The sequence below is a fragment of the Bubalus bubalis genome, chromosome 14, assembly GCF_019923935.1.
Source record: "Bubalus bubalis isolate 160015118507 breed Murrah chromosome 14, NDDB_SH_1, whole genome shotgun sequence".
Lineage (NCBI taxonomy): Eukaryota > Metazoa > Chordata > Mammalia > Artiodactyla > Bovidae > Bubalus > Bubalus bubalis.
Window position 1 is genome coordinate 41827244 of NC_059170.1, and position 140020 is coordinate 41967263.

The 140020-nt window shown below is 50.0% G+C and overlaps 6 protein-coding genes across 14 annotated transcripts in view; 2 read left to right on the top strand and 4 right to left on the bottom strand.

Annotated features, from left to right (window-relative positions):
- LOC102405097 (probable cystatin-16) overlaps window positions 1-2636 on the bottom strand; it is a 4096-nt gene extending 1460 nt beyond the window's left edge. Inside the window, exons 1-2 of one of the 2 annotated variants that reach the window (XM_006062797.4) lie at window positions 2060-2621; window positions 852-962 (exon numbers count right to left, since the gene is read on the bottom strand). In XM_006062797.4, the coding sequence (XP_006062859.2) occupies window positions 852-962; window positions 2060-2476 (528 nt within the window). In that variant the 5' untranslated portion in view covers window positions 2477-2621. Of the gene's footprint in view, window positions 1-851; window positions 963-2059 lie in introns of both variants that reach the window. The other variant, XM_044927965.2, reaches the window with a different exon arrangement.
- Window positions 2637-8982: 6346 nt separating this feature from the next.
- Window positions 8983-11730, top strand: CST11 (cystatin 11). The gene is made up of 3 exons (XM_006062798.4): window positions 8983-9209; window positions 9859-9963; window positions 11552-11730. The coding sequence occupies exons 1-3, from the start codon at window positions 8985-8987 to the stop codon at window positions 11633-11635; spliced, it is 414 nt and encodes a 137-aa protein (XP_006062860.1). The 5' UTR covers window positions 8983-8984; the 3' UTR covers window positions 11636-11730.
- A 4993-nt stretch (window positions 11731-16723) lies between these two features.
- On the bottom strand, window positions 16724-20883 carry CSTL1 (cystatin like 1). The gene is made up of 4 exons (XM_025264720.2): window positions 20776-20883; window positions 19920-20241; window positions 17516-17629; window positions 16724-16842 (listed from the first exon to the last, which is right to left on the bottom strand). The coding sequence occupies exons 2-4, from the start codon at window positions 20127-20129 to the stop codon at window positions 16759-16761; spliced, it is 408 nt and encodes a 135-aa protein (XP_025120505.1). The 5' UTR covers window positions 20130-20241; window positions 20776-20883; the 3' UTR covers window positions 16724-16758.
- An 8980-nt stretch (window positions 20884-29863) lies between these two features.
- On the top strand, window positions 29864-66766 carry NAPB (NSF attachment protein beta). 4 transcript variants are annotated; one of them, XM_006062802.3, is made up of 12 exons: window positions 29937-30090; window positions 32230-32305; window positions 47149-47228; window positions 51088-51204; window positions 52922-52968; window positions 53060-53137; window positions 57954-58009; window positions 58290-58374; window positions 61868-61972; window positions 62646-62714; window positions 63028-63078; window positions 63807-66766. In XM_006062802.3, exons 3-12 carry the CDS (start codon window positions 47180-47182, stop codon window positions 63915-63917), a joined length of 768 nt encoding a protein of 255 aa, XP_006062864.1. In that variant the 5' UTR covers window positions 29937-30090; window positions 32230-32305; window positions 47149-47179; the 3' UTR covers window positions 63918-66766. The 4 variants fall into 4 exon arrangements, with proteins under 4 accessions (XP_025119921.1, XP_006062861.1, XP_006062864.1 ...); XM_044927971.1 differs by lacking the exon at window positions 29937-30090 and adding an exon at window positions 30490-30920; XM_006062799.3 differs by lacking the exon at window positions 32230-32305 and having other exon boundaries at window positions 29867-30090.
- Window positions 66767-68074: 1308 nt separating this feature from the next.
- GZF1 (GDNF inducible zinc finger protein 1) lies at window positions 68075-76358 on the bottom strand. Of its 5 annotated transcripts, none has more exons than XM_044927967.2 (6): window positions 76250-76358; window positions 73702-75101; window positions 72559-72653; window positions 70926-71123; window positions 70342-70499; window positions 68075-70079 (listed from the first exon to the last, which is right to left on the bottom strand). In XM_044927967.2, the coding sequence occupies exons 2-6, from the start codon at window positions 75078-75080 to the stop codon at window positions 69744-69746; spliced, it is 2166 nt and encodes a 721-aa protein (XP_044783902.2). In that variant the 5' UTR covers window positions 75081-75101; window positions 76250-76358; the 3' UTR covers window positions 68075-69743. The 5 variants fall into 5 exon arrangements, with proteins under 5 accessions (XP_044783902.2, XP_025119915.2, XP_044783905.2 ...); XM_025264130.3 differs by having other exon boundaries at window positions 70956-71123; window positions 76158-76308; XM_044927970.2 differs by lacking the exon at window positions 76250-76358 and adding an exon at window positions 75686-75802.
- Window positions 76359-83002: 6644 nt separating this feature from the next.
- On the bottom strand, window positions 83003-85903 carry NXT1 (nuclear transport factor 2 like export factor 1). Its single transcript, XM_006062806.3, has 2 exons — window positions 85622-85903; window positions 83003-83663 (listed from the first exon to the last, which is right to left on the bottom strand). The coding sequence occupies exon 2, from the start codon at window positions 83607-83609 to the stop codon at window positions 83187-83189; it is 423 nt and encodes a 140-aa protein (XP_006062868.1). The 5' UTR covers window positions 83610-83663; window positions 85622-85903; the 3' UTR covers window positions 83003-83186.
- Window positions 85904-140020: the final 54117 nt, after the last annotated feature.

Consider the following 140020-nt stretch of genomic DNA (forward strand, 5'->3'; position numbering starts at 1 on the left):
CAGCAAATTAATCAAGCCTGAAGAGGGGGAGATGGGAACCCCTGATGTGTGGTCAAATTGGACAGAAATTGTGAGCAACTGGCATCTGAATGAGGGACAGGTGTCTCAGGGGCTTCAGCCTTTAACCTGTGAGACTTGATGCCACCTCCAGGTAGGTGGCTGGTGTCCCGGAAGGATTTCTTGGTCACCAGAAGGATCAGTAGCAAGGTGCTCTGTGTGGGGAATAAGGAGTTCCAAAAGGCAGTGAAAGTGTTAGCTGCTCAGTCATGTCTGACTCTGCTACCCCATGGACTGTAGCCCACCAGGCTCTCCTGTCCATGGTATTCTCCGGGCGAGAATCCTGGAGTGGGTAGCTATTCCCTTCTCTAGGGGATCTTTCTGTCCTAGGGGTCAAACCCAGGTCTCTGGCATTGCAGGCACATTCTTTACCATCTGAGCCGCCGGGGAAGCCTGAAGGGAAGAACTGTTGCTAATCAAAGGAGAGGCAGCACCGAAACCACCCAAGGCAGAGGCTCATGGAGGTTAGGAGATGACCGCCTGGGACGCTGCACACACCCTAACCTTGACAGCAAGCCCTCCCTTTGAAAACTGCAAAAGAAAGAATGCAGGACTGTCACTTCCTTCATCCTTATCACACACTCCTGCTTGACTATATAACCTTTCCCTTACTCACTAGGGAGAAGGGGCACAGTTTTTGAGGTACTAGCCTAACCTTCTGCCTGGCAAGGTAATAAAGCCACTCTTTCTTTCTCCATAATTCTGCTTGGCACTGGGGCAGAGAAAGCCAAGATTTTGGCAACACGCCCTCCTTGAAGTGATTTTTCCATCTCAGGTTACTTTCATTCTCAAACCTTTCTCTCTCCTGGGCTTTCTTGCAGGGGGCAGTTGTCAATGTCTTCATCGTGTTTCTTACAAATTGTGCGGCCCAGGTCCAGTTCCATTAAATATATCATTGTCCAGCTCTGCCGAGGAGAAATTAGAAAACAGAAGGGTAGAGAATCCAGTCTAAAATTGGGCGAAAGACTAGACTATGCATATGAATAGGACACGCACCTATGTGCAATTTATCTACAAGAACATACCAACCAAAAGATGCCCCTGAGTGCGGCTCCAGCAGCCCTGGACACTTCCCTGTCTTGCTCCTCCTGACGACTGGGACCTGGGAGGCGTATCACCAGTCCACGGCAGTGGCGGGGGGTGGGGGGTGTCGTGGGACAGAGGACCTGGGGCTGACAGTACACGCACAGCACACCTGACGTCCCCTAGCTCTTGGTTGTATCAGCCAGACACACAGAGGGCATTGCACGGCGCCTTCTAGGGAGGGGGCCGGAAATGCGCATCCACTGAGCCTTTGTCAGAGCCCTGCTGTCCCTTAGGGGGAAACATCCAGACCAGGACAGAGGCCTGGGGGCTGGGCCCTCCATCTCTCCTGGGGCACCCAGGGGCTCAGCACCCAAGGGCAAACCTTCATCCAGGTGGGTGTTTTTGACCTGGGTGCTGCTCTGTGTGTCCATCAGCTTCTCTAAGAAGTCATCATGAGATAGAATCTTGTCCCCTACAGAGAGGTGGTGAGGACTTGAAAGAACTCAGACACAAAGAGGGATGTAGCCAGCAATCTCACCAGGGAGGAACACACTTCCAGGGCACTGACCTGGAATTGTCTAGAAAGCTGATTCCTTAAGGGTTCAGAAATGCCTGTAGCTGAAGCCACCAGCCACAAACATACACACAAACACACACACATGCCCAGCACCTTGCACTGCAGCTAGACCCCAGGCGAGGACAGGATTAGGAGAGATCAGGGCCAGCAGTGGCCGCAGTGATGCTCAAGGGGCCCTTGGCTTCCCCGAGTCCAGGGCTTGGACTCAACCCAGGGAAGGGCTGGCCAGTCAGAAAATGAGGGTATGTGAAGGAAGCCAGGGTCATCTGTGCAAGAGGGGGGCCGCCTCCAGTCCCTTCAGGAGTGTGTGCGGCGGGGGACCCTCCCATCAGAGCCCTGCTCACCCAGGCCAGCTTGGGGTGAGCCATTCCACAGCCCGGGCCCATGACGGTCACTCACCTTTTGCTGGGCTCGCCTCACCTCCAGCAGCTTGTAGGCCTGCTCCTCGGTATTGCCACTGTTGAACCAAGCCACGGCGAACTCCACAGACACCACAAAATAATCGAGGTCCTTTCTAATGTCTACGAATTCCATTTGAATGGCCCAGACATGAATGCCCAGGACAGCAAGCCCCAGAAGCAGAGTTGCCTTCAGAAACATGCTGCTCGACCTCAGCCCGAAAGACAGCTGACGGGGGTGTGGGAGTGGTCTCCGGGCAGGGGTGCCCTCCACAGCCCGTACCCCCTGCAGCCCTGCGCTGCTGGCCTCCTGCTTTGAGGGGGCCTCTGCCCAGCCCTTCTGCAGCATCCCTGGCCAGTCTCTCCTGTGGACACCAAACAGAGGCCAAGTGGGGGGTCGCATTCCCTCCTCAGTCATGTAAACCTCGAAGGTAGGGACTTGCACCCAGCAGGCTCTGTCCCCCTCATTTCCAGGGCTTCATCCTGTGAGTGTCCCACCCTTGCTGGGCCCTGAGTCTCCCGTTTGCCCTCAGGGCCGTATAAGCAGGGATTTCCGGAGTCACGTGAAGTCCTGGGAGCACCAGGAAGCTCATTCCTGGGCAGTGGCCAAGGCTGCCTGTGACCTTGGCTGGAAGCAACAGTCCCCAGGCAAGCCCAGGGGAGTATGGGGTATGCAGCCAGCCGCGGGGGTGTCTAGGTGAAGCTGTCCTCCCCACTGCCCTGATAGGAGCTTCTAACCGTAGTTGATCTCCCAGCTGTCTTCTCTCTTATTGACTATCAGCTCACATCCACTACATTCAGAGAGTATCTTCCCTATTATGTCTTTTCTTGAAACTTACTGAGGTTTGTTTTACAACCAATATTCCGCAGGTTCTTGAAAAGACTGTATGCCCTGCATTTTTCAGGCGCAGCGTTAGGTATTGATGCATCTCACCGCCAGCAGGCTCTAGCAGATACTGATGTATCTCAGGTCACCTGTGTGACCCAACTTTTCTCATATGGACTCTCTTTACTTTATTTTTTGTTTGGTTTAGGTTTGTGTTTGGATCTGTTTTTCTGCCTGTTCCTGAGAGAGGTGTTAAAAATCTCTCACTGTGATGATAATTGTGGATGTATCTAGTCTCCTTTCCTCATAACTGTGTACATTTAAGACACTGTCATTAACCGCTTGTACAAACAGAGCTGTGGGGCCATTTTATTCTCATCAGTGATCCCTTTACATCCCAGTGATGCTCTAACTGTGGAGTCAGCCTTGTCTGATATCAGAGTAGCCACTCCAGCAATGCTTTCACTAGCGTTTCCATGATGTATCTTTATCCATCTTTTTACTTGCAGATAGTGCCTTAATAATTAAGTATGTGTCTTGGTAAACAGCATGTAGGTTTTAAAACCAGTCTAACATTCTTTTATTTAGAGGATTTATCCCATTTGTGATGACTCCTGTTACTTATGTTGAGTATCACTTGGCTGTATGATCATGACTTCCCAGATGGTGCTACTGGTAAAGAATCTGCCTCCCAGTGCAGGAGACACAAGAGATATGGGTTCGATCCTTGAGTGGGGAAGATCCCCTAGAGTAGGATATGGCAACCCATGCCAGTCTTCTTGCCTGGAAAATTCCATGGACAGAGGAGCCTGGCAGGTTACAGTCCATGGAGTCTCAAAGAGTCGGACACGACTGAGTGACTAAGCACAGCACAACACAGAGGTTATCACATTAAGTTTTTATTGCAGTTTACTGTGAACAGAAAACATACTCTGAACCATGTCAATCTTTTGAAATTTGTGAGATTTCTTTTCTCTTTGGCTGGCTGAAATGTTTTTATTTTGTCTTCATTTTTGAGCAATGTTTTTGCTGACTGTAGAATTCTAGGTTGCTTCCTTTTTGATCTCTTTGCACATTCAAAGTAGGGCTTCTGAGAACGACGTATTTCCAGTTGACTTTCACTCTTAGGATGCAGCTCTTCATGGTCTCCACTGAAATCCTGGGATATTCATCACAGTCCTCTTTGGCAGATACCGCACTCTAGGTTTTGTTCCCTGAGTTGAGACAGGGAAGATGCCTTTTCTTCAGGGGCATTTCTCCCCAGCATCTGGCAAAAATACCACTGTGGGTGTCATAGGGAACCTTGTGGAGACTGGAGAAGACAGAGATGCTGGCGAAGGCCATACGAAAGTCCAAGGAGCAGACCAAGGTCAGCAGGCCTCCTCCTCACCCCACACCTCTGACCTTGACCCTGGGATAATAGATCCATAACTAAACATGCAACTACAGGACATGACTACTCCTTAGCCCTTAGCAGGTCTGACTGTTGCTATTTCAGAAGTTGAGAGGGACCAGAATGGCTGGCCTGGCACCTGCTGGGAGAACAGAGTTGCCATTTCTCAGGGCAGTGGGGTGGGGTGGGGGGCCTACCGTGATGTTGGGGGTCAGAGGCACAGGCAGGAGAGATGCCCAGACTGCCCTCTGCTCCCAGAAGGACACGTGCCAGGCGGCCAGGCTGCTGTGCACGTCAGGCAAACACAAATTTAAGGAAGCTCTACAAAATAGTGACCCTGCAGAAAGGTCACGGTCATGAGGTCAGTGAGAGTCTGAGGAGTGGCCCTGAAGGAGGGAGATGAAGATGCACCTTTCTCCAGGAGCTCCTGGCAGGACAGGTACTTCCACGTCCTGGTGCCCAGTTACTGGCGAAGCGGGGTGTGTGCCTGTCCCCGACCGCTGATGGGTCTGAGCACCAACAGGGGACGCCTCTGCATTCTATCCCGAACTCCTTGGTTGCACCATGGTTAGAGAGGAAGACCCACCTGTGTGTGGGTGTTGCTCAGTCACACGCTGAGGGTGATGGGCATCACGTTGGCAAACTCCTCTCCAATGCTTCAGGGGAAACACTTCTTTGCATTGTAATTAGAGCATTCCCCTAAATTGGAGATTCTTTGAGATGAAAACTACTTTTGAAAACACAGTAGGATTGGGGCACAGCAGTTGCCTCGGCACGTGAAGACAGGTCAGAAGAGGGGAGGTGAGCCCAGCACAGTGGGCCTGGCGCAGCACCAGGGGACCCCAAGTGTACCAGGGGAGGGTGGGATGTGCCCTGGGAGTCCTGGGCCAGCGCTCCCGATCCGGCAATAGAAACAAGCCTTGGTGGTTGTGACACGGAATCGCACGTTGTCGCGGCTGGAGATGCCTTAAATGTAGCCTAGCACCACCACCTGGAGAGAGGGGCAGAGCTCCATGTGGGCATTTCTGGCCAAAGTGCCCAGGCCATCAGAGGGGGCCCCACAGTGCTGGTGGTGTCCAGGGCATGCAGCGCTGTGGGGAAGGGTGGGCAGTCCAGGGATGCTGGTGAGCAGGTGATACTGGCCAACGGGGCTCCATTCCACTGGGGTGCCTGGAAGATAGTGCGGAGCTTGTGCCTTGGGGTGAGGGGTCCCCTGAGCAGGGCATCAAGTCCCCAGCTCCCATCTATCCTGTGTGGAAATTGCTCCCTCTCCCCACTGCTTTAGCCTGTCCCACCGGTGGGCACACATGCCTGTGGCCAGGGAAGTGCAGGCCAGCTTAGGGTCCCATGGTGGGAGGCCTGGGGAGCAGGTCGAGCCCCTCTGCTGCTCTGTCCCCCGGGGGTTGGGCCTTGTCCCTCACCTGGCAGTGCCTTGGGGCAGGATGGCTGCACTGGCCCGGTCTCATGCCCTGGCTCCAGCCCCTGCGAGCGGAGAGTGGGGAGGATGGGGGCTTTCTGGGAGGGTTCTGGGGAGGCTGTCAGCACACACCTCCCACTCCCCCATCGCTGCCAGGAGCCTCCCACTCCCCCATCGCTGCCAGGAGCCGGGCAGAGTTGCCCATCCCTGTGTATGTAGCTGGGTCTGAACTGACAGCTCTGGGAGAAGCCCTCCAGGGGCAAAACGGGGAGCTTGAAAGCCAGGGGTCTGGGGAGTGGGAGGGTTGGGGGCAGAAATCCTGTCTCTTCCCTCCTCGGTCCTCTTCCGGTCCAGCTCCCAGATGGTCTATGGCAGCAGAATAGACAGCAGAGAAGGGAAGGCTGACCTTCAGCCACATAAATATTGAGGGAGTGGAGCGTCTCTCTCCTATCAGAGCCACTGTGGGTCTAAGGTGGTGAGACAGACCTCCACTACTTTTTCCTGTCTCTGTCCTCCTGCTCTGTGGCCCCAGCATTGGGTGTAGATGTGGGTTTGCAAAGTCGAGCAAGAAAGAGAAGATCCAGGGAACCAGAAAGGACTGGATGGATCATGGGAGCTCAAGAAAGTGGACCTGAATGGCACGAGTGTGGTTCTAACCCTAATGGCACAAGGAAGATGTGAACGGAAGGAAGGGACAGACCACCACCCAGCCAGCCTGGCTCCTGCAAAACACACATGCACAGACCACAGCCCTGCAGGACGGACACAGAGCTGACCAGACCCTGAAACCACAACCCACAGAACGCTGGTCAGAATTTGTGCCCTGAATGCAGCTGGGTGAATCTCCCACTGAAACAAAAATACCAACATTCCCCAGAAAGCGCAATAAGATACAGACTCTCCTACTACAATTTTCAGAACATCCAGGATATGACCCAAGATTACTCAGTATACAGAGAACCAAGAAAATTACAGCTCTCCTAGGGGATGGGAGGAACCAATCAACAGATGCCAGTGCTGAGATAACTCAGGTATTGGAGATATCTGACAGACTTTAAAGAAGGTATTATCCAAAACTTCCAGGGACTTCCTTGGCAGTCCAATGGTTAAGACTCCATGCTTCCAATGCAGGGGGACCAGGTTCGATCCCTGGTTGGGAAACTAAGATCCCGCATGCTGTGTGGCCAAAAGAAAAAATGAAAGTTCCAAGTGGAAGTAAACACTCTTCAAAGATTGGAAAGGTAGGAACTATTAGTAAGAAATAGAAGATAGCCTTAAAAACCAAATGGGAATTTTACTGATATCCTGGAAAATTAAAAAAAAAAAAAACAAAATAAAAATCTCATTAGTGAACTCAAGAGCAGACTGAAGATGTCAGCAAAAAGGGCTTATTAACTTGAGGACAGATCAATAGAAATTATCCATTACAAACACTCAAGAGGAATAAAATGTTTAAATGCATGAATAGAGCTTCAGCAGTCTATGGGAAAATCTAAAGAAGTCTTTCATGTCATTGGACTCTCAGAGGGAAATGAGAAAGTGTTACAGAAAAAGAAGAAGAAGGGGGAGACGAAGGAAGAAACATAAGAGATAATGGCTGAGACTTTCCCAAATTTGTCAAAGACACATTTATTGAACATTTATGTGAACACACACTTATTGAACCCCAAAACAAGTAAATTCTAAGAAATCCACATCAAGGTACTGCTGAAAAACTAAAGACAAAGGAAAAAAAAAAAAAACCAAGAGCCTTTAGACAAAAGACATGATTTACAGAAGAACAAAGATTTGAACAACTGCAAATTTCTCACCAGGAACAGAGAAGCTAGAAGGAAGTGGAATAAGACTTTGAATTCTGAGAGATAAGAACTGCCAAACCAGAATCCCATAGTCAGGGGAAATATATTTTAGGAATAATCATGATATGAAGATGTTATCAGCTGAGGACAGGTTTAAGATATCTCATTGCCAGCAGACATGCTCTGGAAGAAGGGCTAAGAGAATTCTTCAATGGGGAGAAATTTTCTGAGTTCTTCATGGGCTGAGTAACCTGGATTGCATTTTGGGCATATGAAAATTGTGTTATGAGACTCTGTCTTACTTATCTCTATGGGGAATGTTGGTATTTTTGTTTGGGAGGATGGAGGAAAGGGTTCCACATGAGTGATGCAGGAACTTCTGGAAGGACAGCAGCCCAGCCCACACCTCCAATGTCCAGAGCTGTGAGATAATAAATGTGTGTTGTCTTAAGCCATTGTTGGTGGTAGCTTGTCACTGCAGCCTCCAGAAGTTAACCAGCTGCCCAGAGAGGAGAGGGCACTGCCATGGAGACTGGGGGAGAGCCTGAAGGGACCTGCTGGGGCTGGAGCCCTGCAGCGGGGGCTTCTTGGTCTCTCCCCTTATGCTCTTCCTCCAGACCAGGAAAGTCCAGGACGTGTGATGAGATAGGAGGCAGGGCAGACTGAGGGCCACGGGAGAAAGAAGACATCTCTCCCTCCCACAGCAGGCCTCTGGGTTGGAGAACCACATCTCCAAACACCTTCTAAGCTTTGGGCATCTGAAGACCCTGCCCAGATAGTGGTACTGGATGGAGGCTATGTGTGTACTGTATGAGTGCCACAGAGGGTCGCAGGGACAGGAAACACCACTGGTCCATCCACAGGGACAGCAGGACGTGAACATAGAGCCGTGTCGAGGCCACACCCGCAAGTTTCCTTACGAGGCACACCCTCCATTTTCTGGGGAACCTTAGCTTTTCCGGGGAGTCCCAGACATCTCTCACAGTTAAGAAATAGCAGGAGGAAGATGCCAAGGTTTGGGCTCATGGGCAAACTTGCATCCTGGCCAGCCCGGGAAGTGGAGAGGGGACCAACTGGGAGAAAGTCTGAGAATGATCACATAGAGAGAACATGGTGTTCGGGACTCCACCTCGCTCCACTGCCCTGGGACCCAACGCCCCCGTGTCCCTGTCACTTCCTGCCCCTCCAGGCCTCCCACGGCCTGGCTGGGCTGAACTCAGTGGACGGAAACCCCAGGCTGGCTCCCATTCAGAGACACTAGGCTAGCAGGAGGGTCTAGCCTGCCCAGAGAGCAGCCCCCAGAGAGAGGGGGGGTTTGGTGGGTGTGTGTATTTGAGACGAGCAGGCCTGGGAGGAGGACGCGAGTCTGCCCAGCTCTCCCAGAGGGCTCTCACCTGTGAGATCAAGAGGAGGAGAACAGCTGTGGGTGTGGGTGGCGCCTGGCTGCTTTGAATCCACTGGGCAGAGCGGCCCCAGGCAGGGCGAGCCAGGATGGTCAGACCCTGGCAGGACCCCCGGCTGCTGCTGGCTGTTGTGGGGGCTCTGGTGGCCCTCAGCTATCAATCAAAGCGGAAGACCTTTATTCTTGTCTACGAGGTGCCTGTGTCAGACCCCATGGTGGTGACCACCATGGACTTTTTGACCACAGACTTCAACAAGAAGAACGAGGACCTGTACAACTTCAGGATCGTGCGTGTCCTGAAGGCTGTGAAGAGGGTCAGTGCCCCCCACCCTCCCCTCGTGCCCCTCTCTGGGGATCTGTGGGTTCAGGGCAGCCATGCAAGTGAACTCAGTCTCGTTTAGTCCAAAGTGGGTGTTTCAAGTGAAAGTGAAAGTGAAGTTGCTCAGTCGTGTCCGACTCTCAGCGACCCCATGGACTGCAGCCTACCAGGATCCTCCATCCATGGGATTTTCCAGGCAATCTCCTGGAGTGGATGAAGTGGAGTCGCTTAAATGATACCCAAGACCAGGGCTGCACATCCTGGTTCAAGGGCCTGAGCTGCGGGAAGGGGACTCTTGGGCACCAGGAGACCATGTGCACCTCAGGGGCTGTCTCCATGAGGGCAGCAGCACCCAGTACCCACAGCTGAGATGGGCTGGCCCTGAGAGTCTAGCCTGCTGCTCTCTGCCCTGTACATCAGCAACACATGGATCACCAAGGGTGACTTTGCCTATGGAGTGGCTTCTGGGGAATTCTGCTCAAATGGCAGAGGGGCCAGGGGAGGCAACCAGGAAGGGGAGAGGGGAACCCGTGGGTCTGTCCAAGGAGGGCCTTCAACCTGGGGTGCTCCATGAGGAGCTCCCACCCCTGGAAGTGACAGAGATGGGAGAGGGGTCCTTTATCCATCGTCCTTGCCTCCCACAGCTGACTGACCACCTGGAGTATCAGGTCAACCTGGAGATGCGGCGGACTACCTGCCTCAAGTCGGAGCTGACCAACTGCTCCTTCCAGGAAGGGAAGCTCTACAAGGTACTGGGCACATCAACAAGAAAGGGCTCACTTCCTGGGGCTCTGCTCCTCAGATTTTGGAAGAACAATGGGGAGGCAGGGGGCCCAGATGGAGGAGCAGAAGTGGCTGAACTGCAGGGTTGGGGCAGAGCCCTCTGACCCCAGGCAAATAGCTGGTTATAATAATATTTTAGCAGCTGGGGGACTTTGCTGGTGCACCCACTGAATATCTGAATGTCAGCCTGTTGTGAACACACAATCACAGGGCTGTATGCCCTGCTCCTTTCACCAGCAGTGTTGAGGCAAACAGGAGGAAGTGATAGGAAAATGAGTCAGGAATAGTTCAACCAGGGGTGGAGTGGGTCAGGGAGGGGAGAAGCCTGCAGGCATGTGACCTTGTGAGGAGCCGCCTCCCCAAAAATGGCTTCATCCCCACTCCACACAGTTCTCATACTGGGAAGGTCAGCTGGGCCATCATCACTCAGGAGGTGGACCATCTCTCTCTCTCTCACACACACACACACACACACAAGTCAGAAGGGCCCATGTGCTCAGGGGCCTTGAAGACCTCAAGTCCTACAGGCCCTGCAAACCACAGCTCTTTACCCAAAAGGACTACATGAGGGTGATCATGTAGTGATCTTGCCTAGGACAGTCCTGTTTGGTGTCCAACTTCCTAGTGTCATTGTTAATACCATCCCCATTTGCTTACAATGTGTTCTGGTTTGGTTCCTAGATTTTTGGTCACCCAATTCTAGTGGCCTGCGTGTTCTGGACATAAACGTATCCATCCACAGGCTCCCCCTTCCATGGAAAAGTCTTCAAAATCTAGCAAGTTAGATGTGTTGGTGGAGAAGATCATGAAGTCTATGAAAAGAGTAATTGATGATTACAGTAAACTTAGTCTTGTCACTGTGGGAGATTGAATTGTGGAGTCAGTATTCTGAATTCTATCTTAGGAGAAATGTCAATGTTTAAGCCTCCCACCCCACCATGTCCTCGCCCTGGGATTTCCAAGAAAGAGCAGGAAAGCAAAATCACAGTATGAAATGATAATAATGTACAAAATCTGTTGATTAAGCTTTCACTGTTGGAAAAGAAATGGGATCTTAGGAGAGAACCAGGAAGGGGAAGGCGAAGGTGTGATGACAGGTGGATGGGCAGATGAAGGAAGGAAGGAGGGAAGGAGAGGGGATGGGTCGCATGGGAGGAAGGTGAAGGGAAGCGTGAAGGGGTGAGGTAGGAGAGCAGGTGGAGGGAGAGGGAGGGAACCAAGTGAGGGTAAGGTGTGACATGAACAGTGCATGAGTAGAAAAGAAGAGGAAGAAAAAGTCAGTCGTTCCCACAGTGATGTGAGTGGGGAGACACTTTATCTCTAGTCTCCAATTCCAACCACGAGCGGAAGGCGGTTCTGTGGGGGTGGTTCCAGCAGGGACACTATCAAATCCTTAAAATCAAAATAAAGACAGACCCACAAGTTGCCTGGAGGTGGATTGGGGGTGGGGGCTGTCATTTCCCCATCCACATGTCTAACGCCTTCTTCTTTCCCCTTTAAAATGTTTACCTTGTGTTTTGATCTTTTCTACATTTTGTTTTGTGTTTATTTTAGAAAATCGATTGCTACTTCTCAGTATTTGTTATTCCCTGGTTTGAAAAGTATAAAGTTCTGGCCCAAAACTGCACAAATGTCTAGGTGTCTCGGAGTGCAGCCCACAGATACTGTGCATCAAGGTACCCTGCACCCAACAGGAACTCTCAGTGAAGAAAATAAATGTTGGTCAACCTGTGCTCTTCATGCTCTGAATGTTTATGATTCCACTCCCAGATTCTTTAACTTATAATAAAATGATGTGAAGTTCTTCTGGGCTAGGGCAGTTTGGGGGTCTAAGGGAGATGACATGAATAATTCTTGTCCTTGTAGGCTATACACCTTCAGGATAGCAGAACTTCAACCTCATCTTTATATCAAGTAGGACTGTTTAGATTTTAAAATAAGTTGAGAAAAGGGGGAAGGAAAACAAAGGAAGATGCTCTAATTACTTAACTGAACAGCTAAAAGATACTGGCAAGAATGCCTGTGATGACATCTCTGAGATGCCCAGTCTTGTCTAAAGTGTGAAAGAGGAAACAAGGACAAACAATGCAAGTAATTGAAAAGAGGAGGGCACATGCCTTATTTTTGCAGGCATGAGCACTTTCTGATACCAGACTTCAGAATTAGACTCATACCCCAGCAACAGCAGGATTGGACCAGAGCAGGTCTCTTTTTGGAAGGATTTCTCTCCCACAATTGGCAAACCAACCACAATGATGTTTGGTTTCTTGTTTTCCTTCCTGTGGGAGGAGGAGGATGTGGGCCATCATGCCCCATTTATTCTTCCCAACAAACTCATCAGATGAATTCCTCGGGGAAGGCAGTGTTTGAGGGCAGAGAGAAACCAGGAATGCTGCATTAAAGGGGGTGCCCTTTCACGGATGTCACATTAGCAGTGAGAAATAAGCACCCCCACCCACCAGCTTGATTCAGGATGTCAAGTAATGTCACCAGGCTCAGCTCCCCACTCGACTTCCCCCGTGTGGTCTCACGATGGCACCTGTGGTTCACTGAGTCACATCCGCCCTGCTTCACACAAGGTAGGGAAAGGATGAGCCTCCCCAAGAGTTCGAGCAAAAGCCTTGGGGTTTAATGCCTCCAGGGGATTCTAGGGACTCTGTGGGAGACTCACAGGCCCACACAGCAGCCATCGGCTGGCAGAGAGAGAGGTGGCTGGGGCGTTTATCTCCTGTTGCAGGCTGCCGGGCATTAATTCCCTGGAACCTCTAGCTCATGGTGGCTCAAGGGCAGAGAAAGCAGCCAGAGGTGATGGGAACAGGTGTTGGCATTTAGAGCCGGTGTGCACAGAAGGATGAGAAGTGAGAGACATGGCAGACACTGAGGGGACAGGGCATGGGTGATCTGTGAGCTGGCGGCAGCCACCGCGTCCCCAACAGCTAGCGAAGAACAATTTTTTTTTTCAACTTCTACTCTCCCAACGAAAATTCTGGAGTCCTCAGGACTCCATTTCAGGTGGGGCCCAGGTGAGAGTCCCCTCTACCAACCGTCTGAGAAGATGCTAACCTGCAGTCTCCTTATCCTTAAGGAGAATGACAAGAATGACAGTACCTACTTCTCGAATCGTTGTAAAGATTAATGATGATAAATGCATCTAAGTCGCTCAACACAATGCCTAACACAAAGCCAATATTCAAACAAACATTAGCCGCTTGTAAGAACACCGGCAGTAGCAGCATAATCTAACATCAATCGGCTGTCAAGTCTCTTCTGGCATTTTGACTGCTTTGTCTGGAGCTGGGGGCTGGGGTGGGGGTGGGTTGGAGAATAAAGGAAAGGCAGGACATGTGTGCTCATTGACCTTGGAATTCCCAGCCCAGTGGGTTTTTGAAATTTATTTTGAAATCACTGTGGATTCAGAGGAAGTTACAAAGAATACAGAATGGTCCCTTTACCCTTCATTTAGTTCCCCCCCCCCCCATGGTTACATCTTTTGTAATTATAGAAAAATATCACAGGCAGGAAATTGACACCATACAGTGTGTGTGTCCTTTCATCACACATGTAGCTTTGTGTGGCCACCTCCACAAAGACCTTCTGCCCGAACTCCACTGCAGTCGCACCCTTTCTTCACCCACTCATACTTCCAGAAATCACTAACTTCTTCTCCATCTCTATTACTGTGCCAATTAACACATATTGTGTAAATGGAATCATACAGGCCTCTTTGGGGACCGGTAACATTGCCCTGGAGAAGGCAATGGCATCCCCCTCTAGTACTCTTGCCTGGAAAACCCCATGGATGGAGGAGCCTGGAAGGCTGCAGTCCATGGGGTCGCTAGGAGTCGGACACGACTGAGTGACTTCACTTTCACTTTTCACGTACATGCATTGGAGAATGAAATGGCAACCCACTCCAGTGTTCTTGCCTGGACAATCCCAGGGACAGGGGAGCCTGGTGGGCTGCCGTCTATGGGGCCGCACAGAGTTGGACACGACTGAAGCGACTTAGCAGCAGCAGCAGCAGCAGCAACATTGCCCTTGGGATCCATCCAAGTCATTTCATGCATCAGCAGTAAGCGCCTTTTAACTCCTGAGTGGCATTCCATGGTGCACTCAGTACCAAAGTTAACTACTTACTTGTTGCAGGTGTGTTAGTTGTTCAAGTTTGGGGCTATTCCAAAAGAAGCTTTTATGGACAATCATGGAAGGCAGTGGTCCCCAACCTTTTTGGCTTCAGGGACCAGTTTCGTGGAAAACAATTTTTCCATGGGCTGAGGAGGGGTGGGGGATGTTTCAGGATGATTCAAGGGCATTACAGTTATTGTACACTTTATTATTATTTTATTACATCAGCTCCACCTCAGATCATCAGGCATTAGATCCTGGAGGTTAGGGACCGTTGATGTAAGATTTACGTGTAGAACTAAATTTTCATTTCTCTAAGTTAAATGCCCAGGAGCGCAATTGCTGAGGGATGTGGTAAAGCATATTTTAAGATTTAAAAAAAAAGAAACTGCCAAGCTTTTCCAGAGTGGATGTATTATAATGTTCCTCTCTGTCTCTGGTGATGGGCTTCTCTGGTGGCCCAGTGGTAAAGATTTCCCCCGCCAATGCAGAAGACACAGGAGACGTGGATTCGATCCTTGGGTTGAGAAGATCCCCTGGAGGAGGAAATGGCAAGCCACTCCAGTATTCCTGCCTAGGACATCCCATGGGCAGAGGAGCCTGGTGGGTTACAGACCATAGGGGTGCAAAAGAGTCAGACACAACTTAGAGACTAAACAGCAGTATCATTTCTGGTGACAATCTTTGCTCTGAGGTCAACTTCATCTGATACTAATGTAGGCTCTCCTGCTTTCAATGAATGCCTGCATAATAAAATTTTTTTCACCCTTTTATTTTCAACCTACCTATATCATTATGTTTAAGGAAAGCTTCTTGTAGACAGCCTACAGTTGGGTCATTTTCTAAATCCACTCTATCAATCTCTGTCTTTTGATCGCCTCATTGAGACAATTTACACGTGACTTGTATGTACCATGCATATAATTATTAATATGTCAGTGATTATGTCTATTTTGCTATTTGTTCTCTGTTCTCTCTGCTTTTTGTTTTATTTTTCCTGTGAGTTTCTTGAACATTTTTTAAAAGAATTCCACTTGTATGTATCTATACTGTTTTTTTTTTTTTTCATGTATTTTTATACTGTTTTTGCTATGTGTCTCTACATACACTTTTTAGTGGTCACTCTAGATATTACATTACATATATATAATTTGGTCTACTTGCATCAATATTCTACCAGTTTAAGAGACGTGTAGACAGTTTATCTCCATTTACATTCCATTTCTAGAAGTCAGCCACTAGGCTGAACTCGGCTGAGATGTTAGGATCTGGACACAGAGGTTTCCTGGAGGCTCTTGGCCTGTGGCAGGGTGATAAGATGCCATTTCATAGGACTCTCACTCTGATAATGAGCAAGCAAGGGTAGAAGGCAGTGCCAGGTCCCCAGGCAGCCCTCTAGGACATCAGATTTGCAAAACTGGACATCCCTCTTTTTTTGCACAACAATTTCCCCACCTTTAACCCTTTACCTCCATTCTCTCTTCTGACTCAAGATCTTCCGGCAAATGTGAGGTTCTTGCTCATGTGTTTACTCTTCCCCTTTGAAAATACTCTCTCCAGTTGCCATTATGACTGCTGGTGAGACTGGTCCCCAGGAAGGAGGCCAGCTGGTCGGGGGGCAGCGCTCAGCCCACAGCTGATCCACTGGTGGTTAAGGGCACATCTTTTCTGCTCGAATGTGAGTTGTATGAGGGAAGACACCATGAGTCTCACTCCCCCAGCCGTGAGCCCGAGAGAGGCTCAAGAACCCTCTGTCAAGAAAAGCTCCCACAGCCAGCCCAAGATAGGGTCCTTGGAAAGGCCTGCTGGCATAGCTGGCCTTGGCTGGAGCCTGGGAACTTGGATGCTAAACCACTCCGATGCTGATACAAAACCTTCCCTCAGCGATGAGGGCCTCACTTTGTCTACAATGTTTATACAAACAATGGGGTTTATGCTGAGCACCTGTTTTCTTTCCACAAATCTGTGATTTCGGTACATGCTGGGCAGAGGCTGCCCATGTGAACAGCACCAAGTCCCCAGGGAGATTCCCTGGCACACATTCCATCGAATTCCTAGAGGAATGAGGGGTGTCCCATGTGGTGGCCCTGAGAAGGGATGCTGGAATCCTGTGCCTGATGTCTGTGATGTCTACCCCAGAGCCTCGTCCCTGTGCTGATTTTGTCCTGTATCCACCACTGTAATAATCACATCCCTGAGCACCCTGAGAGTCCTCCCAGTGAATTCCTGAGCCTGGAGGTGGGCATTGGGACCCCTGACATACTCACAGAGACCGGTGTCAGTCATAGAGTTATCCATGCATGGGGCAGAAACTGGGCCCTCCAAGCTCAGGCCAGAGTCACAAGGTACCTGAACTAAGAAAAGCCCAGATGTGACTGAGGGTGGGAACTAAGTTATGAGGTTCCCCCAAAGAATTAACCGCCTTTTGCTCAAATGGTATCAGCCACCTAAAGACCATCGACTCCGTGCATGAGTGTAAGTGCACGTGGGAGAGTTTTGGGTGGCTGTGAGTGTGCATGTGTATGTGAGTGTGGACGAGATTTCAATGAGGGATATGAGGGCCTGGAGGATTCTACAGCATAAAGCACACAGCACAGTGGCCCCAGGTTCCATCAGGGATCTTTGCACACGTGCATCTATACATCCAGGCACGAGTTATTCCAGAGCTGGTAATGGTTCATCCAGGGTAGAGTGTACACCAAAAAGTCGCAAATGAAACTCTGGGAGAAGAAAGAAAACAGTCAGCTTTCGGAGAATTGGTTCTTGAAGACGACAAGAAGTTTCTGCGCTGCCCCCCGCCCCTGCTTGGGGAGTCAGGACTCTGCCCTGAGGCTGAGGCCCGACCACATGAGCGAGGTGGGTTTTGCTCGCTGGCACATGCTGGGGGCAAAGGGGATGTCCGAGTCAGCACAGGAATGTCATCCTGGGCTCCCCGACCCGGTCCTCCTGCACTTTCTTCCCGGGCACAGAGAGAGACCCTCAGGCCTGCCAACTTGCAGGAAGGACCAGGAGGAGGGCACAGGTCGGGAGACAAGGAGGTGAATGGACAATCCAGAGGGACCCAGGGATGCGGACCAAGACAGAACAAGGTCCCCAAGGAAAGTAAAGCCGCTTCCACCTGAGGTCCAGGGAGTGGACCAGGTGGGCAAGGGGTAAAGCAGCCCAGAGACCTGGGGCCAGGGCGGTGCCAGCCCAGGGTGCAGAGATGCCCAGTTACGGTGCTTCCTTTTTCCCCTCCCCACCCCGGGTGCCACCCGTGGCATCAGGCAGCCCCGTGGCCGAGTCCTGGCTCTGCCCCAGCCACAGGGCCCCTGACACCTATCCACGTTTCCTTGTGCAACGTTTGCTGCCCCCTTGACTGGAGCCCCTTGTCAGCTGCTTGTCAGCACACACCTTCTTCAGCTTCTTCTTGGTCTGAATGGGGCACGAGTGGTTTTTCGTGCTGTTCCTCTTGCACTTGGTCCTGCTAATCTTCACAGTAATCAGGTACTCCACGCCCGTCGTCAGCTACCAAGAAGCAAAGGCTGTTAGCTTTGACTCCCAGCATGGCTGACGCTCTCCTGGAGGAGCTGGGACAGGAGAAGAGCTTCAGGAGCCTCTGTCCCTGGTCCGTTCCCGGGGCTCAGCCTCCTCCCTACCTGCCGGAGGATGCCCAGTGCCCCCTGATCACCACCTGGGATGTGTGATGCCCAGTCCTTGCTCTGTACCTGCTCTATTGCTGCAGCCACAGGTGGCTTCTTACCTCTCTCCCTCTCATCCTTGGGACCAGGGAGGCAACCTGGCTGCAGTCCCATCATGCACCCAAGTCTGCACCGTGGCCCTCAGAACACGTGGACAGAGCCGTATAGGCTAGTCTAGTTCCTGGGCTCTGCCTCTATCCTCATCTTCCCTCCCTGATGCCTTGTCTCAAAGTTAGTGGTCAAAGCAGTGAGAAGGCTGGGCACTCTGTGGGGTGGCTCCTGGGAGGACAGGCCCCAGAAAACCTCAGGGCAGAGCAGCAGGGGAAGGGAACTGGGATAGGACCACCACCCTGATCCTGGCGTCCCCTGGAAGGATGTCAGGATGTGGGCCTGGTCCGACATCAGGATTTAGGGCTCCTGGCTCTTCATCTAAGGATCGCTCCAACCAGCTAGCAAGACTGGTGCCAAGAGTTTTCTCACTGACCCTCAGCACACCGTGCACATGTGAAGAAACTAGAACGCTAGCTGTAAAGTTAACTAACCTTTTAGCGTGCTCGTGCCCCCATGCTCAGTCGCTCAGTCATGTCCAACTCTTTGCGACCCCATGGACTATAACCCCCCAGGCTCCTCTGGCCACAGGATTCTCCAGGCAAAAATACTGGAGTGGGTTGCCATTTCCTTCTCCAGGGGATCTTCTCGACCCAAGGATCAAAGCCAGGTCCCTGCATTGGAGGCAGATTCTTTTTTTGTGCATGCAAGCAGATTCTTCACCATCTGGCCCACTAGGGAAGCTTCAGCGTGCTCAATGTTTTCTCATTCATTGTTAGACTTATTTGTTTAATCATAATAGGAATGATCGTGATGATACAAATGTTTTCACAGGTGCTACTTCACTCTTATTCAGCCCACTTCGAAGGTCAGGAAGCTGAGGCCTGGAGAGTCTGGATGGCGCTTGACCAACACACCACAATTAGGAGGAGCTGGGTGTCAAAACCAGAAGTGGCACCGGGAGCCCAGCAAAGATGGTCATGGTGTCCCCTCCCTGCCCGTTGAGAGGTACGGATGGAAATAGTCAATGGGCAGCATACAGGCCTGCCCAGGGGCCTGGCCCCAGGTCACCCGGCCCCTCAGGGGCACTCTCTCTGTCCACTAATCTGGCTGAATGATATCAGAAGTTCGCTTGTAAACAATTACTTCAGTTAGCTGTTAGTGATAGAGGACCAACAGTCCATGGGGTCGCAAAGAGCTGGACACGACTGAGCGACTGTCACTTTCACTTCACTTTCACCAGCTCTGTTACTGGCCTCCTGGAGTTCCAGCTTTATCCCAGGGACCAACAGGGGGAAGAAAAGGCCAACTTGGGCAGAATGTGGTGAGTGGCCGCCACCTCGTGGCCACGTCACCTCAGTGTCCTCGGGCCTGTGTGCTGGCGTCACGCAGCAGGAGTGACTCAGGTGGACCGGCTGCTGTCCACGCCCGGTGAGGCCCTTCGGGTCACACCAGCACTGCCCGAGGGCCCGCCCCACCCTGGTCTCCATTCCTGCCGCCCCTCTCTCTAACCAGAGCCTTGATCTCCAAGTCAGTCATTTCCCCAAATCCAGCAAATTGAACCAAGGTGTATTACCATCGCCGCCCTAACTCATAGAGTTTATTGTCTAACCTTGAGGGCAGGTTGGACCAACAAAAGTGTTTTTTAAACAGTTTTGCTTTCCTCTATTATCCTTCAACTGATGTATTTCAGAGAAACTTTATACGTTAAATAAAATGAGAGAGGATGGTAATTCCAGGTTCTGAAAGGACCCAGCTAGAGGCCCTCTGTATCATTCTGGGTTTCTCAAGGACACAGCTATGATCTCCAGATCCAGATTTTCAAGCCCTGGGCATGAACGCTTATATTTTGCCAAAAGAGAGGAATAATAAAGGCAATGAAACTATCCTCGGTTGCTGTTCCTCTGGCAAATTTCTGAATGAAAGCAATTCTTCCCCCGGAAGAGCAGCTGAGAAGCTCAGGGGATACTCAGGGGGCTCGGGGTCTGAGGGGCCCTGCGGGGCCAGCTCCCAGGAAGCCGCCCCCACCCCAGCCCTGTCTGGGAGCCACACCTGTGCCGCTGTCTCACCTGCACCTGGCTGCGGAGCAGCTTGTCTACGCCGAACAGGTAGGAGTCATTGCTTTTGTTGTTGTAGTTGTCCAATAAGAAGGTGAGTGTGGCGTTCACGTTCCTTGGGCTCTCGGAATCCTGGAAGCCAGGCCACTGTTGATGTCGACCCAGCACCAGCGCCAGGGCCGCCAGCAGCAGCAGAGGGTTCCCCCAACGTCCAGCTCCCATTTCTGTGGTCTCCTCTTCACGGGGCTTTCCAGGTAGGAAAGTGCCAGCCTCGTCTGCTCACTTGCTCTCCCTGCCGCCCTCGCCAATGCAGGTTTCCATGGGAGATGCCTGCCTGCGTGAAACCGAGAACCGAGACCTTGACCCCTTCTTTCCGGGGCTTGCCCGTGATTTGACCAGAGGACCCGTGATGGACCTGCAGAGGGTCATTCACTTTTCTCAGTAACTGAGGCAAGTATGATTTCTAAATGTCTCTCTCCCCCTTCATACCCTATCAGGAGGAAAGCCCCCAGGACAGACCCCGCAGGCAAGAAGAGGTGGTGTATCAGACAGAGAAGGGGTTTCCATGGTGGCTCAGACGGCAAAGAATGCGCCTGCAATGCAGGAGATCTGGGTTGGATCCCTGGCTTGGGAAGAGCCCCTGGAGAAAGGAATACTCACTCTTGTATTCTTGCCTAGAGAATTCCATGGACAGAGGAGCCTGGCAGGCTATAGTCCATGGGGTCACAAAGACTCAGGCGTGACCAGCTCCTTTCACTTTCTTTTATCAGACGGAAAAGAGGCTGTCTGTGGGACTGGGGGAAGGTTACAGAGAAGGTGATGCTTGAACTGGGATCCAAGGGATGAAGGCCTGATACATTGCATTTACCTACAGTGGGTTCCAGCTGTCAAGGCCAGCGATCCACTATTTCCCGTGCTTCCCTTTTGGCACTGGCTCTCTGCCATCCACTGACCACAGAGTTCTGCTGCTGGATCCAACTGTGCCTGCAGGCCCCAGCGCTCACCCTTACCATCTTGGTGTGACCCCAGCAGAGCTTTGTGAGGTAACCCTGGCCTTTCTGTGAGGGAGCAATGAGCTGTGAGCTTTGTTTAGAAATTAAATCCTGCAGTCCCCCAGAGGTTAGGTGTTACCTGTACAGGAGGGGAAATTTCCTCTCTACTCTTTGGGTTTCTGTCTGGGCCTAAGAATTAAACTGACAGAAGCCAGATTAACAGGAGAAAGGCTACCAACTTTCTGGGCTTTCACGAGTACCTGGGAGCCTCTGCAAGAAAGTGAAGACCCAGAGAAGTGACTGGAGCAGGGAGCTTTCATAACTTGTACACACAGTAAAACTGTGAAGTAGCCAAGACGAAGGGGTTGAGTTCAGGGTACCCCATGGTGAAGGGGTAAAAGATTAGTTTACGTAGCCTCCTTGGCTCTGTATTCCTGTCTCCAGTTACCAGGACAACCTCTGTCCTCATGTGCAGGGAGGGGATGGTTTCACTTTGTACATTTATCTCCTGCTTCAGGAAGGAAGGACTAGTGGGGAGGTCAGAGTGACCTTCCTGCTTCTGCCATTTTTTTCAGACTCCTCCGGCTTAAGACCGCCTTTGGGCCAAGGTGCCATATTTGGGGATAGCTTGTCCTGAACCCCATCACCTGCACCAATAAGCCCGTAAGAGCTCCCTGTGCTTAAAACACTCATCGAAGTGGGATCCTGAATGGCATTCTGCTCCAGACAACGCTAGTGGGACAATTATGAAATGTGGGTAAAGTCTGTAGACTAATAGCGTAAAACTGTTGACACTAATAACCAATAACCCATAGCGACTTCACTTTCACTTTTCACTTTGATGCATTGGAGAAGGAAATGGCAACCCACTCCAGTGTCCTTGCCTGGAGAATCCCAGGGACAGGGGAGCCTGGTGGGCTGCCGTCTGGGGTCGCACAGTCGGACACGAATGAAGTGACTTAGCAGCAGCAGCAACAGGGATAGAAAAGGGCTTTATTTGAGACAAACTGAGAAGTATAGCCAGAGACACAATAACTCTGACGACTCTGAGGAACTTCTGGGAAGAAGCATGGCTGTCAGCTGTTTTATGTCATTTTAGAACAAAGAACATCCAACCAGTCAGGGATACATGCCTGCAGGGTTTCAGAAAAACTGGATCAGCGAGTATACAGAGAGTCAGTTCACCGGTGACCCTAGGAGAGGAGTCTTATCATCAAGGAGTCTGAGCATCGGCATCCTAGGAAGGGAGGCATTTATTTCTTATCTTCAGATGTTATAAACTTCTGGACAGTCTGCCCTTTTCTTTAGTGATTAAAGCAGATATACAGTGTATGTCTGATGGGTCACAAACAGGCTGTTTTAATTAGCATAAAATTCAACACAACTCATATATAAGCCTAGGGATTCCCTGGTGGCTCAGACAGTAAAGCGTCTGCCTACAATGTGGGAGGCCTGGGTTTGATCCCCTGGGTTGGGAAGATCCCGTGGAGAAGGAAATGGCAACCATTCCAGTACTCTTGCCTAGAAAATTCCATGGATGGAGGGGCCCGGTGGGCTACAGTCCATGGGGTCGCAAAGAATCAAATACGACTGAGCGACTTCACTTCACTTCACTTCATATATAAGCCCGAATGACTAACTCCTACTTCAATATGTGAACATTTCTTCTGTGAATACAAATGTTAACTCTTTGGTTTCTACCGTCGTCCTAGATTTAACACAGGATGTTAGCATGCAGGGATGGGAGAACTTGATGCTATTGTTGTAACCTTTCAGTAAGTCTGAACTGACTTCAAAATAAAGATTAAAATGTTCAAAAATAAATACATAGGTTCTTAGTCATTGAGAAGCAGCTTGATACAGTGAGGGAGACCCATGTTTGTAACTGGTTCTGTTGGGGTCTTTGCTGGGTTCTAGGGGAGCTGGTTCATCTCCTCAGCTTCAGATTCTTCATCTATAAGATGAAAACGGGGAAAAAGACTCATCTCAGATTAGGGTGGAGACAAGGAAGGGAGGAACCTGTTCTCAAGCCAGGCAGGAACACCCTCCTCCATGACTCTGCCATGACTCTGAACACACACGCCCATGGCCCATTGGACCCCAAGTGTCCTGGAATCTAGGCTACCCTCCAGTGTGAAAATCTTACTATACCTGGTAGGGTGTCCTCCCAGACCCCATGGCCTCGTGATTTGTCCAGCTCAGGGAGGCGGCAGCTTTAGAATACTTGAGCCCGGATGGCAGGTGTGCAATCATGAAACAGATACAGAAGGATTCTGAGTGATGTGCGAGAGTGCTTGGGCCTGGACCAGCTCGGCCCGCCCCGGACGTCTAGATGTACAGCCACCCTGGATATACCACCAGTCTGTGGACCTGGGGAGGGGAAGGTGATATCCACAGGCTGTGTTAGGAAACCCACAAACATACCAAATAGATCTGCTTAAGAAATGTGGGCTGATTATATGCATGGAATAAGGGGAGAACAGGGGCCCTGGTCAAATGCCAGGAAAGGGAAAAGGAGAATGAACATATCCAAGGAAAATGAGGAAGTGGGATGAAGTAGGAGGCCTTATCAAGTCTATGCCTAAGGGAAAAACAAGAGCCTTGGTCACATCTGTGAAATGAGGAAGTAGCAGCGCTCTAGTTCTTTCCAAGAGTAAGGATGAGCTAGGGCATGATCGTGGACCAACGGGAACACAGCATCCCGGTCCTGTCCACAGAAAGTGAGGAACAGGGACTGGACGACATCCCTGGGGCAAGACGAGTCAGGCAGCAGTGTTCCATCCACAAATCAGAGGGCTGAGATGGGTTGTTTCCACAGTTGAGGGAGAAGTTGAGGGCTTAGTCATGTCCATGAGATAAGTGGAAAGCAGGGGTGGCCCTGTCCATGGTAGAAGGGGAAACCAGGGCTTGGTCAAGACCATGGAATAGGGGGAAAGGTGGAACGCGCTGTGGGGAAAAGCAACAATTTAATGTCCATAAAATAAGGGGAAACGGGGGCTCATCGTGTCCATGAAACATGGTACAACTAGCAGAAGAAAAACAGAGACTCATAAAACCCACAGAAAGGGAAAGCTTGAGGCCCAGTTGCTGTGTGTGGTCATGGGACAGTTGGGTGAAAACAGATACGGCCGTGGCAGGGGAGTAAGGGGGAATCTGAAGCCTGGACAAGTCCACAAGTTCAGAGGAAGGGACCTGATCACATCCAGTGACACAGCCTGAATAGACCATGCTGGGCAAAACCACTGCTCATCGTGCTATGGTCTGACTAGACATCTGAAGTGGGGCTGCCTTTGGTCCCTGAAGTGGAGTGGGTCCTGGGGCAGGGGGAGTCACATGGCTGGTGAGAGCCGAAGCCCTAGGGTGCCCGGCAGGTTCCAGGACAGGCTGTTCGGGAGCAGGCACGCACGTAGAGGGCACTCCTTCCTGGCCAGGCTGGGCACAGACATCCCATGGGGTGGCGGTTGGTCTGGTCTCATGGTGGGGCCTGGGCCACTGTGAGGGGGACACTGCCCAGCAGGAGCCGAGCGTCGAGGTGGGGAGGCCTCGCCACCATTGCTTGGCTGAGCTTCACCTTCTTAGTATGTAAAGTCAGTGTCATAGTAAAACAGCTTGTGGATGTTGAATCATAAAAGGTACAGAAGTGCGGGCACAGTGCCTGGGGCTGTGTGCACAAGAGGGAGCTGAGGCAGGTGGAACGGCCCTGGGCTGCCCGCCATTTCTTCCCTCCATCCCTCTGGAACGACTGGCCTGGGGCTAGGACATGGGTCACGGTGTTCCACTCTCCTAGCGACCTGCATTGCTCCCGAGCCTCCCCTCCTCACTTTGGGTGAACAAATGAGCCCCTCCAAACAACAGGCTGGCCCCCTCTGGGTTCTGCTTTCCACGATCTTCTTGTTTGGTTTGTGTTTGTGTTTGACAAGCTCCTCCTCGTCCTCTGAACAGTCCTGCTCTGGCCTGGCTGCTGACCTGGATAGAACCCAGGCAGGAAGCCAATCGATTTGCAGTTCGTCCTCCTGCCAGATGCCCTTCAAAGCAAGCCCAGCAAGGAGCAGCCCGGGCTGGATGAATGCCTGCCCAGAACGCTCCCAATGGAGGCTATAGAAGGCACTGCCGGCCGCCAGCGGCTGCCCTGGTCCCTGGGCTGAGGCAGAAGGATGTGGCTGACCCTGGCCAGAGGCTTGCTGGTCCCCCATGTGCAGGCCAGCAGCAGACTGACAGCGGTGACAAGGCACCGCCCTGAAAGGCCCAGGGGATATTTGCTCTTTCCAGACTAAGACACCTAAGAAACCACGGGGCTCAGGAGGTCAGAGGTCACAGGGCCAGGTCTCCATGGGACTTCTGGGGTGGTGGGCCTGGGGTGGTGGATTTTTCACATGCCATTGTCCTCATGCAACTGTTCTACAGATGGTGTCCATAATCCTGTGATGTTGGTTTATCAGCTCCTAAGCAGGCTATAGCGAAGGATAAGGAAGCCTGGCGTGCTGCAGTTCACGGGGTCACAAAGAGTAGGACATGACTTAATGACTGAACACCACCAACAAAGCAGGCTATGTCACTTAAACAGTGGTCAAGACCCATCCTGAAAACAAAGGGCACCCAGGCCCTGAAGGCCACTGGCTGCCATCGCCTGGTTTTCTGTGAACATACCTCCATTCTCCCCAGGCAAACAGCAGCAGAAGCTGAAGAGGATCCAGACTTTGCTGCTGTAACCTTCCAGTCTTCAAGTCCTTTGCCCGTGTTTTCTGTTTCGTTGTCGGTCTTCCACCGATCTGTAGAATTTCTTTATTCTTAATAATAATGATTTGTGGGTAGGTGTGCTGCAAATATCCTTTTCTGGGTTGTGGTTTCCTCTTTCTGTTTGAGCTATGCTAAGTTGGTAAAAATGCATCTTTACTGTTAATGATGTGTGTGTGTGTGTTAGTCGCTCAGTCTTATCTGACTCTTTGTGACCCCACGGAATGTAGCCAGCCACGCTTCTCTGTCCATGGGATTCTCCAGTAAAGAATACTGGAATGGATTGCTATTCCCTTCTCCAGAGGGTCTTCCCGACCCAGGGATCGAACCCTGGGCTCCTGCATTGCAGCCAGATTCTTTCCTGTTTGAGTGATAGAGAAGTCCTTAATGGAGTGAATGTATCAATTTTTTCTCTTCCAGTTTGCAGTTCTGATGTCTATTTAGGAAATTAAGGTCATAAAACTATTTTCCTGTATTTTCACTTAAAACTTCTTAAAGTTTTAAAGTTTAGCATTTCATATTTATGTCCATGCTGCTGCTGCTACTGCTAAGTCCCTTCAGTCGTGTCCGACTCTGTGCGACCCCATAGACGGCAGCCCACCAGGCTCCCCCGTCCCTGGGATTCCCCAGGCAAGAACACTGGAGTGGGTTGCCATTTCCTTCTCCAATGCATGAAAGTGAAAAGTGAAAGTGAAGTCACTCAGTCCTGTCCGACTCTTAGCGACCCCATGGACTGTGCCCACCAGGCTCCTCCATCCATGGGATTTTCCAGGCAAGAGTGCTGGAGTGGGGTGCCATTGCCTTCTCCATTTATGTCCATAACTATCAAGATTTTCTTTTTTTTTTGCATGGTATGTTTACTAATGTTTGCTTAGAATTTTTGTATCCATGTTCATAAGTGAGACTGGCTCTAAATTGTACTTTCTCACACTGACCTTTTCTGTTCTGGGTTTCAAGGTTTCAGACAACAAGCTGGGGAGCATGTCTATCTGGGTCCCTGCAGGACACACTAGCAAAAGGAAGGCTTACTTATGGGGGTACCTGCAATGCTGTGGGCAAAGGAACCCAGGGCACAGGACTATCATTTCCTGCAGGATGAAGGGAGCCAACTCCAGTACTTTGGCCACCTCATGCGAAGAGTTGACTCATTGGAAAAGACTCTGATGCTGGGAGGGATTGGGGGCAGGAGGAGAAGGGGACGACAGAGGATGAGATGGCTGGATGGCATCATTGACTTGATGGACATGAGCCTGACTGAACTCAGGAGTTGGTGATGGACAGGGAGGCCTGGCGTGCTGCGATTCATGGGGTCGCAAAGAGTCGGACACGACTGAGCGACTGATCTGATCTGATCTGATCTGAAGGGAGCCTCAGATGGTCACCCGACCAGGAGACCAAGGAAAACTGCCATGATGTTTTTACCTTCTGCCCTCCACCTCTGGCTGGGCATCTTTTGGCCAAACACAACAGGAAGTCAGAGGCCATGGATGTAGTCCATACAGGTCAGAACCACAGAGCAAATAGCACCACGAGGCGGCTGGTGAGTGGGGCTGGGGGTAAGGTGGTCTGACATGGAGAGATTTCCCTGCTTTCATTCTCGGGAAGAGTTGCTAGATTTTTTTTATTTTTTTGGTCCATTTCTTTTGGGGAATGGGAAGAGAGATTCTCTGATTTGACTTCATTGTCTACCAGACACCCTCCCAAAGTGGTCGATTCTCACCATTAGAGGTAGTTCTGCAAAGTCAGTAGAGATCCCGAATTAACAAAGACTGAACCATCATCCTGCCCCACCTTTCAACCCCCAGGGAAATGCAGGTTTGCTTCCCGTGTTGGTCACCCATCAGCATGTAACCTTCTTGCACACAACATATTTCGTTTGATTTGACATCTCATTGACTTGTTAACATGGACTCACAGCCCACAGCCCCACAACTCATGCCTGAATGAAGCTCATCCAACACACGTGTTTTCTCTGGAGGGCACAGTCCAGGCTTCTCCCCTGAAGACACTAGATAGCACTTCAGCATGGTGCTTGGGGGACAGTTTAAATAGTGAAATCACCAACAGAAAGTACAAAGTGGGGAAAACATGGCACTAAATAGACGATGAGCAGGACATTGATTTGTAACAAGAGAGTAGCATGGTCTTGTCCTCGTGAGCATCGGGCATGCCAAGGTCTCCTGCTCTGCCCATGCCCACAAATGACTGCAAAAGTACCCTGGTATTGATTTGGTTACAAATAGATGTTAGGGAGTAGGCACAGCGGCAAGTATGGAATCCGTGGGCAACAAGCATCACACGTTTCCTGATCCTGTCACCTGTGCAGAGCGTGGAGGGGAAGAGACCCCACATCCTAGAGCAGCCAGGTCCATGTGATTGCTTCTGGGAAAGCCTATCTTGCATCTTGGGATGGACTTGAGTATTTTGGTAACAGCCAAATGTGACAAAACTCAAATATGCCACAATGGTGAACTGTTATGTTACATTCGGGGCATGAATTGGATGCTCTAGAATAGTCATGTTCTTTCTTTTTTTTATAGGCATACAGTTATTCTACAATGTTGTGTCAGTTTCTGCTGTACAACAAAGTGAATGAGCTAGCTGTATATATATATCCCCTCCCTCTTGGGCCTCCCTCCCACCCTCTGCATCCCATCCATCTAGGCTGTCTTAGAGCCCCAAGCTGAGCTCCTTGTGTTATACAGCAGCTTCCTGCTACCTGTTTTACACACAGCAGTGCACATGCATCAATCCCAATCTCACAGTTCATCCCACACCTCTCCAATCCACGTCTACCAGTCCATTTCCTATGTATTTCTTAAACATACACTTCCTAGACTCCAGCTTCAGGAGATGCCGACACAGAGAGCTAGGGGGTTAGGGATAGGTATTTCTTGAACATCCTTTGGGAACTGCTTTAATCAACACGCTGATGCTGCCCTTGGAGCTTCTGGCTTGGTCCCGCCACCAAATCCACAGAGGCTGCTCTGCTTCTCAGATGCTCATGCCCACTTTTTGCAGTTTTTCTCTTTACTCCACATTGAGTACTGCCTCTAATTTCCTGCCTCCTCCTTTCCCAATTCTGCTCCAAATTAGTTTTTTGAAGTCAGAATAATGGATGTAGTGAAAATAAATAAACTTCACCTGAGAATCTAAGGCTTCCTTCTGCCTCTGAGGTGCCTGCACTGTAGGAACTCCGTGACATATGCTTTGGTGACCTTTCTTTCTAGGAGTTTGACCCCGTTTGTCTTGCTCTGTCAAGACAGGCTTCATTTTCTTAGATGTATTTTGTGTGCCAGTGCCCACAGTGTATGTATTAATAGTTTGAAGCTGTCACAAGTTCTCCTTTGGTAGTGACTTTCATAATTGCATCACTACCTTTGCTTTAGTATTCCCAAATATAAATGGTCTAGACTTTGCATTACAGAATAACTCCCTCTGGGACAGGCCGGGAAATCACTGGCACAGGAGAGCGTCTGTCTATGAATACTTCTCCTAGGAGAATAGACGTCGTCCTGGCAGGCAGAACTGTGTCCTAAGAAATCCACTCCACACTATGGCCAGCATTATGTCAAGAATAAGAGAGCTCAATGGCTCGCGTCCATTGAAAAGAATTCAGTCAATAGAGGACTATGCACAGATCCTATATATGGAAGTCTTCGGTAACCAAGGAAGAAAACAGACATTCACATGGAGACCGAAAACCAATTTTGAATTTGTCTTGGGGCAAATGCTTCCTTCTTAACTGCCTGGCTCTTCAGATAAACTGGGTCCTCTCTGGAGCTGACCGGTGGGCGCGTGACCCTCGCAGGGTTAGGGCCCGTTTCCCGTGGCCGCCCTGCATCGCTCGCGGAGTTCGCGTGCAGTCGAGGTTTCCTGCGGGCACCCGGGCACCCGCCGTGTCCTCACCCGCTCCGTTATCCCGCGCCCCCTACCAACCCCTGGCCACGGTCGGTCGTGCTGGGCAGGGACTCCTGATGCAACGGGATGCTGCCGTTTCAGGCCGTCTTCCCTGGAAGCCGCGGGCCCTTTTCCATCTCCCGCATCTTTAAAGGCCATACGCTCTCAGGCACCCGTCTCCAGGATCCAGCTGCCCGCCGGATCTGCGCCCTTCAGGAAACGAGAGCTGACGTCTCGCAGGCTCCCGCGGACCGAGCGCGGACTACAACTCCCGACAGGCTGCGCGCCGCGCCTCTGCGCCCGGGCGCTGCGAGAGGACGGCCGTGGCACTGCCTGGACTACAGCTCCCGAGAGGCCGCGCGCCGCGCCTCTGCGCCAGGCCGCTGAGAGAGGACGGGGAGGTGCGGGCGGCGCGTCCGGCCTGTTGAGGAGGTTGTGGCGGGGAGTGAGGCCGGCAACATGGACAACGCAGGGAAGGAGAGAGAGGCGGTGCAGCTGATGGCCGAGGCCGAGAAGCGAGTCAAGGCCTCCCACTCCTTCCTCCGAGGGCTGTTTGGGTGAGCGCCGGACTGCGCGTGCCCCGGGGAGGGTTTCCGTCCCTGCCCGGCGGCCCCCAGAGCGCTCCGGGGGCCCTCTAATCCCTACACACCCTCCAGAAATTCCCCTAGGTCTCCCCGGAGCCCCCTGGGGTCCCCAGGACGCCGCAGGGCTCCCCACGCCCTCCAGGGATCCCCTAGGATACCAAAAGCCCCCCACCTTGCCTCCAGGGACTCCCTAGAATCCCCGGAGCACCCCCCACGCCCTCCAGGGATCCTCTAGGATCCCCGAAGCCCCCACACCCTTCCAGGGATGGCCCTAGGACCCTCGGAGGGCCCTCGGAGCCCCCCATCTTGCCTTCAGTGACCCCCTAGAATCCCCAGAGCCCCCCACCTTGCTTCCAGGGACCCCCTAGAATCCCCGGAGCCCCCCACCTTGCTTCCAGGGACCCCCTAGAATCTCCGGAGCCCCCCCACCTTGCTTCCAGGGACCGCCTAGAATCCCCGGAACCTTGCCTCCAGGGACCCCCTAGAATCTCCGGAGCCCCACGCGCCCATTAGAACCTTTCAGGACGACCCCAGGGCCCCCCACATGCCCTTCCGAGATCTTCTATGACCCTCGGAGGGGGCCCACCTACACCCACCGCGGGTGGCGGGTGGCGGGTCCCGGGTCCCACTGGCCGAGCACCAGTGTGCGTGACGCCGCGGCGGCCACACCGGTTTGCTGTTTCGCCTGGACTCGGCCCGCCCCTCTCGGGAGTCCCGCGTGGGGGAGAGGCGGGCGCCAGGCCCGCAGTCCGCCGCCCTGTGCCCGCGCGCCTTGCGCCAAGCACACCGGTAATAGCCGTGGGGTGAGTGAGGACGTGCTCTCAACCCGGTGCCATTGCTTCGCCAGAGATTGATGTGATAGCCAGGGTCTCCGGTTGGCTTAGGGATAACGCAGCTCCTCGAAGTCTGCGTCTCTTGGAAATCCCCTTCATTTCCTGTATTTCTTCTGCCCCCTCCTAGGGAAGGTCTTAAATTCGGACTTCCCAAAAAGCAGAGCCTGCACTGACATTTCTTGGAAGAATTCTGGCTGGTTGAGTAGGTGAATGATTCAGCTGTTTAGGATGAGGGAGGCAGAAAATTCCTGGTGGTTTTCCGTATTTTCTTGTGAAAGCGAAAGGCCCTTGGCCAACACCCAGAGCATTTGCAAATTCAGCTTGGAATCTCCTTGTTTTGCCACCTTCGTTGTTTGAGTTGTGATATTTTACCAGTGTTGATAATCTCCAGGAAACGCTTAAATGCAGGTTTCATGTAGTACGCATAATATACGGTGCAAAGATGCAGGAAGGTAACGGTTCCTGCCTTCAAGAACCTCTCTAGGCATTTATCCCTGCTGCTGCTGCTAAGTCGTTTCAGTCGTGTCCGACTCTGAGCGACCCCACAGACGGCAGCCCACCAGGCTCCCCATCCCTGGGATTCTCCAGGCAAGAACACTGGAGTGGGTTGCCATTTCCTTCTCCAATGCATGAAAGTGAAAAGTGAAAGTGAAGTCACTCAGTCCTGCCCGACTCTTAGTGACCCCATGGACTGCAGCCTACCAGGCTCCTCTATCCATGGGATTGTCCAGGCAGGAATATTGGAGTGGGTTGCCATTGCCTTCTCCAAGGCATTTATCCCTGGTGGTTTCTAAATTTATCATGTGATGTATGGTTTAGAGTATAGCCATGAATTGCAAATTTGTACTCCTTTAAAAGTTATGACAGTACTATAAGGAACCCTGTCTTATACCTAACCTTAACACCAAGCAGTAACTCCTTTCTCTGGTTCACAAAACAATTACACTTTATTCCAGTAAAATTTAATGTCATAGCACCTGGAGCTGGGAGGTGATCTTAATGGCACAGCATTTCTAGCCCGGATTCGCATCCCTGGAGGAGAATCTGTAATCGGCAGAGAAAAAAGCACCTGACAGCACTGGATGATTCTCAGAGGGATGCTTCTGCTGGCTCCTTTTGATGAAGAGGTGTTGCGTTGTGCTTCTTGTGAAATTTGACCACATCTTGAACCAGTAATCCTAAAAGGATTTTAGAAATGCATTTTGTCTTTAGAGAAACGTCTTTTTTTTTTTTTTCCTTCTTGACTGTTGATCACCTGTTTCGTTGTGGAACATTGTAGGAAGACTTCATCCTCAGCATTCGGCCTCAGTTTGCACGGAAGTCATTGCGTCTAAGGACTGATGCGGATCCAGCAGGTCGGTGCACTGTCCTTGCTCTGGGACCAGGGGCAAGTTTCTTAGCCCCTCCGTGCCTCAGTTTCCTGTGCTGTAAGATGAGTGTAAGAGGAGTGAGTGAAGGTTCCATGAATATATGCTTGTAAAATGTATAGTCTTAAAGATGAAGATTATTAATTAGCATCTTCATCAGAATTATTAGGCCCGGTTATTTATCAAGGAAACAGAGAACCAAGCAGATGAAGCTGACTTTGCCAGGATTTCAGAGTCAGAGACTTTTTGGACTGCATCCTTGGGCTTTTAATGAAGTAAAATATCAATATTTGAAAGAGCTTTGCACCACGTAAGTGTTATTTATACTGTGGAGGACTGTGTAGTAATGCTTGTCTCCGGAAAAGCTTGGGGAAGAAGGGTACTCAGAGTTCTTTGAGCTTTAATAGCATTACATAATTCTTTGAAGCCAACAGCTAGATCTAGTTTCTCTGTCAGTGACAATGGGAAGACAGATTCTGTGTCAGTTTTAGGTGTTCAGAATCTTACCTTACGTTGGGCATAACTTGCACCTGTCTTCAGCTTTCTGGGCTGGGATACCTTTGTTAATCCTCCCTGCCCTAGCTCCCTTAGCCAGAGAATTTTCCCCTCTACTTGTTTCCCTTTATTTAAACCACAGTGCAGTCCATCTGCATGTCAGACTCCTAAGTTAACAGCACATACCCACATATCGGTGTCACTGAGCCCACCTGTGTAAGAGCTGACAGAACTTTACTGGGGGCAGGTGATGCTGTTTGGGGTGCTGCTGGCGGTTACAGGCGCTCAACATACTTTACTGCAAATGTTTCACGCTTGGGGCTGGTTAACCCAACTGCAGATTAAAACCTGTGTAAGAATGGATCCCCTTTGCTCAGTATTGATCCACACACTGTGCTAGTTTTGTGGCAATGCTGCCTTCTCACTGCTCTTCTGTGGCTCTTCCTTTTTGTTGCTTTCAGTAAAATTAGCCAAAAATATGAAGAAGTCAATCACGAATTCTTCTGTATGTAAGGCACAAGTTCAGGCTCACCTGCGAGATGTCCGTGTTCCTTGCAGGCCTTTCCCACAGTACCCTGCAGGAAAGGACCTGCTGAGCCATCACAAGAAACCACTGTCATGATGGTCAGTCTTTCTGCTTGACTGACAGATCAACAGTGATGTGTTCTTGGAGTCGTGGAATTCAATTAAAACTTAACTCCTTCTCTGGCTTAGCTTAGTGTAGCAAAATTGCCACTGAAGGGGCTGTGCTTTGATTTTGTTTCCAAAGATGAGCTATTGAATTTTGTAGTTAACATCAAATTTTAGTTTACCATCTTAATGAACTGATGGTCAGCCGACCTAGGTCTGACAGCAAGATGGCTTTGCATTTCTACAGCCTGTACTGTCTGTGCCATCCTGTTATAGGAGACCACAGTGGGGAACACTGCCTGTGGAGGAGAGTGGCTTAAGATTGACTGTGGGAGCAGGTTCTGGGTGGTTAACCCTATCTTCCCATGCTCTTGAATGTTCCCCAGGCTTAAAGCGTGTGCTACTGCTAAGTCACTTCAGTCGTGCGACCCCATAGACGGCCTCCTACCAGGCTCCTCCGTCTCTGGGATTCTCCAGGCAAGAAAACTGGAGTGGGTTGCCATTTCCTTCTCCAAATGCATGAAAGTGAAAAGTGAAAGTGAAGTCGCTCAGTCGTGTCTGACCCTCAGCGACCCCATGGACTGCAGCCCACCAGGCCCCTCCATCCATGGAATTTTCCAGGCAGGAGTACTGGAGTGGGGTGCCATTAAAGAGCTATAAATCTGGCAGTGTCAAAGTAAATTTAATGAAAGGCCCTATAGGGTTGTGTGCATGCTCAGTCATATCTGACTCTTTGTGATCTCCTGGACTGTGGCCCACCAGGCTCCATGGAATTTTCCAGGCAAGAATATGGGAATGAATTGCCATTTCCTACTCCAGGGGATCTTCCCCACCCAAGGATCAGACCCATGTCTCATGCATTGGCAGGCAGATTCTTTACCACTGTGCCATCTGGGAAACTTCTTGTAGGTTTGCTCAGAAATAACTGAATCTATATTTCTTAGCTACTTGTGAAAATTGGGAGTATTTCTTAAGCATTGTGGGTCATTAATTATCAGTATTTTTCACTCAGCTTTATTTTGGCAAAGACTGTGTTTAAATTTTGCCAAATTATGATGGGACATATGATGGCATTTGTAAAGCGTTTAGGTCCACCTCAGTTATAGTAGATATTCAGATGCAGATTGAACTTTAAAAAAAAATTTTTATTAAGCTTAGATTTAGAGACAGGTGGTGTAGTGTAAGAAGTATATATGTTATATTTATTATATTTTTATGTAATAACAGAATAACCTGTTATGTATTATGTAATGTATATGTGAGCCATAGTAATATGTACACACACTCTGTGTGTGTGTGTTTATGAATATATATAAGGCCAAATACAGATTCTGGTTTACTGGCTTGGTGACCCTGGCCAAGCAAATCGTACTCAGAGCTTCTGTTTTTTGGTTTTTTTTTTTAGCTTTTGCATGGGCAGAGGGAAAGAATTTGCTTGTCCGAGCTGTAAGGATTGAATGAGGTGCTGCACAGAGCTGTATTATAATCATTTGGTTTTTTGATTTTTAGTGTCAAGTTATTTCGTATATGAAATGACAATCATGATTGGCCTTTTTCTGTTTGCATTTTTGCAGTGTTCACCATATTCTCTCATTCCTGTGAGCCCGGTGAGGTGCAGAGTCCTTTACCAGTGGTAGGGAGGACCAGGACTGTGCTGGCCTGCCGCTCGCGGGTGTAAGGTCCTAGGGGTCTACCTTGTTTGGTGGCTGTGGCCCAGCACCTCCCTGGGACTTCAGGGGTCTCCGGTGAATGCCTTACAGATGCTGATTTGTTTTCTTGTGCTCTTTTGTTTAGTTTGAAGAGCAAAGGTAGCAAAGTGAAGGGGAGTCCATGTTTCTTTCTTCTGTGTTTCCTTCAATACCTGTTTGTTGTAAACGTAGCAGCTGCCTATGGTAGGAAATGGCAAGGAGTACAGAACGGTTTTAGTTGAAAAGTAGAGTTTTCCCTGAATCCTCATGCTCCTCAATCTTACTCAGCAGAGGTAACTGCTTTTAACTTTCCTTTTCATTCTTCTGATGGTTGCTACCATGATTCTAAATAATTTTAGAATACTTTTGCTACCTTACTAATTTTAGATAATGTTCGTTGATTCTGCTGAAAATGAAGAAGGTTATATGTAAATAGCATTTAAGCTTTATATAATTCTACTTTAAACTTTTTTCAGATATTTCCCCGTATCTGTGAGTTATAGAGTGACCGTGAAGGTAGTGTTCAAACTGGGATATTTTTGAGATGCCAAGAAGATGGGTATAAACCAGGAGTGTCCCTGCAACCAGGACAGAGGATCATCCTAGTTATCAGATCAGATCAGTCACTCAGTCGTGTCCGACTCTTTGCAACCCCATAAATCGCAGCACGCCAGGCCTCCCTGTCCATCACCAACTCCCGGAGTTCACTCAGACTCATGTCCATCGAGTCAGTGATGCCATCCAGCCATCTCATCCTCTGTCATCCCCTTCTTCTCCTGCCCCAATCCCTCCCAGCATCAGAGTCTTTTCCAATGAGTCAACTCTTCACATGAGGTGGCCAAAATACTGGAGTTTCAGCTTTAGCATCATTCCTTCCAAAGAAATCCCAGGGCTGATCTCCTTCAGAATGGACTGGTTGAATCTCCTTGCAGTCCAAGGGACTCTCAAGAGTCTTCTCCAACACCACAGTTCAAAAGCATCAATTCTTCAGCGCTCAGCCTTCTTCACAGTCCAACTCTCACATCCATACATGACCACAGGAAAAACCATAGCCTTGACTAGCGAACCTTTGTTGGCAAAGTAATGTCTCTGCTTTTGAATATGCTATCTAGGTTGGTCATAACTTTCTTTCCAAGGAGTAGGCGTCTTTTAATTTCATGGCTGCAGTCACCATCTGTAGTGATTTTGGAGCCCAGAAAAATAAAGTCTGACACTGTTTCCACTGTTTCCCCATCTATTTCCTATGAAGTGGTGGGACCGAATGCCATGATCTTCATTTTCTGAATATTGAGCTTTAAGCCAACTTTTTCACTCTCCACTTTCACTTTCATCAAGAGGCTTTTGAGTTCCTCTTCACTTTCTGCCATAAGGGTGGTGTCATCTGCATATCTGAGGTTATTGAGATTTCTCCCAGCAATCTTGATTCCAGCTTGTGCTTCTTCCAGTCCAGCGTTTCTCATGATGTACTCTGCATATAAGTTAAATAAGCAAGGTGACAATATACAGCCTTGACGAACTCCTTTTCCTATTTGGAACCAGTCTGTTGTTCCATGTCCAGTTCTAACTGTTGCTTCCTGACCTGCATACAGATTTCTCAAGAGGCAGATCAGGTGGTCTGGTATTCCCATCTCTTTCAGAATTTTCCACAGTTTATTGTGATCCACACAGTCAAAGGCTTTGGCATAGTCAATAAAGCAGAAATAGATGTTTTTCTGGAACTCTCTTGCTTTTTCCATGATCCAGCGGATGTTGGCAATTTGATCTCTGGTTCCTCTGCCTTTTCTAAAACCAGCTTGAACATCAGGAAGTTCATGGTTCACATATTGCTGAAGCCTGGCTTGGAGAATTTTGAGGATTACTTTACTAGCGTGTGAGATGAGTGCAATTGTGCGGTAGTTTGAGCATTCTTTGGCATTGCCTTTCTTTGGGATTGGAATGAAAACTGACCTTTTCCAGTCCTGTGGCCACTGCTGAGTTTTCCAAATTTGCTGGCATATTGAGTGCAGCACTTTCACAGCATCATCTTTCAGGATTTGGAATAGCTCAACTGGAATCCCATCACCTCCACCAGCTTTGTTCGTAGTGATGCTTTCTAAGGCCCACTTGACTTCACATTCCAGGATGTCTGGCTCTAGGTCAGTGATCACACCATCGTGATTATCTGGGTCGTGAAGATCATTTTTGTACAGTTCTTCTGTGTATTCTTGCCATCTCTTCTTAATATCTTCTACTTCTGTTAGGTCCATACCATTTCTGTCCTTTATCAAGCTCATCTTTGCATGAAATGTTCCTTTGGTATCTCTGATTTTCTTGAAGAGATCCCTAGTCTTTCCCATTCTGTTGTTTTCCTCTATTTCTTTGCATTGATCGCTGAAGAAGGCTTTCTTATCTCTTCTTGCTATTTTTTGGAACTCTGCATTCAGATGTTTATATCTTTCCTTTTCTCCTTTGCTTTTCACTTCTCTTCTTTTCACAGCTATTTGTAAGGCCTCCCCAGACAGCCATTTTGCCTTTTTGCATTTCTTTTCCATGGGAATGGTCTTGATCCCTGTCTCCTGTACAATGTCACGAACCTCATTCCATAGTTCATCAAGCACTCTATCAAATCTAGGCCCTTAAATGCATTTCTCACTTCCACTGTATAATCATAAGAGATTTGATTGAGGTCATACCTGAATGGTCTAGTGGTTTTCCCTACTTTCTTCAATTTAAGTCTGAATTTGGCAATAAGGAGTTCATGGTCTGAGCCACAGTCAGCTCCTGGTCTTGTTTTTGCTGACTGTATAGAGCTTCTCCATCTTTGGCTGCAAAGAATATAATCAATCTGATTTCGGTGTTGACCATCTGGTGATGTCCATGTATATAGTCTTCTCAGGAGACTTTATAATTCATTTTTATGCTTTCACTTTGAGTTCATTTGATCACCGTATAAAATCAGCAAGACTTTTGTATCTTAAGAATTTTTGGTAAGTGATACATAGGAGTTCACAGTAAGGAGATTTTGTAAGCAGAATTTCAGAATGTTAATCATGTCTGTATTTGAATATTAATAGAACTTATCTTAGGAATGTTAATTTAATTAAAATCTAACAAGTTAATAGATCAATACTTTATTGGATTAAAATACATGTTTTCTCAGTAAGGAGATATCTGCCAGTTCTGGTTTTAATGGATGTTTTCATTATGGATTGAATGAAGGACTTATATTTTAAGGCCTTTTCAATAACTGTGAGGTAAGCATGACTTTTTTCCTTTAGTTATTAGTACATTAACCAAGGGATATCCTCATACTGAACTGTTCTGGCATCCCTTGAATAACCCCCTGAATTATAATGTATGAATTTTGTAATGGGCTGTTGGATACTGTTTTAAATTATTTCAAGTTCTTTTATTTGCAGTGTGTGTATGTGTGTAGTCTTTTTCAGCTGAATCACTGATGTCACAGGGGCCTCATAAAAACAATTTGTAAGTTTTTCTTTTTTTTTTTTTTTCCCCATGCTCTGGTCTCTGCATTTTTAAATCGAATCCTCTTAAGGGAACTCATGTTGGGCTTTTTGGTGTTAATTTCCTTGATACTTTTCTTTTTTCCCCTGGAAATGTTTAAATGTTTAAACTTCCTGTCTCTACTGAGGTCAGTTTTGATAAATTGTATTTTTAAGGAGATCATTCGTTTCACCCATGAACATGCTTGTACAGTATCTCTTCGAGAGCCTGCTTTTCATTCTCTCATGTATATGCCCCAAAATGAAATTGCTGGATTATGTAGTAATCCCATTTTTAATTTTTTGAGGAACTGCCATACTGTTGTCCACAGCAGTTGTATCATTTTACATTCCTACCAACAATGCACACAGATTCTAATTTCTTTACATGCTTCCTTCCAGCACTTGGTATTTTATAAATAATGCGCATTCTAACATGTCTGAGGTTATATCTCATTGTAGCTTTGATTTGCATTTCCCTAATTATTAATGACATTGAGCATCTTTTCATATGCCTATTGGCCATTCATATATGTCCTTTGGAGAAATGTCTATTCAAGTCCTTTGTCCTTTTTTTTTAATTAATTTATTTTTTATTGAAGGATAATTACTTTACAGAATTTTGCTGTTTTCTGTCAAACTTCAACATGAATCAGCCATAGGTATACATATAACCCCTCCCTTTTGAAACTCCCTCCCATCTCCCTTCCCATCCCACCCCTCTAGGTTGATACAGAGCCCCTGTTTGAGTTTACTGAGCTATACAGCAAATTCCCGTTGGCTATCCATTTTTAAATTGACTTTTTTTGTTGTTGTTATTGAGTTTTAGGAGTTTGCTGTATATTCTTGATGTTAATCCCTTATCAGGTATGTGATTTGAGGATATTTTCTCCCATTCTGTATGAGGCCTTTCTACTCTCTGAATAGTGTCTGTGATGCACAGTTTTTTTGTTTTTGTTTTTTTTTTTTAATTTTCATGAAGTTCAATTTGTCTGTTTTTTTTTTTTAACCTGTGCCTTTAGTGTCATATCCAAGATACCATTGGCAAATGTAGTGTCATGAAGCTTTTGCTCTGTTTTCTTTTAAAAGTTTTTGCTGTTTTAAGTGTCACATTTAGGTCCTTGATCCATTTTGAGTTAATTTTTGTGTAAGGCTATGCATAAGGCTGGCGCTTCCCTCATAGCTCAGTCAGTAAAGAATCTGCCTGCACAATGGGAGATCTGGGTTCGATTCCTGGGAGGGGAATTCCCCTGGAAAAGAAAATGGTAACCCACTCCAGCACTCTTGCCTGGGAAATCCCATGAACAGAGGTGCCTAGTGGGCTGCATACAGTCCATGGGGTGGCAAGAGTCAGACACGACTTAGCGACTAAACCACCACCACCACCATACGTAAGGCTCCAGCTTCATCCTTTGGCAAGTCAGTATTCGATTTTCCCAGCACAGTTTGTTGAAAAGACTGTATTCCTTGTTGAATATTTTGACACCTTTGTTGAAAATCATTTGACCGTAAATGCAAAGATTTGTTCGTGGGCTTTCTATTCTAGTCCATTGGTCTGTATGTCTGTCTTTATTGCCAGTGCCACATTGTTTTGATTACTATAGCTTTGCAGTAACTTTTGAAATCAGGAAGTGTGAGCCCTCCAGTTTGTTCTTCTTTTTCAAGATTATTTTGGCTTTCAGGGTTCCTGTGATTTTTGCTTTATAAAGATGGCTGCCATGTTTGGGTGCCTAGATGTTCACAACCATTATACTTTCACTTGAATTGTATCTTTAGTATTATGAAGTGAATTTCTCTATTTCATTTGATACTTTTGAGCCCAAATTCTACCTCCTCTGACGCCAGGGTAGCAGTCTTTGCTTTCTTGTTACTTGTGATTGCTTGTTTTAGGGCTGTGTTAGTTAAGAGGATTATCTGATGCCTGTGGCCACGTGGCCTGTGTAGCCTGGCCCCAGGGAGAGGGCAGCTCCCCTCCCTCATCGAGTCTGGGCACAGTGGCCAGGGCTGACTTGGAGGGAGGGAGTGGGAGCAGAAGCTGCAGGGGTTGTCTATGCTTCTGTCACCAGAGGAGTACGCTATTACCCCGTGACTCTTCTTTAGTACCCTTTGCCTGATTTCCTTACTTGGGAATCTAGTGTTTTGTCTGCCCTGGGAAGCCTGCATTACCTACCTGTATGCCAGTCAGTGAATGTGCTCTACTTACCCCTCTTTTCAGGGTGTGTGTGTGTCAGGGGGATTCAGGTATTTGTATAGGTCTCTCTCTGCTTACAGTAGGGTTATGTCCCCATAAACGCATTGTAAGTCAAAAATGTGTTTAACACACCTACCTGGCCTACCAGAGCACTTCCATTAGCCTACAGTTGGGCGAAACAATCTAGCACAGAGCCTGTTTTATAGTAGAGTGTTGACTGTCTCATATAATTCATTGAATACAGTACTGAACATGAAGGCAGAGTGGGTGTCTGGTCCAGAATGATTGTGAATGTGTCAAGGAGCACATGCCTGACTATGAACTCAGATGGTGCCCTTGCCAGGCCCGTCACAAGAGAGGGTCACTGCAGACCACTCACCTGGGAAAGGGCCAACATTGGGAATGTGCTTTCTCCTAAATTCATATTACCTTCACAGCACCTTCTGTTCACACGTTGGTGTGGTTTCCTTGATGACTAGGATTTTGGGGGTGGGTTGGGGCTTGCTGCCACTCCAGTTCTGCCACCTCTGTTTCCCAAAACCCTGAGTTTTATTTCCAGCTCTGCTTTCTTTCACTAACTGCCAAGCCTCCTCTCTCCTTCCCTCCCCTAGAAGCACGTCTTCTGGAGCCTGACACCACTAGCCAAGCCCCCCTTCCAGGCCTGCATGCCCTCCAGGTCTCATACTTGTCTCCTGGACCCCACACTGCACCCCATCTTGTGTCCAGGTATCCCCTCCTGATTGCTAGCAGGGGCTGTCTCCTTAGCTCTGTTGTGTGCATGCTAAGTCGCTTTAGTTGTGTCTGATTCTGTGTGACCCTATGGACTGTGGCCTGCCAGGCTCCTCTGTCCATGAGATTTTTCAGGCAAGAATACTGGAGTGGGTTGCCATGCTCTCTTCCAGGGGATCTTCCTGACCCAGGAATCGAACCTGTGTCTCCTACATCAGCAGGGGGGTTCTTTACCACTAGCGCCACCTGGGAAGCCCCTAGCTCTGCTGGTTCAGGGTTTTTACTGCCCCAGCTTTCTTAAATGAAATCTTGTTGACTTCTGACTCAGTGGTCTCCAATTTGTTGAGTGGATCCAATCCATTGGTTACATCCACTCCTTGTTGATCTGTGTGGTTCCAGAAAATACAAGGACCTGTTTTTGTATTTAGGCAGCTACCATTGTCCTATAGGAATCTCAGGTCTCGATTAAGTTTCTGTTTAAAAAAATTAAAGTTTTATGAAGATTGAAATTAAATACAAAAGTTTCTCTTGACAAGTCATGTTGTGTGTGAGTCATTTCTGAGTTTATCCGGTAATTCCTATCCTTAGCTCCTTGTAATGTTTAAGTATCTTGGTTTGTTTTACTAAAAGATCCAATCTATACATATCTCCCCTCTACAGGAGGCGTGACCCCTCGTCACACTTGACCCCTTGTCTGGAGCTATTACCAGATAAAAGTCCCACCAGCTTTATGTGCTGTACCTATTTTTATAACTTTATTTCAAGAAGTTATGCTTAAATGCAAATACTTTGGTCAGACAGTCCTTAAATGTCTCAGATTGTTTCCTGCATTTGAGAATCTGTGATTGTTTTTTGTTAAATAGAAATAAAGTGAGACGTTCTCAGAAGGTGGAATCCCAGGGTTCAAGGCAGAGCACATGGTGGTCGAGGCTGAACCCCCTGCTCGGCTTCTGCTGGTTACTCTGGGAGTGCTGTGGATGTAGGGCAAAGGGTCAGGAGCTGATGGATCCTTGCGTTTGTTTGTCCGACTTCAAAGCCTGCCTCCTTGCAGCCATACCTCTTGTTTTTGGTTTGTGAAAAAGCAAAGGATTTGAGTCAAGCAGTTACAGGCACGTGAGCCATTGGTGCCCACGGCTCTTGCCTTGTTATCTCCCCACCCTCACTGTCCATGTGCTCAGTTACAGTTTCCTGGGCTTCCAGATAGCTTTCACTCATCACGAGGAAAATGCAAGATTCTGAATGAGTGAGGGGTTAATAGTCTTGTCTGCGTGTAGATGTCATCTGAGCTCTCTGGACTAATAGGCTGTGATTTTCCCAGGCTGAGTTTTTCCCTCCTAAACAGGAAGGGGCAGGGAGGAGAGTCAGGGGCTTGGACCCGGCTCTGCTGTTTTGGGCTCCTGGGGAGCGGTGGGGGTGCGTGTCGCTCTCACCCCATCTTCTCTGTGGAACCTGGGGTGGGGGTGTCAGGCAATCAGATTTTTCCAGCCTGCAGTTAATTATTCTTTTCTCAGCACTTTGACCTCCTTGGTAAGAACGTTATTTTCTTAGTGTTTTCTGGCAGGTTAGTGCCGTGTGCTGCTGTTGTTTAGTTGCTAAGTCGTGTCCACCTCTTATGTGACCTTATGAACTATAGCCCACTAGGCTCCTTTGTCCATGGGACTTCCCAGGCAAGAATACTGGAGTGGGTTGCCATTTTCTTCTCCAGGCGATCTTCCTGACCCAGAGATAGAACCCGAATCTTCTGTGTCTCCTGCACTGGCAGACAGATTCTTTACCACTGAGCCACCGGGAAAGCCTGCAATGGGCTGTACTGTATCACTTACAATGTAGACTCCTCACTGAAACTTGTTTCTGTTTTCATGAATCTTCTACCTCAGTTCTAAGGGCTTTGGATAACAGTCAGTCAAAACTATTTTTCTTTAAAACTCAAAAAAATCAATTTTCACAGGTATAGAACACAGTAGACATTTGGAGTGACTTAAAAGTAAATTTTTTCAGTGCAAGTTCAGTTCAATTGCTCAGTCATGTTTGACTCTTTGCGACCCCATGAGCTGCAGCATGCCAGGCCTCCCTGTCCAACACCAACTCCCGGAGCCTACCCAAACTCATGTTCATTGTGTCATTGATGCCATCCAACCATCTCATCCTCTTCTGTCCCCTTCTCCTCCTGCCCTCAATCTTTCCCAGCATCAGGGTCTTTTCAAATGAGTCAGCTCTTCACATCAGGTGGCCAAAGTATTGAAGTTTCAGCTTCAACATCAGTCCTTCCAGTGAACACCCAGGACTGATCTCCTTTAGGATGGACTGATTGGATCTTCTTGCAGGACAAGGGACTCTAAAGAGTCTTCTCCAACACCACAGTTCAAAAGCATCAGTCTTTGGTGCTCAGGTTTCTTTAGAGTCCAACTCTTACATCCGTACATGACTACTGGAAAAATGATAGCCTTGACTAGACGGACCTTTGTTGGCAAAGTAATGTCTCTGCTTTTTAATATACTGTCTAGGTTGGTCATAACTTTCCTTCCAAGGAGTAAGTGTCTTTTAATTTCATGGCTGCATGGAGTCAAAAAAAATAAAGTCTGACACTGTTTCCACTGTTTCCCCATCTATTTGCCATGAAGTGATGGGGCCAAATGCCATGATCTTAGTTTTCTGAATGTTGAGCTTTAAGCCCTCTTTTTCACTCTCCTCTTTCACTTTCATCAAGAGGCTCTTTAGTTCCTCTTCACTTTCTGCCATAAAGGTGATGTTATCTGCATATCTGAAGTTATTGATGTTTCTCCTGGCAATCTTGATTCCTGCTTGTGCTTCTTCCAACCCAGTGTTTCTCATGATGTACTCTGCATATAAGTTAAATAAGCAGGGTGACAATTTTTTCATGAATTCTTTAAGTTGTGTCTGTTTATGACAAGTGAGTTCTCTGGTCCTGTGAACATCAGCATTTTTCTGGTGATTTCTGTTAAGTGAGAGGTGAGGGTCTTGAGTCTCGCAGAGTTCATTCATTAGTTTTGTAAAGATCGCTGAACCTGACATCAGGTGTCTGCTCCGCCACTGACCTTGGCTGGATGACAAGCCATTGACCTCCAGGTACAGTGTTTTCCCTTCTGTAATATGGAGACTGCATTCTGCAGTCCATAGGGTCACAAGGAGTCAGACACAACTTCGTGACTGGACGACAACAACATGGAGATGTCATCTTTTGTGGTCGTTGTAATTCTGAAGGTGGCAGAAAGCACATGGAAACATGCAGCATAAGACTTAGCATGTTGTAGGCATTCTATTATTCTTAGCTGAACCTGCTTCTGAAAATAATAGGATAAAGTACATTTTAATTAAGCTAGTTTTATTTGGAAACCTTTAATAAGAATGATTGCACTGTAATTACAGTTCAAGATTCCTGGTACACTTTAGAAAAATAAGACACAGAAAGTGGCAAGCCCTTTGTTAGCTCCAAGGAGCTGTGGCTAAGATTGAAAGCTTTCTTGAGTTAGGAATGTTCATCACAATAATTAGCTTTTTTTTAATGTAGCTTTGAAGTGAAGAAAAAGGAGCGTGAAGGTGTGAGCGAGAAGTCTTTGCTCCTTCTGCCGCTTTATTGTTGGTGTGGTTTGTTGCCATCCTGTCCCTGGTTGTATGACATACCCACCCAAAGGGGATTTTTTTAGAGGAGAGAGAGACAGCTTTATTGAGGTGTAATTCACATACTATACTATTCACCCATCCAGAGTGTCTAGTTGAGTAGTTTTTAAGCATATTCGCTAAACGATGCAGTTACCACAGCAGGTGGTTTTAGCACGTTTTCATCACCCCAGAAAGAAGCTCTGCCACCTCCTCCACTTCTCTCCAGCACTCCCAGCTCCAGAACCAGCCTGTTGCAGCCCGTGCCGGTGCATGGTGGGCTCCCCTGGGACTGGCCCTTCACTCCACATGATGTCGTGAAAGTCGTCTGCTTTGTAGCACAATCAGTGCATCCTTCCGTACATCATTCCTTTTTATTGTCTGATCTGCTCCAGTGTGTGTATACCACCTTCATTTATCATTTGTCAGTTGATGGACATTTGGGTTGTGTCCACTTCTGTCTATCATGAGCTATGCTTCTGTGAACATTTGTATACAAGTTTTTGTGTGGACCGATGTCTTCATCTCTCTTAGGTATGTGCCTTGGTGTAGAATTTGGGGTCATTCAGTAACCATGTTTAACCTTTTGAGTAGCTGCCAGACTCATCCAGGGTAGCTTCTTATACAGTTTGCCACTTGTACTGGCAGTAAATGAGGGCTCTGGTTTCCTGCATCCTTCCTACATTTCCTTAGTCCTCTCTTTTGAGTCTAACCAGCCTGGTGGGAATAAAGTGCTATCTTATTTGTGGTTTTGATTTGCATTTCTTTGATGCTTAATGATGTTGAGTATCTTTTCAAGGGCTTATTGGCTATGTCTTTTTTTTTAAGCTTTAGGGAAGTGTCTATTCAGATCTTTCACTCATTTTTACTTGAATCATTAGTCTTTTTGTTATTGAGTTGTAAGCGTTCTTTATATATTCTAGATACAGATCACGTACGAGGTATACAAATATTCCAGGGTTTGTATGCCTTCAGTACACAAATCTAGTTACAATGATCATCCTGACTGACTCTGGGTCCAGCCCTACAGTGACAACTCCATATGGATTATTTCTTCTGATCTTCATAATAACTCAGAGGTATAGACTGTGTATTACCCTCAGTTTACACATGCAAGATTGGAGACCCAAAGAAATTAAAGTACTAGTCTGGAGTCAGACACTCAGTGGTGACTGCCCCAGGTAGAGTCACACGTGATCCGTGCCTGCCCTCTGCAAGCTTCGTGGCATGGGGTGCCCCTCCTCTGGACTGCAGTCAGCCTTGGCCTCGCCCTGTCTTAGTCCTTACATCCATTATCCGCTGGGAGTTCCCCTTGGCGTGTGGTGTGTGTTGTGGAGAGCCCGTCTTGTTCTGGTTCTCTGTCTCATTCTTTCTTGTTTATAGAGTAGACACACGAGACAGAGGACCAGTGGGCGTAGAGGCCTCAGCTTGGTGCAGTGGAAACTCTGAAAGCAGTGAGATTCCCCTACAGGATGTTGTAGAGTGCATTTCCACAGCGTGGGGTCTGGACCCCCGGCCCCTTTCACACCAGGCATTGCAGCCCTTGAGCAGCCTGGTGCATTGCTGCTCCTGCATTGGGTTTTGTTTTTTAAGTCGGAACACAAACAGTGGACGTTAAAAGCATCAGCATGTCTTTATCCTTCAAAATTCAGCCTCCTTTGAAAAATATACTTCTCATTCCTCGGGACAAGTAAAACTTCTGTTCACATGCATGGAAAGGACGCTCTTGAGGGTGTAGGCCCTGGGTCCCGCCACAGCGGTGTTTGTGTCTCGGTGCTCTGGAATCCTCGCAGGGTGGCGTTTACTCTCTTAGACCTCGGTTCCCTCACCTGGGACAGCAAGGGTGATCAGAGTGTCCCGTCCAAGCTGCTGGCAAGGTTCTCTAGCGCTGGTCTGGCATGTCTTAAGTGCTTGGTAGATGTCCATTACTTGAGGGATATTTAGGGACATGGATGGTTGTTACTGTAAAACTTAACCTCATCTTTACATTTTTCTCAGAGGAAACACAAGAATAGAAGAGGCTTGTGAAATGTATACTAGAGCTGCGAACATGTTCAAGATGGCCAAGAACTGGAGTGGTATGTATGAAGGTGTTGTTTGTTTGCTTTCCAGGCAAATAACTTTAAAATCACTTTGAAGGAGGACATGACTCTCCGCCTTCCCCTTAGAAAAACTTCTGGCTGCATGGGCGGGGTGGGGGAGGGTGGCTGTTGATCCAAGGGAGCAAAGCTTGAAATACTGATTGAAGTTTAGGCATAAAGGCGTGTCTGCTTTAGTGTCTGCAAAGCACTTACTACAGTGGGCATGTGGTAATTAAAGAGACTTACTATTACTTGGAGTTAAGAAGGGTAACCTTTGCTGTTTACTCATGTGCTTAAATAAATTTAGTACAAGGAGTGAAAGTTGAAGTAAAAGTTACTGAAAAAGATGTCAGATACATAGAAATGCCTGGTTTTCTTTGCCTAAACCTTGGTGGAGACTTTCTAACCATACCTTACCCTGATAACTGATTGTGGTGCCCTGAGAAATGAGGCAGTTGGGGGTGTTACTTCTAAATCCTGACAGACTCCTCATTTTCTAACATAATACTTTTACGCAGGGAAGGTACACAAAATGAAATCAGAATTCTTTTCGAGAGGGGGTGTCTCTTTTCCAACACTGATTCAAGAAGCAGAATCTTTCCTCTACCCCTGGAAAAAAAGAAGTTACGTGAAGGGGTTTTTCTGTAGTGAAGGTGGACATGGCTTTTGACCAGGCAGGATGTGGGTCTCTGGCCCCGTTGAGCCTGCAGATGACCTGAGGTGGGGGGCCTTTCCCTCCCAAAGTGTGTTTGTTTCCCCGGGGGCTCTCCCAGCTTGATGGAGATGTCCATGCTACGCCGAGTTATGTGAACGTAAGGTGTGTGATCTCTCCACTTGTTTCTAAGGCGGACGCTTCCAAGTCAGTTCTGTGAAGTAGATGCTTTGGCTTAGATGGCCCTGAAAGGTCCTTTCTGGCTGTAAAACTCTTTTTAAAACATTTAGATAAGAAAGACATGTTCTGTTTCCAAAGTGCCTTTGCCCCTGAATTATAATGTATTTTAAAAGAGAGGAGAAAAGAAGATTAGTGGTCACCTCTTTTTTTTGGTTCGGGTCCTGTTAGCGTTGTTCAGTTGCTCAGTCGTGTCTTAACTCCTTGTGACCCCACGGACTTTCAGCACACCAGGCTTCCCTGTCCTTCACCATCTCCCGGAGCCTGCTCAAACTCATGTCCACTGAGTCAGTGATACCATCCAGCCATCTCATCTTCTGTCGTCCCCTTCTCCTCCTGTCCTCAATCTTTCCCAGCATCAGGGTCTTTTCTAATGAGTCGGCGCTTCGCTTCAGGCGGCTAAAGTATTGAAGCTTCAGGTTCAGCATCAGTCTTTCCAGTGAATATTCAGGTTTGATTTCCTTTATGATGGACTAGTTGGATCTCCTTGCAGTCCAAGGGACTCTCAAGAGTCTTCTCAAACACCACAGTTCAAAAGCATCCATTCTTCAGGGTTCAGCCGCCTTTATGGTCCAACTTTCACGTCCATACATGCCTGTTGGAAAAACCAGGGTAAAAAGTGATCTTATCTAAAAAGACCTTTTCCTTCCTTTATCTGGGGACCAGATGTTCTAACCTTTGAAAATTCTTTTCAGAGGAGTGTTACTGTTTATGTAACTGAAGGGGATATATGTGTATCCTCACCCCCACCCTTGTGATCTCTTGCCTGGGCTGACATCTCCCTGCTTCTTGACTTTACCTGTTTGTTTTAAAGAAATCAAAGTAGCCCTGTTGAATCTCTAGTCAGGTCATGTTATCTTAGAGCAGAGCTATAATCCTTCAAGGTGGCCTTCAGAGCCGAGCTGGTCTCGCATCCTCTCCTCACTCTGGATGCTTCTCCTACCCGCCCACTCCTTCCCCAGCTCCCTCCTCTGACTCTCTGCCTGTGCTGTGCCCTCCCTCTGACACTGTCTTCCCCACAGTAGGGTGTGGCTGGCCCCTGTTTTCCTCCAGGCCCTTCTACAAATGTCATTATCCTCTTAGTGAGGTCTCTCCTGGCCATCCCTGGCAGTCCACTCTTCTGGGCAGCCCCTTCCCCTCTTCCCCGATGCCCTTAGCACCATTTAGCAAAAATAAGTGAAGTTCATTTGTTCGTTTGTATTGTCTGTGCTTTTATTATGTGCTATCCCTCCTTGGAACATAAACCTTGGAAGGCCAGCGTGTTACTGTGCTTTCTCTCTGCCCTGCCTGCAGGGCCTGGACCCATATGTGCAGCACAGTAGACAGGTGCTGAGTGTATTTTACAGAGTATTAGGTTCCTTGAATTTGGGACTAATGGACTAACAGATACCACTGTTTATAAAATAAACAACAAGGACCTACCGTATATCACAAGGAACTATACTAGATATTTTGTAATAGCCTATGAAGGAAAAGAGTCTGAAAATGAATATATATACATACACACACACATACGTATAACTGAAACAGTTTCCTGAACATCTGAAACTAACACAACATTGTGAATCTACTATACCTCAATTTTAAAAGTGGTTAAAAAAGGAAACAATAAACTGAAAGAAAATTAGGTTCTTTGAAATCGTTTCCATGTTGCTGTGGTGGTGATCGTGATACCACTGCATCTCATCTCTTTATAGTTTTAGAAGTTATTTTATGAGAATAAAAGAATTCGTCTGATTTGTCTGTTACTCTGCTCTTGAGAGATCATCCTGGCAGGAATTAGATGTTTACAGTTGAGGAAACTGGGTCTGAGAAGGTGTGTAACTTTATTTTGATAATACGCTCCTTTAAAGATACTTCCACATTGGTAGAGATGGAGGTTAGTGGTGTTTGGAGTGAGTGCTCAGATTGAAAAGGTGAGCCAGCAGCTTGTTTTGGAAGGTGGGAGTGTGAAATTGTCAAATCAGTGCTTTTAATACTATCCGGGGAAGTGGAGCCAGCCCGGGAGAGCCTGTGTGCTGTGCTGTTACCCCCAGCCAGGAAGGGATGGAACACCATTGGTTCTGGGATGGCCAGCATAGATAAAATGTCAAAAAATGAAATTACTGGTGGGAGGAAGAGGATTAAGTTCTAAAAGAAATGATGACATTTCAACCTGGCAAAGCACAGGTGTGCTCTGAGGGCAGATATACATGTGATTATTAAAATGGCCAGCACATGAGTGTGTTTCTGGGGCCACGCTGTCCTGAGCACTTTGCCCAGAAGGTCTGAGTGATGGTACACACTTCTGAGACCCAACTCATCAGAGCTGCTCTTTGGCTGTCACATTCCTGAACTATGGTGGGAAGTTTCCAGCTGCCCGGAGGTCCTGGGTTCCTACCTACCACTTGGCAGCAGCTTGGACCCTCCTCTGGGCTGCCAGGTTCATGATCCACAAAGGTAGGGGTCAAGGCCTGGTGGGCAGGCTTCTCCAGTCCCACCTCCAATCTTGGGCCAGCGTTGGCTCAGACTGGCAGGGCCTAGGCTGCACTGGTGGGTCCATATCATCAGAAGTGCCTGGAAGTCCTCTCTTCCTCTAATCGTTCAGAGCAAGACTTGAAGCTGGGCGGTCTGATTTGGGGGCTTGTGTTGCCTCTTCTTGTGTTGCCATTTCTCCAGCTATGCTGGCCGAGTCAGTGGAAATGGACCCTCCCAGCCTCATGCCTCCTCGGAGACGCCCATCAGTGTGGGGCCTGCACTAGGGACGGAGCTGAGTGCTGAATGCGCAGTGTGGAAGGAGGCCTGGGGCTGAAAGTGGCACTTATTGCTGGCCCACTGGGTCCCGGGCGTCTTTGTGGTCACCGGAGGTGACTGGGTCACATGCACGTGTGCCACCATCAGGACGGGGCCTTCCCCAGGCGTGGACTGGAGCGGGGCTGCCCTGCGGGTGGCTGCTCCTGTGTTTACTCACTCATGTGTCATCTTCAGCTGCAGGAAATGCATTCTGTCAAGCCGCCAAGCTCCACATGCAGCTGCAGAGCAAACACGACTCAGCCACCAGCTTTGTGGACGCCGGGAACGCCTACAAGAAGGCAGACCCCCAAGGTGAGCCTCGCACCCCCCAGACTTCCCACGAGTTCTGGTGCTGAAGGGAGACGCACTCCCGGACGGTGGAGATTTGAAGATTTTTAACTCTGATTATCTAAAGTTTCTGTAGAGAAAATCTGTTAAATTTATCCTGTTGTCAGTACCATCGTCTTAAACACCATCTATGCTGCATTGTGGACAGTTTTTTGGAAATTAGCTTTAACTTTATGTAAGTCTTTAATGTTAATTTCCTGAATGTGTATCTCGCCCACTAAGGGAAACAAAGGTTCGTTCCTTAACTTCTGAATAGTTTATGTGGAGGTGCAGTGTATGGGAGGTCGTAAAATCCAGTAATTACAAACAGTTTATACACACAGCATTCATCTGACTTTTTTAGTATACGTGCTGCCAAAGCAAGTACTATCTGACTATTTTAAAAAGCATTTTTCCAAGTGTTGGTTTTGAGGAAAGAATGATCTTGGTTATTTGAAGTGGTGAAGTTTTTCAGATGTCCTTTGTTTTTGAGCTGGAGAAACGTACACTCTGCAATTGAAGGCCTGACCTCTCTCCACACATGCCCTGTGTTTGTGGGATTGCCCGCTGGTTTCAGCAGCCCATTTTAACACAAAAGTCCCGAGTTTCCTGACAATCTCACATTGGAATAAGGGCTGTGGTATAAGGATTAGTTGTAGCTTATTTCCAAAGGGAAAAACTGGGCACAGCCCAAGTGCACAGTAGAGTCATTGCACATCAGCATTTAGTGCCACACCCACGTGTTGCAGGCACTCAGGCCCAGACCTCTGGGACACCCTGTGACCTAGGACATTTGCACGGCAACTGAAGGACCACAGGGAGCCGAAATCTCAGGTTCACAAAAAGTGTGTGCTCATGGAAATGCGTCCAGAAAACAGAGGAAAAGGGCATCAAATTCCTAGCTGGGGGATTGAGTGGGATTTTGTGGGTAGCTCTTCAATTTTCCTGTATTTTTAAAGGCACAACTATCCATGTTTCTTATGCAGGTTGGGGGAAATCACTTTCATTTTCACTAATCTACTTACTTTCCTGATTCTTCCATTGGGTCTTTTTGCTTTGCTGCCTCTCCAGAGCAGAAGCGGTGCCCTGGGCGCTGCCAGCTGCGTGCCCGTGTTGTAAACGTCTCTGCTCTGTGAGGTGGGCACTCATTGGCCCTGTGTGCCCGAGTTGTAAATGCCTCTGCTCTGTGAGGCTCACTGTTCTGGGAAATTCGGTATTATTCATGAGCTCTCTCGTTTATTAGACTTTTTCTTCCTGTTGATATTTGTTAGTACACCGAAAGTTAGCATCTTCTAACCCTGTACAAAAAGTAATTGTCTTCCAAAATCACTGCATACATGTAATGTCAGTGAGGAAGGAGCTGCCCTCAGGTTTTAGCGGATAGGTGGATGGGTGTTGATGCTGGCTCCGGCGTCTTCTTGATGCAGGCTTCCCTGTGGGGTCCTCAGGGTCAGGGTAGGCGTCACTGAGCCAGCCTCCCCTGCCCACCCTGCCCTCCTCTCTGATGCTGCAGCCGCTGTGTACTGGCTCGTGGAGGGGCCGGGCATGTGCAGACGCACGTTTGCTTCTTACCAACCACCCTGCCTCCCCTTCGCCCCAGCAGGGCCCCCCTAGCAGTCTAGAAGCCCCCAGGAAGACAGGCTTAGCAAACCCTCTGACTGAATGGATTTTTCATTGTTTCTCTTGAATGCCTTCGCTTCAGAGGCTATCAACTGCTTAAATGCAGCCATCGACATTTACACAGACATGGTAAGACCTGCCTTGCTTGAGCGGCCATGGGGTGGAGCCCTCGAAACGGCTCACGGTTAACCAGAATGTGACCAGAATGTTTCCTCCCCAGGGAAGGTTCACGATTGCGGCCAAGCACCACATCACAATCGCAGAGATCTACGAGACCGAGCTAGTGGACATTGAGAAGGTGCGCAGATGGGGGAAGCTGGTGGGTGGGGACCCCAGGCGCCCCTGCAGTGGGGATGCGAGGGCAGAGGGAAGCATGTGCAGGTGGGGTCTCCTGGAGACCTCGGGTGGTGGCAGGAGGGAAAAACCCCTTCCCAGGGCCCCAGGCTGCCTTTGCTCAGATTTGGGACAGCATTTATGTAAAACTGAGCACTGTGGGCAGCAGGCATGCATCAGGGAGGAATGGCTGGTTTTGTTGGTGGTGGATGCTGAGCTCAGAGATCACCTTCATCCCATGCCTGCTTCCGCCCTGGACTGTTGTCACTCTCGCTTCCTGTTTCACCTCTCTCTTGGCCACTGGAGCATGTCCTGCCTGGTGCTCTCACCCCTGCCCGTGGCTGCTTCCTCCTCTTCTCTGGGGGCTGGGCTCTCATCCCCTCTCTGCCCTCATTCTCGTGGTCCTCAGTGCTCACACAGCTTCACGGCACGAAGTGCTCTGTGTCTGGCAGCAGCTCGTCCGCGTCAGCAGTGAATCAGGTGGTTTCTCCACTACTCACAGCCTCGGGGCCTGCCTCCTCACCCAGCACCTCTCCCCACTGGCCGTGCTCCCCTGTTCCTCATGTGGTGGCCACCCTGACCTCTCTGGAGCCTCTCACGTGTCAGGAGTGTTCTGCCTCAGGGCCTGTGACTGCTGTTCCCTCTGCTCTGAGCTCTTCTACCACACGTCAGTTCTGCAGAGCTTTGCCTATTTGATACTGTGATGGGAACTGTTCCAGCCACCTCACGAAAACTGGGACCTCCGCCCTCTCCAGGACACACCCATTGCCCCCCACCTCAGGGCCCCCTTACAGGCACTCTGATGGCCCGCTCACCACCCCTGTCTCGCTCTCTCCCTCCACTGCAGTGGGTGCCCCACACCGGCCCAAGCCTGCCTCTGGTATACCAGTGTGTCTGAGACCCTGGCTCTGCCGAGTGAGCCGAGGGTGCCTTCCTCACCAGAGCAGATGGGGTCCCCGGTGGGGCGGCCCCTCAGGACTGCCGTAGGACAGGCGGCTTCCCCCTCTGGCTTCACAGGGATGCCCCTGGTGGTCAGGCGGCTCAAAACTCACTGGCTTATGTCATGGACAGTCTCTGGACCATCCCTGTCGTGCTGTGCCCTGCTCTTCTGAGGCCACCCTCAGACCTTGACCACATCAGGGCCGTGTGCCGTGTCTCCTGGGGAGGTTTTCTCTGACCCAGGAGCAGGTGGTGAACCCCAGCCCTGAGCCCGTCTTTGTGACTCTGAGTCTGCAGAGTCGATGGCAGAGCAGGAGTAGTGGGGCCAGGACGCTTCTCTGGTCAGGGTGACTGGAGTGGGCTTGGTCTTTACTGAGTCTGAGCTGTGTTGAGAAGGGTGAGTGCTGGTGGGCAGAGTGTCCAGCCAGCCGAGGCTGCTCTGTCCTCTCCTGACCTCAGCGTTCAGTTTTCAGTCTGAAGGGCGAGATCTCAGGCAGCCTCTTCACCATGTGCGTCTCTGTGAGATTCAGGGTGGCTAAAACGATCTGTGGTGAATTCCTGGTTTTCTTTTTGTTAAACAATGTTGACAGTTTGTCATGGGAGTTTCTGCAGCCCGTCACGTCACCCCCAGTGCTCCTGCTGTTCTGCCAGTTGCTCACGGGCCCTGACGGGGTCAGGGGTGTCAGGGTCAGGGGTGTCAATGGTGTGGGGTGAAGGCTCGTGGAGCAGCTCGCCTCTCCTTTGGGCTCCTGTATCTAGAAACATCCTTGTCCTTGCCTCCCTGGTGGGACTCTCCAGATTGGGTCGGTGGCGCATGACATTTGTTTGAAAAAACAGTTACACTAAGGCACCTTGGGTCTGATTCATTCATGAGTGAGTTTCTTCCCTGTCAATGTAGCCACAGTGTGTCCCTGGTTCACTCGGATTTTAGCTGGCGAATAGGGGCATGTGAAGTTCCGTAAACTTATTTCTCCTTTGACTTCAAGTAGAACATTAATATGGTAACAGTCTGTGATCATCAGTGACCCAGAGGAGCCCTGGTTCAGGTCCCTGGAGAACGGGGTTTCTCTTGTCTGTGTTAGCATAGAGTAGGTATCTATAGGGTAGAGTAGGCTTCTCAGGGTGTAGATTAAAAGAATGATCCATCTGAAGGCTGTTTTACCTACACAGTGGGCTCTAGAGCTTGACTCTCAGCCACTGTGTTGTCTGTAAGGCCCTGGTGGCGACCGTGGTCCTGGAGCCCCGTCTCTGCCTTCAGGGCCCAGTGCTCTCCAGCATGCTGCGGCTTATCAGGCTCCCCAGGGAGGAGTATAGTGATTGCTTTATCCAAATTAGAGGGTAATAATTTTGTCTGGATTCATTGTTACATACGCTGTTGTTCTTGATAGTTGTGTTCTACTTTTGATATTTATTATCATCCTTGAGGGCTTCTCAGTTGGTACTAGTGGTAAAGAATCCTCCTGCCAATGCAGGAGACACAAGAGATGGTGGGTTCAATCCCTGAGTCGGGAAGATCCCCTAGAGAAGGGCATGGCAACCCACTCCAGTATTCTTGCCTGGGGAATTACATGGACTGAAGTGCTTGGCGGGCTACAGTCGATGGGGTCACAAAGAGTCAGACATGGCTGAAGTGACTGAACACACAGGCACACCCTCCAGAACAGCAGTTCCACTGCTCCAGGCCAGCCCCGCTCCTCAGATTTTGGGTGGTGAGAGCAGAAAGGTGAGTAGTTTGCTCCCTCCTTGGAGAGAGTGCACACAGCCTGGTTCCCTGCACGGTGACTTGGTCTTGTTTCCCATACTTACCCCATCATTACAATGGGAAGAAGTGCCAAGTACTTTAGAGGATACGGACAGTTCAGAGATGATGTTTGATTGGTTAGAAATTCATGGAAAACCCGGTGGTATTATAAGCAGGACTGCCTGTGCAGTGCAGCTGCCTTTGTCCACTCAGCACCTGTTTGCTGAGCACTGGCCGTGGCAGGCATCACACTGGGCCTTCACCCTCGGTGCTCACAGGGTAGAGGGGGAGGGAAGTCCTCGGCAGTGTGTGTGCCATGGCTCTGCCCCTGCTCCAAAGGAGTCGATGCCAGCTGCATCTTTCAGGTATATGTTTTTTTATGGCTGTTTCTAAATGTGCTATTTCATAAAGAACTTTTCATATTGAAACTTCCTGTCATTATTCTTCATCTTAGCACAGTAGCCCATTATATTCAATCACTTAAATTGTTCCCAGTTTTCCTCCTATTAGCAGTTATACTCAGAAAACTTGTATGCGAGCGTGTTAGTGAGGGAGGGCTGCATGGCTGATCCGTAGACCCCCACGTGTCGTGACTCCACACAGAAGTGTCTGCTTCACAAATGGGCTCTGGTGCCCTGCAGTCCAGTCGAGGCTGACGTGGCTCCAGAGGTGGCTCTGCTCCCTGATCATTCCGCCGGTGCCCACGGGAGAGGGCCCAAGGCCATGCAGTCAGCTCTGGGGGCTTCCCAGTGACCCTGGTCCAAGGGCTTTTCTGATGGGGTTCCCCTGCATCCCCACACCCCGCTCTCAAATCCTGGGGGCTGCCCTGCAGACACTGAGCTACTGGCCTGAGTCCATGTCAGGCCTTGCCTAGTCTCCACTCCTTGGGTGAACCTGGATGTTTAAGGCAGGACTGTGCACATCTACTGCCTGTTTATGCCCACAAACTAAGGACAGTCCTTACATTTTGTGATCACTGGTGGGAAGAACATTGCATGGCACATAAAGTGTGTGGGGTTGAAATTCCACCATCCACAGGCAGGTCTCCAGGCACGGCCCTGCCCGTTCACGCCTGTGTCCTTGGTGGCAGCCTCTGCTGCTGTGGGAGAGCCACGGGGGCAGCGGATGGAATGGCTCACAGAGCATTGTGTGTGTCCTCAGGCCTGCTGCAGACCCGCTTGGCCCGCCCCTATAGAAAACACCATCTGACTTCTCTTGCCAGTTGGGGTATAGAAGACGTTGGCCTTTTCAATCTTATGAGGTTCTGTCCTTGTATAATTGCCTACAAACTAGCTGATCTTTCCAGAGTTGTTCTCTCTTATGAAGCCTTGCTGAAAACCAGGCACTGTTGTTTGTCTCTTCCCTTAGAATTCCTGCTCCAGCAGCATGGGTTCTGCTTTGAGTCATCGGGTGCTTTATTTCACTGTGTCTTATGCCACAGCATGACCAGGGCTTCTAGCTCTCCAGACTGCAGCCTGTTTCCTCTCCACCTGACAGTTGACAGCACCCCCATCTAGGTGGAAGGCAACACCCTGATTCTACAGGATCCTTAGGTCTTGTAGGAATGTCTATGCTGCTGCAGCGAGCCATAGAGCTGAGTGGAATAGCTCAACTGTGTCACCACTTAGGGTTTGGCAGTGGTGGGGACACCACTTGGGAACCAGGCTGACAGAAAGGCTGCCATCTTCAGTTTATGGCTTCTAGCATCACTAGACGTGGTCGCTGCCTTCAGCTCATAGGAAGGGGACAGGCCTGGAGAAGGCTGCCGAGTCAGCTGTATGGACCACGCTTGGAGGTGGGCCACAGCATGTCTGCTGACATCCCCTTGGAGAGGATGGGTCACGTGGCTGCCCCTGACTGTCGCAGACCTGGGGAAATGGGGCGGTGGGCATTTGTCTGGGTTGGGGGTCAGGAAGAAGATGGCAAGCCACCTGCCACCAGATTTCTGGAAGCACATGCTTTCTTGTGTTTCCAAAATAAAGCAAGCCGGATTATGAAAGTTGTGCTGTTGAAAAGGGTTTTTATAGGAAAAAAAATACCTGTGCAAATGTAAATGCAACTCTTCAAACAAGTAGTTTGAATAAAACATGTGTGTTTTCAGGCTATCGCCCATTACGAACAATCAGCCGATTATTACAAGGGGGAGGAATCTAACAGGCAAGTATTGTTTTTCTTACAATTTTGTGATATGTGATGAAAGGTTCTGATAGATTTGTGACGTGTGATAAAAGGTTCTGATAGATTTGTGATGTTTGATGAAAGGTTCTGACAGTTGTGTGACATGTGATGAAAGGGTCTGACAGTTTTGTGACGTGTGATGAAAGCCACACCTCCGCTTTTTCTCTGGGGGTCTCTTGCACTGGACCTGGTGAAGGTGCGCTGAGGTGTCTTGTCATTTTTCTCTGGGACTGTCACCCTGCCTGGTTCTTGGTTTCAGCTCGGCTAACAAGTGTTTGCTGAAAGTGGCCGCGTATGCCGCCCAGTTGGAGCAGTACCAGAAGGCCATCGAGATCTTCGAGCAGGTGAGGCTGCCATCTGCGCAGCTTCGTGCAGAAGGCCTGCCAGAGTTCGCATGCTAGTATTTTGTTCAGGATTTTGCATCATGTATTCATGTGGGCTGTTGATCTTTAACTTTCTCTTGTGATGTCTTTGACTTCTGTGGCAAGGTAATACTGGCCTCAGAATGAGTTAGAAAGAGTTCTCTCCTCTTCTATTTTTTAGAAGAGTATAGAGGATTGGTGTTAATTCTTTAGATATTTGGTAGAATTCAGTGGTTTTCTGTACTGTTTTTCTATTTTCATTGATTCCTTCTGTTATCCTGATTTCTATCCTCTACTTTCTTTGGATTTATTTTGCTCTTCTTTTTTAGGGCGTTGATGGTGGACGCTTAACTTACTGATTTTCCTCTTTGTTGTTTGGGCATTTTTAGTGCTCTCAATTTCCCTCTAAGTGCTGCTTTGTCTGTCACGATGCTGTTACATTGTTTTATCTTTATTCATTTTTATAACAGCAATAAATAATTTATTTATTTCCCTGGTTTTTTAATAAGTGTTTTGTTTAGTTTCCAAGTGTTTGGAGATGTCCCTGTTATCTTTGTTTTTGGTTTCTGGTTTGATCCTGTTGTGGCTGGAAAGTGCAGTCTGTGTGATCTCAGCCCTTATAAGTTTGTTTTATGTTCTGTGGTGCTGCTGTTGCTGGGTGACATGTTCTACAAATGTTGATAAGCTGCTCGTGGTTAATGGTGTTGGGTTCCTCTGTACACTTGCCGATTTTCTGTTTCTGTTGTTGAGAGTGGAGTGCTGCAGTCTCTTTCATTGTGGATCTGTCTAGCTTGCATTTCTGTCAGTCTTTGCTTCATGTTATTTTGCAGCTCTGTTTGCTGCATGCTTATTTAGGGTTGCTATGTCTTGCTGCATTGGCCCTTTTATCATATAATGCCCCCTTCTGTCTCTGGTAATTCTCTTTGCTCTGAAGTCTTTATCTGATACTAAATGTAGCCTCTTCTGCTTTCTTTTGATTAATGTGTATATGACATATATTTATGCATTCTTTTTCTTTCACCCTGCCTATGTTGTGACAGTTGAAGTGAGTTTGTTGTAGACAGCATAGAGTTAGGTCTTGTTTTTAAGTCTGTTCTGCCAGTTTCTTTTAATTGGTGTATTTGGACCATTCACATTTAATGTAATTATTGACATATTACAACTGAAGTCAGCCATTGTATTTGTTTTCTGTTTATCCTCTGTTTTTTGTTTTTCTATTTGTTTTTTCTTGCCTTATAGGGGGTTGCTTGATTATCTAAAGTATTTTTGAGTATCTCTCTCTAAATAGCCTTTGTAGTGTTTTGCTCTAGGTGTTACATTTACATACTGTATCACAGGGTAATGTCATTTTTTTTCAGTTCCAGTGAAATATAGAAACCTTACCTTACTTTCTGTTCCTTTATCCTCTCCCATTCAATATATAATTGTCTTTAGTATTTCCTCTACACACTTTTAGAAACACATCAGTCACTATTACAATTTTTACTTCAGTCACCCAATTTAATTTACAAAACTGAAGAAGAGAGGAAAGGCCCGTCGTATTTTCCCATATCTTGCTTACTGTGTTCTTTCTTCTTGATGTTTCAGGATCTCTTCCTGCATTTTGTTCTACTTGGAAGGCAACGTTTGCCATCCTTTTAGGGTAGGTCTGCTGGTGACACATTCTTCTGTTGTCTCTTCACCTATGAATGTTTTGATTTCCCCTTCATTCCTGAAGCTGGGTATACAGTTTCCCTGGGTATACAATTCTGGGTTGACAGCTCTTTTTCAGCACTTGAGAAATGTGCCCTTATGGCTGGCTTAGTTTCTGATGAGAGGTTCACTGTCATCCAGGCTCTTTTCCCTGTAGGTGTGGTGGTGTTTCTCTCTGTCGCTTTCAGAATGTTTTCGTTTGTCTTCAATTTTCAGAAGTTTGTATGGCTTAGCAAGGGTGTTTTTGCTTTGATTTTGTTTGGAGTCACTAAACTTCTGAAATCTGTAGGTTTACGTATCTTGCAAAATTTAGGAAATTTTCAGCTACTACATTTTCAAGAGATTTTTAGCCACTCCTTTCTCTCCCCTTCTGGGACTCAGGTGGCCCGGATGCCAGGCTTTGTTTTATCGTCACACACATCCCAGAGCTCTGTTCCTCTTTTCTCAGTCTGTCTTCTCTCTGCTGTTCAGACCGAGTAATTTCTAATGTTCTGCCATCAGTTCTCTGAGTCCTCCCTCTCTTCCATGGGTTCTGCTGTTGAACCCATCCATTTTTTATGTCAGGTTTTACATATTTCAGTTCTGAAGTTTCTGCTCATTTCTTCTTTGTATGTTTTAGGGCTTTTTGCTGAGAATTTTTTTTTCTTTTCTTCATTGATGCTTCGGTTTTCCCTCTGGCCTCAAGCACTTTTGTAATGGTTGGTGGAAACATTTTAGGAGGATTCCTTTAACATCTGTTAGATAATTCTAACATCTCGTCTATGTGAGAACTACTGTTTATTAGTTACTCTTTTTTTCATTCAACCTGAGTTGTTCCCTTTTCTTGGAATTGCAAGTGAGTTTTACTTGAAAACTGGGTATTTCCACATTGTGTTATAGGACAGGGTCTTGTTTAAACTTCCTTTCTCCGCTGGTCTTCTTTGACACTGAAGGGGTATGACTTGTTCCTGCCAGGTGGAGGTGTAGGACCAGGCTCTCCACCTGGCCTCCTGGTTTCTAGCAGGTGATGGTAAAGCCAGGCGCACTGGGAGGCAAGGATGCCTCATTCCTTCTAGGAAGAATGGCACAACAAGCCCCACATGGGCTCCAAAGGCCTCTGTGGTGGGGACACAGGCTGGCTCCTAGCTGGCTCCCTTGGCAGGAGAGTTGAGCTCTCCGGCCAGTCTCAGGAGGACAGGCGTCCCGTCTGTCTCTGGCATTTGCTGCTGTGGGTGGGGTGGGCCAGAGCAGGTGTCATCTGAGCCTTCCCTGTCTTCTGCACCGCTCCTCTCCTGGTCCTCTGGCTGGAGAAAGCAGACTTCCATCTGTTCCCTCACTCTTATTTTTTTTCTTTGCCACACCCACTGGCATTAATGGGTTGTTGGCTTTTTCTGTTCCAAGTCAGGGATTTATGCAAGAAAAAGCAGGCAACTCCCTGCCATTTGCCCCGTGCCCCATGCTGGTCTGCTCTTCGCTCTACGTTTTAGTCTCCTGACGTTAATTTTCTATAAAAGGATCAAGGCTTTTAGTTGTACTTAGTGGGAGGGACAGAAGACAGCGAGTCTATTCCACCCTGCTGGACATGGAATTCTGAGTCACTTTTAACAGGTTCAGCACTTTATGTCTCAAATACTGTTTCTTGTCCAGTAACATTTCTGGTACATGACTTTGGGTTAAAAGGATGGATTTCATAGATTCTCTAACATGAGACGCAGAGAGAGCACTTGCTAAAGAGCAGGTGAGGGTCAGCGTGCTTTTTGTAGGAGAGCCAACCTTTTTACTCTGATCCCACTTTCTTTCCTAGATTGGGGCCAACACCATGGATAACCCTCTGTTGAAGTACAGTGCAAAGGATTACTTCTTTAAAGCCGCCCTCTGCCACTTCATAGTGGATGAGCTGAACGCCAAGGTGAGGCTCCGTGAGGCACAGCTTCTGATGTGCTTCATTCACCCCGAATGCGGGTGCTCAGCCGTCGTCCAGAGCAAAACTGTGCTGTATCCATGAAAAACAAGACAGGGATGAGTCCCTGACCCCATCCTGGCCATCCTGCGGCCGCTGGAATCCCAGCTGTCAAGGCTCTTAAGTTAAAGCAACCCAGGGGCCACACCTCATTCAGTAGTTTGGTTTAAAGAAATCAGGGGGCTGAGGGGAGATAGGAAAAGTAGAATCACATCTTTTTTAAAACTCAGAAGTGGAGTTGGAGTGAGGATTGGGAGAAGTGAAAAGCAGAGTGAAGGCTGGAGGCAGAGGCGGGGACAGGGTTGGGGTTTGGGCCCTGGCGTCTGGGCACAGCATCCGTCCAGTGCACGAGAGCAGACGCCTGCCCTGGGAGTTTTGACAATGACATCTGTCTCATGTGGTCTTCTCCACAGCAGCCTCTTTCAGAAAAACTGGTTTAGAAGTTTATTCTTAACTGAAATTGAAATTAAAAATAAGTAGATTTGATCAGTACAGGTTGCTTTTGATGTTGAGTGTAACAATTAAACAGGATGTAAATAAATTGTGTTGATGTTAATAGAACGTCAGAGCTTCATTTTCTGGTTCAGTGACTCAGATGTTAACAAGTGGTTTTCTTTCCTAGCTTGCTCTTGAGAAATACGAGGAAATGTTTCCAGCATTCACTGACTCTAGAGAATGCAAATTACTGAAAGTGAGTAAGTGGGATTGAAATCGAGCAACGTTTTAACCCTGTGAAGCCGTGAGTCCTGCTCTCGCACGCTAGGCCTCAGACGCCGTTAGGGTCGGGTGTACACCATGCTCTGAATTGGGTGGATCAGAAATGTTAGCACAAGGCTGGATCCCTGACCTGGGTGCCTCTTGTATTTGAAAACTTCCCCATTTTTGTAAGTCATTTAGCAACATCAGTTAGTGTAGTAAGAAGGCTGTTTCTCTATTTAAAGTATTCACTCATAGATGGAACTTTTAAGCCAACCAAGATAATTTTTCTGTATGTATATTCCCAGAAACTTCTAGAAGCTCATGAAGAACAGAACAGTGAAGCTTACACAGAAGCAGTAAGTTCCCCTTTGGGATTTAGTGCGTTCTCTGAAAGTTTACACTGTAGATACAACTTCTCTTTTTCATTGTATAAATGCTAAACATCTATTTGGACATTATTGTGCTATACCTGTGTTGTTTTCCAAAAGAAATGTTTTTAGATTCCACCAACCTTCAGTTATGATTTATTTGGATATTTTCTATGGAAAATAATCTGATCAATAAATAAGTGTGAAGTAATAGCAGTTAAATCAGTTAAATTTAAAACATAAAAATAAAGCAGTGAGAATTTGTTATATTCTTGGCATAAAATGGAAAAAAATTTTCTACATTCACCAATTTCCTGTTTTCCCATATTTTTCCATCTTATGTTTAGAATCAAAGTGAATTTCTTAGTGCCCTTCAGTAATTCATTCAACCTGGCTTTGAAGCCATGGTGGGAAGGCGAGTTTCCCTCTCTGCAGCTGTGTTTTGTGTTCATTGGGGACTGGAGCCACATTAATTTTCCACGTCCCTTTGTCCTTATACAAAGTCTTATGTCCTTTGTCATGTTACACGTGCTCTTTGTCCAGTTACAAAGGCTGCTGTGGGTTTTTGCCACGGCATGTTAGCATAAGAGCAATGTAAAAAGCTCTTAATGAAGAAAGTTGTAAAGTAGAATGAGCGATTTTAGAGTTAGTACAGTGTAATTCTGTGTTTGACTGTATTTCCGTGGACCATTTTCTGCTTCTCTTCCCTTCACCAGGTGAAGGAGTTTGACTCCATCTCCCGCCTGGACCAGTGGCTCACCACCATGCTGCTGCGCATCAAGAAATCCATCCAGGGGGATGGGGAGGGGGACGGAGACCTCAAGTGAGGCGCAGTGTCCCTGCGGCATGCCGCCGAGTCCTTGTTCATTTCGCGTTAGGGCCAGTGATCATTGTGGGATGCCCATTCAACGGCTTCATTTCGTTGCACGTGAGCCTGACGATGTATGTGTGTGTGTGTGTTTAAGCCACTGCGTGTGTCACCGTGCTGTGGGCGGGTGGGCCGCTTCTGTGCGTATTGTGAGTGTGTAATGGGCTGCCTCCCGCTTGTCAGAGTCCCCAGAGTTTTCCAAGAACTGCTTCAGAATCTTCCTCCTGTTATTTCAGTATGTGCAGAGCTCATGTTTCATTTTGACACATGTTTTTATGTCCCTTTTCCTGGACTTGTGTGCCCAACCCAGTTGTTCTAATAGATGCTTTGCATGTTCTCTGTGAACTTGCACCTTGGTGGATTCTCTAAACGTGTGTGTTTAGTGTAGGATGGTTGTTTGGAATGCATTTATGGCTTTCCTCATTAGAATTATTTATCCTTTTTGTTATCTCGTGATTCTTTTGACAGTGCCATGACCCGTTTCCCTGCTCTTGTGCATTGTTCTGTAGCTGATGTGCATGTGAGAATTCAGGTCAGCCAGGCCTGCTGGCTGCTTGCAGTGGGGATGAGGGAGCTTCCTGACACGGCCCGCTGACGTGTGTGGCCGTGTGGAGCTGAACCTGAGCTCATAAGTGCACTGTGCGTGAGATCTAGGAGAGACAGGTGTCTTCCTTTCTTGGAGGGAGTGTCCACTTCTAGTTGGGGCAGGACCCTTGCTTCACCTTCACAGAAAGGTATTTGAACTGGCATATCCCTTTCATGTTCACACACTTTCCCACGTTGAGAGGGCACCCCGTGTGCCCCCTTGTGTACATCCTCACCAGAGCCAGGAGGTTATTTCAGTCGAAGCTTGTATGTCATTCATTTTCATTTTTAATTGTCATTCATTTTATCTGTTAATTGGACATGATGGGCTTGGTGGGCTGAGTACAGTACAGTTTACTGCACCATTGGGAAAGAGTCCCAGTGAGCTGCTGAGGGGACCTGCCCTTAGCTGATGGATTGTTTTATCTGGTGTAGTTGAATTCTATCCTATTGTTTTGACTTATATATGTGCGCTATTGACCTATGAACTTAATCCCTGCCCTTTATGTTACGTGCTAATAACTTTGTGCTTTAGACGTGCTCTTGTTTCCTGAATCTCTTATAAGTGATTTGTTTGATGTGCATTTATTGCTAGATAATGGCAGTGTTGACAGATAAATGGGATTTCCTGTCCTGTCAGATGTTAACTGGTATTTGAAAGGTGTTGCATTTTTGGATGGCCAGCAACTGGGATTCAAAGGTGCTGTTGGGCAGAAACAGAGTGGGTCCAGGTTGAGGGCTGAGCCAGGAGAAAGGTTTGGGGATGAGGAATAAGTCCGACTAGGAGGGAGAAGAAAGTGGCAGAAAGGAGGCTGAGAAGGACGAGTGGAGGCCTGATCGTGGAGCAGCCCTGTGGGCCGCCGTGAGGATTCGGTGGCTGTAGTTGCGGGGTCATCTGTGCGGCCTGGGCTGGTGGAGAGGTGGGGCAGTGGTGGCTCTATCCCAGCCCACAGGGCAGTCATGGACCAGGAGACAGGGGGTACTCTGACCTTGGACCCTGGTATCCAGTGAGGAGTCCTTCTTTCCTTCAAAGGTCTGGGATCCTTAAAAGAAAGCTGGCTGTTGGTTATGGTCCATTTTAGAACAGAGCCTGCTTGGTACTTCTTCACTTCCTATCGGAACCTCTTAAGAAAAAAACACTTAGAGAAGTGGGGTTTTGTTGCTCTATGTGATTCAGTGCCCAGCCTGTCAGAATCACGTGGGTGAGATGAGCGTGTGTCCTCCGGCTGCAGGCCTGCCTACCTGGGGGACAGTAACCCTCCCTGCCAGCCATGCACTTTTGTCGCTGGTCTGGAAAGTCTGCTTCCACTTATTAAGGAAACTTGTGGTCTGACCATGTAAAGGAAAAACCGAATGACGTTTGTTTATTAGATTTTTATCCTGATCCCCTGACAGACCTGTCTGAAGACCTGTAGTTTTGAGAATATTGGCACCATTTTCAGTCCCTGGGATGGGAAGATCCCCTGGAGAAAGGACAGCTGCCTACTCCAGTATTCTGGCCTGGAGAATTCCATGGACTGGATCGTCCATGGGGTCAAAAGAGTTGGGACACGACTGAGCCACTTTCACTTTCACTTATGTCACATCAGAGTTGTTGTGTTGAAATGAACACTAGGACCAGTGCCTGAATTAAGATGCTTTTTTTAATATTTCACATGAAAAAGTAAAAAATAATTGTAATGGCTAGAACAGACCACTAGAACATAAAAGTGAGAAGAAAAAAGTCCCAGGAACAGCTCCAGGCTTCCTCCCTAGAAACATTCCATCAGAGTGGGCAGCACTGTGACTTCCAGCATTTATAAATCGTTATTTATGAACAAAATATGATTGTGTTGCAGTCTTTGTATTTTAGCAAGTCATTGTTTAGTTCATTGTCAGAAGTTAAAATTTCTTATGGGAAAGCTTTTTGTGGCAATGTTTTTCTAGCTTGTGTGAACTTCTTTTTTATTGAATGATTTGGAAGCAGTGTCCTTGCAGTCGTGACCGTGTGTGACAGTGCCCCTGTAACCACAGCGTGTGTGTTTATTGTTTCCTCTGACACCATGTATTTCAGATGCCCCGAGTCAACCCCCATGGCTTCTGCGGGGGTTCTGGGCCTCTCTTCCCCAGGGCTGTCGGGGAGGGTGTATTATGAAAACTCACCCTGGATGATAAATCCACCTTCGCAGAGTCAGTGTATTTTGTGTGAACCTGTACAGTAAATAAAGTCCCAGTTATGAGCAGCGTGGTGCGTCTTTCCTGGCTGGTGTGCACAGGTCAGGGCTGGCTTCTCATCCTGGAAGGTGTCCCCGGGCAGTGGGCACGGCCATCCGGGCTCTGTGAAGACCCATCCTGTCTGTTGGTGCCACTGCTGGTCTGCCAAGGGCTCTGCAGGCTCCGCATTCCCATGCTTGCTGCTGCCAGGTCAGGGAGCTCACGACAAGGTTCAGGGAGGAGCGGCCCCTTGGTGGCAGAGGCCAGCGGTTGTCTGCTTGGCGGAGCCACGTTGACTTGGTGCTGTCAGGGCCTTGTTCATATCCCTCCAAGATCATTCGAGGCAAACTCACAATGAATGGTCTAACAGGTGGTCCCATTTAGGAGCTCTGCCCCGTTGTTGATCCTCAAGGTTAGTTTCTCATTCAGATGCCTCTCTCAGAATCGTTGTTTCCTAACAGAAGCCCTCGTGGTGGGTTTGGCCAGCCTCGGGGAGGGTCCCATAGTCCCTTGCTGGTGGAGGGAAACGGGCAGTTCCTAGGCATCAGCTGGGTCTGACTGATGTGCCAGCTGGCCCTGTGCCTATGTCCTCCTGCCTGCCTTGGTGCCTGTGGACAAATCACCTTTCACCTTAAGCGACAGGAACACCATCAAGTTAAGGGGACAGGCACTCTTTTGGTCTCAAAAGATGTCCCTGCTGTGGCAAGGCACGCGACATGCAGGTTAGTTTAAATTGTAACTCACACTCAGATTGGTCAGTTTAGGTGACTGCCTTCGGTAAAACCACATTTTTTTAGGTCATCTTTAAGAAAGGTCTTCCCTTACCAACTGGCCAAATTTATTTGCAAAGTCTGTACAACAAATTTTGGGTAAAAGCAGAGGCAGGGGAGCTCTGGAGTTTGGGCTGACTGCATCTTCCACACGAAGGCTAGAAGGTGCAAAATGGCCCCCTTGGGTAGCATGTCCAGAGGGTCTGGGGCTGACACTGACTTGGCAACACAACACCCAGATGGGAAGAAACAGGAGATGTCCCCAAATCCCTGAGATGCACCTTCAGCAAAGTTTAGGGAGCAGCTCTCCCATCCCCTCCGCTCCCCAGAAGCAGACAAAGTGAGCGTAGACAGAGGAGGCTCTGTGGAGCAGACTTACCATGGCCGTGACGAGGCCAGGCCCGTGCACTGGGCTGGGCCGGGCCGGTCACATCTCAGAACGAGTGCAGCAGACAGAGTTGGCGAGACTCTCCAAGGACCAGAAAATGCAAATACTGGTTTCAATCAGGAATCTGATTTCTACAGAACGTGAATTGTAATCATGAAAATAAACTTAGCCTTACAAAACTATTTTTACAAAACATTTATTAACACATTAAACTTTTGTAGAATCTCTAAAACAAATTCAAGACAAAAATCAATTCCAGTAGGTAACAAAATAATCTATTATTCCTTCTCGTTAAGATGACTTTATCCCATAAAACAGTTCATCAGGGGGCAGGTTCATTCTGTTGAGAGAAAATACGTGTGAAAATAACTTCTGTTCTGTAAATACAAGAGGGCGTTGATGTCACAGCAGGAGACAGACGTGGGACTCAGTACCCCAGGAGCAGGCGTGTGGCCTGTGTCAGCTCCCGGGGCACCGTCAGCGTCTCACGGGGAAGAAAGCATCTTGGGTCTTCCTGTGGTGTTTCATGCGCCTGTGTCTCCATCTTAGACTTAAACATAAAGTACCTTTCTCTTAGAAAATAAGTGTTTTCACAGCAAGTTTAATAAATTAAAATGTAAGAAAAAGAGCGACTAGTGACAGAGGAACTCTTTGCTTTTGATCTGGGTCACCTGTGAGTCAAAGCACTGTGCGCACGGTGAACCGCCCTTGCCAGCGGGTCAGGAACCAGGCTGGGGCGGGATGCAAATGCCACTTGAGCAAGAGTGGCCAGCGTGAGACAGGCACATTTAAGACAAGGCTGGCCAATCCGTGGTCCACTGTTAAGGCTGATCAGAGAGGAAGGAGCGTGCCCAATCTGCTCATGCTCCCAGGGGAACATGTGTCAGTGACTTGTCTGTGTTAGGCTCCTCACGTGGTAATGAAAAACACTGGGTTTCTGAAAAATCACAGAAATGAAGTAAAAGTCTAGCAAAACTACCAATACTCTTGTGTTCTTAGATTTGCCACAACCACTGCATTGCTGCTTATGGATAAAATAACTACACTATGTTTCAAGTGTTCTCAGCCCCTGGCTTTTTTCACACCTCCTTGCAAAAACTACTCCACTGTTTCCTGCTAGTCTTTGGTAGGACAGCTTTTACCTAATTGGGTTTTTAGGAAGGAAACCTGATGGCCACATTTCACTTCAAGTCATTTGAATGACCAGCTTCCTAGTTGCATGTGCGCTACGAGCAGCTACCTGACAAGTGTTACCTGACAAGTGTTCGGCTGGGGCCTACAAGCAGGGGTGGGGCCAAGTGCTATCAGTCATCTCTTCAGCCCAGAGCATCTCTGATGGGCTTCAGTTTGACAGGAAAGAAACAGCTGAAATAAATACGTGGTCCCAGTTTTCTTTCACCTTGTTAGAAAAATAGCTTTAAAGTATCAGAAACAAACCTACACAAAGCCTAAGGCAGCAAGCTGGTGCACAGCTCCAGGAGCAGGGCTGGCGCTCTGCCCCATGATTAAGCTGAGCAGTAACCGTGGCCTTGGAGCATCAGGGTTGCCGGGCATCGGGGTGCTGCCAGGGCATCGGGGTGCTGCCACCAGAGGTCAGTGAGGCGACGCTAACTGCCTTGTTTGCTGATGAAGTGTGGCTGAGGTCATGCAGATCAGGATTTCTAAGGGAAAGCTTGAGAAATGACTTGATAGTGACGTGCAGGTAGCAGTTCAGGAAACTGTGGAAGCCATCCCTGCCCGCTTCTTTGCCTGCAGTTCTTGGCCCCTGACGAAAGCTCACATCCAGCCCTCCCGTGCAAGTGCAGGCTGGAACCCTCCAGGCAGGTGACCCCGCTGCAGTCCACGTGGGTCAGAGAGCAGAGCTATGTGGGCCTGGCTCTGTCTGTGGTGTCAGCTCGCTAAGCTCACTGATGGCAGTGGCCAGCAGCGTGTCCTGGGACCCCACGGGGCCGTCGGACTTGCAGGCTGGGTCTGCGGGGCTGTCCTCATGCATAGCAGGCATGCTGCCCTGGACGGTGGCCAGGTTGTGAAAATGGCCATTTTCTGCAAAAGATAGCAATTTATCAGAAAGTTTGGACGGCGTATACTCGTCGTCAGGCTGCTCAGTCTTGTGGCTGTCGCCGTTCTTCGGAGAGCCATCCACGATGACCAGGAAGGACTTCCACGGAGTCGTCTTGTCATGGATCTGTGGAGCAAGCGCACAACAGCGGTCACCCACATGTCCCTGTCCAAGGTCTGCAGACCCCCGGTTCACAGCCACTTGTCATTGGGCCCGACAGCCTTCTCCACCCATCAGACCCCTGTCTTCACCGCGGTGTCCGTCAGAACGGACTCGGCCAGCACCAGGCCCCCATCCTGGATGGAAAGCCCCAGGGCAGGAGAACGGGCACTCCGCCATCCAGGGCCACGCAGCTGGAAGCAGCACCCCTGGGGCCAGCCTGGCTTACCGAAGTGTGCCGCCGCAACGTGGACTTATCGGTGAACGCCCGCCCGCACGCGTTGCACATGAACGGCTTCTCCCCTGTGTGGATCCGGTGGTGGCGCTGGAGGGCGTTGAGCTGCGTGAACTGCTTGCCGCACTGGTCACAGCAGTATGGCCGCTCCCCTGAGGGAAAGTGATGGAAGGAGGGGGATGGGAGGGGAAGGGGTGGCCTATTGCTCTGTGGCCACACGGTAGCACCCCCGCAAACACCCCCACCCCCGCCCCCCTGCCACAAGGGGCCCTGGGGGCCGTGGCCTCACCCACAGCCGGTGCAATGGCTGTGGACAGCTCACCTACTTTCTAGTCACACCTGACCATGCACACGTGTGGTATCCCAAAAGGACGTGCACACCGTCACCCCTAGTTCTAATCTGAAGGTTTGAAAACGTTCACATGTCCACATCTGTGTACACATGTTCAGACCTTTCCAGTTTGTCAGAGAAACTAGAAACTCAGAATATTTTTAAATGCTATTAAGACATACAATGTAAAGTTAAATTCCAAATAATTTTTCAATAAAACCTTCAGGATGTTTTCTTGCACACTGACCTCCCATCTCTGGCGACACTCCAGCCATACCTGTGTGGACTTTGATATGCTGGTAAAGTGAATTCCGCTGAGCAAAAGTCCTGAAACAAACTTCACATTTAAAGGGTTTGGACCCAGTATGGATCCTATTGTGATGTTTTAAATACTCCTTGGAAGCAAAACTCTTGCCACACGTTTCACACATGAAAGGCCTCTCACCTACACAGAGAGCGGAGACGGAGTTAGACGTGACACAGGCGGGAGGACCGGGTCCACCCTCCCAAGTGCCCCAACAGGCTGCGGGCTACCTTCTCTTGTGAAAACTACCTGGAAACATCTACTCAGGTACAGTGCTTGCTACCCACTCAACGTTGGTGGGAACTGCCCCCTGAAATCCCGAGAAAGATTGCAGTAGATTACGATGAAAGAGCATGTCCAGCCAGCTCACATTTTGGAAATGCAGTCATTCCCAAACAAGAACAGCCTGCTGGAAAAGTTGGACTTTTCCACAGGGCTGCGGTGGGTCTCTAAGCAGAAGCCCTTCTGGAAGGGAGCGGAGTCTGTGGTAAACACATGTGGCTGTCCTGGAGCAGCGACCGCTCACCTGGGCAGGTGAGGACCAGGAGGGCGTCCACTCTCCATGCTGTGCAGTCTGTGCCCCAGACTCCTCTGTTCCGTTTGCCCTGATTTCTCAAATGCCAAAACTGGCTTCAATAAAATCTGAACATATTAGCAAGTCCATCAAATGACCAGTTCTAACTGAATGCTTCAGTGTGACCTGACCTCCCCTCCTCCACTCTCATCAGACACCACTTCTGCTTTTTCAGTCTAGTAGTTCACATCATTAAGTGGCTCACCTGTCTCACCATCTGAACTTGAGGCTCACAGGAGAGTGCAGAGAAGTAAACCTTTTAAATGCAGGCAGGAAAGAACTGGGCTTGTGTGATAAGCACAGTACCCAACAGCTGGACTCCCCGGGGCTCTGACCCCAAGAGCACTGCGCAGAATCAGAATGGAGAGCTTAAACGTTCTCCCTAGCCTAATGAAATTAAACCACAAAACTTCTGAGAACCCCATAATTCCACCACTTCAACACCTCGTAACTCTTAAGTCTGCAGGTTTTCAGTAAAGCCGGGATTCACTGTATGCTTCACTGCCCATCTCTCAAGTTGACAACCAAGCACAGGCATTTTTCATAATGTTCAGAGACCTTAGGCCCAAAGGCTTGGTCCTGGGTGGGACGGGGTGGATTTACCCGATTATTGAATCACTTTCTTGGGGCTGGACAGTCCATTTGTTCCTGATGCTGTGTTATTAGAAACAGCAAAAATGGAGATAACAGCATATGGCTTTCCCCACATTCTGAGCAGTTTCTTTGAGAAAGATTCCTGGAAAGGGGACATGGGGCTGAAACACCAGGGTACCTCTGGATGCCTAGGACACAGGACCAGCGGTACACAAAGGTCATGGCCATGGGCACATAGTACTGGAGGCAGTGGGCATATTTTATTCATTTACTTGTGCTCACCTACTAGATGAGGAAGCAAGTCTGGGCTTTAACCTGAACCCCAGGCAGACAGCAACATCTAAACTAATAAACTGCAGTTTCCTTCCTACAGCCAGGAAAGATATTCAATCACAACAGCATATTTACCTGTGTGACACCTTTTATGATAAATCAGCATGTGGTTCTGAGTGAATCTTGCACCACATTCATCACAGACAAAAGGTTTTTCCCCCGTGTGAATTCTGAAAGCATAACAGAGTAATTCAGATTGTGTTCCAAAGCTCACTCTGCATCACCAAGCTCCTCCCTCACCTGCAGAAACCCTTTGCTCCACGAGCCCGAATGTGAAGGACTGAAAGGTAGTGAGGCCCAGGACTCTCAGCCCCAAGTCAGTCTCTGCCTGAGGCAAGACCGCCAAGTCCCGCTGGACACACAGCCCCCCAAATATGCCGTGTGGTTAGTGCTGCCCCACATGCAGGCAGAGGCTGTACCTCCACAGGTTAAAACACTCAATAGCACTAGTCAGTCACCTAGACTGACAAAGAACCATGTGGTCAAAACCTTTACTGTCCTTTTCCAGTTCAGTGTAACAGTCTAGAAAGAACTGTTAACACGTGAAGCCAGCTGGTCCCCAGGGTGCACACGTCAGCCCTGCATGTCAGGGCAAGGACGGAGTGACCATCACCTCGTTTCCTGAGCCAGGCTGGGGCAAGGAAAGGACAATGAATGCCCACCTACCACCCCAAGACTGGCCCCAGGGTGAGGGCAGATCTCGGGGAGAGTGGAAAACTGCTTTGTCTGAATTTCTAGTATAAGTACTGAGCATCAGAAGGGAATTTATTTAAAAACTGAATGTCACCTCCCTGTACTTCAGAATCAATACACATTATTCCTATCTGTCCTAACCCTGGAGCTTATCAGACTGACAGGTGGCTGGCACTCTCTAAGCCCAGAGAAGTGTCCCTCCGCTGAAGTCTCCAGGGAGACCACGCCACCGGCTGGTCTCAGGCCGGGGTCCCAAAGTAAGGGGGGTCTGGGGTCTCTGGCCCGACTCAGCAGGGGTGATGGGGTGCTGTAAGGGGTGGAGAGAGGCCCCTGAGCCTGAACGGGAAGCTGGGGTCCCCATCAGCCCAGGCCCCACCCAGAAAGCGCCATCCCCGCATGTCTCCAGGGAGAACCCAGACAATGGAAGCAGCCCCTGACGTCGAGAAGGAGCAACCCAACAGTGACCCCTCCGGGGAGAGGGGACCACGCCGGCCACCCACGCCTCCACGCCCACCCCCGGCCTACCTCAGGTGGGTCTTGAGGGCTGAGGGCTGCGAGAAGGTGGCCGGGCACTCGGAGCAGCCGTAGGGCTTGTGGCCAGTGTGCGTGCGCTCGTGCAGCCGCAGCGCCGTCTTGGAGCTCAGGCCCTTGCCGCACTGCTGGCACTGGTGCCGCTCTCCGCCGCCCTCGTGCACCTGCACCACGTGCCGCTTCACGTCCTTCTTCCTCTTGAACTTCTTGCCGCACAGCTCGCAGGGGAAGTGGCGCTCGCTGCTATGCACGTGCCTCTGGTGGCCCTTCAGGTTGCAGCGGTTGGCAAAGGTCTGGCCGCAGGTGTCGCAGCGATGCACCACCTCGGTGGCCACGCCGTGGTGGAGCCGCACGTGCTTCAGGAAGCTCTTCTCGTACAGGAAGGCCTTCTCGCAGCGCGTGCACTGGAAGTTGCTCCTCCGCCGACCCGGGCCCTCCTCTCCCTCCTCCTCCTCCTCGTCCCCCTCCTCACCTCTCCCCACTTTGGGCGGTGCGGCCTCCGCCCCTGCCCCAGCCCCGCTGTCCTCCTCGTCCTTCGTGACTGCTTCTTTCTCGGTTTCCAGGGCTTCTGGGCTGGGCTCCCGGGGGCCCCCGCAGCCCTCCATGTCCTGCTCAGCACTCTTCTGCTGCTCCCGGAGTCGGCGCGTGTACTTCTTTTTAGGGATTTCCACGAACACCTTCCTCCCGGCCAGCCGCCCACTGGCCCTTCTGAGCTTGGGGTAGGGGGGCTTAGCCACCTCTTTCCTCTTGTCTGGCTTCTCCCTGGACTTCCTCGGGGGCAGATCTGGCAATAGGCCATTGCTGATTCTCTCTGCTGGGGGATCCAAAGAACTGGCAACCCCATTGGCCAGAGGGCCATCAGGGGCCATCCCTGCCCAGGCCTCAGGGGCGAGAGCAGCCGTAACCTGGGCGCCGCTGCTCCCTTCTGCCTCCTGAGACTCTGAGAAATTCTGCAACTCCAAAAGTACCGACTCTAACATCTGCTTCTTCAGCTGAAAACAAGTTTCGGATAAGTCCAAACACTTCAGCTTTTCTGCCATTTCCAGCATGCGCTGTACCCGGTCTTCCTCAACCTGTACCTTGGCCGTGTAGACAAACTCAAGAAAGGAAGCAAAGTCGGCTACCTGCACTTCGTCTAAGTAGACGTTAGTCCTGGCACCATCCACAGTCTTCTCGTTAAGGAACACTTCCTTAAAAAACTTGCTGGTGGCTGCCAGCACTGCCTTGTGGGCCATGAATTCCTCCCGGACGCCCTGGTATTCCACGCTGACAGTCACATCACACAGGTGACCCAGCAGGCGGAGCTGGTGCATCTCATGCAGGAGGTTGATTGGGGAGGACTTGGATTCCAGCAGGACCGCACCACTCTCCATGTTGCTTCTTCCCAGAAACACCTTTGAACACAAACCAAGAATTATTCATGCACAGCAACCTCCGAAGCAGAAGTAATAAGAACTGTGAGGATTATATATCAGTTCTTTAGAGGATATAAACTGATTAACGACCTAAAAAACCTAACTTTTCTCCCCTACACTTTCAAGTCACACATCACGTCTTAGCATTTTTTCTGAAGTCTCAATGTACCTCCAGAGACATTTGTATGAAAAATGACTAAGGCTGCCCTAAAGTTATTATTAATGAAATATGTTAAAGCAACAATTAGCTTCTCAAGGTGATTCTCTTATTTGCCTGCAGACCCAGACCCCCTAAACAGAATTTAAAGCAACAATAAATAAGGTGTGCTGCTTTGATCAGGAGGAGGAAATGGCAACTCACTCCAGTATTCTCGCCTGGGAAATCCCATGGACTGGGGAGCCTGGCCGGCTAGAGTCCCCGGGGTTGCAAGAGTCGGACACACGACTTAGCGCCCAAAACACAAACACTTTGATCTGGAAACCAGATAAAATACATGGCCACCACCGTTAGGAGAGCAAACCCTGTCTGACTTTGAAAACAACCGACTGAAGAAAATATCTACTTTCTACGAAGAAAACTTCCTGGAAAGTAGCGGACGATCCACGGCATCTCCACCCCCGGACGCCCGTCCTACTGCACTGGAGCGATCGGGGGCACAGCGCTGGGGTCCAGCTGCGCTACCTGGAGCAGGGCCCTCAGCCCCTCCGGCCACAGCGGCTCCTGGGCTGGAGGCTGGCCAGGCCGCCGTGGGGGTGGCAGCCACGCCGGCCGCCCGGCGACCCCAGGGCAGGCTTCGCTGGGGGGGGGGGGGGGGGGGGGCCCTGACACGGTCACGGAGCGGCCGGGCCTGACTTGGGCCTCCCCCAGAGCACACCGCCTTCCAGTCGGGCCCGTCCTGCCAGACCCGGCCTCCGTCCCCCCGGTGCGGTAGGGTCCCTAGGTCGGCCTCACAGGTCCCGGTCCAGCCCCTCAGCGCCCTCCGGACGCAGGGGCCGGGGCCTCCTCTCCCCTAGCCCGCCGCCTGCTGAACCGACCCCAACTCCTCGGCGGCTTCCCAGCCCGCGGGTGGCCACTGAGCGCGAGGCGGGGGCCAGGCCTGCCGCCCACCGCCCCGCTGGCCGCGTACCCGCTACCCCGCCGCAGCCGCCGCAGCCGCCGCCGCCGCCGACACGCTTCCGAGGACTAGGCCTGGGGACGGACAGACGGACAGACAGGCGGCCCGACGGACGGGGGGCGGGGCGCGGGGCGCGGGGGGAGGGGGCGTCGGCGAGGGCGGCACCGATTGGCCGTGTCGGGCCCGGCCCCGCCTCCAGCTGGTAGAGGGGCGGGCCTGCGCAAGCACGGGAGGCGGTGGAAGCCGTTCGGAAAAGTTACGTGATCCGACGCACGCTGCCGCCGCACGCCCCGCCGGCTGCGCAGAATTGCGTCACCCGCCGCGAAGTAGGATCTGCGCCTGCGCAGAACATTGTGCCGGCGGCTCTGAGCTTCTCGCGACGCGGTAGCGGGGAGGGGTCAGGGCCGGGGAAGTCACGTGACCCGTGGGGGAGACCCGCGCCTCACGCGCAGGTCCCTCCCCCGGGGCCCCAGCCGGATGGGCGGGACGGTAGGAGGGCGGAGCACCCGATGGGGCGGAGCGTCTGGTGTGTGGGGTCATAGGGGCGGGGACAGTGGGAGGGGCCAGGAGGGGCGTGGTGCCGGAAGAGGGCGTGGTGATGGGAGGAGCCAGGAGGGCGTGGCACCTGGAGGGGGCGGGGCTCCGCCACGTGCCGCAGGAATCTGTAGGTCTAGCCCGGCAGCACCGGGCGGAGTCGGGGCTGGGGTAGCTTTGGGCGCGCGGGCCGCAGGTGAGGCGCACGGGCGGCCATGAGGTGAGCCGGAGCCGCCTGTGCTCTGAAAGCCCGCGAGCTTCGCGCTCGGGCCACCGCTCCCCGGGATGTGCGCGCCTTCGGCTGTCCGCAGGCGATCCCGGAGCCTGGGCAGTCCCCGCAACCCCGCCCCATTATGGAGGCTTCACGTCGCCGCTCCGAACCTCCCTTTGTCTTCATTTGTCCCAGAGGCCCAGCATATCCTGGGCCGACCTCTCATCCTGTGTCTTCTGGTTCGGTTTGCACAGTGTAGACAACGTCCAGAAACGAGGCAGATCCTCTGCACGGTCCTCGTCTAAAACAAGCCCTCTCTTATTGTCTGTGTACCAGTCTGGAAGACATCTGCCTGAAGCGGCTGGGACGTAGTGTGGACCCGGGTAGCAGGGCCCGGATGCCAGGGTCCAGGCAACGGCGCCTTAGGCAGCAGCCTCTTTTCCATGTTGTCAAGGCAGGAGGAATGGAAGCCATTGAAAATAACTATTTATCATCCTTTAGTTTCCATGTTTAGGACTATAAGCGCTCAAGTCCATCCCAGAGTGGGAGGCCTCGCCCTGATGATTGTGGTGTCACTAGTGGAAGAAGCTCAGGACAGGGAGCCTGGAGGCCCTGTGGCAGAAGACTGAGCTCAGCTTGCCATGGCCCGACTTTCCTCCACACAGGGCACATGTTACACGCCCTCCCTGCCACCTGGCACTGTGCCCACCTGCCCTCCCTGGGTGCAGTCAGCGCAGAAGCCCGTGACCTTGGGGAAATGGGTCAGCCGCTATTCACAGTGAAGCCCAAAGAAGATAAGCAGTTCCACCATCTGTTCCGCCCTACTTTCTAGCTTCTGATTTGTAGCTACCGCACAATCTGTTTTCTGCTGCAGCTAAAAAAACATGATGACTCTGCCGGTTTCCTGCCCTCCTCACACACTCGTGGGCTCTTCCTCCCTCCAGGTGCACTAGGAAGTGTATCCCACAGTTCTCCTTCTCAGGAGGATTTCCAGAAGTCATCCCAGTTTCTGGAGGTTGGCCTCAGGCCCAGGTGCATGCCCTGAGAGTTTAGTCTCTCTCCAGACTGGAGTCTCCTTCCCTCCCTCACCAGGGAGGGCCTGACTTCCTCCTGCAAACAGATCTCCTCCCAGCAACTTCACCCAAACTGGTCTCAAGTCTCAGGATAATAACAGAGCGTGCTTCATGGTTACAGAAGGTGGGCCGCTACTACACCACTCCCCCATTACTGATGTTAGTCACTGCTCACAAAACCCTGAGGGGGTAGTATTATTGCCCCCATTATATGAATGAGGAGACTGAGGCAGAGGGAGGTTGGCCAACTTACCCAAGATCACACAGGGAGAACAAGACAGCTAGGATTGAACCTCCATAACTCAGCTCTGTGCTGGCCACACGCCTCTGCTGCTACACAACAGAGCTGTCTCTTGTCAGATCAGGTAAACATCAAATGGGAACTAGGGAGGGTATGATTAAGTATCAATAGCATCCTAGATGTTCCATGTCTGTTTTGTGTGAATCCAAAAGTGAATACTGAGAAGTGTGGTTTCTAAGGTGCTGGGGGGACATGGTGGGGTGGGGGGGACGCTTCCCATTAAAGTCCAGCAATCCAGCCCTACTGCCTGGCCACATGGCTACCATCTCTCACCTCTGCACTCTCCTGGTATCGGTCTGCCAGTGACTGCTATGAACACTGGTGTACAAGAATCTGAGTCCATGCTTTCATTTCTTTGGGGTATGTATCTAGAAGTAGAATTGCTAGACCATATGATAATTCTGTGTTTAACTTTTTGAGGAACCCCCAACTTGTTTTCCATGACAACCACACCATTTTCCATTCCCACCAGCAGTGCCCGGGGATTCCAACTTCACATGCTCACTGATGGATGGAAACAACTTTAAGCAAGGGATTTTTACACATACAGTGTCTTCAGCATGATGTTCTGTTTATCAAAACTCTCAATAGTTTCAAAAATAGTCCTCAGTCTTCAAGATGTGTGCCCAAATAAAATGTTTCCAAGAAAAGTGTATATGCTAATGATAGAAGATAGGAAACATACGAACAAATAGCACCTTATTTGTGGAAAGAGTTCAGATTCCATTAAGCCATGTATGTTTTAAAAATACATATATCCTCTTATCATGAGCACCACATTTGGATAAATTTAATCTGGCCACGCACGTTTTGAAATCAACTTTGCTTCAACACAAGATGTCAAAATAGACCCACCATTCTTTATAGGACAATTTAATATAAAATGTAACACCAATGCAATCTTACTTTGTCACTAACAAAGAGCCTAAATGTTTAAAAGAACACATTAAGTATTTAGAATTGTTAAAAGTCCAAGTAGACATAGAACCAGGATATGTGGAAAAAGCAGCCAAAATTCTGTGTTCTACCTAAGTTGGTTAGTGTTCAGTGCTGAAAGGACTTCTTTATCAGGGTCATAATAGCTTTAATGATTAAAGTGAAGAAACTGGATGTGATTATTATAAGTTTTATATTCAGTTCCCTTTAGAAATGCTACCTGATCAGGTTCCAAGGTAGAAATTACAGCAGGCTATTCAAAGAAGCTTTAGAAAATGAAGAAATACCAACAGCCTAATACAAAACAAAGAATACAAATGGACAACTCACATACATGTACGCATGGCAGAGACATCACTATAAAAAGCAATGATAATGAATAGGACAAACTGACCCGAAGTTAAACACAACCTGTGATGCAGCAGAAGTTGCATGGGAAATGCAGTCTCAGGGGAATAGATATTTATCTCCATGTAACGCCCTGTAGTCATCCTGAGGAAATGGAGTGAACAGCTTTCAGGTAATTATGTTAGTGAAAATTTGGAAACAACCTACTTGCCCAGAAGGAGACAACTGAATATACCCATGCACTGGTTTATTATGCAGTCATTAAAACAACGTTTTAAAAAGTGTTTAATGGAACTCGTGGTAATCATTCCACAATGTATATGTTTATCAAATCATCATGTACACTTTAAAGACAATTTGTCAATTATACTTAAAGCTGGAAAAATGTTTGAGGAAACCTTCACTATACTTTAATGCATAAAGAAGGTATGCTGTTGTACCCAGGAAATGATCTGATTTAAAAGCGATTCTTTGGAACCAGACCGTAAGCAACTCCCCACATCAAATTCTAAACTGCCCAGGGAGGGTAGCTGGAGCTGCCCGCCCCGTCCACAGGAGGCCGCCCCCTCCGCCCACCGAGCGCTGACGAGGGGCGGGGCTGGAGCCTCGGTTTCCGATGGGTCCCCGGACGTCGCCGGTGATGCTGTTGGCCTCCCTGCGTGCGCCGGGATGCGCGGCTTAGTGGCCTTTGAGTGGGCGGAGGCGGATCGGGCGTCTGTGCCTGGGGCAGGTGGCCTCGCGGTTTGGGTTCAGGGTGGGGGCCCGGCCCTCTGTCCCACCCTCGGGGCGGCGGGGCCGGGCAGGGGTTTTCTAGCGCGGTCCGGCTGTACGGTCCACTGCGAGATCCGGTTCAAGTGGGCCAGGCCAAGCCGTATTGGGTCAGCTGGGGCTATATCAATGAGATCAGGCACGTCTTCACCTGCCTTAAATTTGGGCAGCGTTTCCAGACTTTAACTTCTCACAGGGCCAGGTGGTGATCTTTAATAAAACATTCCCCCCCCCCCCCTTTTTTTTTCTTTTCCCCGGAGAACCCAGGATGTTTCAAAGCGTTATCTACTTGGATACTTCACTGGTAGGGTCAAGCTCAGGTGGGGACGCTCTGGGGCGGGAAGCCACTCTTCGAGGTGTTCACAGCAACTTGAATGCCCCTATTTCTGGCTGTGAAAACAGCCTTGATTATTAAATGAGATTTTAATTTAAAAAACATGATGCGCACACTGAAAATCTACGAGGACATTCGGCATCAAGTGCCTTGTCTCCGCGTTAAAACTCTAGAACCCAGTCCCTAAGGACAGCCGTACTTAACGTTTTTGCCAATCCTCCCAGCGGTCCGTGCATATAGGGCAAGCCTATATGGAATCTTTTTTTTTTTTTTTTTAAACACAAAGCAAGTTTCCTCATTTGTAAAACGGGGCTTAAAATGGTGCAAAGTATCTTGAGCTGTTTTGGGGATGTTGTTCTTGCTGCCTGTAACAACTGTTGTTAATATTATACCAAGTATTTGAACTTCAGAGACTCTCAAAGATTTTTCATATTTGTATCACAGACAGGTCTGCCTCTTCAAGCCCCCTTCAGAGGGGCTGTGAGCCCCTGCTACTCTGAAGTGCAGGCCTGCATGCTAGCTGCACTAGCGAAGAACCACAGAGCAAGTGATGTCTGACCTAGCTCTCAGTGGACTCTCAGTGGTCAGAGAGCAGCTGATGCCCTTCAGTGGGGCACCCTGATGACATGTGGCACTCACTTGTAGATGAGACAGTCCTGCATTCACCTAAAGCCCCTCAAAGCCTCGAGGATTAGAAGGCTCTGTGTCTGGACCCTTCCTCAGCCAAGTTGGTGTACCTCTAGCCCCCTCCATCATCACTGAGTTTCTCAGTCATGAGCCTTTGGAGGGGAGCATTCTGTAAGACGAGTTGGCTATCTCTGAACCTGGATCTTTTTTCTCTTGGGGCACTGGAGTGGGTTTTCTGAGGCCTCAGCACTGCTTAGTTCGTGTGTGCTAAGTCGCTTCAGTTGTGTCTGACTCTTTGCGACCCTACGGGTTGTAGCCCTCCAGGCTCCTCTTCCATGGGATTCTCCAGGCAAGAATACTGGAGTGGGTTGTCATGCTCTCCTCCAGGGAATCTTCCCAACCCAGGAATCAAACCGCCTTTCCTACATCTCCTGCATTGGCAGGTGGGTTCTTTACAACTAGCGCCTGGGGAGCCCAAGACTGCTTAGATCTGGCCTTAGAAAACAGACCTCCTGCAGTGGGGGGTTCTTGCTCTCTAGCAACTTTGAGCCCTGAGGACCCTGTCCACTCGCTGCTTGGCTTCTCCCAGAGGCCCAGTGATCCAGCACCTGAGACACCCCCCCACCACCCCCCACCCCACCAGCCCCACACACACACCCCGGGCTCTGTGTTCAGGCATGCATGCCAGCCTGGGACACTGACCAGGGCTTGCCCTGAAGTACAGGCTGCCGCTGCCCGCCACCCTCTGTGCAACAGCCATCGTCCAGCCTCCTGCCCTGTCCCTCTGTCCTGCCAGCTCCCAGTCCAGTCCCCAAGGCGAGGCCCCTTTTCCTCTATCAGAGGGGAGTGAGATCCTTATGCCCACCTTGCCTAGCCATCCCCAGTGGACGCCATAGCCCAGGGCTAGAGGTCCCTTCCATCTGTGCAGCCTACACAAGTCCCCCATTCCTAATCCTAACCCACACCCCCCAGCCCAACCTTTGATCACAGATTTACCTGGGGAAACTGCGTGTCCACAAGAGCTCATCTATTAATCAAAGGATGATGGAAACAGCTCATTTTTTCTTTACTTTGGCGAAATGGGGTGAGTTGGTCCTCAGGGTCAGTAAAACCAGCATCTAATTCTGATGCTCCCCGGCCCCACCTCAGTACTTCCTCCTCTTAAAAGCAGGTCTCCTCTTTGTAAGGGAGTAGTCAATGGAGCTTCCTGTTTACAAGCAGTTATTAGCTAACTCCAGGTATCTTACCTGTTTTCATCCATGTAACTCCCAGCACAGGTGCAAAGTCCCAGTGCGGGTCCAGCCACCTAGTCAGGGGGTTCTCTAAAATGTTTTAATAGACAGCTAGAGGGCTTTTGTAAAATGCCAAAAACGCTCAGGCCCACCCTCTGAGATTCAGTAGTTCGACCAGGATGTGCGCCTGCTGATTTTCGAAGAGTCCCAAGGGTGGCCTCTGTGTGTGCCCATGTGTGCGGGCTGAGTCCGGCTCTGGTACACCTGTGTACACATCTGTGCCTGAGGCAGGTGCTCAGCCCTGGATCTCAGTCTCTGCAGTGCCTTCTGCTAGCCTTGCAGCTTTAACCCTCCTTCTCCTGGGCCCCTCTCCCCAGTATCGGCCAAACACATCCAGCAAGGAGAAAAGAAGCAACATTTTATTCATCAGAATTTCCAGAACCAGAGTCTCTCCTGGGCAAATAGAAAAATAGAGAATTTTACTACTTCAAAAAGGCATCTGTGACAAACAAGTATATGCCCAGACAGGGGTCCCTCAGACTTGAGTGAGCCCAGGGTTCAGGCTGGGGGTGTCCCGCCACCCCACTAGCAGGCCCAGTCCTGGAACCGGAAGCAGTCACTGGCGATCTTCCACACTGTGTTGCTGGGTGAGGCCTGGGCAGTCAGGATGAAGTTCTGGTTGAAGTCCCGCTGTTTGTTGCCCTCAAACTTCACTGTCCCACAGATCACCACAAGGACTGTGGTCTGGCTCGGGGTGGCTTCGTCATGGACAGGCTGGCAATCTACCACGTTGATCTGGAATTCGCTGGAAGGCAGCATCTCAAAAAACTCACTCAGGGACTCTTGCCCGGAGACGGCGTTGCCGTTCCACACCAGGGTGGCTGTGCCCATGTACAGGCGGGACAGCAGCCGCCGCCGCTTGTCCATGGTGCTGTAGTACACGTTCACGAACTCCTCAGCTGCACGGCACGCCTGGTCCACATAGGTCTTGAAGTCCACGGAAGCCATCACTGGCCCTGCCGAGGGAGGCCGTGGCCCAGGTGCCTCCTGTACCCAACGGGGCTGTAAGGTGGAAGAGACCCTGTATGAATGCTGATGACCGTCATGCCCCACAAAGGACCAGTCCTCCCACTGAGGCGAAATTCTGGGCGCCCCCTGCTGCCAACGCCTGGCCCGGCTGGGCTCCAGTTTGCCTATTTGAGACAGGAACATCCCTACCTGTGCATGACTAGGACTGCAGTGCAGGATGAAAGGAAGCAGGGGACGCCACACACTCAGTTAAAAAGCCTGAGACCCACACGGTCAGCAATGACAGCTATTACTATGAATTTTAACAACCTTATTTTATAAGCTGTAGTACAACTGACTGTGGGAGGCTGCTTTTTCCTGGAAGCATGGAACAGCTGTGACTGCCCTCGTGTGTCTGGTGCAGACACCACACTCCGGAGAAGGGAATAGTGGCCCAATAAAGGCTGATCCGTCTATCATGAGCTCACCTACTGGGCCTGGGAGGGTGAAGAGAAGGCAGGTTTCCTAAGAGGGCAAGAGAACAAATGTCGAGAGAACAGGACAGGACCAATAATGGTGGCCACAGTTCTCACTATGGGCTCTATTTAAGGAGCAAGGCTGGAGTTGACTGGAATGAGTGAGGACTCAAGAGCTCCAGGGAGCACAGGGGAGTCCTGTGAGCCAAGAAAGGACAGGCCAGACAGAAGAAATTCTGTGGGGTGAGGAGGTGATGACAGCAAGGAAGAATTTTAGCTGTAGCCAAAATGAAACATTTCCTTAAAAAAATAAAAAAAGTCCAAAAGCATAAGGAAAAATTATTTGCTTTTTTTTTAGGGTATACAATAACTATTGTAGTTGTATTCTTTTTTGCCTGATTAAAATATTTCACTACACAAAAATCCAACAGAAGACAACATTACTAAAATATTGGATGCATTTAATTTACAAACTTAAATACTGAGTATTTTTTTCATTTCAACGTTGTGCATGCATGCTCAGCAGTGTTCCTTTGACTCTTTGCGACCCCATGGACTGTAGCCCCCCAGGCTCCTCTGTCCATGGGATTCTCCAGGCAAGAATATTGGAGTGGGTTGCCATTTCCTTCTCTAGGGGATAGTCCAGACCCAGGGATCGAACCCGCCTCTCATTTCCTGCACTGCAGGCGGATTCTTTACGGGGATGAGCCATGGGGAGAGTCTAACTTAAAAAAAAAAAAAAAAAAATCAGCTTTAGAACAAGACAAAAGATCCCACGCAAGGTTAGGAGGGAGTCAGGGAGAGGAAGGTGGAGGAGGCCAGAGCCTCCAGGAGAGAACTGGCCAGGGGGAGGAGGGGGTAGGCGGGGAGAGCTCCGGCCTTGAAAAGAGCGCTGAGGGCCAGGCACCGACGCCGGTCCTGCCACACCCTCCGGGCGGGGGTGGGGCGGGGGTGGGGCCTCAAGTCCCGCTGCCCAAACACTCGCTCCAAACTCTACTTGCCAACGCTTTATATACACCCCGTCCTTCAATAGTCACCGCGAACTGATGAGGCGTTACGGTAACAACGTCGCAACGAAGAAAGAAAACCCAGGTGTGGACGAGGTCGAGGGTGGACACGCCCCTGATCTGTCCTCTACTAGAATACGCTGCCTGCCGGGACGGCGCGGTCGTCTCACCGGCTCCTGCCTCTCTTGGTCCAGTCTGGGGACGCAGGGTTCCAGGATGGCCAGTTTGTAACCTCCCCCTCCGGGCCCGTCGCCCTCGCTGGACACCACCCCCCGCACTCAGCCGAGCGCCCATCAGCTGGCGTCCACGCCGATAACCGGCATCTCGGGCCTCCGCAGCTCAACCAGCTGCCCGCCCGGGGGTCCTTAGGGAGCGGTCGTTTCTGCGGGACTGCGACCGCCCCATACTCGCGGCGAGACCAGGCGGCATCCTCGCCACGCGGGGGCCACTGACGGGTGGGGGGAACCTCCTACGTACGCGAGGGTCATCTACCAGACCGGGGAGCGCAGATCTGCGCAGGGGCACCTACCTGCGCGGGAGTGACCGCCCTGCTCAGTGCGGGAGACGACTGGGTCAGCGGGGGGCTCAGTTGGGCGGGCAGGTGCAGGGGAAATCACCGCACGGGTCGGCGTGGGCGGCTCCGTTCACGCGGCTATGCGGAGCCCCCCGTGACCGTAGGCCGGGCCAGCCGAGGCTCCGCGGTCCTCGGCCGCCTGCCCAAGGGGGCCCGGGAAGAGCCGCCTCCGCCGCACCACTACCTCCGAGGACCTGCCGGGTCCAGCCAGCGCCTCTGCGGGTTCCCGCGCGCGGCCAGTCAGCAACGCGCAGACTCGAGCGTCCGGCCCCTTCCCGCCCCGTGACGGACAGCCGTTTCAGCCAGTGGGGCGGCCTACCGTAAGGCTAGCCCTGCCTAAGTGTGGCAGGGGTAAGGCAGCTTCCGTGAGAGGCATGTTCCCAGAAGACCGCGCGCTCGAGTTTTCATTGGTCTATAGACGCCGGCCCGAGGTTAGGTGAGGTCTCTGATTGGACGAAGCCTCGCAGGTCCCCGGCTCTGGGGGCGCTCTGGTGCCTTCTCGCGGCTGCGCAGAGGCCTCCAGGCAGGGGTTAACTGACGCTGCCTCCTGTTCTGGGTATGTGCACCTTGGCAATGCCAGGGCGGTCCTTTGCCTGCTTTCCTAAGGGAACGCTTGCTCTCAGAGTTCAGGACCAGTTTAGAAAGTGATGGGCTCTTCAGTATAGGCTACCGCCCCCCCCCCCCATGAAAAATGTGGTTTATAAACAAATAAGTTGCAGGTTGAGTAGAACGTTTGAATTGAACTAGCGTCTTTGGAACCGTATGCACAAGACAATGTCTTTACAAAGCCCGATCCAGTGAAATTGGAATTTAATCTACAAAACTCCGAATCCCAGCATCACTAGCATGAAAACGAGAGTTGACCTCGTGCATGCCCACTGGGTTGGATTGTCGCTTTTAAGTTTCCGTATGTTTCCCATGTAAACCCATTTCATTTCATTCTCATAACTTCAGGGAGGCATCATTATTCCCGATTTTATAGACTAGGAGGTCGAGAGACAGAAATTAAGTAACAGTCTGGAGTCACAGAGCCTCTTCAGTCCTAGAAACACTGGTCGGCAGGATATTTAACCAGCACTAGGTTCTGATGAAAACAAGAGTTTAACCCTCAGAGGCAGCCCAGCCAGCAACAGGAAGATGGGAGGTCGGGAACTTTCAGATTAGTCTCTACCATCTAAACTGTGCCTGATCCACAGCAAGGGGTCGGTAAATACTGTTTGAATGAGCAGACAGGGTTCAAATCATTGCTCCACAACATTCTAGTAGGCTTGCAAGCAAGCCTATTTTATACTTTCCAGTGCTCCTTGAGTTTAGAAAGTTAGACACACTGCTGGCTCTAAGGCAGCAATTCTGGGGTGGTGGGCTGCCTAATTAGGGCCACTGAACCTAGAGAAGGAGTTTGCCAGGGGATTTTGGAAAAGATGCTATTTCTCTGGGCATGTGATGTGTGGTGGTGCTGCTCCAGCCATCTTGCTATGCTGAGGCGGGCACCTTGTGCCATGAGGCAGACAGGAAAGAAGGGGAGAAAGCAGACTTTGATGACTGTTGGGAACAAAATCAACCCTGAAGTTTAGACTTTGTAGTTTCAAGAGTCAGTAAATTCCCTTTATTATCAGTACTACTAAAAATTGGGCATAAACAAACACAGTGTTAGTTGTTCAGTCATGTCTTACTCTTTGCAACCCCATGGACTGTAGCCCACCAGGTTCCTCTGTCCATGGAATTCTTCAGGCAAGAATACTGGAGTGGGTAGCCATTCCTTTCTCCAGGCGATTTTCCCAACCCAGGGATCGAATCTGGGTCTCCTGCATTGCAGGTGAATTCTTTAGCAACTAAGCTATCAGAGAAGCCTATAAACAAATCTACTTGTAAGTTAATTAGTGTGGCTTCCTGCACTAGCAGAGTGATTGTGCAAGTAAGTTAACCTTCTTGAGGTTCAGTGCCTCATGTGTAGAAGAGGGACAGTAATGCCCTCATTTCCTTGGGTCAGGAGTGACTGGAAGAGGGTGTGGTCAGTGCTTAGCCCAGGGCCAGGCACAAAGCAAGCATCCAGGAATCACTGGTATGCTTTGACGTTTTGCATTGATAACAGCTTCCTTATTTGCCAATGATCCTTCCAACAACTGGCTTTTAAACTTGGAACAAGTGTACCAACAAATTGGTGGGATTTGTCACCAAACCACATGGGCGCCTTCTGGAAGATGAGCCTGGCTTGAGCAGCCGTGGAGCCAGTGGCCTATTTGCCTCATGGAGTCTGTCCAGGGAGGAAGGACACAGCTGGTCAGACGTGCCGAGCTGCTGGCAGCTCTGAAGACAGGCTGGTATTCTTGGGTCTGTAAACCCGGTACCGAGCTTCTCCCCTTATCTGCATAGTTCTCTGCTGCAGTATCTGATGGCGTTTGCTTGATAAGGCTGCGTGACTTGGAGCTGATCTCCTGGTGGTCCACGGCGATGGCTGGGCAGTTGTGCCTGCAAAACAGGATGACCAGCACCATCGTGTGCTGTTCTCTCCCTGCTACTACCACCCCCACCCCCTCACCCGCCCCACTAGAGGAGCTATTAAAAATTGAGCATAAACAAACATAATGTTAGTTGTTCAGTCATGTCTTACTCTTTGCGACCCCATGGACTGTAGCCCACCAGGCTCCTCTGTCCACAGAATTCTTCAGGCAAGAATACTGGAGTGGGTAGCTATCCCCTTCTCCCACCCTCCCCCCACCCCCATGACTGGAGGAATCATCCAAAATGCTGCTGGACCAGAGTGAGCTGATACTGCCTTTCTGGAAGGTCACTTGGGACCTGTCTTTTCTGGGGGTCCTAGGAAGGCAGGGAGAACAGAAGTCCATTAGTTTAGGAGCTGAGCTGTGGCCAGGAGCCCAGAGGGGAGGTGTGAGCAAGAGAGAGGTAGGGACGGAGAAGGGGAGCAAGTGTGTGTGCACACATCTACACACACACACACACACACACACACACACCAGAGAGGAAGCAGCAGAACTACAGAGGAAGCAGTCCTGGGAGTGGGCTGCCTTAGAAATGGACCCTCCAGTTCTGGTCGGGCTGCTGGGGCTGGTATGGCTCAGGGTAGACATGTGCCTCCCTGCCAAGCCCTGCCCTGATAGGTGGCGGACTCCTGAACAAATAAACGGCTGGTCCCCTGTGATGCACCGAGGATCATGTGGTCTATTATGCAGCACTCTCGGAGGCTCACTGAAGCCCCGTCCTGAGGCTCAAGGAAAGCCTCCAGAATAGCACCTCACAACTGTATGACCTGGTGGGCCACTTGCCACTAAAGGGACCCTAAAGACAGGGCCCCTCCAGGCCTTCCACAGTGACACCGCCTCAAGAGCTGCCCACGGTCCGAATTGGCTCCCTCCTCATCTCTGAAATTGCACCCAGACGGAAGTTTGTTCATCTGCGCTTGAACCTGTGTCCTGGAGACTAGAGCACCCTGTGAGACCAGCACGGAGTCTGAGGGAGCAGGGGAGGTGGAGGCCATGGCAGCATGGATGGGGCCACGACCAGGACCAGGGGTGATGGTGGATGATGTGATCTGAAGGGTCTGCGTTCCCAGGAGAGAAAACGTCACTAGGGGGGACGAGACATGGTCCATTGAGCACAGCTCCCTCCAGCAGCAATGCCCATGTTTGTCCCATAGGCTTTCCACCTGCTTCGGTGTCTCCCACTGGGCTGCTGGATCATAGCCAGACTGGCCTGCAGCTTCCTTTTTCTTATGGATGACATTGTACAGGAGGCAGAGATCAAGACCATCCCCAAGGAAAAGAAATGCAAAAAGGCAAAATGGTTATCTGAGGAGGCCTCACAAATAGCTGTGAATAGAAGAGAAGTGAAAGGCAAAGAAAAAAAGAAAAGATATACCCATTTGAATGCAGAGTTCCAAAGAAGATCAGGAGAGATAAGAAAGCCTTCCTCAGTGATCAATGCAAAGAAATAGAGGAAAACCAAAGAATGGGAAAGTCTAGAGATCTTTTCAAGAAAATTAGAGGTACCAAGGGAACATTTCATGCAAAGACGGGCACAAGAAAGGACAGAAATGGTATGGACCTAACAGAAGCAGAAGATGATAATAAGAAGTGGCAAGAATACACAGAAGAACTATACAAAAAAGATCTTCACGACTCAGATAATCACGATGGTGTGATCACCAACCTAGAGCCAGACACCCTGGAATGTGAAGTCAAGTGGGCCTTAGGAAGCATCACTATGAACAAAGCTAGTGGAGGTGATGGAATTCCAGTTGAGCTATTTCAAATCCTAAAAGATGATGCTCTGAAAGTGTTGCACTCAATATGCCAGCAAATTTAGAAAACTCAGCAGTGGCCACAGGACTGGAAAAGGTCAGTTTTCATTCCAATCCCAAAGAAAGGCAATGCCAAAGAATGCTCAAACTGCCACACAGTCACACTCATCTCACATGCTAGTAAAGTAATGCTCAAAATTCTCCAAGCCAGGCTTCAACAGTATGTGAACTGTGAACTTCCAGATGTTCAAGCTGGATTTAGAAAAGGCAAAGGAACCAGAGATCAAATTGCCAACATCTGTTGGATCATTGAAAAAGCAAGAGAGTTCCATAAAAACATCTACTTCTGCTTTGTGACTATGCCAAAGCCTTTGACTGTGTGGACCACAACAAGGTCTGGGAAATTCTTAAAGAGATGGGAATACCAAGTCACCTCACCTGCCTCTTCAGGAATCTGTATGCAGGTCAGGAAGCAACAGTTAGAACTGGACATGGAAAAACAGACTGGTTCCAAAGAGGGAAAGGAGTACCTCATCCTGCTTACTTAACTTATATGCAGAGTACATCATAAGAAATGCTGGGCTGGAAGAAGCACAAGCTAGAATCAAGATTGCTGGGAGAAATATCAGTAACCTCAAATATGCAGATGACACCACCCTAATGGCAGAAAGTGAAGAAGAGAACCTCTTGATGAAAGTGTAAGAGGAGAGTGCAAAAGTGGGCTTAAAACTCAACATTCAGAAAACTAAGATCATGGCATCTGGTCCCATCACTTCATGGCAAATAGATGGGGAAACAGTGACAGACTTTATATTTTTGGGCTCCAAAATCACTGCAGATGGTGACTGCAGCCATGAAATTAAAAGACACTTACTCCTTGGAAGAAAAGTTATGACCAACCTGCCGCTGCTGCTGCTGTCACTTCAGGCATTTCCAACTCTGTGCAACCCCATAGATGGCAGCCCACCCGGCTCCCCCATCCCTGGGATTCTCCAGGCAAGAACACCGGAGTAGGTTGTCATTTCCTTCTCCAGTGCATGGAAGTGAAAAGTGAATGACCAACCTAGACAGCATATTAAAAAACAGAGACATTACTTTGCCAACAAAAGTCTGTCTAGTCAAGTGAAAGTCGCTCAGTTGTGTCCGACTCTTGCGACTCCATGGACTATACAGTCCATGGAATTCTCTAGGCCAGAATATTGGAATGAGTAGTCTTTCCCTTCTCCAGGAGATCTTCCCAACCCAGGGACTGAATCATTGCAGGCGGATTTTTTACCAGCTGAGCCACAAGGGAAGCCCCCAGGTATACTGGAGTGGATAGCCTATCCCTGCTCGAGCAGATCTTCCCGACCTAGGATCGAACCGGGGTCTCCTGCATTACAGGCAGATTCTTTACAAACTGAGCTATGAGGGAAGCCCCTGTCTAGTCAAAGTTATGGTATTTCCAGTAGTCATGTATGGATGTGAGAGCTGGACTGTGAAGAAAGCTGAGCACTAAAGAATTGATGCTTTTGAACTGTGGTGCTGGAGAAGACTCTTGAGAGTCCCTTGGACTGCAAGGAGATCCAACCAGTCCATTTTAAGGAAATCAGTCCTGAATATTCATTGGAAAGACTGATCCTCAAACTGAAGCTCCAATCCTTTGGCCACCTGATGTGAAGAACTAACTCATTAGAAAAGACTCTGATGCTGGGAAAGATTGGAGGCTGGAGGAGAAGGGGATAACAGAGGATGAGATGGTTGGATGGCATCCCCGACTCAATGGACATGAGTTTGAGTAAACTCCTGGACTTGGTGATGGACAGGGAGGCCTGGGATACTTCAGTCATGGGGTCACGAAGAGTCAGACACGATTGAGTGACTGAACTGAACTGAACTGATGGGGCCATAGCATGTGTCCGCTTCAGTCATAACTCTCAGGACTATCTAATTCCTCTGTGTCTTAGCAGCTTCTTTCAGCATGTAAAAAGTGCTTATCTGTGGCTAGTGTCCTGATCTGGAAGTGGATACAGAGCAGCAATGCAGTGCAGGTGGTAGGTGTGGGAGGTGCAGGAGCAGAGGGGAGGGAGAGTTGAGACAGGACAGGTATGATACCAAGATTTAAATAAAAGGTACAAATTTCCTCTTCATCCTGTTCCTGGCACAGAGCTCCTAAATCCCTCGGAATTTCCCAAGTGGAACAGTAGAGTTGTCTTTTGTTATGTTGATAAGCTGACTTTAGGGACCACTTTCTGCTTTATTGACTATGCCAAAGCCTTTGACTGTGTGGATCACAATAAACTGTGGAAAATTCTGAAAGAGATGGGAATACCAGACCATCTGACCTGCCTCTTGATAATCCTATATGCAGGTCAGGAAGCAACAGTTAGAACTGGACATGGAACAACAGACTGGTTCCAAATAGGAAAAGGAGTACGTCAGGCTGTATATTGTCACTCTGCTTATTAAACTTATATGCAGAGTACATCATGAGAAACGCTGGGCTGGAAGAAGCACAAGCTGGAATCAAGATTGCCAGGAGAAATCTCAATAACCTCAGATATGCAGATGACACCACCCTTATGGCAGAAAGTGAAGAAGAACTAAAGAACCTCTTGATGAAAGTGAAAGAGGAGAGTGAAAAAGTTGGCTTAAAGCTCAACATTCAGAAAACGAAGATCATGGCATCTGGTCCCATCACTTCATGGGAAATAGATGGGGAAACAGTGGAAACAGTGTCAGAGTTTATTTTTTGGGGCTCCCAAATCACTGCAGATGGTGACTTCAGCCATGAAATTAAAAGACACTTACTCCTTGGAAGGAAAGTTATGACCAACCTAGATAACATATTCGGAGAAGGCAATGGCATCCCACTCCAGTACTCTTGCCTGGAAAATCCTATGGATGGAGGAGCCTGGAAGGCTGCAGTCCATGGGGTCGCTGAGGGTCAGACACGACTGAGCGACTTCACTTTCACTTTTCACGTACATGCATTGGAGAAGGAAATGGCAACCCACTCCAGTGTTCTTGCCTGGAGAATCCCAGGGACGGAGAAGCCTGGTGGGCTGCCATCTATGGGATCACACAGAGTCGGACACGACTGAAGTGACTTAGCAGCAGATAACATATTAAAAAGCAGAGACATTACTTTGCCCACAAAGGTCTGTCTAGTCAAGGCTATGGTTTTTCCAGTAATCATGTCTGGATGTGACAGATGGACTGTGAAGAAAGCTGAGCACCAAAGAATTGATGCTTTTGAACTGTGGTGTTGGAGAAGACTCTTTAGAGTCCCTTGGACTGCAAGGAGATCCAACCAGTCCATTCTGAAGGAGATCAGCCCTGGGATTTCTTTGGAAGGAATGATGCTAAAGCTGAAACTCCAGTACTTTGGCCACCTCATGCAAAGAGTTGACTCATTGGAAAAGACTCTGATGCTGGGAGGGATTGGGGGCAGGAGGAGAAGGGGACAACAGAGGATGAGATGGCTGGATGGCATCACCGACTCGATGGACATGAGTTTGAGTGAACGCTGGGAGTTGGTGATGGACAGGGAGGCCTGCCGTGCTGTGATTCATGGGGTCACAAAGAGTCGGACACGATTGAGCAACTGAACTGACTGACCTAAGGGTGGAGCTGATTTCCAGAAGAACCAACCCAGTGATGAGAGGATTAGAAGGTAGAACTTTCAGCCCCAGGTCTGGACCTCTGAGGAGGGGAGAAGCTTGGAGGTTGAGTTCAATCACCAATGACCAAAGATTGAACCAATCATGCCTATGTGCATAATAACAGACTGGTTCCAAATAGGAAAAGGAGTACGTCAAGGTTGTATATTGTCATCCTGCTTATTTAACTTATATGCAGAGTACATCATTTGAAATGCTGGACTGGACTAAGCACAAGCTGGAATCAAGATTGCCAGGAGAAATATCAATAACCTCAGATATGCAGATGACACCACCCTTATGGCAGAAAGTGAAGAAGAACTAAAGAGCCTCTTGATGAAAGTGAAAGTGAAAAAGCTGGTTTCAAGCTCAACACTGAGAAAACTTTGACTGATGCTGAAGCTGAAGCTTCAATCCTTTGGCCACCTGATGCAAAGAACTGACTCATTAGAAAAGACCCTGATGCTGGGAAAGATTGAAGGCAGGAGGAGAAGGGGACAACAGAGGATGAGATGGTTGGATGGCATCACCGACTCAATGGACATGAGTTTGAGTAAACTTCAGGACTTGGTGATGGACAGAGAAGCTTGGCGTGCTGCAGTCCATGGGGTTGCAAAGAGTTGGATACGAGTGAGCAACTGAACTGAACTGAATTGAAGAACCTAAAAGGATGGGGTCCTGAGAGCTTCTGGGTTGATGAACGCCCAGAAGAAGGAGGCTGGTGAGCTTGGAGGGGGAAGGGAAGCTCCACCGTTTCTCCACACCCTGCCCTGAACATCTCTTCCAGCTGACCTCCTGAGTTACATTCTTTTATAATTCATTGTCCCCTTTCTGGCCCCTGCAATGTATTATGAAAGAATGTAACTCAGGATGTGGGGACAGTTACATTCTTTCATAAAGCAGTGGTCTAGTAAGGACTGATTTCTGTGAGTCACTCCAGCAAGTCAGCCTGAGGGCGTGCCGGAGTGGGGTCGGAGGAACCTCTGATCTACAACCAGTTGGTCAGAAGCGCAGGTGACCACCTGGACTTGTGTCTGGCATCTGGGGAATTTTGCCTGACTGAGCCCTTAGCCTGACACCATCTCCTGGTAGAAAGAATTGTGTGGAGTTGTTGGACACCAGTTGTGAAGACTCCCACTCCAGTGAACCTCAAGGATGGTGATGTTGACTTGGGTTCTGTCGACCTTTGCCCTAATGCTGTGCTGAATTCTCCTGCCTGAGCCCCTTCACGAACACACATGTACCCAGTCAAACACTCTGCCAGGCAAACACTCTTTTGGGGAAGATCCCCAGTGTTCTCTTTATTTCCTGCAAGTAATACATTCCTCCTTTTCCTGCTCTTTGGCTTGACTGTGTCTTTTGGCCTGACACCCACAAAGAGGAGGACCCAGTTTTTCAGGCAACAGTCCCACCTTGGAGACCAGAGAGGGGACAGAGCTGGGGTATCTGCATCCAACTTCTGAGGATCCTGGGCTGCGGGAGGGTGTCGTTTCCTGGCACCAAGTTCTGGAAAAACCCTCGGGCATTTGGAAGTTAGTTGGAGCCTCTGGCGTGGGAGACCCCTGGCTGTGGTGGGGACAGTGGAGTTGAGGAGGCAGGCATTGTAAGGGGGTGGTGACCCTCATACTCAATGTCCTTCACAGGCCACCCCTTGGTGGTGGGCCTGTGAGGTGACTGGTGCCAGTGTTACCACTCCTAGATGCCCAGCTGGGTAGGCTGGCCGTGTCCTTCCTTAAGCCACAGCTGCTCCGAGCTAACCACCCCGGGAAGAGTGGAGTGCTTCCTGGTCCCCGCCCTCTGTGAGCTGACCATCTGCGTGAGGTCCTCAGGGAGAGGTGGTCTGGTAAAACTGCCTGTCCCTGGGGCCCCACTTCACTCCCTCTAAGGTGTTTTTATACAGCATCTGGTCACCTGCGGAAGGACCCTTCTGGTCCAAGAATCAGCAGGGCCCAGAATCAGCAGAGATGTGTGTCTGAAGCAGCAGGGCCCCACCGGGAGATGACAAGGTGTCCAGGGAAGAGGGGACTTGAGACGCCTCAGCCAACGTGGGGAAACTAAATAAGGAACCAGAGTTTCTGAACCTTCCTTCTCCCTGGAAGCCTGCGGAAGCTTGGTGGAGCTGACGATGGGGGCTTCCATGCTGTCCTTTCTGGATATGGGTCCTCTGGCCACAGACTCCAGCCTCATCCAGGGTGCGGCAGGACACCGGGGGGTCAACACCCCAGTTCAGTTCAGCCGCGCTCAACTATGACAGACGGGGGCTAGAGGACTGATGGCCCAGCTCCTGAGCCCTGGGAGGGACATCTCTGAGGCTGCCTGAACCATCTCCAGCACCCCCAGTGCTGGCCTGCTCACCACACCCCATGTGCTGACTCCTCCCCATGCCCAGCACATGTGTCCTGGGATCACCTCCCCAGGGCTCTGCTGACACTGGAATGATTGTCGGGGTTGCTGCTGGGGGAACCCAGCCCCAGCCGTGAGTGAGAAGACAGGACTGCCTCAACATGAAACATCCTGGGGAGTCTGCAGGGGGTCCTTCTGACCTGTCAGTACCTTGGCATCCAGGTGTGTTGCGGCAGTAGCAATAGATAGCAATAAACCCAAACACACCTAATGGAGCATGGGCACTGGGACCCTCTGGAGGGCTTCATAACTCACAGATGCTGGAGCCTTGGCCTCGTTTTCTGCTTAGAAGGATGGGTGAGGCCTGGGTTAAGTCCCAGGGCTTGCTGGAGCAGCGAGTGCTGGTCTGGGTCCACGTAGACAACTGCCTTTCTGACCAGAGGATGTGCTAGGGGATGGGTCTCCGAGGGGCTGCAGGGTGAAGGCTGGGGGAGAAGTCCCCAGAAGTGGAGGCCTACTAGATTCTGCTGATGGCAATGACCCCCCAGCCCATACCCAGTATTCTTGTGTCTCTTGTGATCTTAGCACCTTGAATTGGGCGTTACTTTCCACCCCACTTCTCCGCCCCATGGCAGTTAGTTCAGACCTGACTGCACTCCTGATTTCCATACCTCACAGATGAACTTTCCAGCCCTTAAATTCTGAGCTGCTATTCAAGCAATGGCCACACGAGTGTGGTCCAGACTTTGGAAAGAGCCTCTGCCCACACGCCAGCTCAGCTTTATGGCTTCAGGCCTGTGATAACAAAGTAGCTCTAGAGCAAACCCAGGAAAATGTGGAGAAGTCCAAGAATATTTCTTGTGCCTTGGCAGTGGGTAACTGAGGGGCTTTGGGTTTTTCTTTACTGGAAGGAAGTGTTGGAAGCCTTTGGGAAAGCAGATGCCCTGTGCCCTCCTGGAGCAGCAGAGCCGTCCTGGATGGTGAGATCAAGGAAATAGTCCACCAGCGTCAGGTCTGCTGCCTCCCAGAGAAAGAGGAAAAGGTGTCCCCAGAGAAGACGGCTTGATGGTGACTGTGGTGGGCATGCTGCACCACAGATGACCCTTGCTGGCACAAGCCCTGCCAACAGCCCAAGATCTTCCCAAAGCTCTGGATTCTCTCAGTTGTTCTTCCAGCCATGCTCATTGCTTAGGAACGAACTTTGTGATTTGGAAGTCAGGTCAGATGATGCTTTACTTCAAAGAACTGTGTAGAAGGATTGCAGACTTATCTCCCACCATCAGGATCATGTCTGGTGGCAGCTCCGAAATAGTAGAGATTTTTTTTGGAGGGAGGGAAGGCAAATGGATGTTCCAAACCGAAAACTTGTTTTTCAAGATTCTGGGTGAGAAGCGGTATTTACTGTCTCAGAGAATAACTGCTTCCATCTGTGTATGGCTTTATCCAAAACCCCCACAACACTTCTGTGAGAGGGGTTTTGTGAGTATTGCCATTACGTAGAGGAGGAGACTCAGGCTGCGAGGGTGAGGTATTAGTCAGCTCAATTGCTGTAACAAAGCATTGGGTTGGCCAAAAGTTCATTGGGGTTTTTCATAACATTGTGCAGAAAAACCTGAATGAAGCTTTTGACCAACCCAGAATAGTGAAGTGGGTCACCCTGCTTATTTTGTCACTTATATGCAGAGTACATCATGTGAAATGCCAGGCTGGAAGAAGCACAAGCTGGAATCAAGATTGCCGGGAGAAATATCAATATCCTCAGACATGCAGATGACACCACAGTAATGGCAGAAAGTGAAGAACTGAAGAGCCTCTTGATGAAAGTGAAAGAGGAGAGCGAAAAAGTTGGCTTAAAATCAACATTCAGAAAACTAAGATCATGGCATCCGGTCCCATCGATTCATGGCAAATAGATGGGAAAACAATGAAAACAGTGACAGACTTTATTTTTTGGGGCTCCAAAATCACCACAGATGGTGACTACAGCCATGAAATTAAAAGACGCTTGCTCCTTGGAAGAAAAGCTATGACCAACCTAAAGAGCATATTAAAAAGCAGAGACATTACTTTGCCAACAAAGGTCCATCTGGTCAAAGTTATGGTTTTTCAGTAGTCATGTATGGATGTGAGAGTTGGACTCTAAAGAAAGCTGAGCACCAAAGAATTGATGCTTTTGAACTGTGGTGTTGGGAGTAGACTCTTGAGAGTCCCTTGGACTGCAAGGAGATCCAGCCAGTCAGTCCTAAAGGAAATCAGTCCTGAATATTCATTGGAAGGACTGATGTTGAAGCGGAAACTCCAATACTTTGGATGTGAAGAACTGACTCATTTGAAAAGATCCTGATGCTGGGAAAGATTGAAGGCAGGAGGAGAAGGGGACAACAGAGGATGAGATGGTTGCATGGCATCACCGACTCAATGGACATGAGTTTGAGCAAGCTTCAGGAGTTGGTGATGGACAGGGAAGCCTGGCGTGCTGCAGTCCATGGGGTTGCAAAGAGTAGGACACGACTGAGCCACTGAACTGGACTCCCAGACCTCACTGTGCCTGAGCGTCATCTGTGTATCTGAGATTATTGATATTTCTCCTGGCAATTTTGATTCCAGCTTGTGCTTCATCCAGCCCGGCACTTTGCGTGATGTACTCTGGATGTAAGTTAAAAAAGCAGGGTGACAACATACAGCCTTGGTGTACTCCTTTCCTGATTTGGAACCAGTCTGTTGTTCCATGTCCAGTTCTAACTGTTGTTTCTTGACCTGCATACAGATTTCTCAGGAGACAGGTAAGGTGGTCTGGTATTCCCATATCTTGAAGAATTTTCCACAGTGTGTTGTGACCCACACAGTCAAAGGCTTTTGACTTTTTGAGGTCTTGGAACCTGAGGCCATTCACAGAATACTTTTGGAAGGTCAGTTGAGAGGGTGGGGCCCAGTCCCTGGCAAGGTTATGAGAGGAGGTTGCCTCCATCCTCTATATATGATAAACACAGAGCCTTTTCCACAAGACGGCTCTGTGTTGAGAAGAGTGGAAAAGTGAAGGAGCCAGCAAAACCCAGCCCCGCTTCTGATTCTCTGTCTCTCAACTCCTCCCTCACCCTCTCCTTCAGCTGTTGGGTCCACTTGCTGAGCACTCTTGAGGGGTGAGTGGCGGAAGGTGGGCAGGTGTACAGGTCACACAGATGTGGCCTCGGCTCCCCCTCTGCATGGCACCCAACACTGTTCCTGGGGCCTTTCCTGTGCCAGTGGATGCCCATCCACAGTCAGCTTCCCAGCATGTGACCTGGCTGTCACACAGGGCCCTGCATTTGGAAGGCCTCAAGCTTGCTTCCATGTTTTGTGTCTTGGAATCCTAACAACTTCTGAGCAGGGGATCCCAGGTTTTCAGCCTGCCCTGGACCCAGCAGATCCTGTAACCCTTCTTCCTGGGGCTTTGATTTTCTACCAGAGGAGGAAGGAGGGATTGGATTGGGCCCAGGGACCCTGAGAGAAGTGGGCATGACCTCTGAACTCAGCACAGTGGACAGGCTTGAGCAAGGCCAGAGGCCAAGATGCTCCTAAGACAAGGACTCATGTGGATCAGGGGCAAAGGCCCAGCTGCTTTGGGGACCAAGCGACTGAGTATGAGATAGGGTTGGAAAGAGGGGACCCTCACCGCATGAGAGCTCAGGCCTGCTCCAGCATCCAAATGGTGTGGGAGGCCGGGAGTAGATAGTGGGGTGCCTCCAGGGCTCTTCCCGAGTGGCAGTGGTTTGTGAACAGCAGGAGACAAGGAATAGCTACATAGGGGACGAGGGGAGTAGTGGACAGATGCTGTGCACCAAGGCCTGTGGGCCCGTGTATGTGTGTGTGTGTGTGTGTGTGTGTGTGTGTGTGTGTGTTTGGAGGTATCTGAGCCCTTCTACTGGCACATGGCTATGCTGGTCCCCTGAGAGCTTTCTGAAGCCAGGTTAATGGGAGTCCTGGGCCGCTGGCTCATGGTCGCTGGCAGACTCAGAGCCTCAGTGTTGAGATCACGAGGCAGGAGCCAAGCTCCACAGGTGCTCAGGAATAGGCAGTGCTGTGATGAAGGCTCTGCAAACCTGGCCGCGATCCTACAAAGCTGACATCAGAGGCGGGAGAGCCTGGATCCTCTGCGGCCGAATAGGGAGTGAAATGAGACAGGCCTGAGAGTCATTGGGAACAGCTGCTCCCTGACTGTGAGGGAACCAGGGCCCAGAGCTGCAAGGTTTTGGTCTCAGACCAAAAAAGTCCCCACCTCCTGGCCCCAAAGGGTGCTCTTCCCCTCTCCATCCCCCTCCAAGATCAGACCAGACAAGGCCACCCAAGTCACCCTCAGGCTTGCATGGCTGGTTTTCTTTTGTTATAAAGTCCAGCTTGGCAATAGTGGGCAGGACAAGTGGGCAGGCCACTCTGGTTCATCCTCAGGTCTCGGTTCAGGCATCATTAACTGGGAAGGCTTCCTGGAGCCTCTCAGCCACCAGGTGTCCTGAGAGTAGCAAGCACATGAAATAGAAATTCTCAGCTTCCCCTCTGGTTCTTGAACTCTGGTAGCCTTCCAGGAAATTTCCCTTTTGGCTTAAGTTGTTCGACTTCATGTTCTGTTGCTTGCACACCAGACCCCTGACTGTTTCCCATGGAAGGGATGCCCTGGGAGGAGGAGAGGGGGTGCACAGGGCAGGACATGGGGACGTGCAGCAGTGGGCTTGGCTGGCGTGGGGCCCGGGGCTGGCAACTCGCATAATGCTGTGTGCTTTGGGGAGCCTGCTGAGGAAGCAGGGCAAGGTCCCTGATCCCGTAGGATGGTCAGGAGGTGGCAACTGGCGCTGTTTCTCACCTTTGTTGCCAGGTGGCTCAAGTTGAAGTTGTTGGTGGGTGAGGGGGAGAGGGGGTGGTCTGTTCCTGTCAGACCTCTGGCTGTTCTGCAAGTTTACTCAAGAGTCTTGAGCAATTTCCCCTGTGGACTGAGCCTGGAACAGGAGCGTGAAAAGCCTTGCTCCAGATAGCAGTCTGCAGAGGCAAGAGTTTTGGCTTCTCCAAGAACAGCATGTTTGTGTGGGTCAGCCAGGGTCCACGGGCGCCTCAGGCGGTCCTGTTCTCCCCCTAAATAGCAGGGGACATCGGACCTCCACCCCAAAGCCAGGCAAGGAAAGGGTGTTTTCTCCGAGACCTGTTCACTGAGCCGACAGTCGGCTGGGCTGTGTCTTCTGGGCCAACAGGTTTGCTAATGCACTTCTGAGTGATGGAGCCTCAGGCAATGCCACAGAAGGTGCCCCCAGGGCCCTTTACTTCAGAGTTTGAAGGAGCTGCTAACCGGCCCCTGAGACACGGGGCAAAGTTGTGGCCTTGTGGCTCCCCTCCCAGGTGTAGCCGCCTGTCCCCTGGGCACTCGGGGTCCTCTCTGGGGTCATCTGCCTTCCTACAAACCTTCAGCAGAGCTCCACACGTGCTCTGCTCGACACGCAAGAGGTGGTTGTCATGGGACCTCAGTGAATCTCAGCAAGTCACCGTCTTGCATCCACACCCCTTCATGACATTTAGGGGTGATGAATCGTGACATCTGGGGGTTGCTTTTTTTAAATTGAAGTGAGGATTAACAAACTACTGATTTTTGCCATAAATCATGGAGTATTTTTGTTGTTGTTGTGCTGGGTCTTTGTTGCTGTACTCAGGCTCTTTGTTGTGGTGCACAGGTTTTCTCCAGTTGTGGTGGGTGGGTTCTCTAGTTGCGCACAGGCTTCATTCCTGAGCAGGAGTAGAATCCACATCCCCTGGCTTGGAAGGCAACTTCTTAATCACTGGACTACCGGGGAAGTTCTTGGGGGTTGCTTTATATATTTAGCAATTATTTTAAAAAAGACTTCACTGCCTATTCTAGAGTTATCACATTATGATTGTAGAGGGAAGAATGGGGGAAGGGATAGGGAGTTTGGGATGGACATGTACACACTGCTGCTGCTACTGCTGCTGCTAAGTCGCTTCAGTCGTGTCCGACTCTGTGTGACCCCATAGACGGCAGCCCACCAGGCTCCCCCATCCCTGGGATTCTCCAGGCAAGAACACTGGAGTGGGTTGCCATTTCCTTCTCCAATGCATGAAAGTGAAAAGTGAAAGTGAAGTCGCTCAGTCGTGTCCGACTCTTAGCGACCCCATGGACTGTGGCCCACCAGGGTCCTCTGTCCCTGGGATTTTCCAGGCAAGAGTACTGGAGTGGGGTGCCATTGCCTTCTCCATGTACATACTACTATATTTAAAATGGATGATCAACCAGGACCTAGTATAAAGCATAGGGAACTCTGCTCAATGTTATGTGGTAGCCTGGATGGGACGGGAATTTGGGGGGGAATGGATACACGGTAAGTATGGCTGAGTCCCTTTGCTGTCCACCTGAAACTATCACAGCATTATTAACCAGCTATACCCCAATAGAAAAAGTTTAAAATAAGTAAATAAAGTTATCACAAACATTAAAATATTTTTTCAAGAGTTTATGGATATCTACTAAACATGATGATGTTGAGAAGTTATTGTGATTTGGGGTCACACTTCCCGGAGCCCTCTCCATCTCCTGGGGGTGTGTTCCCCCTGAAGGTGCCATAGGCTAGAGTTTAGGAGGAAAGACAAAGGTGGAGAAGAAACTCACCCAATAACCACTCTGGTACTCCTGCTACACTCGGCCTGAAGGTGGGCTTGGCCTCCAGGGCTGCTCAGTTGTTGCACAGGTTGCTGATAACTTCCTCACCTTCACATCTCACACCTGCCCTGGATCCCAGCTGGAATTCTCCTCACAAATGTTTGGGGGACTATGCAAAGGAAACAGCTTCCCAAGTCCTCTGGGGATATAACAAGAAATGAGACCAAGTCTCTGCTGAGTGCTCTGCAGACAGAAGGTGAGAGACTCTGACAGGCAAGGGTTCCTACAGATGCCAGTCCTAGAGGCAAGAGGCTAGGTGGTCTGCTTAACTCCATTCCTGCCTAACCCGAAGTCACAAACCTCCTCCTCCTCCCAGATGGAGTTTTCTGGAGCCTTCCCTTCCACCTCCACCTCTGCCCTTGCAGTCCTCGCCAACCCTGAGGGTAATGCCAGTTCCAGGTATCCAGACAAGTTCTTGGAGGGCAGTGGGTGTCTTGGACACTCCTGTTTCTCAGGCTGGAGCTTAGTGCTTGACCCAAGGCCGGTGCTCAACTTAGAGACATTTGAAGTAGTTGAGGAAAGAGGTCACAGTGGCTGGGGGAGATCCTGGCAGAGAAATGGAAACAAGGGGCCATGGGGGAGGTGCATATCAGGGACCATGCAGACAGGACTGCCTGATGGGCTAGGAGAAGGAGGGCTTGGGGTGTCTGTCTTGGAGGAAGTGGGAGCCCCATCTGCACCTGTTTGGGGTGTGAGGTCCACAGGGCACCTGAGTGGGTGATCACAAGGCAGCTGGACAATGAAAACTGGAGGTTGAGGAAGAAATCGGCCCTGAGTTCTCATTTTTAACTGGGTCATTCTCACTCACAGGAGTAGACGAGCTTGTCTGCAGTGGGAATTTCAAGGGGTAAGAAAGAGTGTTTTGGGCGAGGAACGGTGGGAGGGTGGCTGGCATCTATCTGAAGCTCCACGGGGCGGTGGGGCACTGATGTAGTAAGCTGGAGGACGAGAGGGGTGGGCGTCAGGCTGGAGCAGCTGAATGATATGCTGTGGTATGGAGAGCCTCCTGGGGGTGACTTTTTTCTACAAGTCACTTCTTTGTCATCATAATTCCCCCTGGTGAGATGGGGGCAGAGACAGAGCCCCCCTCAGGCCTTCCATCAGAGATGCCACCTCTGACTGGGACCCTGGACCATACCCGGTGGTGGGACCATGGCCACAGGGATGCTGAGGCAGGAAATGGCATAACCAGCCACAGACAGACCGGCAGACTGAGGGGGACACCGTTGGGCCTGGGACATTGGGCCTTTAGGCAGAGGGGACTGAGTGCGGGGAGAGCGGCAGGTCGGTGAGGGCCACTAAAGGGACGGAGGGACCAGCTAAAGCTCGGAGATGCTTGTTGACCATCTCCCCTCTGCCCAGGCAATTGTCTGTACCACACAACACATCCCCCAAACCCTGGCCTTGAAACAGCAATGACCATTTATTGTCTGCCGCTGTGACCCCAGTTCAGGAACTCAGATGCGACACATCAGGACAGCTTGTGTTTGCTCCAGGATGAGGCCTTGGCTGGGAGTTGTGAGGGAAAGAGATTCTCCTGAAATCACCCACTCACAAGCCCCCAGGGACTGCTGGCTCTCTCCCACTAGACCTCCACGCGGAAGGGCGAGCCTGGGGGTCGGGGAGAGGTGGGAGGGAGAGACCGAGGGACAGAGCGAGACACACGTGTCTCCAGGGTCCAGGGGCAGCTGTGGTTTGAGTTGTTCAGTTGGTGGGGCCACTTCTGCTTTCACTCACTGATCCTTGGCTCCTGGAAAACCCACGTCACCCCCAGGGTGGAGTTAGAGGGCTGATTTGGGGTGTTCTTTCTTCCTGTAGCAAATGTGTGTCTGGAAAAGAACTGTCAGAGACTTCCACTGAAAATCAAAGCCTTTTCTTATTTTTCATACTGTCTGTAATGTTGTCATACAGTTTTCAGAATAAAAAGCTTAAAGCTGTGCCTTTAAGCCCCGATTCTGCAGTAGGAGAGTCACACAGCTTGGGATGTTGTGCTGATTAAGAGGGTCCTTTTTTTTCCAATCCTGTGTTCACAGCTCCTCAGCTTTTGTGTGGCAGAGCAAGGGCAGTGTGTTTGGATCAGTGCATCAGTGGATCTGCCACTGCCCAATAGATTCAGGCATGCTGGGTCTCGTGGCCACCCCACATCAACTACAATAGTTAAGCAACTGACTCCCTTGAGATATGTGGAGCAAATTTGGATTTTTGTATGTTTCAGATATTTTGCATATTTTTCATATATTCTGCAGTGATGGTGAAATCTCCTTGGCCTCTGGTTCTGGTCTCAAGACGTTGAGTCGATACGCAAGCTTGGCGTGGGGAGGGCTGGGCTGTGGTCAATTGGAAAACAAGTTTTAACCACAAGCAGTCGATGGAATGAGGCAGGCTCGGGCGGTCCCTGACTTGTGGAATCAGCAACTGTCAAGAGGAGTCCACAGGGTGCTGTGGTTAGTAGACATGTTCAGGCAGCCAAGGTTTCCACCCTAGGCCTAGTGTGTTTGCAGGGAGACGAGTGCAGGGTCCCAGTCAGTGTCACACCCTCTGTCTGACTTCAGCTGACGGCACAAGGGGCCCCGGTGGAGAGTGGGGTGTGTTGGGTGGGGACCCTTGTGCTTCATCATAAGGCCTGTAGTGTGAACCCAGAGCTGGTGGAGAAAGTGAGAAAGTGAGTGTTAGGCTGAAATCTAAGAGTAACTATTGGGGGAATCATGGGTCGATGCAAAATGAGGACTGCAGCAAGGGAGATGCCCAGGAACCCGTAGTGGGCACCAAGGAAGAGAAGACGTAGCAGTTTGCTGCATGGATGCTGCTCTCTGCTCTCCACTCCCATCCATCCCAGTCCTGGCTGGTTAAGGATGCAATCTGCAGGGCACCAGCCATAGTGGGTCTCATAGTGGGTCTCTCCTTGAGGCTCTGGTCCCATGGGGCTGCAGGAACACAGCCCCTCTTCAGCCTTAGGGTGTCAACAGCCTCAGGTGTGTTTTCTCACACCCATCTGCATCTCCCTCCATGAAAGGTTCTGCCCTAAATGTCTGAGTGGAAATCTATTTTCTGCCAGCACCGCGATCAAAGGGTGAGAAAGCACTTTGCATCACATCAAAGTGGAATGGGCTTTCTGATGCACTCTTGAAGCTAGAGATGCTCAAGGCTGACGTGGGCAGTGTGTCAGCTCAGGAAGCCCATGCCAAGATGGGAGATTTAGAGGAGAGACACTTGTCTGTGGAAGAGATGGGGTTGAGGGGCCTGTGCAACATGGCTCTGACACCCGTGAAAGAAGGGAGGCTTGGGGACAGGCGCCCTTTCCCCTGCCTCACCTTGTAGCCCTCGCATTCTGCAAACCTGCTTCTTAGCAGAGCAGTAAACACGGCTCCTTCACCCTGTTGGACTGGAGACGTGGCCCCTGGGAGATGGTCTCTGCAGAGACCCTGAGGTCTTAGCTGCAACTTCCTGTTGGGAAAACTATCCTTCTCCCTTCAAGCTTGCCATCACCAGCCATGTACTTTGTGATATTTTGTTCTTTTAAGGTAAAATCTGTAGGGTGACGAAGCAGAGGTCCTCCAGGCATTTTGTCCAAATATGGTTCTGCTGCCCGGGAGAGGGGGTCAGCTCCCTGGAGTGCAGACTCCCCAGCCTTAGCATCCACTGGAAGACAAGCCCCAGCGTCATGTCGGTCTCAGCACACTGCAAAGGCTCTGGCCAGCGCATTGTCATACTGGCACCTTGGCTCCTAGACAAGCAGGTTCCAGAGCCATAGCCCCACCCACCTGAGGATGGGCCGGTTCAGGCAAGGCTGGTGGGTGAGCACCCACCTCCCATGGCCTGTCATGAAGCTGAGAGTGTGCAAGTTGCATGGATTGAGTGAGACCCCTGAATCCCTGAATACACCCGGAGGAGGTTCTTGCTAGGCGGAGCCCCTGGTTGTGGCCATGTTGTTGGGGTTTCTGGCTCTGGCCATCTCTGTGGCCTGTTCTTGCTTGGTGGTGTTTCCATGAGGCTACATTTTAGCCCATTAAGTTTCTTCCTCTCCAGTTCACGTCCTTGGACCTTTCCCTTAAAATAGCTGTCCCTCGGTGCCCCAGGGGCCGGCCCCTTTTAGATCCTGAGTGTGGAGAGCCTGTCCTCACGATGGGAGTAGATTCCTTCAGTCTCCTCTGGCCTTGCTGTCCCTCTGCCAACAACCGCACTGACGACACAGCACAGATGCACAGACCATGCAAAGCTCGTGTGGCCGACTAGAGACAGCTGGACCCTCCGCTGCTCTTTCCAGTGACAGGTGGGGTCTGGTTCCCCGCCCTCCACTCCAGGCCACTGGGCCCACAGATGGCAGCGAGTATTGAAGCACGCTTTAAGCATGTGTTAGGTACATTCTACACATTTCACACTATTCAAATGAGAGGCAGCTGACATCCGGGGCAGGCGTCTTGCTGGAAACGTGTCAGAGAAAAATGACAGAAGCTGCTTGAATTCAGAAAAACAGGGTTTGCACAGCCTCCCTCAAAGTGAAGCACAATGGAGGGCCTGTCTCCCACCCTCCCAGGGGTCCCCAGGGACTCAGATGTCATTTGGGGGGACAGACACTGGGATCCTTTTCCAGGGGAGACAGTGGGGACTCTGGAAGAGTCCTGCTCAGATGTGACCTGTCCTGGGAAGAAGCTCACGTCTCCCGCACACCGGGACCACCGGGCATGAGTGGTCCAGAGGTAATGCCCTCCGTGTCCGGCTGAGGGCTCACTGCAGGTCTGCATTAGCTGAAACACACCTCATCTCAGGGACGTATAAGGTGGGTTTCATCACAGAACCCACCCCCACCCCACCCCCTGCCAAAAGCTACCTGCTTCTAAAGGAAGAAATCATTCTTTCCCTGGAGACTGGCTGGTCTCTAAACCCCATCATCACTGTGTCCCTTCACCAAGAGCGCTCTCTCTGCACTGGCGCCCTGACACCAGGATCCCTCTGCAGGCTCAGGGATCACCCCTTCCTCCCTGCCCCCACTGCACTGCAGCCAGGCTGGAAGGGCTGGGCTGGGGCCCGGGTGCGGCTGCCTCCCAGCACAAAGCGCCTTTCCTCTGGCAGCCGTCACAGCCCAGGGTCATTGTCCACTAGGCCCACACCTACCCCAGCACTGTCCCCTCTGATCCTTTGCTGGCGAGTTTCTCTGAGGGATGACAGGAAGGGAGGGGATGGAGGTGACCCTGCACGGAGGCCAGTCTCAACAAAACAGCAATGTAGACTTGGGGCAGAGCTGCCAGAGGAGTCAAGCCAAGCCTCCCAGGGCAGCCTTGGGGGGATGGGCACCCAGGCTGGGGTCCGTCTCCAGACTGCGTGTTCCACCTGAAAAGATGTGCAGGGGCTGGAAGCCAAGTCCCTCCCAGCTACTCCTCACTGCCTCTCCTCTGACAGTCTCACATGGCTGCCCTGGCTCCTCTGCTGCTGCTGCTGCTAAGTCGTTTAAGTCGTGTCTGACTCTGTGCGACCCCATAGATGGCAGCCCACCCGGCTCCCCCGTCCCTGGGATTCTCCAGGCAAGAACACTGGAGTGGGTTGCCATTTCCTTCTCCAATGCATGAAAGTGAAAAGTGAAAGTGAAGTCGCTCAGTTGTGCCCGACTCTTAGCGACCCCATGGACAGCAGCCCACCAGGGTCCTCCGTCCCTGGGATTTTCCAGGCAAGAGTACTCTAGTAGGGCCCTAAACAAGGGATGTCCCAGTCCTAGCAGGGCCCCTCCTGCCCAGAATGGCGCCTGGGCTGCCCGTGAAGACCAGCCCTGGTGGCATCTCCTCACCTGGTCCAGGGTCCTTTCACTGTGTGGGTGAATCATCACCAGAAACTCCAGAACCAACAATGAAGCAACACCCTTAGTCTGCTGATGTGCTGGGAGGGAAGTTGGGGGAGAAGGATTGAAAGCCGTGGCGGGAAGAGGGCAGTTCTCATCTTCTAAAGCAGCTTCTGGGGTGCTGCCCAGGAGCAGAGCCTTAGCAAGGAAGCTGTTCTACCTCCCTTGCTGCTGAGATTGGGCCAAGCTAGAGTCCGAGGCCAAAGGGAGCACCTAGAAAGGGACCAGATCGGGGGTGGGATTCAGGGGCTGATGGATGCACAAATCAGGAAGAAAGACTGGTTGAGAACAGGCTCAGCCCTAACCTGTCCCAGAAACAGGGAACCTTGCCTTGTCCTTGGGGGGTCCCCTGAGAGCGGGCCCCTGGACTGTGAGATCCCATTTCACCAGGTTTCTGGGGGTGAAAGAGCTGCGGTTTATAGGAACCTACTGCATGCCTCGGGCAGTTCATGTGTGGCACACGTGACACGGTGGTCAAGATGGATCCTCATGGTTGGCATCAGAGTCCCTGTAGGGGAGAGTGTTCTTTGTTGAGGAAATGCTTGGATTAAGGCTGAAATCACCTCTTTTTCAGTGCTGCTGTGATTTATTAGAAATACACGCTTGTTCTTCATCCCCCTCCTGGCCCAGGGCTCCTAACCCCTGGAATTTCCTAAGAGACAAGCATGATAAAGGTGTCATGTTAATGAGGTGACTTTTGGAAATGCCTAAGGACGGGGACCCAACCACGTGATTGGGTCCCAGCCTCTCATCAGAGGGTTGAACTTTCAGTCCTGAACTCCTATCCCTGACTTCGGGGAGGGAAGAGGGGTTGGAGGTTGAATCCATCAACAGATGCCCAATGACTTAACAGATCGTGACTGTGAAATGAATCCTCCATAGAAACCCCAGCTTCCCTGGTGGCTCAGTGGTAAAGAACCCGCCTGCCAATGCAGGAGATGAGAGTCTGACCCTTGCTTTGGGAAGATCCCCTGGAGGAGGACATCGCACCCCACTCCAGCATTTTTGCCTGGAGAATCCTTTGGACAGAGGAGCCTGGTGGGCTACAGTCCATGGGGCTGCAAAGAGTCAGACACAACTGAGCAACTGAGCATGCAGCACCTTAAAAACCAGGACACAGAGAGCTTCTGGGTTGGTGAGCACATGGAGATTTGGGGAGAGTGCTGAGCCTGGAGAGGGCTTGGTACCCCTTCACCACACCCCGCCCTGGGCATTTCGTCCATCTGGCTGTTCCTGAGTTACATCCTTTCATAATACATTGATCATCTAATAGGTCAAATCTCCCTTGACTTCTGTAAGCCTCTCTAACAAAGTAATCAAACACAAAGAGGGGGTCGTGGGAATCTCTCATCTAGAGCTAGTTGGTGAAAAGTGCAGTTGATGACCTAGTCTTGAGATTGGCATCTGAAGTTGGGTGGGGGGTGAGAAGTGGAGGGTGGAGTCCAGGGGGACTGAGCCCATATCTGTGAGAATTGAATTGAATGTGGAACACCCAGCTGGGGTCAGAAAATCAACCGGATGTGTGGGGAAGAAATCCCTACGTTGGAATTGGGCGCAGGACGTTAGTCCCGCTCCCCGAGAGCTGAGGGTCTGCTGGTTCTATGGCTTCTCACCCAGGGAAAGGAGTCAGGAAAGGTAGGGTGAGGGGTATAGGGAGGACTGGGTGGGAGGGGCCAGGGAGACAATTTCTGAGTTCCAGCGGTTAGGCCCCAAACCTTTCCAGAGTTCTTGAAAACGTTGTCCAAAGACCACAGCAGTGGTCTATACATACTTGAAGAGGTGTTCAGTTTCCCCAGACATCGGGGAAATGCAGTTAAATCACAAAGAAGTTGTGCAGGCCTGGCTTCAGCCCACCCCCACCCCCAGCAAAGGAGTCTCCTCCCAGCCTCAGCCCAGGCCTGACCCCGATAGCACTGATCAGCAGCGCCCACCATCGACACTCTCCCAGCTGGGAGGAGCTCCTCACAGGAGCATGGTGACCAGTATCCCAGGACCGAGAGGTGAGGCTCTGGTGCTGCCCAGGGTCCCCTGGGTTCATGTTCCGGGCCCAGCGTGAGCCGCCTGCTTCTCCTGGGACTCCAGAGTGTCTGGTGAGCCTAGTACCAGTGAAGTGGACTTTGTGTCTGGCTGAGTGAGATGGGGGTTGAAATCAGACTTATAAACATTCGAGAAAATAAAGACTCAGCCTGCCAGGTTCCTCTGTCCATGGGATTCTCCAGGCAGGAATACTGGAATGGGTTGCTGTGCTCTGCTCCAGAGATCTTCCCCACCCAGGGACTGAACCCACTTCTCCTGCATTGCAGGTGGATTCTTTACCAGTGAGCCACCAGGGAAGCCCCAAATTGGTTTGCAGGTGAATAGAACTATCTCGAGTACAGACACGAACAGGCGGCCTCCAAGGAAGGGAGCTGGGTGCTAGGGAGCTGGAGAGGCAGTTTGCCCTGTGTGTTTTTTTTAGCGTTATGCCCTGTAAATACATCACCTATGAAAAGACCAATGCCCTTAAAGTGAAAACCCAAAGAAACCTGACTTTTCCTTCAAACGTTCTGGGAGTCAGACGCCAACCAGCCACGTGAAGCCTGGGCCCTTCAGATGCCTGCTGGAAGAGTTACCAGAGCACCTTAGGAAATCCTTCCTTTTCCTTTTTTGTGTTTGCAGCACACAAAACCTCGTGCCTTACACAAAATACAGGTGGCATTCAGTCATAGATGTGGGATGTACATAAAATCTGGGCATTGCTCACCTCCTGGGGAGTGGGACCCCTCGGCAGGGGGCACACCTGCAGGAACCGGGAAGAAGCCTCTTCTAGTTGAGTGACTTTCCTGCAGATTTCACACAGATTCCCCAGCACCGGCCCCACCCCCTTCCCCTTCACCCCTGCCGCTGGTGCTAACACCTGAGTGCGGGGGAGAGGAGGGAGGGGAGGGTGGTGAGTCTCTCCGGATGCGGACTTGGAGCAGGCAGATGGATGCTGTGCAGAGCTCCTGTGGCAGAGGGGGCGTGGAGCTTGGGGGGCAGGGGCTGTCTGGGGCGGGAGGGTGGACAGAGAGTCCTGGGGCCTGAGCCTTGGCTGTGGTGGGAAGACAGTGGGTGGGGTGAGAGGGCGGGGGACACGGGGGCCATGAGGAGGGCGCTGGGAGGGCAGGACGGCTGTGGGCTGCAGGTAGAGGCCCACGCGCCCGCTCACTTCATCTGCCTTCCACTTGTTCGGGACTGAAGGGGAAATAGAACAACCTCAAGGGCTGCCAGGAGCCACGTGCGCTGTCTGGGCGGGCCCACAATGCCTCCTGCTTTGTCACTTACTGAAAATGCTGCAAGAAATAAAATTCTCTGGAAGTTAGAAGTGGAGTCCACCCAGGATTCTGTACTTTCTCACGATGATAATCCATAATTGAATAATTCTTGTGTTTGATAATTGACTTATCAGGAAAATGTACTTTAAAATTTTTTATTATATATATATAATAAAATACATATATATATATATATATATATAGCTGAAGTGTAGTTGATCTACAACATTGTATTAGTTTCAGGTATAGAGCAGTGGTTCAGCTATACACAGACACACACACACTGTTTTTCAGATTCTGTGAAATGTATTTTTGAATTACTGAGGCAGCTCTGACAAATTTTATGCAAATTTTCTTGAGTTAGTTTTCGGTTAACTAGACTGTTTGTTGGAGCCTCCTAGATGATGGATGGATGAAGCTTTGCTACGTTGTCCCAAGCAGCACGGCTCACTCATCTGCTAACTCTAGAGCTGGTCAGCTGTTTCTTAAAAAGCTGGAAGTCAGTATTTTCGAACTGCAGGCTGGATGGTCTCCTCACAGCTCTTCAGCTCTGCTCTGGGTGATGTATCCGCAGACATGGAGCAAAGGCAAGGCCAGGGCTGTGCTGTGGCCTGCTCCTAGGGAGGTGCTGGTCAATAGGAGGATAATAATATGAGCTACACATGCAATGTTACCCTTTTTGACAGGCCTATTAAAAGCACAAAGAAAGAGGTAGGATTAATTCTAATAATTTGTTTTTCAGTTGCTAAGTCGTGTCCAACTCTTTATGACCCCATGGACTACAGCATGCCAGGCTCCCCTGTCCTTCACTATCTCCCAGAGTTTGCTTAAATTCTGGTCCGTTGAGTCAGTGATGCTATCCAACCATCTCATCCTCTGCCACCACTTCTCCTTTTGTCCTCAATCTTTCCTAGCATCAAGGTCTTTTCCGATGAGCTGGCTCTTCGTCTCAGGTGGCCAATTCTAATGATATATTTTACTTAATCCCGTATATCTCAAGTATTGTCATTTCAACACGTAGTCAAAGAAAATGAGATAATTCACACCCTTTCCCCCCACAGACTTCCAAACATGGCATGTGCTTTACATGAAGGCATATTTTTGAAGAGTGTCTATAGGTAGAATGTATGTCCACGCATGTTCACACATGGGACCACACTGGACAGCAGAGCCCAGCCCTGGACACTTCAAAGTGGTGTGAAACTCATCTTTGCTGCTGAGTCTCTCATCAGCTTTCTGCTTCTTTCCTGGTTGGAAACACTGTTGGAGGTTCCTCCACATGGGGGGCCAGCACAGTGTGGTGGGGTGGGGTTGTGTCTATATGTGAATGTGCATGGGTATTGTGAGTACATGCATGTGTATATATGCATGTGTGCATGTTTCTGTGTATGAACGTGTGTGTATGAGTATGCTCAGTCATGTCCGACTCTTTACAACCCCATAAACTGTAGCCCACCAGGCTCCTCTATGCATGGGATTCTCCAGGCAAGAATACTGGAGTGGATTGCCCTGTCCTCCTCCAGGGGATCTTCCTGACCCAGGGATCAAAACTTTGTCTCTTGCATCTCCTGCATTGGCAGGTGGATTCTTTCTTTTTTTCTTTTGTTGTATTTAATTTTTATATTTGTACCAGTAGAAAAAGAATTATTCATACCAGTAGAAAAGCAGAAACATTACTTTGTGTGACAAAGGTCTGTCTAGTCAAGGCTATGGTTTTTCCAGTATTTATGTACGGATGTGAGAGTTGGACCATAAAGAAAGCTGAGTGCTGAAAAATTGATGCTTTTGAATTGTGGAGTTGGAAAAGACTCTTGAGAGGCCCTTGGACTGAAAGAAGGTCAAACCAGTCAATCCTAAAGGAAATCAGTCCTGAATATATTCATTGGAAAGGCTGATGCTGAAGCAGAAGTTCCAATACTTTGGCCACTTGATGAGAAGAACTGACTCATTGGAAAAGACCCTGATGCTGGGAAAGATTGAAGGCAGGAGGAGAAGGGGACAACAGAGGATGAGATGGTTGGATGGCATCACCGACTCAATGGACATGAGTTTGAGCAAGCTTCAGGAGTTGGTGATGGACAGGGAAGCCTGGCGTGCTGCAGTCCATGGGGTCGCAAAGAGTCGGACACGACTGAGCGACTGAACTGAACTGAACTGAACTGAATCAGTGGAAAAATAATTAATCAAAAAAATTTTTAAACAATGAAATAAAATATCATAATTCAGAAAAGGGGAGAGTACTACTTCTTTTACATTTAATTAATTTGTTTTGAAATGGGAAAATGTCTACCTACAATTAGTCTATGACAGCCATCAATAATAGTTTCACAGTAACTCATAAGTGAATTTTAATAAAACTGGAATATTTCTGAAAGGTATATTTTAGGCAAATGGCAAATTGTACCACTTGATGCATTGGCAGGCAAATTCTTTATCACTGCGCCACCTGGGAAGCCCCATGTATGTGTATGTGTGTATATATATATTAATATATACATGTGCTTGTGTGAGTGTGTGTTTAGCAACCCTCGCTATAGGAGGCAGGATTATGAGGACAAATCCCTGAGTGTAGGGAACTACCATGATAGAAAGTGGGGTGGAGGGATGTCCCTGGTGGTCCAGTGGTTAGGACTCTGAGCTCCCAGTGCAGGGGGCCAAGGTGTGATCCCTGGTCAGGGGACTAGATCCCACTAAGAGTTCCAGTGCTGCAACTAAAGAGCTGGCACAGCCAAATAAGTAAATTTGGAAAAAAAAAGAAAGTGTGGTGGAGGGAATGCCCACAACACATGATGCCATGCACGGTGCCTGCAGAGAGGTGTGGGCAGGGCTGCAGGGCCACAGGAGTGAGGGGGAGCACCCGGATCGGGCAGCAGTTGTGGGAAGAAGCTGAGGCTGGAGCCAGGAGACCACGTGGGGAGGCTCCTGGGCAGCCTGGCCAGTCTGGGTCTCGAGACCACGGGGAGGAGCAGGCAGGACAGTGATGGTCGAGTGCGTGGTGGGTGCAGAGCAGATGGCTGGGAGAGAACAGGGCAGGATTGGAGAGACAGGTGTGTGTAGGATGTGGTGCTTTTGCCAGAGGCAGGGCAGTTGCAAGGACCAGGGATGGGTCTGGGTTTGGCCCCAAGGAGGGTGACCCAGTCTGCACAGTGCATGATGGCCTCCAGACACCCACACTGTGCCCTCATCCAGAGGAGGGATGGAGGTTCCATTGGCAAAGAGGAGGGCAGGAGCCATGGGTGGGAGGGAACTGTGCCCGAACTCCTGCTCCTCAATGATCTGACTTCGATTTGATTTAAAGGTCATGTCAGATTCCTTTTAATGAGTGGAGATTAATTCCTGTCCATTTACTTAACATCCTGGCCTTCGTTATCAACACACCTTCCTTTGACATTTTCTAAGGTCAGATGAATCGCTGAACCTTCTTGGGTAGTTCAAAGGCTTCCTCAGATGTGGGTGCAGGCTGTATTCTCTTCCCTCGCCTGCATTACCATGTAAATAGGGCTGTGCAATCACATTGGGTAGGATTTGTTTGAAGTCCATGATGGATGACTTCATCCACTCTGCTGTCCTTTAAAAAGTGCTGTTGGTCAGTCTGTGAGGCCTCTTGTGTTGGGTCCTCAGGAATTGAGCCTGGTCCCTCTAGGTCAGCTCAGTGGGGGTCACCCCTGGTGTGCAGGGGCCTTCCCCTTGCTGTCTGGTCCCCCCTCTCTAAGGCGTTCATGCTACTTCCCCTCCGGAGGGCTCACCACCACAGGAGCTTGGGCATTTTACTCAGACTCCCTAAGACCTTGGTTTCTGCGATGGTGAGCTTGCAAATAATAGCCCTGGATTGGTCATGCCAGAACATTCCATGGAAAATCCCATCAGACCCACAAGGGGACTGCATGTGTAGAAGCTCCATCTCTGCTAAGGGTGAGGAGGATGGGGGTTGGAGATTTACAGATCCTCCTCCAGCTCCTATGAAACCTCTCATCTTTTGTGTTTTTTCTTCATTTCAGATGGAAACATGCAAACACATTTGAATGGGAGGAGGCTGTTTAAAACTTCCCATCACAGCTCAGCATGAGTGCAGATTTGAGACCTTATTCTGCTCACCACCCTGTGGCCTTGGGCCATCTGTATCCCAGGGACGTTCCAACCTCTCTAAACCTTGGGTCCCCGGCATGGGGCCTGGAATGCTTGCTGTCCACACCCAGTTGTTAGGTTCGTGAGACCGGCTGCTCCCTGCCCTTGCCAAGACTCCAACATCCCGTCATCTTTTTACCCTGCCTGGGTAACTGTTCTTGAAAATAAATGTATCAGTGTGTATCTGTTGGGGCTGCTCTAACAAAAGACCACAGACTGGGACTCAGATAATAGCAATTATCTCTCAGTTCTGATAAAATTTATAGTCGAGATAAATGAAGCAAAGAAAATGAAACCAACAAAGGAAATCAATAAACCCAAGATCTGGGTCTTTGAAAAGATCAACAAAATCAACAAATTGATACCCAAATACCCAAATTGATTAAGAAGAAAAAGCAAAGACTCGAATTACTAAAACCAGAAGTTAATGTGGGGACATTATACCATTCCACAGATTTGAGATTATAAGAGTTTTATGAACATTTGTACACCAACCAATTGGATAATCTAGATGAGATGGACAAATTCCTGGAAACACAAACCTATCAGGCATGGATCCAAGACACAGAACACTTGAATAGACCTATTCATAGTAAGATGATTGAATCTACAAGCAAGTATCTTTTACTAGGAAAAGCTCTGGCCCATTAAGTTTTACTGATGAAATTTCATTAAAAAATTGTTATGAACCAAGTTAAAACCACTTGTTAAAAACCAAGTTGGTAGCTGGGGAGAGAGATTCGGGTTAGAAATTGAGAGGGGAGTGGTCCGTGAAGGCAGGAACCAAGTAGGAACAAGCAGAAAGTCTGAATCTGTATCTTGAATCCACCTCTCAGTCCTGGGACAGGCTGCGCCAGCGAGACAGCTGTGTCCCATCTCGATAGCCCGCTCCACATGCTTTCCTGCTGATCAAGGTGCTCAGTTGTGACACCAGGGAAACACGTGATGCTGCAAAGCAAGCCCGAGAATGAACCACTGGGTGTCCGCTCTCTGTGGGAGCCCCCGTTGAAGCGGTGTCCCACTGCGTGGGCTACATCCGGGAACAGGGTCTGCCTTTGCGGATGGAGCCTGGGGGCCTCAGGCTGCAAATCACAGACTTCCAGGTGGGTGTGTTTTGTTTTCCTAAATCTCCTGATTGTATTGGCAGAAGCATTGCAGCCCAGGAACAGCATAGGAGACACAGTGTCCCTTGTTCCCACCCACGCTCAACCCCACCTGACCCCTCAGCTGGAGTGTGAATGGAGATGCTTTCTCAGTCCCCCTCAGCGGGGAGAAGAAAGCAGGCGTGGAAAACACTCAAGGCTTTCTGACTCCAGACGTGGCCTCCGAGGGGCCCTGAGACAGGCGGGTTAGTGCCAGACAAGGCCTGCACCCCTCTACCCTCCCCAGGCCTGGCCTCCTCCCTTCTCATCCCTCAGCACCCCGCCCCCATCCCCAGACCTTCAGGCCCCTCTGCCCCCACCCTGGGCTCCATCCCAGGCCCACTCCACCCCCCTCCCCTCAAGGATTTCTGTTCCTAATCAAGTTCTCCCGATTTTGTTTTCACACACACCGTGTTCTTAGGAGGCCTCTGCCTGTTCACTTGCAAACATTTAAGAACAAATTTTCAGCAAAAAGAATTTAAAGAAATTTAAAAAATCAATTTATTTGGCTGCTCCAGGTCTTACTTGCGGCATGTGGAATCTTTAATTGCGGCACTGGGCACTTGGTTGGGGCCTGAAGGGTCTAGTTCCCTGACCAGGGATGAAACCCAGGCCCCCTACATTGGGAGTGCAGAGTCTTAGCTGCTGGACAGCCAGGGAAGTCCCCCAAATGGATTTTGAACGTAGCCGCACTGTGGTCCCTTCGTGGGTGTTCTACCCCTTGTTCCTGGTGTCAGGCATGTGGGATGATGGCGGGTGCTCGGGGACCCTGTGGGAAACACACCAGGAGTCCCCCTCACCCAGTATCTGCACAGGGGCTGCAGGCCGAGGAGGGCCTGGGGTTTCGGCCTCCAGAGCACCCTGGGGATTAGCAGTGCCTAGATAGTGAGCACCCAAGGGTCAGTTCATCTAGACCAACCCAGGCCAGAGACCAGGTCACCTCTCCTGTCCTGCTGAGCAAGCATCCTGCCCCCCAAACGGTGTATCACGTCTTTATAATGGGGCCTGGGGGAAGCAGGCAGGCTCTGTGACGGGTGTGAGTGAGGCCAGACAGGCCCTCGGGACACCTCTGGTCTCTCACCAAGACGAGGCTGTCTTGGGGACTGTGCAGTTGTTGCCGTGACTCAGAAGGGCCTTCCTGTGGAGACGAGACCTCCCTCTTGTCACTCGCAGTGGTACTGGCTCATTGCCAACCGCACGGATGAGTTCACTGTCTTCTCATTTCTCCTTGATGCTTTCCTGGTTTATTCGCCTGTCTGTCTGCTTATAGACAGCAGCCCCCAGGAATATCAGTTCTGGCCAGGCAGGGAGCTTGTGCTTCTCCCTGTTGCCTCCTGGTGTCCACACTGTGCTGGGCCGTCCTGCGCCCTGGATGGCACGACCTCAGCTCAGGCATAGCAGCATTTCGGGATGTGCTTCTCAGGGAGGCTCAGTGCTGATCTGCGACAGGCTGCTGGTGCTCGCGGTGTGACTCGTCCCCTTTGCCAAAGGTCAGCGAGGCCAGAGCAGTGACTGTCGATGATGTGAGGCTGGACACTCACAGACGCCGGGTGGAACCAGCAGGTCTCTACATGCAGACAGCTCCTCCTGCCCTCCACACGCCACTTGTGCCTGTCTGGGTCCCAGCTCCAAAGTGACTGCCAATCTCCAAGGACCACCCTGCCTCTCCCAGGGCCGGGGCAGTGGTACCCTGGGCATGGTTCTGCCAGGGAGGCAGAAGGTGAGCCCAGAGAGAGAGGCTCCCCACTGGAGGCAAGGCCAGCCTGGCTCTGGGACCCCTGCATGTCCAGACCGATTCCTGTGTCATGGAGTCGGTGGCCTTGAAGGGGCTTGGGTGGCTGGAGCCTCTGGGTAGGAACACTTCCCCAAACATGGGCGACTGGCTACTTGAGATGGGAAGGCAGTTGGGGGAGAGGAAGTGGGCATGGTCAGAGCCCCCCATCCAGCAGTGGCCATGGGTGAGTTCACACACTTTCAGGGCAGGTGCAGCAGCTTGGCTCACCTAGGTCCCATGGGTGTTCCTGACCCCTTGACCTGCTGTTCAGCGAGGCCACTGAGCGCGGTAGTGCCTGCCTGTCTCACGTGCACACACTTACCTCCAAGGTTTGGGGGCTGCCGGGAGTGGGAGGGAGCTTTCCAGACTAGAGCAGCGTCAGCAGCCAGGTGCTGGGAAGCAGCTAATCCATCGACCTGGCATGCGTGTTGTGTTAAGAGATAAACCCTGGACATACAGACGGGAATAAAACAAAGCCCAATCCAAGGCTGCCGCAACCCAGGAAACTCACAGGAAATGAGAAGTGGAATTTCCTTCCTGTAAACAGAGTCCAAAGGAAAATGTCGGGCTGTACAAAGTAGGGTGTCAGTGAACAGACAGGTGGTGGGGGGTGAAGGTGGGGTAGGCAGTGAAACCTATGCCAAGTAGAGAGTGGTGCTACAGGATCTCGGGGCAGAGGGCAGACTTTACCTCCTGGCCTCATCACTGCCAGGTTAGGGGTTGATGGGTTAGTCACTTACCATCTTAAAAAGTAGGTGGGGGATGTCCCTGGTGGTCCATTGGCTAAGGATTGCCTGCCAATTCAGGGGACATGGGTTGGATCCCTGGTCTAGGAACTAAGATTCTATATGTCTCAGGGCAACTAAGCCCATGCGCCACAACTACTGAAGTCCACACAGTCTAGAGCCCACGCTCTGCAACAAGAGAAGTTACTGCAATGAGAAGCCCGCGCACTGCAATGAAGACTAGTCCCTATTCACCGCAGTTAGAGAAGCTCCAATGCAGCAACGAAGAGACTGTGTACGACAACAAAGACCCAGCACAGCCATAGATAAATAAAATAAATGTTAACTATTAAAAAAAAAAAACCAAAAAACGATAGGCAGGGCTTCTTGCCCTACCAGCTACCTGCTTTGTCTGCTGCCTACCTGCCCTCCCTTAACCTGTTCTACCTGTAATCTGTCTTTCTTACCCTCCACCTGCTCTATCAGCTACCTGACCTGTCGCCTGCTCTATCTGCTACCTGTCCTACTTAGTACCTATTGTATCTATTACCCTCTGTTTACTACCTGCCCTACGTGGTACCTGTCTTAACTGCTTGTTCTACCCACTACCTGCCCTAAAAGAATCTTCTGTGCTCTACTGTTCATCTCTCCTTCCCTCTTAACCCCTTGCAACCACCTATCTTTTTTCTGTCCCCTTATTTCTGCCTTGTCCAGAGTGTCACAGGGTTGCAATCACAGTAGCGTTTTTAGCTGCCTGCTTTCACTTAGAAATGATGCATTTAAGGTTCCTCTGTGAATTTTGTGGCTTGATAGCTCATTTCTTTTTATGGCTGAATAATGTTCCACTGTCTAAATGCACCCCAGACTTTCTATCCATTTTAAATGCCCTTTAATTTCTTTTTCCTGAAGAAGTCCTTAATTGATTGGCTAAGTATAGCATTCTCAGTTGGAAACTGTTTACTTTAAGAATTGAGAAGGTGTTGATTTCTGTTCTAGCTTTCCGAGTGGTGGTGGAGTAGGTGATACCGCAAAACCCTGGTTTTCATGTAAACCTTTATTGGTTTCCCCCTGGATGTGCAGGGGCTTTTGGAGTGGGTCTGTGTCCAGCCCACGTGTCGGCCTCTTGGATGGCGTGAGCACTCCCTGGGTCTACAAATTCCTGTCCTGTGGCCATGTCCAAGCCAGATGAGAGGGCTTGTTTCACAAGTGTGTGGTTATGGTGCAGCTGGCTGCTGCCCCACTCCTGGCAGATTGACTTGTCACCTAGTGCCGTGACTGCCTTGGTCTTAGAGGAAGTTGAGTCACTTCCCAGCGCAAATCACAAGCTGTCAAAAATGCTGTGCTTGCAAGTGAACTTTCCATGTATCAAAAGCAATAATGGCTTCACAGGAGCCAAGACAAGCCAGGGCTCTGGTGACACTCAGTTGTGCCGACAAGGCAGCTGCTGAAAGATGGACTGGCTGGCGGAGATCCATCTGGGCTCTCCCAGCTCCGCTCTCTCGACCTAAGCGGGACCTCCGCACTGAAAAGAGGAGTCAGGCTGGGTAGGATCCCATCACCTGGCATCTTGGATTTATCAGTGATCAGGCCCTGAGGCTTCTTACAAATGGAGAGTTGGCTTAACTCCGGCCAACCTCTGTCTCACTGAGGATGTAGTTTTTTCTCCTATGAAGAGAGTCTCTGATGGGGTGACAGGGTGGCTGCCCGCTGAGAGGGACGGTGTTGGGCCATAGCCTTAGCCCTGCACCACAGTGCTGGGCAGGTGTCACTACTCCCACCCCACGACGATGATCGGACCCACAGGCCCATAGCCCAGCAGAGATCAGACTCACATCCGGGTCTTTTTGATCCAAGCCCCCAGCTCTTTCCACTGGGCCACACTGCCCCCTGGTCCTCAAGTGCAAATATATGTGCTGACATACAAGAGAAGCTGTGGGAGCCTGTGAATGGAGCATGCTGGAGGGTCGCTTCTGCAGGGAAGAAGGGCTGTGTCCGCTTCAGACCAAACCCCCTGCTCCTTAGGTGGCCTGGGCCAGTTGGGGGTGCCAAGTCTGGATTACAGGCTGGATCTGAGTCTGGGCTCTGGCACTCAGTGGAGCCTCACTGGGCAGTTGCTCCGAACCTCAGATTTTCCATCTGTAAGTCAGGGGTGAAAATGTGGCCTATTTAGGGTCACAGGGCTCTGTGAGAACCGGGGAGGTGGGGGCGGGGGGAGCATGCTGTCTGCTAAGTATCCTTTTTTAAAAAAAAATTTTTTTGGCTGCTCCCTGCAGCATGGAAGATCTTAGTTCCTCGACCAGGGATCAAGCCTGTCTTAACCACTGGACCACCTGGGAAGTCCTTGCTAAACATTCTAGAAACCGTGGAGCTCCACGTGATTGCAGCTGCTGGTGGTGGCCGCCTGGACACGAGAAGGGCTGTCCCCATGGGACTGCTGTTCACTTAGGTAGCTGTGTGGGTTTCCTGCCCTCCTAAGTGCTGCTGCTGCTGCTAGGACTTTCATTTTTGCTGATGGGAAGGAGTGACTAGCATTTCCCTGGACTGATGCTAGGACCCCTGCCTTGTGGAGAATGGAGAAGGGCATGTCTCAGAGTCCAGTGTGGAAATGAGCCTCTTCCCTGGGGCGGGTGTGGTGTCCGCTGTGCTCTGGCCAGCAGGGAGGGCGGGTCTGGAGGAAATGAGAGGGGCCGGGCCCATGTCCTCTTACACTGCTGCCCCGTTTCACTGGGACAGATATCTGTCACCGTGTCCGCGAAGTTAGTGCCCCCAGGTCAGCAATGCCTTCCGGGTCCCATCAGCAATGAGTACCACAAGGGACCAGCCAGGGGTGGGGGGTGGACAGTGAGCTCTTTGAAGGAGCAGGTGGGAAGTACCTGGACTAAGCCTTCCAGGCCTGAATTCTCAAATTCGCTTTCCCAAGTGGTTACTAATGGCAAATGCAGAGTGACCTCCGTGAGGACACAGGCTCCCAGGTGTTTCATACACAACCTTTCCCCATGCTGGGCCTGGAGAGGATGGTCGGTCAGCACAGACTGAGCACTCCCCTATGCCCACTGCTCCCTATGTGTGATGAGCAGCATCTCTATTTCAAGGTGAGGAAGCAGGTTTAGAGGAGAGGAAGAGAGCTGACAAGGTCAGGCAGTTGTCAAGTGGTGGGCCTGGAGTTAGAAGGCGGGGGTCAGACCCTGGGTCTGCACTGTTTCACTCTGAGGGCGGACATCTTGGACAGGGCAAGTCTGGCATGCTGCAGTCCACGGGGTTGCAGAGTTGGACACGACAGAGAGACGGAGCAACAACAATCTCGGTCACCTTCTGCTGAGAGCGATGGTTCCTTGTGTGACCTGTGTGACGTTGTGTGCTGCTGAGCTCTGGGCTGTCTGGGGCTGACACCACCCCTCTCTAGTCACGTCCCCTCTGACTGTGTCCAAAGGAGAGGGTCACATCTCAGAGTCACCCCTGACTGCTGTGTAATTCGTCAGGAGCGGGCATCCTGAGGAGGGCGGGCCCTGAATCCAGTGTGGCCAGTGTCCTGCTAAGAAGAGACACAGAAGCAGATGTGCAGAGAGAAGGAGGCAGTGGGATGAGGGGCAGAGGCTGGAGTAGCAATGCCACCAGCCCAGGACCACTGGGGCAGAAGCTGGAAGAGGCAGGAAGGACCCTCCCTGGAGCCTCAGAGGAGGTATGGGAGCGAGTGTGGCCTCAGAACTCTGAGAGAATGGTTCCTGTTATTCTTGCCCTTTCTACAGCATGGTCATTTCTCACAGCCACCCTGAGACACAAACCCACACACTCAGCACTTTCTGCAGATGACCTGTTAGACCGCAGACCTGTGGGGTCACATTGGATGAAGACTTCCTTCCTGCGACATCTGCCTTTGGGCCTGGTCACCGCCCCGGGCTGCCTTTCCTGTGGTACTGGGAGGGTGAGTCCTTCCATTGCTTCCTTGGAAGGGAGGGAGCTTCCTGGACCTGGTGTCAGAGGCTCCGAGCATTACCTAGGGGACCCGCATGCGGCCTTGGAGGGGCCTCCCAGTACCTTCTCCTGCAGGTACCACCCCCTCAGACAGGTGACAGGGGAGGTCCATGAGCCCATTCTCTGCAGACCCCAGGCTGGTGGGCTGACAAGGAAGCCCTTGGATGGAAGAGAGAGAGAGACATCGGGGAACAAGGGAGGGAGGGGTATATACCTTCTTTTCGGGAAATCACAACTGTTAAGACTAAATTAGCTTTGCCCTAAAGAAAAAGAACCTTCGTCCTGCCATCTGCTCTCAGATCCCAGTCTTCCTTGTAGCTTTTTCTTGTCACCCACATGAAATTAAGGTTACCTTCGTGGTGTAAGGTTATTTTCAGACCTTCCCTTCATGAGGCCTTGTTGTCCCTAAAGACAGATGCTAAAGCTCCCAGAGACGGTGCAGAGAAACTTCTGCCCCGCCCCTCCCCAAAGGTGCGTTTTCTCTTCACCATGTACACTTTCTGCTACTCGAGGATCTCCCCCATCCACTGCAGAGTTCCCATATAACATCATCAGGTTGGTTTGGCCCATCTTTTTAGTCTTTAGTCTTGAGACTTAAGTGGTGTTGATTCTGTTAACTGACCTATTACCTTTTATTCCCAGTTACAGGTCAATCACTTCATCCAAACACCATATACGTGATTTTATGGGATAAGACCTCCGAAGAGCAACGTTCCTTGGGACTTTCAGAATAGACTGTATTTAGCAAATTGTTGGGCTTCCCTGGTGGCTCAGCAGTAAAGAATCTGCCTACAATACAGGAGCCACAGGAGACGTGGGTTTGATCCCTGGGTCAGGAAGATCCCCTGGAGGAGGGCATGGCAACCCACTCCAGTACTATTGCCTGGAGAATCCCATGGACAGAGGAGCCTGGTGGGCTACAGTCCATAGCACCACAAAGAGTCAGAAATGACTGATTCGACTTAGCCTGCCGGCATGCAGAGCAAAATGGTAGATAACCTGTTTACGGTGAAAAACAAGACAAGATTCCTTTGCCAACATAGTGTCTGCTGTTGCAGAGAATGAAATTTAGCAAGAAACAAATAGACCAGCTATGAGAACCTTGCCCCTGACTACCCATTCAGGATGGAGTCATAAACAGCAATTCCTCAGTGATGATTTTTATGATCTCAGATTATGTTTCTCTCACTTTGAGTCCTCAAAACATGTCCCATTACTGGATGCATTCTCTGTACATCCTCACAAAGTCCCACCTAGATCTCGCAGCTCTTCTGCAGTCAGTATGTGTCCCTTCCATTTGGTCAGTAGCTATTCTCCTGGGCACACTTTACTAGCAAATACAGAAACTGTTAGAAATTCAAACACAGCATCGGTGACATGAAACTGATGGCTCTGTCCTAACACCCTGCACATACTGTGGAGACACCCAGGTGCCCTGGGTGAGCGCCCACGGTGCCCCCAAGGTCATTCACTGACCAGATGACTTAGGCGTGGCCATGAAAAGCCAGACATGCCATTCTATGCACTTTTGAACATCTTTAGTGGTCTAGAAGGCTGTCCCAGGTGACCAAAAGAAGCCTTCTCAGCCCACGAAGACAGAAGGAGCCATCTGAATTTAGTGTTTGCCTGTCTAACCCATTGTGACCCTGAGCAGCTTTACCCCTTTTCAGAGCAGCCGGGAAGGATTTTCAAATACACAGATGATGAGGCAGAGCTGCAGACAGGCAGTGGACTCCACAAATGAAGAATGAAGATGTCACTCAAGAAAACACAGCCAACAGAATGTGGTTTCAGCACATGCGCAAAGTGGCGCCAGTGATATGTACGGGGAAGCGGCTTTCCAGTATGTGGGAATGTGGACATATTCAGTAATGACACTTGGGTTCAGTTATAATACTAGGATATTTGACTAAAATTAGACTCTTTTTTAATATCTTTAATATCTGTGAAATGTATTTTTGAGAGAGAAGTAAATATAAGAACCAACCTGTTGTTGGTATGTATATAACACTCATGTCATATTCATAGATAATACTCATGTGCAATATCCACGTGTAATATTCATGCAATAAAGCAAAATCCACAAAGTTATTATAGAAAATTGAAAGTTTGGGTGACATAAAACTGATTTCTATGATAAAAGGCATCATAAGCAAAGTTTTAAAACATATAAAAAAACTGAGAGAAAAATGTCATTTAAGAAGATCTAAAATCATTTCAAAAGGCTAACAACACAGGGGCCAGGATATGACTGGGTTGTTCAGAGGAAGCTCACCAGCCAATGTAAACACCACCACTATTCAGGGAAATCCAAACTAAAACAACTGTGAGATAATAGTTTTCACCTATTAGGCTGGCAAACAGTAAGATGTGCTATGATTTCAAATGTTAGCAGACGTGGGAAAACAGCTGTTCTGATTTGGGGAGAACAAGTCTGTACAGCTATTTCGAGAACAATTTGATGTATTTATTAAGATAAAGAGTAAGCGCAGAGTTTGGCTCAGTGATTCCACTGCTCCATGTCACCCTAGAGAAACAGATGCGCATTGGAGTGGAGGGAGATGTTCATGGCAGTGTTGTTGCCAGACAGGAGTTTGGGCTACAGGGCTGAAGTGGGGGTTTGGGGAGGTCAGGGGTTTGTGGCGGAGGTAGGGAGGGTGATGGTGGTGGAGGGAATCTGTTTTCACATTGTTTGATTCTTTGGTAATGTATTCAGGTACTGATTTAAAATGATAAATTAACAAGTGAGAAAGATTATGACATAAACTTGTTTTTGAACAAAAATTTTATGTGGACATATATATAATACTGGCTTCCCTGGTAGCTCAGATGGTAAAGAATCTGCTTGCTAATGCAGGAGACCAGGGTTCAAATCCTGGGTCAGGAAGATCCCCTGGAGAATGGAACAGCAGCTCACTCCAGTATTCTTGCCTGGAAAGTTCTATGAACAGAGGAGCCTGGTGGGCTACAGGCCGTGGGATTGGAAAGAGTTGGGCGTGACTGAGCAACTAATACACACATGTATAATACAGGTGTCCCAGGTGGCTCGGTGGTAAAGAATCCACCTGCCAATGCAGAAAACGTGGGTTTGATCCCTGATTGGGGAAGACCTCCTGGAGGAGGAAATGGCAACCCACTCCAATGTTCTTGCCAGGAAAATCCCATGGACAGAGGAGCCTTGTGGGCTATGGTCCATGGGGTCACAAAGAGTTGGACACAACTGAACAGACAGCAGAGAGAGATGTGTGCTACATATGGGATAATATACATCTGTATAATACATATCAGAGAGAAAACATCAAAACATACACAAAACACCATGTAAAGTGGAATCATAGATCATTTGAGACTTTTTGGTCTCACTTCTTTGGAGTTCCTAATTTTTCTACAAAAGCATAGACGCTCTCTGTAATGGACTTTTTAAAGGAGACCACTACCCAGTGACTGCCAGCACCGTGTGCTGATATCTGAGCGACGTGGACTTTGGGTGTGGCCACATTCTAGGCAGATCTCACATGCGTTCATTCCAGGGGCAGAGGCCAGTCACAATGGGAGGTTTCATGGGCTCTGGGGGCCTCTGTAAGGTGTCCAGACTCCACTTCACTGCCCAGAGATGCACTGAAGACAGGGCATACCCCTCACTCCCTCGCCATAAGCATGGAGGCTATGTGGGGACTCTGTGCCTGGGGTTAGTTCTTCTGCAGGTTCTGCTGTTTGCTGGAACTCTCCATGTGGTTTGGGGAGGTCTTAAGTGTAGCAAGCCAGATATATTGCTCCAGGGTAGAGCATTCTGAGGTTGACAGGACCCAGATGGAGGCGGCAGGGCACAGGGCACCACAACCACCCCTGTTGCCCACTGTAGATGGTTTTGAGTCAGGACGTCATCACCCCCATCACTGCCTCCTTGGGTCATTGCAGGTGGCCTGAACGTTCTGTGTGGAAGCCGCTCAGACAGGGATGGGATGAAGCAGAGCTGGATGGATCTCCGGGTTGGGAAGGCCCCCTGGAGTAGGGCATGGCAACCCACTCCAGGATTCTTGCCTGGAGAATCCCATGGACAGAAGAGCCTGGCAGGCTACAGTCTGTAGGGTCACAAAGACTCGGATGCCACTGAAGTGACTTAGCATGCAATGGCCCACAGGCTTCAGTGAAAAGGGATACTTTCCCAAGACTGTTGTGTCACTTGCTGGGAGTCTGGACAAAGCTGTATGAGGCTCTTCAGCCAGTCCAGGGGGACTCGGGACCTGAGTCCAGAGTGCTGGCCCTGCACTCGCTGGGGTTCCAGGTGCATTCAAATCCTTGGAATCTGAACCTTCGCTGGGCACCCACAACCCACCAAGCTGGGGTCACATTCATGCCCTCCCAGGAGGAACTGGGCTCAGAAATCGGCTCTTGCTGAACCAGCTGGGACTGGAGGGAGCATCGGCCTCTGAACTCCAGATTTCCCAGGGCTCAGGTTGACCACTCAAGCACTGATGAAAAGACACGTTGATCTGGGGTCTTGACTAAACAATAGGTTTTACAGCTTGAGACCCCTGAGTCCTGTGGCGGGGGGTGGTTACATACAAACACAGACACACACACACAGGTGGCGTTAGAAATATGGGTGATGGGGCAAGACTTCTTTGTTTCCAGGCTCGAGGAGATTTACTGAAAACCAGAACCGTGTTCTAGCAGTGTGGTTGGGACCTGAAGCTGGCTGTGTCTCCTTCTCCATCATAAGAAGGGCTGACCATCACTGAGAATCCACTGGTTCCAGCAGCTGAGAAAATAAAACTCTTTGAAATGCAAACTGTGGAGAGAAAATACTTCTCAAAACGTTGGAGCTAACTGGGGAAGATGCTGTTGATCGCTTGTGCTAAACGTGACTGGCTGTGCCTACGTCACTGGTACACGGGCTGCTGTCAGTGGGAGAAGGGCTGTAGCAGAGTCAGCAGTTCCTTCTAAAAACACAGAGGCAGCAGGCCCTGAGGGTGGACCAAAGGCCACTCCCATGGTCCTCTGCCAAGAGGTGGAGCCCCAAATTCCAGACTAAGTTCAAGGTCCTGACCCTGGGACTGATTCTGCCAACAGCAGTCAAAGCTGCCTCTGGGTTAAGGAGAAGCAGCAGGCAGGGGCGTAGGGTTGAAGGGTCCTGGCCAAGCTCCAGTGGCGAGTGATGGTTCAAAGGACCCGCCCTGCCTAGAGTCCTTCATGAAAAATCAACTGGCCCTTCAAGCCGTGAGGCAGCCATGATAGAGCCTAGCTTCTGCACATGCCGTGGGTGCTGGGCCACAGGCCGAGCCCCGGCCCCTCCCCAGGGCACCAGATAACTGGTGATTCTGTGATGCGGGAGCCTCGGCAGCCAGTCCTCTATTGCAGTCCACTATTTATTTTTTGACTATGCTGCATGGCATATGGGATCCTAGTTCCCCATCTATGGATCAAACCCATGGTGCCCCCTGCACTGGAAGCATCGTGTCTCAACTACTGGATCACCAGGGAGGTCCCATATCACTTATTTTAGAAGTTCTCCGTTACAAATTCCACAGCTTTTCATTTGATTATGATTTGGGCAGGGTGCTGGGGCCCCATACAGATAAGATGTTATGTCTGATGGTGGTCCGCTGCAGTCTGGTTCTGCCCCTGTGACCTGGGCAGGGGTGGCACAGGGGACTGTGGGCACAGATCAAGGGAAGCATGGAGAATGGGGGCTGTGGGAATCTCCCCAGGACCTAAGACTGACCACTGAGGGGCCCGCTGACCAGGGGGATGGTCTACCAGCTCATGTCAGCAGTGACCATAGGCCTTCAGAGGACTCAGTCCCCACTGTCCTGCTCTCGGGGCCATCTCAGCTGGACCCCATTGGCAGATGTGGGTTCTGGTCTTGGGGTGGAGCCTGTAGGGGAGCAGCAGGGACATGAAGCCCCAGGGGAATATTCCACAGAAGTCTGGCTGGGTGGTGGTTTGGGCTGGGACTGAGGAACAGGGAATTGGGCGGGTCAGGGATGGATGGTTTTGGAGCTGATTGAGGTGGGAGGGGTCAGTGAAGGGGAGGACAGGTGATTTTCTTTGTGATGTGATAGTTCAGCCCCCATCCCCTTCCTGGGCCCCCAGACATGGGCAGTTTATGCCTCTGGGTCACTCAGCTCTTGCTTCACCCTGAACAATTCCACGAAACATACAGATCTTATTTTTTGAGAGCTGTAAACAATGATACATATTCTAAATGGTCAGTGCCAAGTTTGACAAAATAAAAGACTCAGTTCAGTTCAGTTCAGTCACTCAGTCATGTCCGACTCTTTGCTACCCCATGAACTGCAGCATGCCAGGCCTCCCTGTCCATCGCCAACCCCTGGAGTTTACTCAAACTCATGTCCATTGAGTTGGTGATGCCATCCAACCATCTCATCCTCTGTCGTCCCCTTCTCCTCCCACCTTCAATCTTTCCCAGCAACAGGGTCTTTTCCAACGAGTTGGCTCTTCACTTCAGGCAGTCAAAGTATTGGAGCTTCAGCCTCATGATCAGTCCTTCCAATGCATATTCAGAGTTGATTTCCTTTAGGATTGACTGGTTTGATCTCTTTGCAGTCCAAGGGACTCTCAAGAGTCTTCTGCAACATCACAGTTCAGACCAGCACAATTCCCACGTCCATGATGGTGCCTTCCAGAGAAAGATGTACTCTGGCCATCCTCTTCGATCCTCAAATGAGAGCCTCTGTCCTGTTGGTTATCATCACTGTTGGCCCAGATCGGCCTGATTCTACATAAACTTAACTTACTTCTCTTGGTCACGGGGCTTATCTTCCACCTGTAACTCTGCGACTGAGAACACCAGTGTTTGACTTTCACAGAAACATGGCAGTGCTGCAGGGGGAAATGAGGTCAGGCTGTTTCCTGGAGGGCTTTCTTGGTGTTTCAGGGCGGGAAACCCTGCACTCCTGTGTTTGGGGTCGGAAGGCCAAGGGCAGACGTGATGTATGAAGAAGGGCGGGGATAGGAGGGTAAGAGGGAGGTGCCATGTGTACCCCTGCGGCCAGCACTCAGGTTCATGGGGCTGGGGGCACTGAGGCTGAGACCAGATGCCCGTGCCAGGTGCCAAGCCCACCCCGCTGTCCTTCTGGGCAGCTTCCTTCTGGTGTCCGTGCCCCGGTTTTCTCCTCCCAATGACAGGATAAAGAGCAGTGGCCTCAGTGATTGTGAGGACCAATGAGGTGCCCCCTACAGGAGCTGAGAGAAGTGTCACTCTTGGAGCCGATGCTTCCATTTCAGCTGCTGTAACTGAGTGGATAGTGAAATGACCAGCCTGACCACAGGGGGCTGGGCAGTGTCCACAGGGAGAGCCTGCCCCTCTTCCTTCTTCTTCCTCCTTTCTCTTCCTCCTGCTGTTCCTCCCATGCCCTCATGGAGGCATCTCGTAGGGTTGGCTCAAGGATTTTTCTGGGTGTCTAGGAGCCTGGTAGGCTGCAGTCCATGGGGTCGCTAAGAGTCGGACACGACTGAGCGACTTCACTTTCACTTTTCACTTTCATGCATTGGAGAGGGAAATGGCAACCCACTCCAGTGTTCTTGCCTGGAGAATCCCAGGGATGGGGGAGCCTGGTGGGCTGCCATCTCTGGGGTCACACAGAGTCGGACACGACTGAAGCGACTTAGCAGCAGCAGCAGCAGCAGGCTGGGGTCGGCAGCCTATGACGCTTGGAACAAACCAGGCTTCACCTGGTTGTGCATGACTGAGGCTGCTGGCTGGACCTGCAAGTGAACTCAGGACGCTCGTCACTCCAGAGTCAATGCTTATGGCTGGTTCATGTTGTTGTACGACAGAAGCCAACACAATATTGGAAAGCAATTGTCCTCCAATTACAAATAAATTGTAAAAAATGAACTGAATTAGCAAAAAAAAAAAAAAAAAAAGAAGTCAATGATCAGTGTTACATGGCAGCCTGGATGGGATGGGACTTTGTGGGAGAATGGATCCACGTATGTGTATGGCAGAGTCACTCTGCTGTGCTCCTGAAACTATCACAACATTGTTTATCGGCTACACTCCAATATAAAATAAAAAGTTTGTTGTTTTTTTTTTAAGTCAATGTTCTAGAGACAAAAACTTGTGGGAAAAGAAGGATATTTTATTTAGGAAGCTGGCAACCTGGGGCGATGGTGGAATAGCATTCCCTAAACTGTCTCCCCTTTGTCAGTTACAGGGAAAGAGGTTTTACAAGGAAAACTCGGGAAGTTTCATGGGGTGTGGTGGGGGCTACGTGCAAAACAGCACAGGCAGCTCAGCAATCATCTTGATTGTTCTAAGCGCAGTTAATCTTCGACTCCAGGGTCGGTTTGTTCCCGTTTCCTTGAGGTCAGTTCTGGAAATCATGCAGGTCACAGACGCAGGGCTGCTGGGATGTTCAGCCGGTGTCATGGCTGCAGTCTAGCCACCATGCAGCTAGCTCTTTATCCCCTGGTGGTGGTTATCATGTCTCCCAGACAGTTTAGGAATGTGTCTGGGATACTGCTATCTGTGTCCTTCGGGGAGGAGCTAGGCCTCCTGTGAATCTATCGTCCTGATCGTTAAGTGCTTGAGCCAGCTCCTTGGTGACTCAGGACAGCCTGGGAGACCAGCTTTTCTACAAACAAGAGGCAGGCCCAGGACGTTGGGGCAGAGTTGTTCCTGGGAAGGCCCCATCGGGTCCTTCCTCGTTGCAATTTTTACATTTTTAGATGATTGGGGGAAAAAATTCAAAATAACATTAATATTGCATGACATGGAAAATTCAAGGTCTAGTGCCCATAAACCCTATTTTCTTGGCACAGAGAGATGCCCACCTACTTGAGTTTGTCTGTGTCTGCATTCTCACCTCAGCTGCTGGGGACCAGCATGACAGAGACCAGACGGTTCACGATGTGGGGGCTTGTGATGCAGGGGGCCAGGCACCTGGAGTGAAGCGGGCAGCTCAAGGCAGGACAAACACAGGTCTGGAGACTGGGGGGCCTTGATGACCCCTCCTCACCCTGTCGGTCACTGGAAACCTTCACCCTTGGCTCCCAGGACTGTTGAGGAAAAACCTAACTCAGGGAAGTTTTTCTGACAAGTGGGATGGCTGTGCATCTAGAGTCCATCTTGGGTCCATTTTTAGATGATTTCCTCACTACTTTCACAAAAACCTCAGAGCCGGAAAAACTCCTGTGGTCCTGTGGCGGTCAGTGAGTTTGAGTGGGTGTCCGGGTGACCCCTGGTTTCATGAACCTGGGCTGTGCGTGTCAGGTGTTTCCTGGTTCTGAAGAGGACAACCCCCAGGACTGGCCAGACACGGGGTGTCAGGTATGGGGGCTCCTGTCCTTCCCATCATTCACCCGCATGCTCCCCTTGGACACCAGGTCAACCCGATATTCTGTCTCTGGGCTGTGACCCACGGACTTGACTTGTGTGATCCACTTCCCACCAGCCTGGTGGAAAAGAGCCACGGGTGGGCATTAACATTCATGAACGTGAACTCCAAAACTCCCAGTAATCTGTGCTTTAGAAGATGCTTGTTTACCTAAAGGATTTCTTAAGGTAAGGGGTGAGGTAAATATGTTCATCTCTAGTTATTTACTTACTTATCTATATTATGATGTACTTCAAACATCAGAGACATAATTACCTCAGATTATTTACAAATGATCCTTGTGTTTGTTTGTTTGTTTAAAATATATATTACAGTCTTTTATAGTGTTCCCTGGTGGCTCAAACTATAAAGAATCTGCCTGCAATGCGGGAGACCTGGGTTTGATCCCTGGGTTGGGAAGATCCCTATAGGAGGGCATGGCAACTCATTCCTGTGTTTCTGCATGGAGAATCCCAGGGACAGAGGAGCCTCGTAGGCTACAGTCCATGGGGTTGCAAAGAGTCAGACACGACTAAGTGACTAAGTACGGCACACACGGTGTTTTTAAAGTGTTTTTATTTATTTTTGGTTGTGCTGGGTCTTCGTTGCCAAGCACGGGCTTTCTCTAGCTGCGGTGATGGGGGCTACTCTCAGTTGCAGTGTGTGAGCTTCTCATTGCAGTGGTTTCTCTTGTTGTGGAACACAGGCTGTAGGCATTTGGGCTCAGTAGTTGTGGTTCATGGGCTTTCATTGCTCTGAGGCATGTGGGATCTTCCCAGACCAGGAATTGAACTTGTGTCTCCTGCACTGGCAGGCAGATTCTTATCCACTGTACCAATAGGGAAGTCCTGCACATTTTTTTTTTTTTAGTGTGGCAAAATACACAGAACATACAATTTCGCCTTTTTAGCCATTTTTAAGGGTACAGTTCAATGGCATTATCACATTCACATTGTTGGGCAACCATCTCCACCATCTATCCCCTGGCTTTTAAAATCTTGCCCCAAACTCTGTCCCCATCAGACACTAACTCCACACTCTCTCCCTAGCACCATTTGTTCTTAAAGATTTAGCCTTTTTGAAAACATACAGTTAACATGTCAACATCAACCACAGTTGAGTGGACCACAGAATGAACGTACCATACTTTATCTATTTTGAAGTTGGTGGATATGGACATTATTTTGGTCTCTCCTTGTTGCAAACAGTGTCTTTAAAAAATACAGGAATGATCACATTATCATCTGTCCAGATGCTTGGAGATCGTAGGAAAGGCATTAAAGTAGGAAAACAACAACAACAACAACAAACCGAGGAAGTAGGAAAGTAGATCAGTCACAGTGGGTCTAAATACAAGACAGCCTTGCAGCAACTCTGAGCGTGGGCTGCCCTGGCCTCGGGCACGGGCTCCCTGGCCAAGCCTGGCCACAGAAGCAGGTGTGTTAAGGCTTGATGTGGCCACACAGCAGTTCCTGTTTCCACCCACATGGCCTGTTTCTTCACAGTAAACACCCCTGCTTTAGGGGACAAATAAGGCTTGTTAGAAGAAAATGAACTGATACAGAACCCGGCTTTTGCCCAAAGTGACCTGAGGCAAGAACTGGTTCCTCACAAGATGTGCCAATGTCCTCTGAGTCACCTTGGACAGTGGCTTCCCCAGAGGGGAGCAGGGGTCTAAAGGAACTACTATCAGATGAGTAAGTACTGGCTCCTGGTAGACGTCATCCCAGGATCACTTAACTGACCCGTAGTCGTTTGGAAATAGGAAGGGGGTGAATTTTCTCCCTCTGTTCCAGGCAGTGTTTCAGGTGGGGAGCATATACATTCCTGGTGGGGAGTACATAGGGCATGGGTGAGGCAGGATGGCATAACCAGGAGGTGGTTTTGAGGACTGAAAGTGGTGGGCGATGGGCTGGAATTGTGGAATTGTCACAGCTGGGTGCCTGTGAGCAGGGAACCCACCTTCTCAAAGCTATAGTTTCTGCACTGGTGGTGAGGGGTTTCAATAGGACTCACCCCAAGGATTTGTTTTAAGGAATAAATGAGATGACATTTTGAGAAGAAAAGGAGGAAATGGGCAGCATGGAGACATGCCCAATATATGCTGCTGTTGTTCAGTTGCTCAGTCATGTCAACTCTTTGTGACCCCATGCACTGCAGCATGCCAGGCTTCCCTGTCCCTCACCATCTCCCGAATTTTGCCCAAGTTCATGTCCATTGCATCAGTGATGCCATCCAACCATTTCATCCTCTGATGACCTCTGAGTATTACTATAATGATCACCCAATATATTGTCATGGTCATTATAATAATAGTAAGAATGATAATAGTGAAGATGGTGGAGAGCTCATTGTTTCCTTCCCAGTGTGTGGATAGGAATCTTAGATCTTGCCCTCCTTGGGGAGGGCAGGGTTTCTCTGAGTGGGACACAGGCGAACAGCCACCCCTTGGACATTTTGTGGACTGCTCCCCAACGATCTGTCTGGCAGGGTTTTAGCAGCTTGACAATTCAATTGTTTTTTGCCTACACCCTGAAGAAACCTTCTGAGGTCAGCCTTATGGGGACATGAAGAGTACGCTGGGGGAGGCAGTCTTGCCCCACAAGCTCAGAACATCTGTTCCTGCTCTGTGTCTTCACTGACCCTGTCAGCAAAGCCTGGCTCACCTGGTGTTCCTGCCCATGGAGCTCTCTGATGCAGGGACTCTGAGCCCCACCCAGCTCACAGAGAACACAGGAGACCCGCTGGCGTGCAGTGCGGGCCATCCAGCTCCCTACACACATCGGTTTTGAACCCACCTCCTTGGCAATCCACTCCAGTACTGAGGAGGGTGGTAGGCTACAGTCCATGGGATCGCAAAGAGTCAGACACGACTAAGTGACTTCACTTTCCTGCAGGGGACTCTCTCTGAAAACTGCTGGTGGTGTTTCCTTTTCATTCCCCTGACTTTTTATGTACTTTTCTACTGGACAAACCGTGAGCAATGTAACCGTCTGTGCTGAGATTTAATTGCACTTCCTGATTTAAGGATGGATCGGGTCACATATGGTGATGTCACTGTGGCAGATTGTCATTAACTCTTCAGGGCACACCTGTCTTCAGCTGCCTGCCTGGACATTTTTTAGCCTGAAGACTTTCTCTGGCACCGGACACAGCTCTGTTGCCACTGTAGGCTGGAAGTGCCAGGGCATTAAAAGCCCAAGAGCAACCCTCTTCCTAGGGCTGGAGTGCGGGATAGATGTGTTAATACCCCAGCTCTCTGGTCTCAGGGCCATTGCAAGGCATGCTCTACATGTCCTCCCAAAGGGCTTCACTGCAATTGCCCACATGATATCTTGATTGACAGGACACCTTTATTTGCTGCCTCTCTTTGAATCAATTTCTCAGTCCCCTACCTGGGCTCCTGGGCTCACCGTCCAAATAAATTTACACTTGGATTCTTAATCTAGAGTCAGCTTCCAGAAGAATTCACCTAAGATGCCTTTTGCATTGTTCTCAAGATCAGCGGGTTCTTGATAGAAATGTTATCACCATGTATCAGCGCTATCCTGGCCAAACATGACCCTCCCCATTCATCCCTCCGCCTTTTTAAAAAACAACTTCTTAAAGGGATATTTATTTGTTTGTTTATTTTTGGCTGTGCTGGGTCTTCGTTGCTGCACCTGGGCTTTCTCTGGTTAGGGTGTGTGGGCTTCTCATTGCAGTGGCTTGTCTTGGTGTGGATCATGGGCTCTGGGGGCGTGGGCTTTAGTAGCTGCAGCATGCAGGCTCTAGGGTGAGGGCTCAGTAGTTGTGATGCACGGGCTTAGTTGCCCTGAGGCATGTGGAATCTTCCCGGACCAGGGATTGAACTTGTGTCCCCTGCAGTGGCAGGTGGATTCTTAACCACTAAACCACCAAGGATGTCCCCCCGCCTCTGGCCTTTTTTGTTTTGAACAGCGACTCCATATTCATAAGGCAGAAAGTAAGATCTGGACCGAGTGGGAAGCTGGCTCTCCCACCACCACGGCGTCCAGGCAGCCCAGCCCAGTGACCCTCATCCCTGTCTCTGCTTTCTCTCCCTGTACATCCTCAGCTCTGTTTGTTTACACCCTGTAGTCCCCACAGCCAGGGAGAGTTTATCTGGAGCAATGTCTCTTATTAAGTTTACCTGGAATCCTTCTCCTTCTAGGAGACCTTTGGGGGCAGAGGTTGGGGAGGTATTTCAGGCTTGCAGAAAGGTTTAACACTGTTCTCTGTGTGACTTAAGTCCAGGCCAATTACCTGCTCTTATTCCTGACCCCAGGCTTCTTTAGCCAACCACATCACAGGGCGAAGTCTCTGCTACCTGAGCTGCTAGGTGAAATGTGTGGATGAGTTTGACTTGTTAGTCAACTACTCTTAAGTGAATTTATGAGTTTAGGCATTAGAATTTTAAAAAGTTTATTGGAAAAAATGTTACTCTAAAGGACATAATAGGGACAATTGATGTAATTTAAATATGGACTCTGTGCTAAATGGTAGAATTATATCAATGTAAAATCTTCTGATTTACATATTGCATAAGTATGTAAGAAATTATTCTTGTTTTTATGAACTACACAATGAAGTTAGTAGTAAAACAGAGGACACTTTCTCCTAATTGCTCTCAAACAACTTAGAAAAAACTTCATATAGATTCATATGTGTGTATATGTATATTTATATCAGAGTGATAGAATGATTAAGGAAAAGAGGCAACATATAATTAACTGGTGAATCTGGGTAAAAGGTGAAGAGGAGTTCCTTGTACAATTCTTGAAGCTTTTTAAATTTGAAATTATATCAAAGTAAAAAGTTACAAGAAGGAGTGTGCTGTGGACAAAGACTGTGACGAGATGCCCAACTCCCACACGTGGGGAGCAAGAAGAGTCTTGCCACTCATCTTGCAATCACTGCTTGCTTCCTGTCCTGCTTGCCTTAAGGCCTTAAACGCAGGAAGTCCTTAGAGACACGCTGGGGAGGGACGGAGTTCCTTCCTCCCCCAGGGCCATGGTGGGCACCTGCTCAGACCTCCCTGCCCTCCCCTGTCCTGCCACACGGTGGCACTGTGGCAGACTGCACGTCTCCCTGTGGCTGTACCGAGCGGGCCCCACGCTGGCCGGCACCTGCTGGGCTCCTTGAACTTGGAGGGAAGGCTGACTTGTGACTGTGAAGTGCCGTGGGGGAGGCTGATTCCCTGGGGATGCGACAGGCGTCCATGGTGTTGGCATGGCTCTGGCCTTGATGGAGGCTGGGTTTGCTTGGGAGGAGGGACCAGGGAGGGTAGGTAGGTAGGCAGGGTGTGGGTGTGTAGTGGTCTTGGAACACACGATGCTCAGGATCAGAGACCTCTCACGGGATCTTTGATTGTTTGGGACCTGGGAGTGGGGGGCTGCCTACCTGTGTGTCAGCAGAGCCCATGGTAGGTTCTCAATGACCATGCGGGGAGTTACAGAGTCTGCAGTGGTTTTAGACCATTCCTGCTGCAGAAAGGGCTGCAGCCCTACCCTCGTCCTCTATCCACACCTTTGCAACTTGACTTTGCAAAGGTCACCATCTGCAGTCATTTTGGAGCCCAAGAAAATAAAGTCTGTCACTGTTTCCATTTTTTCCCCATCTATTTGCCATGAAGTATGAGGGAGGGTCGTGGAGGAGGGGTCCCTGGGGCAGCTCTAGAGGAGATGCTGGAGTTAGAATCTGCAGACCCAGACACCAACTCACGGCTTCATGGTGAGTCACAAAGAGCGAGGTGGGGAAGGACAGCAGACGGGGGATGAGGACGGAGCGTGGGGGACCGTGGTAATTCTCGCTGCCCTTGAGGCCTCATTTCATTTCTGCACAAGGACAGAGGTGACAGATGAGGAGGGGAGACTTGGAGTGTGTCTGGTCCGTGGAGCAAAGAAGCCCAGGGGATTCAGGCTCCGAATGTGCTGATGCTTGGGGCCCAGGAATCTTAATGCATGCCTACCTGGCCTCCTCCCTCTGGGCTGGATGGGCCAGAGGTTGTTCACAGTGTTGAAAGCAGCCCCAAGCCAGCAGCTGGCAATAAACCCTGGTACTGAGACCACAGGCCTGGATGGAAAACACAGCAGGTGCCCAGGGTCCATGGGGCCAGCAGCAGGAAGCTTGTCTTTCAGACAAGGTGGACCATTTCCTGCAGGGGCCAGACCAGCTTCCTTCCGCCCAGCACGTTCTGAAGCTGGTGGCGTGGATGCACCCTCAGCTCCCCAGATCTGGTGCTCACACTCCCAGGAGATGCAGAGTGAGTCATGGGGAAGCCACAGGCGGCAGTAGTTTTCATTTTTGGAAGAACGGGAAATGCCTGTGTCGTTCAGATCACAGTGCAGGTGCCGCTGGGTGTGAGGCTGTGCCTCCTGGACAGATGGCCTGTGTCGAGTCTGGTCCCTGAAAGCAGAGCCATAGCAGGACATGGAGGCAGGGGGGACAGTCGGGAGTCCCCAAAAGCCGAGGAGGAGAAGTGAGAGGGGCAGGGATGTTTATGAGCAGGGCCTGCTGGGGCTGGTGGGGCTGGCAGGGCTGTGCACGGGGTGGGGGGGGGGGGGAGGGCAGGGAGCCAGGCATCTGTTCCCTATCACCCATGCACTGGCTCATCATTCATCATTCACTGGCTCCACATGCCTGCTGGAGCCTGGCCCTGGGGGTATGCCTGAATTTCAGTTTTATTTTATTTTATTCACCCAAGAAGTATTAATCCTCTTCTTGCTGCCCTGATGTCTAAAAGTATACTTCCCTCCATTTAGACAGTGAATGTTCAAATTTCAAGTATTTTTCTTGCTTTTCTTCAGTTATTGTGCCATCCATTGCCAATTCTCTGGGCAATTAAAATTATGATGAAGAATATCTGCTCGTCAGATGCCAACAGACTTGTTAAGTGTTACATTCGTGTGTGTGTGTGTGCGCATATGTGTGTTTTGTGTGCCTATATGCACACATATGGAATGTTTCTCCCAGCCAGGAGTGCATGTGGGTGCGATAGAGGGGAGGAGGCGGGGGCGGGGCGCTTCCTCTGCAGACACGCAGAGCAGTCGTGTTCCCAGGCCTTGTTTTAGGGACCTGTACTAGTTTGCTTTGGCTCATGTCCGAGGATCTCACTATGGTGCCGTTTCTACATTGGCATTTTTGCCAAGAGACAGGCTCCGGGGTCGGAGCCAGGCAGAAGCAGGTGAGGAACAGAATGTCCAGCTCTCAGGTGAGG

Excerpts from the sequence above, each read along its gene's own strand:
- CST11 (XM_006062798.4), top strand. The coding sequence starts at position 8,985 with ATGGTCAGACCCTGGCAGGACCCCCGGCTGCTGCTGGCTGTTGTGGGG. Across the intron at positions 9,210-9,858 it reads TCCTGAAGGCTGTGAAGAGG|CTGACTGACCACCTGGAGTA; the intron begins GTCAGTGCCCCC and ends TGCCTCCCACAG. Across the intron at positions 9,964-11,551 it reads AGGAAGGGAAGCTCTACAAG|AAAATCGATTGCTACTTCTC; the intron begins GTACTGGGCACA and ends TGTTTATTTTAG.
- CSTL1 (XM_025264720.2), bottom strand. The coding sequence starts at position 20,129 with ATGGGAGCTGGACGTTGGGGGAACCCTCTGCTGCTGCTGGCGGCCCTG. Across the intron at positions 17,630-19,919 it reads TGCTCCGCAGCCAGGTGCAG|CTGACGACGGGCGTGGAGTA; the intron begins GTGAGACAGCGG and ends GCTTCTTGGTAG. Across the intron at positions 16,843-17,515 it reads CCAAGAAGAAGCTGAAGAAG|AGTTTCATTTGCGACTTTTT; the intron begins GTGTGTGCTGAC and ends TTCTTCTCCCAG.
- NAPB (XM_006062799.3), top strand. The coding sequence starts at position 29,993 with ATGGACAACGCAGGGAAGGAGAGAGAGGCGGTGCAGCTGATGGCCGAG. Across the intron at positions 30,091-47,148 it reads TTCCTCCGAGGGCTGTTTGG|AGGAAACACAAGAATAGAAG; the intron begins GTGAGCGCCGGA and ends CATTTTTCTCAG. Across the intron at positions 53,138-57,953 it reads AGCTAGTGGACATTGAGAAG|GCTATCGCCCATTACGAACA; the intron begins GTGCGCAGATGG and ends GTGTGTTTTCAG.
- GZF1 (XM_044927967.2), bottom strand. The coding sequence starts at position 75,080 with ATGGAGAGTGGTGCGGTCCTGCTGGAATCCAAGTCCTCCCCAATCAAC. Across the intron at positions 72,654-73,701 it reads GCCCTCAAGACCCACCTGAG|AATTCACACGGGGGAAAAAC; the intron begins GTAGGCCGGGGG and ends TTATGCTTTCAG. Across the intron at positions 71,124-72,558 it reads TCATAAAAGGTGTCACACAG|GTGAGAGGCCTTTCATGTGT; the intron begins GTAAATATGCTG and ends CTCTCTGTGTAG.
- NXT1 (XM_006062806.3), bottom strand. The coding sequence starts at position 83,609 with ATGGCTTCCGTGGACTTCAAGACCTATGTGGACCAGGCGTGCCGTGCA.